Consider the following 144,179-nt stretch of genomic DNA (forward strand, 5'->3'; position numbering starts at 1 on the left):
GTGAAATTCACAAGGTACCGCAAGATGAAGCATTCTGCAATATACAAGACTAATCACCTGTAATCAACATTTTCTGAATAAAATGTAAAAACTAATGCACATTTATCCTAGTAGGTACTGTACATTATCCTAGACGCTCACATTGAGATTTTAAGAATGTTTTTTCGTAAGATCGGCTACAGACTAATATATATAAATCCATTAGGATAAAGGAATTTATAGTTTTAGCACGTGAATAACAATTGATGTTAAAGATTACAATGTGATTTTATTAAACTATTTGACCGTAGAGAAAGCCTGTGTCTTACAATGTATGATTTTTTTTTCAATTCACTATATTTTAACATTAAGATCTCTTCTTTAATTTTTTTTTTGTAAATAATTTCTGACCTGAGATTAAACACCATTAATGTTACATTTTGGCGATTTTAAGCGCTTTAGACCACAGACTTCCATATTCATGTTTATATGAACTGAAGCGAGCAGCTACTGCTTCTGTCGTAATAATTAAAGTTTTTTTCATTCGCAGAAAGATCCTGAATACTCCTGTTGTTTATTAACCCTTATGTGCAACATTATTTTATGTAATGTGTTTTTTTTTGTTTGTTTTTTTGGTGGGCACGTATATTTTAATTGTAAAGGAACAAGTAAAGGTTTAATTCATGCGGAAAAAAGAAGAAAAGAAAGAACGTTTTGGCTGTGGAGCCTTCTTCGGGTGTTTATAGTATTTTATCGTATTCAACGCGTAAAACTGATCCTTTGATGGAACTGGACTTGACGTACATCCAGAGAAGACAAACGACACTCAAAAATTAGGTGTTTTTGAGGGCGTTTGAGTGTTTAGGTACTGTAGAAGGTGACTGAACCTGCCTGTCCTCCTGTCCATGCGAGGTCAAGACCCCCTGCAGAGTGAGGTGTTAACCAAGGGGTCAAAGGTTAACGGTGTGGAAGGGATGCGGGAGGAGAAATGCAAAAGTCAGAGGGAGTTGTGTGGTGTGTATTTTACGGGGAGGATTGTGGCTTGTGTTGGGGTAGCCAGGTAGATCGTGAAGGATCCTGCGCAGAGTAGGGAAACCGTGTTCTAAAGCCTTAAACCAGTACCCAGTCCAAAAGTTCAAAACCGTAGGAAAAACACCACCAATAAATACCCAAGCACAAAACAAAGTCGTAAACCAGGCAGCCAGAAAGCCGAGGAGTCCGAACACCAGTTAAAGCGTTAACCAAAATAACAAGCCGAAGAGCGAAATCCAAGCATCAAGGTCAGGGGTGAAGAGCAACCCGAAAGGCAGGAGAAATGAGACAGGAAAAAGCGCCGAGTACTTGGGAGATGATCTTTCAAAACACTCAGGAACGGGAGAATGCGAGTATTGAACGAGACAGGTGAGTGGTCAGGTATTTTGGAAAGGTCTGCGCCTTCTTAAAGGAGAAGGAGAGGCTGGAGAAGCTGGAGAGGTAACAGCCTGTTTGCTGTCATCCCACACAAACCTCAGTTAAGAACTGCCCTGTCCGAATCACGACTTACTCTCATGCACCCTGGTCTGAATAGGATGGCTTCTGAAGATCATCGCAGGCCTTTTGGGGTTTTGTGCCAGGTCTTGATTACCATGGCTGGGCACCCAGACCCCCGCACTTGTGTCAAGAAGTGCTTCTTCTCCGAAGTTTTAAAAGCTTCTTCCCCATAGTTTCCACTAGCGTCCCTCTGGTGTATGTTTCACTGTAGATTATGAAAGAAGTTCATTGGGTTGATTCTGTGTCTTTGGGGATTTTCATTATTTGATCCATTTGTAGTCTTCCCTGTTCAAGACCAAAACAATTAACTTCTTAGGGGTAGAAAATTATTTTAAGCTCAGGAATGTATTTTGTTACTCTTCTCCGGATGGACTCCAGGCCAGCAATATCTACTGTATTTTGTAAACATTCTGACCACAATGTAAACTTTATTCTGAATGAGGTCTTATTGTACAGGCCTGGGTTCACCTCACTTAATACTAGATCTTGGTTTAGATACAACAGAGGCAACACCTGAGCCGATTTAGTGATTTCAAAGTAGAGCCTTTCTAGAACAGCAGACTCTGACGGTGAGTCATTTGACTTGATTATTTAAAAGAGGAAACAGGTCTATTTTCATTTGTCCTGCCTGCTCTCAGATCTCCACAGCTTAGTACTTTCTAGATGTAGAAACTCCTAATTCTGCTAAATACTGTATGATGCAAAAAAAAAACAAACAAACAATGATAGCTTTGGCATTTATTTGGAAGGTCAGGAATTCAAGAGAACTGGGTAGTTGAAAATCTGAGTATTTGTTAATGCAGAGGTTAAATTAATTTTAAATAGATGTTTCTAAAATAGATCCATCCATTTTATCCTTAAAAGGTCACATTTGTATGTAATTAATCTAGTTCTTTTAAACTATGGTGGATTCTGAACCTTGTACATTTCTATGTATAATATATGTGTGTGTTATTTGATGACAAAAATTACTCTTATGAAAACTATATAATTAAAGTAAACCACTCAAGAGGTCCTGCTGGAATAAGAGTTAAAATATTTAAAATAAAGGATCGTGTCTGCCACATTTCAATTTTTTATATGGCTTTGAAAAAGGCAATATAGTAACTGAAGAATAAATCAATAATATATCAGGTGTCCTTCCGGATGTAGGTGCTGTTATGCTGATAACTTATTCAAGCACCACAGTAAGAACATTCTTTAGCAGAGCTGTGCAGTTCTGGTCTAGGTGAGACAGGGGCATCATATTTAAATATGTATATATATATTTAAAACTCTTGTTTTCCAATTCAATTTTTAAAACTCAATTTTACAATATATTTAATTCTTCAAAAATCAAAATAGTGCCTTAATGTAAGTCTGGATGATTATTGTATTTCACCACCAGATATTTAAAAAAATGGCATTTCCTGAGCCACCTGGAGAGAGAACTAAAAGTAAAAAAGTAGGTCAAGATCTCTCTCAGGTTAAAAGGCCTGTACATTCCCTGCTGTATGGAACAGAATGGAAACTTAAAAGCCTTTTCAGGGTAGCAACTGTAGGTAGTACTCTAATGTTGTTGCTTGAGACGTTTAATGTTATGCTTGAAAGTTATATCACACATCAATGTTAATCATGACTTGTCTGTTATTATCCCTTAGGTTGGCTGTAGAAGTTTGGAGATACTTCTTGAGATTTAACAACACTTTACTCCTCTGAGGCTTAGCTGCTTCCTGTAAAAGACCATGGTTAGCTGCATTGAAGCTGCAGGCAGTCTTTCTCCCAGAGTAGGCAACTGAAACTTAGCCAACTGCCGTGTGTTAATCCTTTTTTTATGAGTTGCCAGCACCCACAGGCTCAATTTCAAAACTTCTGAACACATTAAAAGTTTTGAATATTTTACTTATTGTTTAAAAAAAGTTTTTCAACAAAACAGAGACCAGTATTTTGCTTATTTTTCCAAAGTTTATGTTCCTGGGATATTATAGTAGTATAAATTGCCTATAGCATTCAAAACCCCTGGAACAAATTCTGCCTAGAGTTACTTGGTAACTCCCAATAGTATGAAAGAAACATTCTCATCTATGCAGTTTTTCTTTCTTGCTTCAACATATCAATAATTTCCAGGAAAGCAGTGTATTTGGAAAAAAAAACTACTTCAACAAAGTTGTAAATGCAGCAGGTAGAATAGGAATTTTAATGTCTGAATCCCCAGAAATGTCCACCTCTGCATCAGTCTGAGCAAACTTTTCCTTTTTCTTTGAGCTTCTTGTGTGCTCCTAGTGTGCTTTGCTAATTACATTACACCTGAGTCTTGAAAAAGCCTAAAGATGTGAAAACCTGCCTCAATAACTACCCTTAAGAAAAGTGAAAATTTAAATGGGTCTCTTTGCAACCAAATCAATTCCAAAATGCAACAGAGCAAAGCCTATTGAAATAATTAGGAAATTAATGGCCCATGCCCAGCAGACCTAACATTGAGCAATCTCTTGCTCAGGGATTTTCTGACTGAAGGAAACTCGAGTCGGTCTCTGATGGTTACGAGAACCTACAAAAACCAGATGTGTTCCAGGATTGCCTGCTTAGCAATGCAGGAAAAATCTGCATGACATGCACACAGCTGCCTGCTCTACACAATTAAGAAACCAATGCCTTGCTTCACGGCCGAAGGGTTTCTGCACTGATGTGCTCTGAAACGAGCACTCCAGTAACTCTTTCTAATGTGAATTTTAGGGATATCTACTTTGCTTCTACTTAATTCCAAGCCATCCGGCCCATGCCCGTCACTTGACGGGCATCGCACCAGCCCCCATCTTTCATCTTGCGGGCAGTGAGCCCATGTGACAGCTGCTTGTAGCCTTTTCAGGCTGAGACCGGCTGGGTTACGTACTGTAGGTGGCCTGACCGCTGGGTGCTCGCCAGCGAACACCACCCCCAGGACCGGCTGCAGGTGTCTCTGATCTGGCCAGGGGTTCTCTCAGCTCTTAATGGAACCATCATGGCAGTGTAGTTTGGATTATTATTATTGTCTGCCTGGTCCTTCACCTGGCCAAGGGTACACCTAGCAGGAGAGCAGGGATCCCGACACAGCTCTACAGTTCTCTGGGACACTCAAGCCCCTCAAGCATGACAAGGTCCTCCTCCTCACCTATCGATCGCAGGTACAGGGGGCAGAAATAACGTTTCTCCGTGACAGAAGGAGGAGCTCGGCACTCGGGGAGGGCCTTGGAGTAGAGTCACAGCTGCTCTGGACCAAGAGGACCCAGTGGAGACGAGGATGCCCCCCCAGGAGCCTCCCACTGGAGAGGCACCAGGCACAGCCCACTGGGAGGAGACCCAGGACACGCTGGAGCACCTGGGAGTCCCCCAGGAAAAGCTGGCGACTGTGGCTGGGGAAAGGGAAGTCATCACCACGATTCTCGCCAGGAGTAAGCTGTTAGAAAATGGATGGATGGATAGTGGGCTCAGTTTTCTTGCCTTGAAACTACATTTGCTTTGTTTGCCTGGTGCCCCATGTGCACAACATGTGCACAAAATCTGAACCTAGTACGGCTCATGATGGCGTCTTTAAATTGGCTTAGGGAGGCCAGATTGTACAAGCCCAGAGTGGAAATTCCCCAGGGCATCAGGGTTAACTCCCCTTCACTTACAAACAGCACTGTAGAAACTTTGATGATGAAGAAGTCAGGACTTCAATTTAATGTCTCATCTACATTAATACTAGCGCACCCCTAGAGCACAGAGACACCAGTCACCATACGGGGGCACTGATTTCAAACTTCGGGTTTAAATTTGTATGAAAAGAATGCCGAAAACCTTTCAGGTTTCAGGATTTCCTGACTTTCAGGACTAGAATGGACAACATTTGATAGAAGTTATCACGAATAAAACGGGTTACAGGCTAGTGGTTATACGTGTCTCGCCAACGACCTCAGAGCTACTTTTTTTTATAACATAACCTCTGTGACAACATTTCAGGGATAGAAGCACTGGAATATATATATTTAAAAAAAATGCGTTTATGAAATCTACCAGAGGAGAGAAAATATGCAGCAACAACAACCTCACCCGTAGCCAGCAGAGGGCGTCGTTACTTCGAGATGCATTCTGGCGTCCGTGGTTCCCTGGCAACGGACCGAGCCATCAATCAGTGTCGCAAGTAGATCGCTGAGCCTAAGAAGAGAGTGCACGCTGGCGGATGAAAATCCCCAGGCAGCGAGGAGCAGACGCGACTGCACATGAAGCCATGCTGCTGCGGCTGCAAATCTCAGCGAAATTACTATTGCCACTCGCCCAGCTGCACCGAGAGAACCAGTGCAAGTTTGAAGCAACAATACAGAGCATGCTAAAGGACTTCGCTTGAGCGTAGATATAGCTCGGTTACAGCATTCAGAAGTTTTCAGGGCACAAATCGAGTTACAGGTTGCAGTTTTCCCCAAAAGGAAACTGCTGACTCCGGGAGAACAGCTCAAAACGGGTTGACAAGTTCATTAATGATGCTGAAATTCCATAACTCGGATTTATGGATTGCCTGGGTGACTCTACTTTGTATCAAAGGTAAGTTCTCTAATGTTGAATACTGTCCGATTTCTTCCGATTATTCCCCGAACATCGACAACACCGTGCAGGTATTTGTAAACGGGTTGAGCCTATCGGACACTGGCGTTTTCTTAACTTATCTTTGAAAAGATTCCATATTGTACGTTTTATAGAACTTTTTTTGTGTGTGTGTTTGCATAATTGATTCATGTTCATAACTACGTTGTGATTTGTTTTGTTTTTTTTTTTAACTCCAAAAGCAGATTGTCGCCTATTTGTCGAGTTAAAAGACGAACCGTTATCTTGCTTGTGGATTAAACAGGCACGCTTTTTCTTTGGCAGGGAAAGGACAGAGTAAAGGCTACATCTGTTCTTGGGTTACGATTTAGCAAGCAATATTTCAGGAGCGTTTTAGTTAGCTGCATGTGTAATACCAAGAGGGCTCCGGAGAAGTCAGTTTTGAAAGTTGCTTAGATAATTTCTGGTTTGCAGTTAGTTGTGACGTTGAAGTAGTTAGCACCGTTATTAGCACAAGTTATTGTGCGGGATAATGTTTAATATTTTCAGATGAAAATGTGGGCTAAGCCTTCAGTCTGTCACGGTCCCACTGTTGCTGTTGTATCTTCTACCCGTGACCTTTTACATTGACGATACAGTTAACACAAAATTTTCTCTTTTAGTTCCTTTAAGATAACTTCTGCTACTGTAGGTGCGCACTTTCTAGAAGCGACCTGACGTACTGTACTTCGCCCAGTCAGAGATGGGGAATATATTGCATTACAGATCCGATACAGTAGGCCTATTCACGGTTTTAGTATTTGCAAATGCATGGACAGTACAGTGGGTCTCCCGGCTCGAAACAAGCTGAGGTCCAGACGGCAGAGTTCTCTCCGCTCCTCTAATCCCGATTAAGAGGAGCGCCCGCCTGCCCATGAGGGGCTTCATTAACAGCAGCACGTCAAGCGGAGCAGGAGTTCACCTCTCCGGTGCGTCGTGTTTCTCTAACAAAGGATCGTTACGGTTTGGAGTGTCATTATTATTATTATTTTTTTCATGAATGTTAAAAATTAAAACGCACAGGTGTGACGAGCTTTTTGCTGCCTCGTCAAATATTCTGAACTGAAACCAAAATGTTGCCTCAGCATATATAAATGCACCAGAACAAAATAGTAAACAACAAAAACCAAACAAACAATGGTATAATGACATAAAGGACTGTTTATTTAGTTTTTTATCAGGTGCAAGACGATGCACTTTTCGGATGCTGCCATCACCCAAAACCACAAATAAACATCAGGAAAAATATACACAGTCCCTGTGTATAATGCGAAACTTCGGATGTCGCGTTTCAGTGAGCTCAGTGACTTTTAACAAGAATTGTCGGTTGCTCTTGCCGCTTCGAGGAAAATCTTAACTACAGGAACAATGACAAAACACCAGGGCTGTGAACTGAAACATTTTCTACATCTAAGGACGACAGGTCTGCATTGTATTTAATCCTAAAACTCTCTCGCCAGCGTGGGACACTCCTGAATAAATTGTAGTTGCATGGTCTCCCTATAAAACCTCTATTTTCACACTTACCAAAGCGGTTTTTGACGAGCCTCCAGACACGTAAACGCGAGAAAAAAAGCCGTGGACAGGCTCAGTGGGGAAAAAAAACTGACGGAGGAAAGTCTCAGTTTTGCTGTCGATTCCTTCAATGCATATACATTAAACAGTTATTATCAGTGACTCCCAAAATCTGAGTTTTTATTTCAATAACATTATGTCTCCTATAACGCTCATCATAAGATGGGACTCCTGCACAGAGGTGATGCCTTGTGTTTGTAACTGTAGATAGATTCCATATTCTACAGCTAAATGTTTGGAACTGTTATAGCAATTAAACTCTTGAGAGTATAACATAAATCCTTAGTATTAAGTGCAACAAGACAGACAGTAATAAGAATCAAAATAACTCCTTTTCCTTTTGTCTTTGGGCTATTTCTGGACTTTTACATTATGAATAGCAGCTGACCAATTAAAGGTTGAACAGAATTTGTCTGGAGAAATCTTTCCTTTTTCAGAGACTCAGAGTGCAGTAGCTTCAGCTGGCACCAAGAGCAGTATCCTTTCTTGTTAAACATATAGTGTGTCCTGGTAACTGGTAGAGTTAAATCTCTGAGAAAACAAAGCCTGTTTTTTACAGAGAGAGCTAGAACAACAAGGGGGTTTAATCAACTTCATGGGATTTAAATATTGAGATTTAAATATTTTTAAAATAAGTGATACTGTATACAGAAAGTCACCATTGCAAGGCTGTGAGAGAAGCAGTTACATGCTAGGTTATTTTCCCCCCATACACACTATGAACTATGTAATTTAGCTAATGAATTAATAAAAGAAATTAGTCATCAAACCAGAGGGCCACACAGAGAAAGCTGCTGTGTACACAGCCTTTTAGGAGACTAAGTTTGACAATTTTAGATTAGAGCTAATTTCCTGTGGTCTCTATTTTTATTCTCATAGAATATAGAATTATTATTATTAGGATCAGTAGGCATGGCCTGATGGCCATCATGATAATTGTCATAAAGAAGAGTCTCTTTAAGGGCAGACATTTGTGATGAAAGTGATGCTATCCCATGATGTGAGGCATTAGTGTCTGGAAGATAACTGTTTAATGACAAGAATGGAGTTACCTCCAGGTCAGCACCTAAGAAGATGGAGTTCACATCCATGTTGTGGTGTAATGCTTCATACTAGTATTTGTCATGAACCAGTATAATAGTTCTTAATGGTGTATATCATTATTATCCAAATTTATTTCCTGTCATCTGTGCTGTGAACTATTCTGGGGAAGAGGCAGGTGAAAGAGGAGCTGAGCACTTTTCATACTGTGCCAGGTTTGCCAGTTCTCTGTAAATCACACAGCTAATTATAAATGATGTTCAGAGAAAGCGTGTGAAGCAGTTAATTTACTCTGTTCATGAGAAAACACCAGCGCTGTCCTTGGGTTACTGTGCTGCATGGATACTGAGTGTAATTCCCACAAGCTGCCTTTCACTTGCTCTTGAAGTTTTTAGGTGAAGCGTGTATCCCATTCTGGAGAGCAAAGTTTAGTGACTAAGAAATTAAATTGCCAGAAACCTAGAGATGGCTCATTCATCTTTGACCATGGAATAGAGTCACGATGGTAAATAAGCCAGTTTCCTAAACTGTCTTAAGTTGCTTTTAAAGAGATGTAAGCAGTGGCAAGTATAATTGAAGCTTTAAAACTCAAGTTCAGGGGCAATAAATCCCAACATTACATTGCAAGAATGAGTGTAAGATTCACTACACAACCTGCAGTGAAACGCTGAACTAGTCCTGTACTCTGCTTGGTTCTCGGATGATCAGATACCAGCGCTTGAGGGTTTGGGAGCAGGGTTTTCGCAGAGATCAATTCAGCAAATTAATTTGATCTGAAATGGTGGCACAGAACTTTTCAGCTAGTCATTAAATATACCTTGTGGAAAATGTGCGTGATTAAGACTAAAGTAGAGAGGAACGTGGTGTGTTTTGTGTTGTGTTGCGCGGTTTCAGTATACCTGTGCCCTTGATTTACTGTACATGTGCAATTTGTTCCTTGAAAACTGTTAGTAACAAAAACAATGTTCCTGTTACTTCACATGCGGAACCTTTACATTTGTTGCCGAGGTATGGAAAATAACTCAGTATTATTTCAGAGCACAGAATCATCAAAGTAGGAGCACCTTTGCTTGTATATGTCAGTTAATGACTGTATTTATCCTCATACAGTACTTAAGATAATTAGGCAAGATCACTAAAATGTGTAAAATGTCTAAAAATGCAAACTGAGGAACTGGGAGGTGAGTCTTCTGTTTGGCTATTTTCCTTCACTGTCTTGAAAATCTCTTCAAAACTGCAAAAAACAGCTATGAAAATGCCAGCGTACGTAAAGTAAAAATCTGTAAACCAGGTGTGTGGTAATTGAGGGATGTGTGTATTTTAAAATGAATCTTTTAAAAACCACTTCTCGGTCCCATTAAAGATACAATCATGCTTTAGAAACTACCAAGGAACCAGAGATGGCTAATCAATTGACTGTGTTTTTCAATACGGATTGTTTTTATTGTTATGTTGAGAAAAAGATCACATTGTTTTTTAGCAGCTGGAGTAAAATTGTACATTTTGCACTGTTCTTACAGTTCAGTAATCAGTTTGAATGTAAGTAGGTAAGTGAAAGAGTTAGGTTCAATAAATCACCTAATATTAGGTATTTTATACACCTCAATTAATATGGGTAGAACTGCACACAGTGCATTACTGTATAGTAAAATTCTAATAGAGCTCCATTAAGTTCAGGAAATTAAGTAGAGCCTCACCAAATATGATATTTATTGAAGCATAATGTGACTGTCACAACCCCAACAAAGGTATTTTAAATATTTTGAGGTGCATCTGTTGAAAAAACCCCATAAACTAATTTAAAAAAAAGCTGAAAGCATTATTGGTGATTTTGAACTGTTTTACTGTAAAATAGTGTGCAGTTTCTGAGAAATATCATATATAATGTTAGAAAGAAGACATTGTAACAGTGGTACAGAAGAGTGGATGTAAGCAGTGGTTTTAGAATGCAAGGTCCTTCTGGAATTGAAGTTCTTAAGGTGAGTAAGGTCAAAGGTGAGGTCTAGACTGACTGTATGTGATCTATTTGTCACCTTGGTTGAGGTCCTCTTCTGCTGCTCTACAGCCACATGTGCAGCAGCTGTGTCTCTGGACCAGACGCGTCTCAGCTGGGCACTTCACCTTCAGAAATGTGCGAACTGTAAGACAAGCAAACTTGGGTGAAATCCCTCATGAGCTTTCATTAAGTGTGAGGCATTAGCCTTTGTGGTTATACCTTCATGTAGATAAATGCATTACACAAAATATATACAATATTATACAATATATACAGTTATATATTATACAATATATACAAACCATAAACTAATCTGTGATAGTCCAGGAGGTGTAGCTATCAAGCAGTATCCTAACCCTGTTTATTTGACGAAACTAAACACTCACATTTAGAATTATTAAAATGTATACAGCACTGGAAAATAACATATATTTTCTGAGATCTTTGTTTCATTTTCGCTAAAAAAGGAGCAGCTGGAATGTGTTTAGGACAGATGGAAGTTTACGCATCGGTTATCTTAAACTAAAAATAGCATTTCAAAAATTAAAAGACCTTTGGGATTGCTCATAAAATGAAAAGCCTGAATGACAGAAAATATGGGAGAGATGCCTGTTGTGAAAGAGTATTAAGAAACCATTAGCAGAAGGAGGTGTGCAGTTCCTTTGTGAGGGACTGGTCTCAGCTGTACATAGTGTCTGTAGTCTTTAATTTCTTTAATTGATTCCCCAGATGTTATTGTCATTTACTGATGAGATTAGTTTAACCCACTTTGAATTCAAGGGGTTCTAGTTTCACCCTGGCAGATGACCTTGAGGGTACAGTTGCTGAAGCAAAAAAACCTCTCTGTGTTTGTGATCAAGGCTGGATGAATCTTGTCAGTGAGGATGTACAGCAATTGAGTGGGGAGTTTTGGCTCCTATCCGTAGATACAGTAGGTGTGAGGAATTGCAGTTTCCTGTTGTCTATTCCCGTGGGGACTCAGGGAAAGAACCGGTTTTGTTCCTTTGGGCTCTTGAAACAGGTCTGCATGTCTGTATGTTGGGAAGGGTGAGAAAATAGGTCAGGAATTATTAAGTAATGGTGTAGAGACTTTAGACTAAGTTTAACAAGCACTTTATTACATGACATTATAATACCAAGCAAAACAAATTTAATTTCTAACTTTGGAAACTACTGAAATTGCCAACAATGTAGATTAACCTTAACTTTACTTCGTGTCTCAGATAAAATTGATCTTTTTCGTGTTCAGATAAATGAGTAAAGATACTGACAGTGTAATTAAAGGCATAGTTAAATTATGTTTGTAATGCTGCTATTAGGTATGTACTGTATATATATATAAAGTATTCAAAGAATAAGTTAGAATTGGAATTAGGACTGGAATTGAAAGCTAAGAAGTGAAAGATGTTTCTCAACACAAAATGTATAGATTTTTTGTGCAAAAGTACTTAAGAAATACAATTTCTTTGTGCATGTATTGAAAGCCTCCTTACCTGACTGACATACATTTAATCAAAAACTAGTGGAGTCTATAAGTTGAGATCATAAGGATCAATGGATATTTTATTTCCATAGATACAAAGGTAGTAAGTGCATTTGAGATGTAATGCATATTCATTTTGATATTCCTGTAATATTCTCTTCAGAGCATTGAAGCCCTCTGTAGTAGCAATTTTTCATTCTATTATTTTCATACTCATTTACTGTATGTCTGTGGATCTCCATTACAATCTCCACTAGCAAAGCTGCAGCCCTCTATCTTGATCCCTGTCATACTGAATGGGATTTTGTGTAACTGGATTTTTAACGGGAGTGTACACTGCTTATGGACTTTATCTTGTTTGTAATTTTGTAAAGCTCTCAGAGATGCTTCGGCATGAAAGACATCATGGGAATGTCATCAAAATGTATTATGTTGTACATTATTCTGACATTGAAAAGTTTTCACCATCAGAATATTCTTAATGGAGAACGATATGATGAAATGCTGTAACTGGGCTACACAATAATGGTGGACAAGTGATGGTTAATATAGTTTTAATACACAATAATGAAATGATTGTTCTAAGGCACTGCAGAGCATTGTGTGCTTGGTACACTACTCCTGTGACTTTCTGTAGATATTCCCAGGTTTATACAGTAGAAACATTAGAATAAAGCACAGAAGTAGAATGGAAAAAGAAAACACTGAAATGCCTTGCAGCTTGACCAGAAAATGCTTGCAGTCTAAAAATATGCCAGCCTAATCACACATTCCCTAAGAATTTGATGTTTAAAATTGCACGTACATTGCCACAGTGATCCTTTTAAGTGCACAGCATGGGAGCTCCCCTTCGGTAATGGTGCCTTCCATAGTCGTCTACTGTAGGTGGCTACCTCATGTAATGGCTTACAACAAACCACAAATAATTCTGCAATGAAAGCCTTTTCCAAATCACTGACACTGTACGGTAGGTTCTCGACATTCATGAGGGTGTGGCGCAGAGAACCGTTGCAATAAGCCATAATTTGCATATAGTCGTGTCCACCCCCATAATGTTTCATGCTGTACTGCAGTATATAGTATATATCATTAAAAAAATATAAGTAACCCTCCCTTATATGAAAATACTAATGCATTGGCATTAAGTTAATTTTAATTACATTGCTAAAGTAAAAGACAAGTAATGAGACGGGCAGTAAAACCGTCTGCCTGTCCAAGTGTTTCCAGTTTGTCATCCCCCACACTCCTGACACAGAACCTGGAGTGGTCGTTACGAAGCAAACACGAGACCACGTTGCGAGGCGGGTGCTGGGGTACGAGGGCGTGCTCGGGGGCAGGGAGAGGCTCACTCAGGAGTGAGATTTTTCTCACGGTCCTAACCTGTTGCATCATTAATTTGAAAGTTGCGGTTAACAACCTTCAGCTTGGTTAATCCCACTCTTCTCTTCTTCCATAGACCCTGTCTACCAGGCTGAATTGAGAATTTGTGAATGTTAAATTTGCAGATGTCAAGTATTTTCTGTATTCCATCACCCATCTGCTGTCATACCTTTACCTGTACCAAAAGAAATTAATGTTTAGAAAATTAACAGCAAATATTGCTTGATGTCCTTTGATATAGGTATTTATTTTCCTGGGCCATGCTGTCAAGATGTTCATTGATGTTGTTGTTGTGCTTTTGCTACACATGAGGTGCTCAGGTCAGAATTAAGGCTCTTCATTTGCAAGAGGTTTATATGTTATCGCAAGATTATGAAATGCTATGAAAAGCCATATTCATAAACCATGATCTGCTGAACATACAAAACACATGAACTAATTCATTGAAATGACTTGAGAGGGATGAGGGTAATGACATGCTCAGGGTAATGACAAAGCCATCTTAACCAAAAGGTGTGACATAGGTCAGGTAAGCAATCATAGAAAGCAGGTGTTCTGACTTGAGATCTGTCTTGGAAAAGGCTAGCGTACAGCACAAGTGTTTTATCCTTTTATTGATGCACTCCTTGCCAGGAGAGAAAGATGCCATTATCAAAGGAGAGGGTGGAAAGGAAAGTCTAGAGCACAAGAGCGGTAATACTCAAAAATTACAGGGCGAGACAAACCTTGCTAGGTTTGTCAGAGGAAGAAATCCCACCAGATACAGATTGAGCACTAATACAGTACTGACCCTGTCTTCTAAATCTTTCATTTCAAGCTTCACTGCTTGTTTTTAGCCTGTACAAACCAAACAGATCTGACGTTTCAAGAGATTTTTAAAGGCAACTTAATTTTGCTAATGGCCTTAAGGGTACATTTTTTGCAGAAACACATATTTGTGCTTTTCTTTTATCACGCTGCTTGTCTTTTTATGTTTGTCAAAAATCCTTCCAAACACTGTGTATTCTACATTTCTCATTGAATTATCAACAGCTGAAGGACTTCGGAAAAGTATTGAATTGGTCCAGTTAAGCCAATGATCAGACAATAATAATAATAATAATAATAATAATAATTCAGGTTGGTACCTGCGTCAGCATGCGTAGGCAGCAAAGGAACAAGTAATAGGTTTATTCCATGCTGAAAAGAGAAGAAAGAAAATAATAATAATAATAAAGAGAGCTTTTCTGGACACTCCAATCAATGCACTTTACAGGTAATGGGACCTCCCCTCCACCACCACCAATGTGCATTGTGCAGTGTGCAGTCCCACCTGGATGATGCGCCAGAACGCTCCCCACACACCAGCTCTCAGTGGGGAGGAGAACAGAGTGATGAAACAAGTTCAGAGATGCAGATTATTAGGAGGCCATAAATGGTTAAGCCAGGGGAAATTCGGCCAGGACACTGGGGTAATCATATTTGCCTGGTGAAGAGAAAGCAGACCACAGTATCACAGTCTGCTCCTCGATAATGTAAGCACTAAACAATTTATTCATGGAAAGGGAGAGAGACACATTTACTATGCTTTTAGACAAGCAGTTTCCCAGTGGTAAACCCATAACAAGGACCAAGGAAAAAATCACAATTTTGTTCTGCTGGATAAGTTCTAACATTAAAATAGGATACATTGAGAGACAATGTGCTTTTTACCTTTAAAAGCACATTTGACACTGGTGTTCTTTAACTCTGCAAAGCTTCTTTTTTAAGTTTTTAAAATTCCTAAGTTTGTATGAGGGCCAGGATGCTGAATTTAAAAGTGTTTTCCAGGTGTCTCAAAGCACAAGCCTGTCAAATCCACAAGTCGCACCGTTTCATTCCGGAGGCACAGAACTAAAGGAAATTAAACCTGGTACACAGAACAACAATGCTTGGGAATTGCTCCAAAGCGTACCGACTGTATATTTTATAGTTTTTGTTTCCGCTTACCCACATGATGCCAGAACTTGCAATAAGCATGATTTTCATTTTTAGTTTCTGTGTAAGAAACAAGACCTTAGTATTGAGAGATTTTTTGCTTTCTGTGTAGCTTAATGTTTATTGACATTTTAGGTGGATTGATTGATTTGATCAGCAAAGGAGCTTGATAATGATATTCTGTAAAGATGAACTTATTGATATAAAGACTTTTAATGACTTTTTAAATATCAAGCAGCATTTCCATTCCCTGTTTCCGAACGTGTGAATCTGTATGGTGTTGCTCTGTTTTTATATTCAGTATTTACCTTGAAGATTAGCATGCAGCTCACACAACCTGCGTAGCGTGCCGCTCAATAAATTGCACTGTAATTTTTAGAATTTAGAAGTAAGAATGTAATCGTTTTGCTTATCCCACAGATTGTTTGCAATTACCTTTAAGTGTACCTCCAAGATATCCCCTTTACAGAAGAATCTGTTCTGCTTGCAATGAGCAACAGAACAAGACTTTGTAACTGTGTGACTCTTATTGTAAAAAAAAAACAGGAAAAGTGTGTTAGACTGCAGAAATTTATACAGTTTCTTGGATTCATTAAAAAGAAAAATATATATCGGTATTATGTGCATTTTAAAGAAGGAAATCAATAATTTTTGCATTAATTTTGGACATTTTGCTTATGCAGCAGTGTGTTTTGCGCAAGGCTGGGCTCCCTACTGATTCCAGTTCCCTACAAGGAGTGAACATCATTTAAATCCTGCCCAGACTCGTGTGGTTTCATCGAATACTCCATAAATATGAATTACCCATGCAGTGGTTTGTTCTCTATTCATCAATGCCTGGTTATATATATTCAGCTTCAAAATTATCTTTGCCCAAGCCATATTCAGAGACAGACGGGGATTGGTTTCTTCAGTGCTGAGCATTATTTAATGAAGGATGTAGAATACAAAAAATAAACTGTTTAATAAAACATGAGTTAAAAGTTTAATGAAAAGGAACCAGTGAATTCATCATGTTCCCTGGTGTCACACAGAGGAACTTGCTCATTTGTTACTCATGGAAACATCTGTAGCAACCTACTCTTCTGCCTTCAGCCCCCTTCAAGCACAGTTCCTCTTGTGAACTGATTTGTCATGTGTTCCGAACACACAAATAAAGGGGGAAAACGATCTTGATGTTTCCATTGGTGTTTTAATATGGAGCATTTAATCACTTTTATCAACACAATTGTATTAGTGTTGTAGCTGTTGACACTGGGGAACAGGGCTGCTCCGACACCCTGTCAGTGCTTTGTAGAGCCTGAACAAGAAGTTTGCTTCAGCTGTATTTGCACAGTTGTTGTTCCTTACTTCCTTAATTGTTATTACTTCTGTACCAGTAGCAGAAGGTTTGTGATGATTTAATAATATTGCTGTTGTTTTTCTCTCTTATGCACATTCACACCTGCAGGTTACAAAATCCTCCCCTGAAACAATACCAGACCCAGACCAGAGTGTTTTGTAATTACAGTAAAGCAAAAGGTGCATTTTGCACCTGGAACCTGTACCTTCTCCACTGCAACCGTCCTGCATTAAAAAAGTAAAGTTTGAACTGAAATTCATAGTATTTAATTAGCTTCTGTTCCATATATTTACCAATACCTTAAGCTATTGAGTATCTGCTGTATTTCTAAGATTAAAAAAAGAAGGGCTAAAGAAATATTTGTATATTAGAATATTACAGAAGGGCATGTCCTTTGAACCATGGACTGATTCTGGCTCAGGACAGTAATTCTCAGGCCTCCGTCTGCGTTCCTCAGCACAGGTGGGCCCTGTAGACCAGATTATGTTATTAGCTTGACATCTTTTCACAGGGGAGTGGCACAGTCAGCAGTGACGGCCAGAGCTGATTTGCCCATTGGATGAGCCGGTGGAACCTGCTGCTGGGGTACCAAGAGCCTGTCATGTGCGCACCACAGACAGGAGTCAGAAATAGACCTGAGACATTCTCCGGTGGCCTCTTGCCCCCCAAGAGGAAGGACAGCATTACAACACCCCAACATCCAGAGATACGCGAGACAGATGCATTAGTGACTGAATGCCCCAAGTGTCTGATTAATGGGTGTCATACATAATCTTGGACGTAAATGACATCACCACACTCTGAAGCCTTTATCATAGGAGAAGCAGCTTCACCATGCCGATTTCATAGTGGAAGGAAATTGTCTCGTTACTGCTGTGCTTTGAAAAACATGGTGCAAATACAAATTGACATATGACATGAGAATCCCTTCTGTACAGTGACAGTTTGCAGAAATTCATAGCTGGTGCTTTCCATTGAGCTGCTTCTGTTGTTATAGATCGTATAAAGGAGACTGCATATACAGTAATTGTCTTAAAATATGCACCACATACAAAATGTTTTCTGTTTTTGTTTCTTTAAAATATTTCCAATCAGACCATTCTAAAGCAATTAATGTGCCATTTGTTTATTAAGGTAACTTCCAGGAGGTTTGAGTGTTTATCTCCCTGATTGCTTGCCATATCTGTCTATTTTTTGACCGGTAATGTCATGTCAGGATTTATATGATCAAACTAACTGCAAAGAAAACTTTATTTAATATACATAGTCTCACTCACATTTACCTATTCATCACAATGATCCTAATGTTGTGTTAAAGGTGTTTGTCCTGTTACAAATAAAATGTGCTACAGTAGATTCTTGAGAATAGAATATATTATGAAAAACTCCCAGTTTAATTCTTCAAAATGCAATAAAAGTTCTGGATAAAATCTGCTGTTTATGCCCAATATTAGAAGTGATCCAGAACCAGTCATTTATAACACATCAGAGAGGCTTTTACATAGATTCTGTATATTGGAGGAGCTTTAAGCATGGAGAGTTAATGGAACAGCAGAGTAGCACGTTTCAAACAGCAGATTGGAATTAGACAATGTGTAAAATATTAAAGTGCTCCTCTGTTTATTTGCCCCAAATCGTTTGGTAAGATAGGCTTTTCAGGAGATTACAACTCTCAGTTCTCCATGCAGTGATTTATAGATTATAGATAGTGTGGGTTTTTGTAGTGCAGAGTAAGGTAGTTGGTATAAGGGTGATGAAGGTTCATTACATTTTCCTGGAAAGCACAGTCTTTTGAAACATTTCCTTGCTTGCACTGACTTCAATACATACACTATCAACGCCCTGGTCTGTAGGTACCTACTCCTAATATTGCTGACAACAGGCCTTTAAAATCTTGTTTAATAAAAAAAGTGAAAACGCTCAACTCTCCGGTCTTTTAGTGCTGCTGCAGCAAAACAATCTAAACCTTGGCTGCAATGCTAAAATCTATAAAGTTAATAGATTCACAGTATAGACTACGTGTTCTAACATTTGTTAAAATGTCTCAACATTTATAAAACAGAGGCCGCAGTTACAGAAAAAAAAACCTTCACATTCTACTTCAGACCTTTAGGTGGGAGATGTACTGATGTCTTGAAAAGAAGGTATAATATCTTTATGTCTTTGGGGATGGAATAAAATCGTAATTGTTCTTAAGATCAAGGCGCACTTGGCTTGAAATGTTAATTAAAGGGTTCCTGGATAAAAAGGTGCAAAAATCTAGAAGCAGACTATTAGGACAGCTCCCTCCACAACACTGTATGTTGAATCAAGCTAGAAAGAGATGGGCAGAACCCAGCAGATATTCATGGGTACAGATAAGGCAGTAGTGTGTGATTAGAACACACATAATAGATATTTGAGTGTCATTGAAATTAGAGCAAGAACATATTTCTTTAAGCTTCACTGATACCCCCATTATTGTTTTTATAATGCCAGAAGATATATGTTCTTTTCCTTTGTTAAACGCAAGCCTAAAAATGAGATGAAAGCCTTTATCTTGGCTTCAAATATTAATAATAAGACTGAGCCTTTCAAAATGAACATAATTATAATTAATCTGTATTTAATTTGGAATGAAACATTAATTATGTTAATGCAAATGAGTCTATAAGATATTTGCATATCTTAAGAAATAATAGGCTGCTGAAATGGAGATTTTTATATTTAAGCATTAATGCAGAAATCAGTTTTACAGTAAATTGCACAAATCATAGCTTTCACTTGATTTTGACCTTCTATTGCATGTTTTACATAGCAAATGCCACCTGCAAAATTTTATCTGAAAAACAAAATGCAGTGTCTTGAGTACATTTTGTGTTTATGCAGACTGCACTCTGTAAAGCTCATTTGCCTCTTTCCATTTTAACCTGATCAAGGCAGTATAATGGTGCTTGTGGTGTGCTGGTTATGGTCAATCTGAAAGTCATTTGCAGACATTCTTCCTAAAAGATCCCAGTTTCCCTTGACATTCCCATGATGTTGGAAAAGGGAATGAGAAATCGTCTGGCCTTAATTTGACTTTCCAGTCCAGTCCAGGTTGATCAGGCAGGACTCACTGTACAGGTGATTGGCACTCACTGCCCATCCTGGTCATCTCTTCTCACGTTTTGACACTCGCAATTGCAAAACCACCAAAAACAAAAACAAAAAGACATATGAACTAGTTTCATTTCGAAACCGGATCTTGGTATGTTCTGAATTTCTTAGAAATCACACCTGCAAAATCACCGCACAAAACGCTACGGCGGGTCGAGGGAAATCGCCTGCTGTTGTTCGAAAGCTGATTTGTTCTGAATGACTTCCCTTTCATGCTCAGTTTTGGCTGAACATTAAGATCAGGTTACAAATGCGAGAAGGCCATTAGGCCCATCTAGCTTGTTTTGGTTGCTGGTGCTAGTGATTGATCTGAGGATGCCATCCAGCTGCACCTTCATAGACGGCAGGGAGTCATGGCTGAGTAGCCTGTTCTGTTTTTCCACAGCCCCTGTTTAAAGAAGCCCCTCCTGGTTTTAAGTGCATTTACACAGACTGTCGCTTCTACCTGTGTTCATCTTTTTTTTGTTTCACCATCACTGCTACTCGAGTTCACTGGGATGTCCTGATAATATTGAGTATTTGTATGAGCTCCCCTCATATTCACTGTCCAGTACTAAAATGATTCAATTCCTTTAACCTGACAGATCAGGACATTCCTTCATGCCTTGGAATATTGTCCTGTAACTCTTTTTGGCACCGATTCAAGTGTACAAGAAAGGGCCTTTACTGCCTCAAAGCTGTGAAAATGGGACATTATTGTACAAGCTCAGCCATCTCATTTGAAGGAATTCGTAATGGCTTTAGATTTTGCCTACAAAATTTACCTAGATTATCGAAAAAAAAAAAACCTTCCTTGTTCCTTGTATTGTCCTATTTCCCCATTATCAAATTGACCACTCATCTCTAATCTTGTAAGATGTGGCAGCGACGCTATTAATCCCCTGGTACACTGTGAACGTCCTCTAGGCTATGGACATACGTTTCCAAGACGTGAGCAGTCATTAATTTCTCCCTCTTCTGGGAGCCTGAAATCTTTTTTCCTTATGTAAGAGGTCATGAACACTACAGTTCTTTGTTATAAACTGCTGATCAATAAGTTAGGCTGCCATACAAAAACAACTAAAGCACATAAGGAATCAGATGTAAGATTTTTAGTTTGTGGGTAGTGTTTTTCTCCAGCCTAGCATTTTTCCCTTATTAAAAAAAAAACTTTGTCTCTTTTTGTGGAAAAAAAGAAGGTTCTTCAACAAAAATGTGCTGAGACATCATTACATTGCCCGGCTTTTATTTTTCAGCCCATCATGGTAGCGCTGGTATCCTTGGCAATCTGGCTCCTCATTGGGTGAGCTGGTACCAGACACAGGGGGCATTGATTGTTCTTGCTCATTTCCATTTGAATACAGGACTCTCCAAGTTTCCTGCTGCTATTGCTTGAAAACAAGCAACTCTCTGTTCAGCTAGTAAAGGCTCGGTGAAGCCTTATGTGGCCCTCTGTGTGCTGCCAAGCTTTTTTTTTTTTTGTTTGGGGACCTCAGAATAGACATTTAAAGAAAAGGAACATGTTTAGCAAAGTTTAAAAAAAAATCTCTACTCCTCTTTCAGTGTAATACCATTGCTTCTTTCCCTTTCTATTTAGAAATGAATTAGAAATAACAGGTTGAAAATACAGTGATGGGAAAAAAGCATCAGAAAAGACCCTCAAGTAGTACAGCTATACAGAAGAGGATAAATCCTTAAGTCACATCTGTGTTTCCTAAATTTTGTCACTCTTAGAAAAATTTCAAATACCGTAGCCAAGTCTTTATTAGTTCACACTGTTTTTGCTTTCAAAGGGAATCTTTTAGCAGTTCGCAGTTCTCAGACTGAAGCTGCAGGACTGTGCTTTTGCCATGGCAAGCTTTGGCCATACAGTCTTTTCAGGTGTGTGCTCAAACAACGTTTTGGCAAGCAGGCAGAGCACACAGTCTCCAGTATTCTTCAGGCACAAATGAAACCGCAGGTCTGTGAGTATGGATAATGCCATCCCTCCCGAAATAAAGAGGGTTGGCCATTCAACATGACAGCAGTTCTGGTTCTGGTGAGTCTTGGGCCAAAGCTATTTGCAGCTTTACTTCTCATTTACAAAAAACTCCATAGAAACATGCTTCCTTGATGCGTTTGCTGAAGCTGTAACATGATATATTTTTAGGAGAGTATTACATGGTAGTTGCCACTTGAGGAGGCAATGTGTTTTATTACTGAAAGAGGTGTCTGATGTGCATTTCCAGGAGTCGCTATGCAATAGCCATTGTGATGATCTTTTCCAAAAAAGTAACAAACGCATCTGGCTCTGGTATGAGAATTTGGAGGTCCTGATTTTGCTCTGGATTTCTGGCAATTAGCCTGTCTGTTACGTGCACTGCGCAGAATTCACAGTCTGGGAGAATATAGGAAATTTTGAAAGTGATCAAAACATACACCTGTACCACAAGAAAAATGATTCTGTTCTAGTTGTGTGCCACATTGTTTCCCATCATCATCCTTGTAGACCTTCAATGTTGGTGGAGCCAAGGACTGGGTTTTAGGAATCAGAGGAAATGCTCTAAAAGGCGTGCGCCAAAGTTTAACAACGGTTAAGCCTAATATATCAAACAGGGCTTTTCTGACAAAACTGAAGGAAATGACACTCCATTGAAATTCAAACAAGATAAACACAGAACAAATGCAACACATCTTTGGTCTTTGACAGGATGACACCAATGAGGAATCCGACTGAATTTATTTCTTCTTGTAAAGCTGTGAGGAAGTAAAAAGGAACCACTCAAGATTTCTGAAGGGAAAAACAAAAGAAAATCTTAGTGTCAACAAATTCAGCATTTTCCTATAAATACATGAAGCCGCTTCTCAAGTCTTGTGTTCACCATGGAAACGGTGTATATTTTGTGCTTAATATAGATGTGTCAGAGTGTCTGTGAAATTTTAAATAGAATAAATAATAAAGTACTGAAAAATGTCAGCGTGGCATTTTATTAGCAAACTGTCGTATCTGGGAAGATATAAAAAACATTATCATTAAATATGTATGCGTGGCTCATTTACGTACTTATTAAATATTTATGAGCTGTATTAGAAAGGTCTGAATCCTTAATGACTCAGTGTTGTAATCCAGGTTAAGGCTCTAGAGAAAAAGAAAAAAATAATTTGCTTTACAAAGGTAGTAAAAGCTATTATGAATTTTATTTTTTCTTAAGAAGCCAGATTACCTAACCTAGAGATCTAATAAATCATTTGTAAATGAGAGACATAAAATGCATAAAAAGTCACAATCCTGATGCCTGTTTATAGAATTAGACTCTCCTAGATACTCCTATGCATACATGTAAATCTTTAAATGAGTACAAAAGTTGTATTATGCTACTGGCATTTATCATATGGTTCAAACAAGTAGCTTTTTGAAGTAGTTGAAGGAGTCATTGTGAAGGAATGCAAATATTCATATTTTTGCCTTTGAAAAAAATCATTCATCAAAATTAGAATTAGGTTGCAATCGAGGATTTAAAAAGATCATCATAGAATGGGGAAAGAAACCCGAATAAGCAAAATAAAGCAAGTGACCATTAAGTGCTTACAGATGCTTGAGCAGTTGTGTCAGCTGAAAAAAAAAAGAACTGTGTGTAGAGTCGAAGAAGTTCATTGAAGTGTAAACTTGCTAAGCAGGCTTGAACTGGAGCAGGATAAACACACCTCAATTAGCGTGCTGTTTTAGCAAGAAAAGCAGTGAGATGTTATTGAAAAAAGCAAGATACATTATTAATGTCAGTGGTAACTGGGAGTAAGCCTTATGAAGTGTTGCTCCTCATTGGAACTGTGCTAATAGATAACGTGACCAGGCTCTGGGATGAACTGAAGGAATCTGCTGGTATTCTTCAGTAAGGCCACCGTGATCTCAAAATTATCACCATGTTCCACTCCTTCTGTGCGTTTAAGTTGGTGTTCCAAATGTTGTGCTCTTGAAATAGAACTAACGTTTTTCAAAGACCTTAAGAAATATCCTTACATTTTTATTCTTAAAAAACATCTGCAGGGTTTTAGCATTTTTCTTATGAAATTGGCTCATGGTAGGAACCGTTAAGGAACAGGGAATACCCTCTACAATCTGGCTTTATGAAACATGAATAGCGCTTTTGTGAATAACATTCTATTTGAAGTTATGATCTCGAAGAGGGGAGAGTATTAGTCAATAGAAACCTGTGTGCTAACTGCATTTTATTGTCTTTGAACAGTGTCATACAAGTAATGTGACCTGTTAAATACAGCGGATGATTAATAGTGGTGCTAAATCTAACATAGTTAGATGGAGAGTACTGAAACTGTAGTCAGCCGTAATGGGTGAAAATTTGGCTAACTGTTGTGGAGGCTGTACAAATGTTGTGTTGTTTTCAAATTGTAAGCATTATAGGCCTATATAAATGTAAGTAACCTTGCAAATGTTTGAAACTGAAAGTTTTCCTGGATTGGCTTGGCTGGCAGCTGGTCCAGGACTGGGCATTGCATATTAAAGCATTCAGCTTCGTACCTCTCTGTGTATGGACTTCCATGTGTGTGCTGTAGCCTGAACCAGGTTGATTCACTTGTGTTCCTGGTAGTTTCATATTTTGGGCCACTTTAATCCCAAAGATGATCCTGACAGCGGTGGACTATACAGTATGTGCCAGCATAGGAGACAGGCCAACAGTGGCTCCTCTAACTACTGCTGGTTAGCCGGTGACCTTGTTAATGACAAGCCCTGGGTTACTGAAAGATGGGGTGGCCGGTTGTTGTTCAGATCCTGATTTGTGTGTGTTGACGCATTGGAGAATGCGTTAAGCGATACTTTGTATGCTGGTCATTTCACAGACCCGATTCTGAGCAGATATGGAAGACAAGGACTGGATTCACAGGGTATTCTTGCTGTCCTGTGGCTGAACTCCAAAAACCGTGGTTTTGGATTATGTTTGTGTGTAACAATGTGCTACTGTACCATTTAAGGCAGACAAGGTCTAAAGACTCACAGGATCACAGGGTTGCCTTGAGCTCTTAATGCATTTTATACTGTACTTAGATTGTTTCTGAAGGATGCTATAATCAACAGATGTTGTGACTGAGTCCCAGACAGAGTAAACAGAACAAGTATCCTTGTTCTTTTGTAATCAGAGCTTGAGGATCTTTCTTAACTAGTTGCTCACTAAAGAAGATGCTGGTTATTTTTGTTAACACACATCCCTGTCAATGGAGGACTGGTGCAGATGAAATGGTGTGGACAGTTCTTCCCAGTGTTCAGATGCCATTAACCACTTCTGTGGTTGACCTCAGGCACCAGGTTAAAGGTCACTAAGCTGGATAATATAGAAACACCAGAGTCAGAAATATCTTTAAACCAAAAGAAAACATTTACTAATGTTGTGCTTTAGTAAATAAACATACAGTATATAAACATAAAATATACAAATGAAATACATCTAATCTGATTCAATGTTTAAGTTTCTTTCTTTTTTTCTAGAATCAGTAAAAGATCATTGTAGATTCCTGGACAAAAAAAAACAACTATGACAATTCATTTTTTACATTCTTACAGTTCTAATATATTCATCTCTTCTTTTGTATGAACATAACTAATGAACAATTCTGAGTGTTAGGTTGCATCCCTCACTATAACGACTCTTGTAATCAGTCATGTAATATTGATTCAGGTGGGTAGCTGCGTCAGCATGCGTAGGCTGCAAAGGAACAAGTAACAGGTTTATTCCATACTGGAAAAAAGAAGAAAGAGAACACACCTGAAGAAGGCTCCACGGCCGAAACGTTGTGTTCTCTTTCTTCTTTTTTTTAGCATGGAATAAACCTATTACTTGTTCCTTTGCATGTAATATTGATTGTTACTCAACTGACTCTTAGTAATTAAAATGCAGCTAAGCAAACAGTGGGACTGTTACGTGTTGGGGTGCCTGGCAAATCTTTGCGACTTCACCTTTAGCAACAAGCTACAAATAACGCTTGTCAAACACATGGTAGCAACAAAAGATCCCAAAGTCAGCAGGCTATCATATTTGAGACATTTCAGTGGTTCATACTTTTAGTTAAGCGAGGTTATGGAATTTTTTCTGCTGTGCAGTTTCCATGGTAACTTTCATCCCTTTTAAAGTACATGCTGTTATTGGTTATTGTTTTCTTTGTAAAGAGTTTTGAATACCTACCAAATTAGCCCAAGAGCTTAAAGGAAAGTGTTGCTTTATTTCAGATATTTCAGTGAAGGTGGTTTGTGGTGATTCAAGGCTCCACTAAAAGGTTGGCTTCATGTTCATATTTTTAATTTTTAATAGTTTTAATGTACAGCAGGTCTTCCTTAAACTGGGAAGATACTGCATCTCAACATGTGTTGTTGTAAGGAACATGGAGAAGAAACCTAAAAATTTAAACCCCGATTGCATTGACTACAAAGCGATAATAGTTCAAATGTTCAAATAGTTCACGTGCAACATAGTGTATATAGAAACATTTACAATTTCTTGTTCAATCTGTGTCCTGAGCATCTTGTAAACTCTTATTAATATTCCTAAAGATGTGTAAAATGGTTCAATTTAATTCTAGAAGGTTTTGAAGCTTTGAACCTTGTAGGAATATTTGAAAGTTTCACTGATAAGATGGTATCAGAAGGAATGCAAAAATAATGATTGCTATATGTGGGAGACTCTTATTATTAGACTTTGCTCGGTTGATGAATGCACTCCAGGGCAGAACTGCATGATGTATATATATATATCTTTGATGCTGTCGATCTTTAGATCAAGAATGCATTATGGAGCAAAGTTAATTTTAAAAGCTACCCCAATTGAATTTCTCAGCTTGTTAAATTGGTTAACGGCTAGGAAAATTTAAGCGAAAGTAATTAATAGAGTGTACCAAATTTTTAATTTCCACATAGATGAGGGTTGCTCCACAACTAGTCCAGGATGTTGCTTCCTGGCAACAGCGATTTCAAATGTTTAGGGCCTGAGGGCAGAATAAAGGTCGGAAACAAGGTGGTCCGTGATGAATGGATTTGGGCGAACTGGGCTTAGAAATGAAATGGACCAGCAGTATAAACTTGTGTCTGTTCATTTTAAATCCTGAGTTTGCTAAGAAAAAAATTCTTAGGTCATGACTGGATACATGACTGGATATGGGACTCTGTTTCTCCTGACGGCTGATTTAAAAGATTATAAAAATCAGTTGTAAACAGATCATTCTATTTATTTTATATACAGTTACAACACTGACATTGTTGAAAGACTGGAAGCAAACTTAGAACACAGTTGTGTCGTTACATAATTTTTGTATCACTTCCCTAAAATTGATTTGATGCCTGAAGGTTTCAGTTGATGTGGGCAATCATTGCAAATCATCACTACGACAGTTTCGCTCATTGTATTGGCATTTTGTGGAGATGGATCAGTACTACAATCTGGTTGCTTGCCTTTGGTCTTCTCATGCCCAATTGAGGCTTGCCATATGAATCTTGAGGTTATTATAGACTGGTATAATCTATGCATTGTAATTACAAAACATACTGTACTGATACTTTTTTAATTAGGGGTGTTGGTACAGCAGAAAGCATCAATAAATGAATTCTGACACTGTAAGAAAGTTACGAGCTAAACTTTAAACTTTAAAGGAAAGTGTACTAGTGCTATTTTTTATCTTTTAATAGTCCTATCAAAATGTTGATTTTATAGAATCTCCAGAAAGATACCAACTACATTTAGACTACATCCAAGACAGAAAATAAATAACAATTTTTATTTCAGAATGCAAACTATTACAAGGCACTACAGAAAACATTAAACGTCTCTTTAAAAATAATTATGTATCTTTTATCTACCATACTTTTATATTCTTTATTTGTTCTATTTTTTTTAAACTATGATGAAAAATTGGTCTTTACTCCATTGCACTTGAACATTTTGACTTCAAAGCAGTATCATTAGCCTTGTCTGTAGTAAGGTTTGAAATGAGAAAAAGGTTCTGTGGGACCTTTAAGAAACAGCTGGACAAAGTCCTTGGATCAGAATACCAAATGAGGAAGATAGGATCAATGGTCACCACATACTGTATGTTATCTTTCCTGTGTTTTTACATTTGTTTTAACATATTTGCTGACATTTCTCAGACTGCTCAGAGTTAATGGCACAGAACAGTTTTGGACACTGTCAATAACTTTACAGTGCTGCTCCCTCTCTTATACCCATTTTTAGAAGTTCGTTATGCTTCTTCCTTCTTGCTGCAGTCATCTAGTAGGGACTAGCGATTGCTGCTGAAGCCTTCCTCTTCAACACCCAGCTCTGAAGTGAGCTGCTGTCACTCAGAGCCAGATGTGAGCCACTTAAATAAAACAAAAATGTGTATGGCAGTAGGCTCCTTGTTGAAACAATTGGCTCATAAAATATCATTACAATTCTGTACCAGTCAATTACATAGAGATCGGGGATGATGAACATGTGGTATTAAATATGAGCCCCATGATAATTAATTGTGCCCAGAGAGTATCTGTCAGATCCATTTCTTATTCCTGTTTTTTACTACTGGTTGGTATAGCTCTTTTGTGAGATATTATGCTTACTGAAATTGTGCAACATATAATATATAAAGCCTGTAACGTATTTAGGCCATTTAAAAAAAAAAACAGGTCTTGGAAATAGAATGATCAAGTTACAGTATCTACATCAACTGATACAAGCTTGCTGATTGCCCTGCATAGGGGTAAGCAAATAAATAATAAATAATTAATAATAATAAATAATAATAATAAACCATGAGAATTCACAGTGGCATCAGAGGGACTTCTCATGGTTCACTGCTGCTTCATTAGTAGTGAGTCAGGTAATGCTACTGTAATAAAAGGCTGTCATCGCCTGTAGGATCTTCATGATGTTGCCTGCTTTTTCTTTGTGCAATAAATAGGTTTAAATATCAGCATAACAGGGTGAGATAAAGAAAAACAATTATGGATAGATGGTATGGCAAATATGTTCATTTTGACTTTAATTCCACTTTTGTTTTTTTAGAAATGGGCATTTCTGGCAGATGGAGTTTTGTTGCAAATTGATGTCTCTGGCTTCCCTCAAAGGATAGCAGGGTATTTCAGTCCAGTATAATCCCCACCATCTGCTATCTCCTACAGTACATTTTAGTTCACTTCCTTCGCAGCAGAAACATGGACCCTCAAGTCAATAATGTTGAAAATGCTACAAAATTAGACAGCACCTTGACAACTCTAATCTTGAGTTTGAGTTGGATAAAGGGCAGCAGGACATGTGCTCAGGGCCAGAGCCTACTTGACAATTCCTGGTTGTATTAAAATGTTGTTCTCACTTTACATATCTGGGAAATGAAGAGCAGAGAGTAACTGCACTCCATCTGGTCTTAGCTGTGTCTTATGCATCTTTTACTTTTACAGTGTCTGAATTCATTTCCAATTGGTGAAAAACCAGCAACTGGGGTTTCTGAGCGCTACTTAGCACAGTTATAGCCTGTTAGGATATTTCAGTTTAATCTCCATAACAGATTGTACCGACATCTTCATTGACGGTTACAGAGCACAGGGCTTATTGTAGCATTTACGAATAAAAAAATCATAAGAAAAGATTAAATGCAAAATTCAATCCTTAATACTTCCTGTAATTTAAGATGTGATTAAGCTTATAAGGGTCAGCTGAACATAGGAAGTTTTGTGAATGCAACAAAAATAACAGCTGAATCATAACAGGTCAGTTGGATATTGATTTACCATACTGCTGAAAGAACCCAGTGTTAACATAAAAACTGTATTAGTAGTATTTAGAATTGAATTGGGTGACATTTGCATGAGTTCTTAAGTTATGAAAATCTTTTCTTTTCCATTTGAAAACACAAATGGATTAGAGACTTGGGCCATATTCCTTACTATCGAGCAGAGGATAAGAGAGGATAAAGTGTAACAGTGCACAGTCCCTAGGCCAAACAGAAGCATGTTGTACATTTAGAATTTCTCCCATTACATAAACTGGAAGGGCTATTTCACTGTGATTATTTTACCTGCTAATGTGATTCAGAGCACTTTTTATATTTACTGTATAGTGAGGAACTGGACACACATTTATTATACAGCAGAGCACTTGCTGGAGCAATCTGACTGCCACACCTTGCTTAAGGATGTACTGTAACAGCAGCATCCCACCTGGGATTTGATCCCTATCCCTTAACCCTCAGTTCCTTTTGAAAACTCAAAAACCTGGAGGGAACACAAACTGTTCATTTCAACTGTCACCTTCAGCCTGTCGCTCCATGCAGAAATGGAGGATTGAGCACTGGAAAAGTAGACAATGAAATGAAGGGTCCCAAAATGTTGTATACACACACTTCACCCATCCACTAAAATGCAGAACCAAAGTGGGTGACAGGCATTCTGCACCAGCATCCCCACTATGGAACAGATCAGGAGGAGGGATGAAAAATTGCTTCACCACTGGAACTAAGAGGGGGGACTTCAGGGAGACCAGATAGTATACTGTAGGCCTTGAGAGGGGTTTAGCCAGGACACTGTGGTTAATACACATACTCTTTAAAAAAAAGCCCTGGGATCATTAATGACCAAACAGTCACAGACTGTTTCATTGTAAACTTTTCATTGTTACTCTGCATTGGTCTTAGTGGTCTCAGATATTCATTAACATTCAGCCATTCTGGGGGGAATGTTAGGACTTGCTCTGTGTTTTTCACTTTAAATTGTAATTGAAGTTGAAAGAGTTGATGTTTGGTTAAAACTTCTGGCCGGCTTCAGATGCTGTTTTGTTTGGCCTGGTGCTCCATATAGTCACTTTGCTGCCAGGCTTAGTGTGTATGTGTGAGTGGCGTCTGCTGATCTTTGTTTTACAGTACTACAGAAGTGTTACGTGGGTCAGTCCTCAGAACACCTACAGTAGAATATACGTGTGGATCTTGAAAGTGTGTTGTGCCCTAACGCCTGAGTCCTAATTGATTTCATTTGATAAAGAATGAAAGGAATGTTAGCTTTTACTTTAATGCTCCAGCAATAATCGGATATACTGTAGGACATGTGATCACATCTAGCACAAATCATATATTACTTTATCAAACATGCATATTTCATGTTGCTAAGAAATGCTTTTGTTTTGTTTTGGAGCAGGAGAAACCAGGACACTACTGAAACTTTAGTGCAGCCCATGACTTCTTTTCTGCTTGCAGTATTTGAAAATAGTTGTCACTGTTCTGGGGAATGCAAGCAATGTGAAGGTGGAGAATACCACCATTAACTGAAAACATTTTCAGAAAACTCTGGGGCATTAGGTTATGTCATCAAAGCATTTTGCTTACAGATTTCTTTCAAAACATAAACATAAGCTGTCCACTGTGAAATATCTGCCAATTCATTTTAAAAGGTCAGCATTGCAAACCACCTGATTTGTCAATGTGTAACATTTATATATTATTAGTATCTTTTTGAATTTGTTTGTTGAATTGATTTTTTCTTGACTTTTTCTTAGCATATGAGAATTATAAAAGAAGATATCAAGTTACATCCCTCCTCTTTGTAATTTAGAATACTAATATAAACACTTGAGTATCCTCTGGAATTTACTGAGTTAATAGCCTGCAAGATATTTTTTCATTACTGTTAAAAAAACAGAATTTTAAAACAGCGGGGTAGGCTTTTATTAAACTTTGAAAAAAGTGCAAATTACACATTTTTCAGATTGTGAAAAATCTGACTCATTGCATCACACATTTCCCTCCTCCTTTTTTAAATTAAACCTTGCCAGATCATTTATACAGATTGTTTTAACTCTTATTGTACAGCCTTTATAAACTGGGAGCAATCTGACTGACACTTGACCAGCTCAGTGGAGACACACCTCAGATTTGATTCATGCTTTAACTCAATCTTTTCTTTTTTATAGATAATCTATGTGTAGCAAACAGATACACAAACAGATGGATCAACTTTCAACCCAAAACCCATAATCATTAACAAGAACTGCAGCACATGTTCTCCAAAGAGCTCCACCTGCTACCATTTCTAGTGTGGTGTCACTGCAGGGTTCAGAGTGATTAGTTTAGACCTTGCCACGTCAGAGTAATAGGATCTGTAAACAAACAGATTCTACTCACCCAACTAATTTGGGCTGAAACGCCACTTGGGTAGCAGCTGTTTCAAAATTTCCACCTCTGAAGGACCCGTGTGCAAGCTGTTGAAGGTGCTCAGCTCCTGCTGTCTGATCTTGCAGTGGGTGGGGCTGTGAGCCTTAAGAGCTGAGTTCATCTGTGTCATGACACCTCAGTGAAGAGCCCCAGGGCTGGTGCATACCTACGATTCCCCTCAGGGCTAATAAAAAACTGCAGCAGACATAAGAACAGACATGCTTCTGATGCAGAAGGCATGACCTAATCACTTTAATGTGAACGGCGTTATAAACCATAAGGCATGGAACATGCATATTATCCATGGGCTCCCCTGTGCTTTGATTACAGTCATTCTCCGTTTCTGGTTATTCATGACTTTGTAAGCACTTGTTTTTGCTTTATTACGTTTTGGAAGATATTGTACTGGTTTGGTTGCCCAGAATGTCTTTAAAATGTGCTGTGTATTCCAGTGGGTGGCAGGAAGAAAAATGAAGCAGGTTGATTTATTCACAACGTATTTGGCACTGTGAAGTAGGTGAATACATAAAAAACAGTTTAGAGGCGAAGCCCTTTTTTTGCTTCATGAAATACTGTAGCAGTTTTCTGAGGCTTGCCGTGTATCAGTGGCAACTGTGGCTCTTAAAAAAGATGAAAAAAATGTAAAGGCTGTGGACAGATGAACATGGTAATGATTGAGTCAGATCTTCCTTTCAAATAGATTCTGTGCACAGAGGTCTAGTGGCTTCAACATCAAGTGTTTCATCCTTTTTTTTCAACGGCTAAGGGATAAAAGCATCAAATAGCAGTAGCTGAGATTTGCAAGTAGAACATGATAAAGGAAAGGCCATGTATAATTTAAACAAAGGGTAAAATAAGAACTCTTTTTCCCCATGAGAATCAATTTTACACTCAATATCAGGAGTCATTTTACGTCTACTAGGAAGGCTGGAGTTTTCTGATTTTTGCAATTGGAAAGAAGTTTTGTCCTAGTCACCAGTTAATTGTATAGTAATTAACAGGTGGCTCAAACCCTTGTACAAAATGTATGAATTGCACATTCATCTAAGATATAGTGTGACAAAAGCCATACATTTAATGCATACCGTTGCATATTTTTGTTATAACTGGAAAAAAAACAATAGTGTTGTAAAGATCACTTTAATATTATTAGAAGCAGACTTTAGTGCAAAGGCAGATTCTTCTTACCCCTCAAGATCTTTCAATCTATACTGCTTGTAGGATATGCATTAGCACTTGACATGACTCCATTAAGAAACAATCTTTAAAAATATATTGTGTCCTGAAAAAAAGATGATAAACAAACACAAATTAGTCTTAGGATATCAGGCTATTTTGCAACGCTTCACATCTTTACTCGGCAAAAATGTATTTTAAAATGTAAATGAAGGAATTTACCATATTTTATGTCAAACCAGGTTAAAAGCCAGGAAATGTAGTGATTCAAACTATTTTTTAAAATTTTTAAATAATAATTATTAAATCACTCTTAAAAATATGCTGTCTACAGATATGTTTTTAATGTATGTATCTGTGAGCTGTTTCATAATTGTGAGATCTCAAATTTGTTTTAAGGGTGTCAGATTTTGAGCAATTAACTAGTCTGACAATAATAAAGGGAAATGGCACAATTCCTATTTTATTATTGTTTGTTAATTGATTAGGAGAAAATTGAGATAACTGAATTAATAATTTGAAACAATTTTGGATTTTCATTTGTTTGTTTTGTAATGGTTTACTGATCTTTTTCTCAGTGAAAGCGGTGCTTTATATTCAACTCGCAGTCTTTTTTGAGACTGGTATGAAACTAGGATTTTTGGAAAGCAGTATTCGTTTCTCGTTGAGGAGGGTCAGGTTTTATGATTCATTTTTAATCCAGTGACTGAGGACCTGGAAGCAGTGGCAATATACTGTAGACTAATTAAGTGAACAGTTGTTTCAAGTCAAGCCATTAAGAGTCCACAGTGGAATGGAAACCACAGGACACAACAGCCCTCAAGGACCAGGAGTGAACATTTTAGGCAAACATGAAGTAATGGTGTTCCACTGCTTGTGGTGCTTTGATGTGGCACATATAATCAGTCATTCACAGTAAATGAAGATAAGGGGAACAGTAGGAAAAGCCACTTATAAATGGAAAATACTGTATAAATTTAATCTTCTGGACTGGTGGCTAGTTTAGTCTTCAGCTTGTTGAAACCCTCTATAAGGTGAAGCAGTTATTGATAATGGATGAGCTTCGTTTGTCCATATTACCAGTCTTGCACTGTAAATTAGGCCTCATGAAGTGATTATTTTGATTCAGATATTTGTTTTCTCTTGATGAACTTTAGAGTAATAACTTAAGTCTCATCCTTGATGATCTTGGGGATGTTAATGTCTCATATTACTTGGGAGTTTCAGGCATTTTTCTCACTCAATTTTTCTGTCAGTTTTGTCTCCTGTGTTTCATATTGGCCTTTTTTAAAAACCACTCAAACTAATTCAAACTGTCATTAATCTGCGCTAGACCTGGGGCAGTAGTTAAGGCTTTGCATATTGATTTCATGTTATTGCTGTTGTTTGGTGTTCAGTAAAATATGCATAGCTTTGTTGCAGAGTAACTTGTTTATGAGATAATAGATTAAAACTTTCAGCATGCATACTCTGATACTTTACTATTCTTAATCCATTCTGAAAATCATGCCTGCTTAAAATTGTTGTAACATAAAAGACTGTAGTATAGGTACTAGGCTTTGTATAAAAAATATGTGTGAGACTCACTTCTGGACACAGTGAAGAGAGTACCTCTTTTTGGTGTGTTTTATATGTACAGTCCTGCACAGTGTGCAGTGTTGTGAGATCACTTTGCCAAAACATAACACATATATTGAATTATTTAAGAAAGCTTTACAAAAAAGAAATAAAAAAGTAATGTACTTTGTCTGAAAGTATACATGTATTGAATAAATACACTTGGCATGTGTCTTTGATATTTATATTACTGTGCTTAAAATATTTAATATTTAATAACTGAACCATTGGAGGCTTCCACTTCACATATACCCACCAAGGGCAATTCTCGTGCTTTTGACTCTTGCCTGAATTGCCTGTTATTTCATTTCACTTTATTTGTCAGAAAGGAATTTATTTTGGCCACCTCAAAAACGTATTGTACAAACAACTGACAACAGTGTTTACTGCCTGCTGCCCTTGAATCATTCTCCTCCCGTAAGTGAGATTTCACAGTGCAGTGCTCAGAGAAAACTGGCTTGGCAGAATGCAAACCGTGCACCAAGTACAAGCTGTTACATGTTATTACTTTTTTATGTTAATTCTATACAGAATTGCATTTAAACTGTGCTTTTTGATCTAATCTATTTGGTATAATTTCAGTATTTTGCTGCATTGCTATCACCTTTTAACCTGATCATGTCTTATCCTAATTAAGTAACTTTGTGCCAGTCAGTGCTGAGATAGGAGACCTCCTCTCTGGTCCAGTATTTTCAAAGCAGTGCCCCAGTATGATGACTAGGGACACTGTTGTAGGAAGTACTGTCCTTCGCATGAGATGTTCAGCTGAAGACTCGACTACTTGGTCAGTAAAGATCGCACGACACTATTCAGGAGAGTAGATGTGTTAACCCTGGTGTCCTGCCTAAATTCCACCAGGCCTTCTGGAGGTTCCTCAGTTGGTAAAGCAGGTCTTCAGCTGTCCATCCTACCTGCTGCGTAGTTGAGCCTCTGGACATCACCAAGGTGGAGGCTGCAGTTCAGCGATGGATCAAGTGGGTGCACTTCTAGATGTAAAGAATTTACACTTACTGTATTATAATTACTTATATAAAACAGAGAAGGAATTTTCTGATTAATGTCATTACTTGTATTAATGATTCATCATGATGGTTGTTCTGCTGGAGGGCAGACAAAAATAGGAAGACCATGAACATGTTTCTCTGCCTTCTGTATGATCGTGGGTGGTGGTGTTCAGAATCCTGTGTCTTATTTGTCAGTGTTTCCTCATGCTCAGCTACCCAACGTTTTGAAGTTTGTATTATCCAAGATTTCTACTTTAGTGAAAGGCCGGGAAACAACTGTAATTTGTGGATTAGGGCTAGATTATCCTGAAATTTCATAGCATATTGATAATCCTTCTGGGAGTCTACCAACATGATGACACATGGAAGCAATGTATCCTGAATGAGCTTTGCTCGGGATGAAAAAGTGCCCCAACACAGATGGTGCTGTAATTGCTTACAGGTATCAGAGCAGTTTCCTCATATTTCTCCCTGTTGTTGTTTAAACTTGGTTGACCTTTCTGTGTTGAGTTCAAGTGGAAGCTTCCATTTTATATCCTCTGTGAGTCCAATTGTAAAACCCCAAAACAGGAAAGGTGCAAAGTGGGTCTTGTGATTCTTTCAACAAGCACTGGAAAGTGGAAATACTTATCTAGGTACCATTTTAAGACTATACATGTAGACTAGACTATAAGACTATGCATAAGTACTTTTTAATACATAAGAACCATTTTGAAAATGTTTTGTATGTGCACCACTGTGTATATTGGTTTATTTGTATTTTGTTTGATAAAATCAATTATTATCGATTAAATCAACAAAACATTTTAATTAAAAAAACGGAATTTCTCCAAGTTCACTTTGTCCGTATCTCAGAACTTCCTTTATACATGTACGATGTTCTTAAACCGAATGAGAAACAGAAAACTGGGTGTATTCAAAAACAGGTAATGAGAGTGAGTGTGAATTTTATTTAATTTTGAAAGCAGAATGATGCAAACCTGAAAGTGTTGTAGCTGTAGCAGTGTATCACCCATCCTCTCCTGTGTGCTTGCAGAGAATGGAGGGAGGAGAAGATCACATTTTGGTCTTCTCAAGACTCAAGACTTTTGATTAATTCCGAAATAATACCTTAAGCCACTTAACTGCCTAATAACAACAGGTTTTTTAAAATCTAATTGATTCTCATTGTAAACATATAGTAAAAAGCATCTTTATAACCCACCTTCAATAAAAAGTAAAATATGCAATGTGTAGCCAAGCACTAGTGTTATAATCATCAGTAGTAAGGACTATTCTCATGAACATATAAAAGAGTTTGTTGTATGGGCCAGGAAGATTTGCTTTAAGCAAGATTAAATGGAGATAAAAGGAATTTTGGGAATTGCTTTCCATTTATTTGCTAATCTTGAGACTAATGGTACAAAGTGCTTTTAATATATTCTGTAATCTGCTGTTGTTATATTTTTACATTTTTACTTCATACATCTATGCAATATTTACAGTTTGAAAAAAGGCATTTTCAAACTGCTGAGTGCTCTTTCTTCAGTATCCATTTTAAGGATGACTAAATTTGAATTAAAGTACATATACAGTAGCTACAAATCTCATATTTAAAAGTATTTTCTATATTAAATATAAGTTAGTTTTTCTAATAAAAGGAGATATAACATCTAACATCTGAGGATATGGGTTTATTTGTTGTAAATACACAAACACATATATGTTTGTATGTGTACCTGTTTATGTTACAATGTAATTAGAATGCTTCATGCATTGTGGATTCAGAAGAGGAGAAAACTGAAATTCATTGAGTACTTTTATTTTTTAGTCTTTTTAACTCAAAGGTACTTCACTGGTGTGTCTCTCTTTTTTTTAGATCCTCGGTGGAGCATGGTTAAAGTATCAATGAGGTTTTAAACAGTATCCCCAGGGATGTAATTGATGCCATATCCTCATATACATTTTCATGTATCCCAGGTAGTATTCTTCCTATAGCTATAAAACCTGAGATGAATAAAAAATCTTGACATTTAGGATGATTTTTTCTCTTTCTTTCCTCTCATTTTTGCCAGGAGCTAGGCAAAAAATATTCTAGGATTTGTAATGTGTCGGAATATTCGACAGGCTGAGAAGCAAATTAAAAGCCTGCAGCTTTTTCACTCCAGATAGATGGAAACTTCTTTTGAATAGAAAAAAGGGGTCCACTCTGAGCAGTGCATCACAGAGCTCCTCTAAGGAAAATAATGGATTCTGGCAAGCATCAGATGTCAAACTTTTGTTTTGGATTGAGGGATTATTTTGTAATCAGCAGTTATTGCTGATTTTGTGCATATTTTTACTGGCATCTGCTGTCCTTCTGCATGTGTGCTGTGGAGCCATTGTACACATGACAAGAGCCACAGCATAGGCTATAAGAAAGAGACATACCCTTCAGAGCTGGAAGACAGGGATACTCTGGCACTGATGCCAACGTTAACAATTCAGAGAGGCTGCTGATTTCACATTGCTCTTTACCACCCACCCGTTTCGTAAACAAATCTTGCCTCCTTCTCCCATTTTTCAGCCATTGTGTCCACGCAAAGTATAGCAGATTTTGTCATTGTCTGCTTTTTGAGGGTAGGGTGCTGCTCATGAATTATAGAAGATGTGCCCCAAAGGAAAGTGTACATACATCAAATGAACAAAACAGAAAACTTGAGGAGTACACAACTCCCCACTGAATTAAAAACAAATTGAATAGGTGGACCACCTTCGTCCTCCTTTCATTGCTTCTCAAATATGTAGGCAAACTATACCTGGCAGTACTGTCTGTTGCTGCCTGGGGAATCCCAGATTCCAGCCCTGATGCAAAAAAGGTTGATATTACAGGGCTCAGCCTGCACCCAGCATGAGCCACCTTACTTGGTGACACACTCATGAGCCAGGCTTTTCAAACTCTGCTGCTAGTTCTCAGATGAAAATAGAAGACAAATCAGGCTCTTCTGAATCTATGGAAAGGTAAATTCTGGTTGGAGTTTCTACATTTTTTTGACTGGACTGTGTTTGGATGTCCTGCATCTCCATACGCTGAGTGTTCACAGAAGTGGAAAACTAGATTTTATTGTCATAATTTTGGAAACATACTAACCCAGTGAACATGACAGAAGTATGCTAAAATAAGTAAAAATATTCCTCTCCCAATAAGCATCAGATTTTTACAGCTGGGAACAGTAAGGGGCACAGAGGAGCCCTTCTTATTGTTGGGACAAAAGACAGCAGGATGCAGTGCATCTTCATTGATTTGCAAAAGGACACAAAGCATTATTTAATACAAGAACAGACAAAATTGTTTCTTTAGCTCAATTACAATCTCTTTAGCCAAATGAAAATTATAGCTAGCTAGTAACAGAAGGTGTAAATCTGCTCCCTGTGACTGGCTCTAGCTGTACACTGGTATTATATTCCTGCATGGTACAAAAAACAGAATCTTTCCTCTGTCATTCATCCCAACAGCATCACACACTTGTTCTACAGATGACTCAGAAATAAGAAGAGCCTGCTTTGTAATGTGAATATGAATTTATATCATCATCACAGCCCCGATGACTATCAGGGGTCATTTGTCTTGGTTACACAAATTAAATTAGCTATTTTTTTTGTTTAAGCAGGAAAAATAAATTATGTTCCATTTTTGTATATCAATCTATAGGTTAATAATATTTGATTATGTTTGGCACATCTGTATTTTTGTCTGTTAATTGTGAGCGATATTTTTATTACTAGGAGCAGATGGTGAGAGAAAATGAAGCATTATGTCTGCATGAGGGAACTAAAAACCATCTTCAGCCATTTGGGAGTTAAGTTAGCATTGCAGTTTGCAGTGAATTTCATTTATTATGCTCCTAACTATCCACATTTATGTTGGAAAGATTGAGTGGTGCAAAGCACAGAGTGACTTAATAAAGCTTGATCTATCCAGCAGTGTTCCAGGAGTTTGTCAGCTTAACACTCTGTAATTGTGTCTTTTGCTGGGAGCTTTTAACAGTTTCATCTATATGGGCTGAAGTGCTTCCTTTGTGGCACTAAGGGCTTCACATTGAGTCATACACCTTGTAAAGTTTATTAACACTGAAGCTTAATCTTGTGCCCTAGTACACAAAGCTTACATGTCCCCCTAAAATAACCCTCAGATTGAATAAGAGAAAGGTAGACCGGAAGAAGGGCTTTTCGGTCTCTAAATAGACCTATATATTTGTACCTAAGGTTACTATGGCCTGAAGTATTGCTCATGATTACCCCATCTTCTAGCTCTGATAGGATCGTGTGAGGAATGTAGAAGTTACGATTGAGTAAGAGCTGAAGATGAACTCAAATGTACAGTTCATAAAATTGACATGCAAGGCTTTCATCACTATTGTCACCATTATCACTATGCTCATGTAGATCAAAACCTTGATGTTCACAGTACTGTAAATTGTTTAAAGGCCCTTCAACACTTTAGTCACATCTTTATTCAGTTTGAGTATAGGTTTTAAGAACATAAGAATAAAGGTTACAAACGACAGGACACCCATTCAGCGAATCCAGCTCATTTAGTTGATATTAGCTAATTGATCCAAGAATCTCATCCAGCTGTTACTGGAAGAAAGCCAGGGTATCAACTTCAACACATGGCTTGATAGCTTGTTCTATGGTCTGTACTCAGTTTCAAATGGGCTTCCACACACTTCCCACTAGAAATAATTAATTTCTTGAAGTATTGTTTACTAACTATTTTGTCCTCTGTAGCATTACGTTTCTGAAGTGGTTTGTAGTTGAGATTTGTGAGCACAGAAAACCAACTGTTCACAATGTAGAGTAGCCTGTGGAAAAAAATCTCTGAACAAAAATTACCATTGTTTTTGTTGTTTGCAGATGTGTAATGTTAAAATGTAAAATTTTAAATTGTATGCCTCTAGGCCTGAATCAATAATGTTTGAGTCTTTTTTGTAATTGCACTATTGGCTTTACTAGTTATTTAAATTGCATTTGGTTAATTAAAAACCAGAGCACCACGTACAAATCAAATTATCATTAAAAATGTAATGTTCCACTTAACTTTAGTTCACAAGATTCTACAGAAAGATCAACCTTCCTGTTCTTGGCTAATTAGATTTCTGTACAGTATGAACTCACCGAGGAGTGGGCTACAAGTAACCAAGAACATTTGAGATGAGCCAAATGACCTCCTCAGTTTTTTTAATCTTCCTTATTTTATTGTGGGGAAAAAATGACTTTATTAATTGAAATAAAAATAAAACTTTAAATCTATTAAATAAGCCAAACATATATAATTAATCTCTCTGTCAGGAATTACATTTTGCTATCATCTTAAAATCTTACTGTTGTTCCTTAGTAATTCCATACATCATATTTAGACACATCCTTCTGCTAAAACAGGTAAACCAGTTCTTATTCCTTCATATACAGTACATGCTTAAAGAAGTAAAAGGAATATTGCAGGCTTCAATGTGCTGTGTGTATGAACAGACGTTTATGCAGCCTCGATGTAAGTGTTAATTATCAGGAAGTGCTAATATTTGCAAGATTTGATATTCACGGCAACTTCCTTGAGCCTGTGTTCCCTGTGGAACTTAAGAATTTAGTGAGTTCAAACATTCTCTTTTGCCATCTCTCTGATTTGTTTTTTAATTTTGTTTTAATGTCCTCTATAATTTGTTCTGAGGTATAATGGCTGTTTTAAATCCTCTAGATTAGGAAGTATCCAAGTTGCAATATTTTGTCATCATGCAGAGCCATTATAGAGCCACTGGGATCTGGAGAAGAAGGTCACCGGCTTAAGCTACAGTCTGGGCACTCTCTACTGTCACATGATCGGTTACATGATTTCCCATGCCCTCCAGCTGTGCCAGCTGTGACAGTGTTTGACATGGCAGTAAAGTCTGCTTTTATACTTACCGTCACCCAGAAAATGACACAAACATTCTTTGGAGAACAACCCATATTTTGTACCCAGCCATCCCTATAGGTCCATATCCTCCAAAATGTCTACACTGTCCCTTAACAGTCAGCTGTTTATACTGTACTGTATTTACAAAATAAGGAAGGGCTCAAGATGTTTAGTCTGACTCGAGCCTAAATGTTTAATATTGTATGTCTTGGTAAAAGCATTCAAAGGCACAGTAAAGCAAAGGGAGGTTGCAGTGACATCATTTTTCAGCATGCAAGGGTAGTATGTAAGGTGACAGAAAAATGGAAGAGCATAGTAAATGCAAAGTGTAAGCATGGTACAAGGAGGTATGCGGGTGTACTGGGGTAAAAATGTTGTTTGGGGAATTTCTAGAGTGCATTAAACTAAAACAAAAAACTGTAAAGCTCTGTCATCTTGAGATTTCCCAAAGGGAGTGAACATTTTTATTGAATGTGAAACATGTTGTTTTTATTTTAAAGTTGTCTGCTCAGTTGACGTAGCTTTTTAGACGAAGAAAAAATTCATTTAGTAGCAAAGACAGTACCTAGAACTTTGTCTCTATACTTGTTTTACCCTGTATTTAGATTCGTCAGATTCCACTCCATTTTTTTGTTATATCTACTTAAATCCCCTTTATATTCCTGCATGAAAGCTGACAAGTTGGATGCAAAAGGATTCCTTTTATTGGAAGGAACGTTTGAGTTGCTTGCATTTGTGACTAATTACACTCGGCTTCCTTTATTTTCATCCAAAGTGCTATCCATAAACCTAACGTGCTTTTCTAAGTTACTGTGAGACCAAAATCTTGTACAGAAGTCCTCAGGCTTAAGGAATGTAGGGAATTAGGAACTTTAGCAAGAAAAGGCCACCTTACCTCAAAAAAGTGTGGTCTCTGCCATGTATAAGGAAAGCTTTTTATGTTCTTTCTTAACTGTGTGTGATTAATTATTTATTTACCCAAGAAAATATTCATGGAGACCAACGTCTTTTGAATAACACGGTGCAGGAACGTACAGTGTTTGTGCTCCCTGCCCCCAGGACATTTATTTTAGCTGCTCTCCATCACTTTCCATGCAGATGAATTTTACCGAAAGCTCAAAAAGCAACTACACATTATTCTGTAAGGGTTTTAACTGTTTTTGACGTTTTTGGTTTATGTTATTTAATTTTTCCAAAAATTGTGCTGTTTTTTGGTTGTCGTTCTTTGGTTGTATTGAACAAAACAGGGGAATAGAGAGGTGGAGGGCACTGTAAACTTTGTAATACTGACACGCACACACATACTGTACACACGGAAATACATGCATAAAAATGCCAAAGATGTCCTGTCTGAAAATGTTCACAACAGTGTTTGATGAGCTGCCATTGAGATCTGATGTAAACAAGCTGACGCAACTGTTGAAGATTAACTGTTGACCCTAGCCATACGTTGGTGAATCCCAGCAGATTATGCTCTAACATTTCTTATGTATTGTATATGATTGTAATGACTTCTACAGACATATGGATGTGCATTATGCTGCATAACCTCGTCAAGATTGTCTTCTGACAGTCATTTGTCTTGATTTTCAAGCGGTATTACATTGCCATTTGATACTCAAAAAACAAAACAAGCAAAAACAAGCTGTAAGCCTCTTAAACAATACAGACAATAGAACAAATCTTTACAATAATTACAGAACCGAGTAATGTTGTTTAAGACCATACTGTATGTTGGCCTTGTCATCTGGACTGTTCTGCTTTCAAGCTGTCTTGTTAGAATGGTGGCAGGAGGCTCAGAGAAGGATCGAAAGGTGAGGATGTGAGAGAAGGAGAGGAAGAAAAAGTAATTTATTTAGATATACTATATATAGTTTATAATGTGGATTCACGTCCACATTTTGTACTGTATGCATTATTGAGCGTTTAGCATTTCATCTCCACAGAAATGGATCAAGCAGCTAGGATAAATGTCCTGAGGGAAGGGAGCAGAATAGCTCAGAGGAAAGGTAGATAAACTCAGAGGGAAGAAACTGTGTCATGTGAACCCATAAGAAGACACCTGCAGCACTAAATGACTAATTTGGCCTGTTTGGCAACGGGGGGAAACAGCACAGGGAAGAAGCTGTGTATTATTGCTACAATATTTTCTTCAGCTCCCCAGGGTACGGTCAATAATATTGTGGGTTTTTATCATCATCATAAAACACCCAATGAATAACATGACAGAGGAGCATGTGACAGCTTCTTGGTCTTCAGGGAGGCAAAATCAAAAATGAAAACAGAACACTACACCTTGTTTATATATAATATATATATAGTATTAAGACATACAAACCTCATGGAAATAATGGAACTGAAGAAGTTCCATCCCTTTTTAGGTAGAGGAATTAAAGTAAATGGCTGTTTCTGTATACTAAGTAAGGCAGCTATTTTTAATCTCAACAGCTGTGGTGTTGGGAAGATTGAGAAATTGTGTCAATAGTTATTTACAGGAGAGGATAAGAAAAGGGAGAAAATGCCAGACCAAGTGGATAATGTCAGCTCATGTGCCTGTATACGTGTGCACGACTTTCTGGGGAGTCTCTTTAGGTCTTGAGATTGAGTTTCTGTTCTGGTGAGTGAAGGGGCTATTCTGAGGCCCGGGATATTGTTACATCTTGGTGTTGTTAAAATGCCAAGGATATTACCATCAAGACCAAGAGGGGAGCAAGTGTGAAATGACACTGGCCTGGGTGGAAATGCGGTCTAATTCCTGTCTTTTCCATAATACAGACTTCTCTATGTTTTTTAGCAAGTATGTACAGTATATGTGTTAAATAGTGAAGGAAATAAATCTGCACTCATCTAGTCTCATATTTTCACAAATCAGTTTTGATCTGGCAAGTTTGAGGCAGTTCACAAAACAGAACCAGAACTTGTGTCTTCTGTAATCATGAAGGAACCCGAACCTTTGTGACTGTGTACGGTCGCTAAATAATTAAAAAAAAAAGAACGACAAGAGATTATAAGTCTGGGAAGAACTCGGTGCTGGAAAGGTGGGCTCTCACTCTAAGAGGCTGTCTCAGAGTTTCACCTACGGTAGCTGTTCGAAACGGATGACATTGTGTGCTGGTGTGCAGCTGGTCCCTTCTCGGCACCACTGCCGGGTCTCTCGGACCGGCACTGTGTGGGCAGCGAGAGAGTTCTGCCAACAGAGCCTCGGCCCTTTCAGGCTGCTGTGTAACTGGGGCATTTTCACAGCTCAGGCTGATGTATTCTGGAGCTGGTTTATAGCCCAGGATTTTTTTTCCCTCTTCAGTTTGTTGAAATATTTACAATTGCATCTCTCTCGAGACCGCATTTAAATATATAAAGAAATACTGATACGACTGTGATGGGGCTGGAAAAAAGAAAAATGGAGTTACAACATTTCTGCACTTTTTCCCTTTGAGCTGACATTTTGTTTTTTGTGCGTCGCATTTTATCTGATGCCCCTCACAGCTGTTAATGTATGTATGGGGTGGGGGTTGACCCATTCCACATTGCATTGGATAAAGTAAAAAATAGCACCTAATGTATAACGACAGCTACACGATAATGCACTACAGGTAAATTACAATTTACTCTGTAAACCACAGTGTTAAGAAGGAATCCTTTCACCAACAAACTTTCTCTGTTTTTGAGCACTGTAAATTATTGACCGTGCATAGCGGGGTATAATTTTCTTTAAAATTCTTCAAAACTTAAGTCTATGAAACTCTTTGCAACCACAGTGTATTCAGGATCGTACGCACTGCAGTAGGTCTCGTGTTATACATTGCATACCAGGCCCAATTAACAAAATGCTTAACGGGGCTCCTTATGTGTGATTTTTCACAGTATAAGCGTGAAATCCTGAGGATGGGATGAAAATTAAAGCAAATCTATATTCAGCTGCAGAATCCTGGGACTTTGTTAGCTTTGCTTTTGGTGTCAAAGTTTCTTTAATGCCTTTGATGAAATTAAAAACCCAATTACCAACCTGAATACTTTTGAAATAGTGTCATAAGAGTGCTGCTGCAGCCATGATAGAATACATTTAATACTTCTTAACTACATGCAGAGCAGCCAAAAAGAAGTGCTAATGTTCAGTCAGCAACAAAAACAAGCTGGTGAAAATTTGCAAGTTTTGTGCAAGTTATGTGCTATAGATTTACCTCTGCAATTTCAGTGGTTTTCTTAAGATAAACAATTTCAAATGGCACCATGAAAGTATTTTTGCTCTAGTTTCTAGCATATTTTCTTCATCCAGTGTAATTTAATTTAAAATATAGTGTCTCGTGAGAAAGAGTTCAACAGTTTGGTCTTGAAAAAGAGTGGTAAGATGTATCCATGAGATTGTTCTCTGAATGCCTTTGCTGGCAGCTCCTGCCTCTTCCCCATCAAAATGATCAGAAAAGTATTCATTAGTCTCTTCGCTTCTCTTTAATCCTGTTGAGAGAGATGACACTTAGAGGAACCTGTTTCAAGAACTGAAGATTTGGATTGGGGCAGCTGGTTGATGAGGCTGTGAGGCTCAGAATTGGAAGAGAAGGAGAACTGAATGAGCTGCCAGCTCCTGCATAAATTTTAGATTTCAAAAAGCCACATACCCAAGATACCCTCTGTGAAATCCCATTTGTATTTCTTGCTGTGCGACGGCTATCATTTATAGTGACTGTGAGCCAGGTTTTTTCTAGTATTCCTGACTTGGTTAGAGGCCATCACATCTTGCAACAAAGGTAAAAATATGGCATTGCTTATCAAGATCTTTGCTAACACAAATTAAGGTAAAATCAAAACACCAAGACAGTACACTTCATTACATTAACCCAGTAATGCTTAAATCAAAACAAAGCATTTTTCTTAAGAAAGAGCTTCTGCATTATAGATTTACATCTGTGGATGTAAAAGAAGATGTAACTGCAGGTGTAATTGCTCACCCTTTGTATTTTATCTTATTGTAACTTTGTTTATGGGTTGTGGTTGCATCATGTATCCAAAGGATTGTGCCCATTAAAGGGTCCTGATTTCAAGAACTATTGTTGTGCAAAGTGCTTGTGATAAATAAATGTAATGTGATTACAGATCTAGCATAGTATTGATTATTTCCCCCACTATTGTAAATACTTTACTTTACCTTTACTTTAATTAATTTGTGAATACAGTGTTATACATTACAAGTTCTTAGCAAGTAAAGCAAGTTTGAAACAAAACAAAACCTACCTCACCTTCAGTCAGTAGGTCCCTCACTGGGTTAGTTTCCAAAGAACACAGGGATTACAGTTTTACAATGCTAATACAATAAAGACCACATCAGCAGCAGACTTGTGATGCAGTCTGTTACAAAATGTCATCTCCAGGTATTGAACTCTGTATCATATTTCCAGCTGTCCCATTTAATAGAACTATCTAGTAAGTACAGTAAGTGTAATATTAATTATTTGAGACATACAGTAGGTCTTAGTATATCAGCTACCTTGGCATACAGTAGTCTCTTTGTTATTTTTTTACATTTTTCAAATATTTCAGTGCTTCTGTGTACAAAGAAGCATGGGACCTTTTAAACTCATAAATACTTCTGAAAGTTATTCTATAAAGGTCTTCTCTTAAGACATGCTGTAAAACTCTGTCATCCACCTTTTGCAATTTTCGAATTACGAAAACATTTTTTTTTTTGGTCATGGTTTATCTACATGGCGAAATGGTGTCTTTTAAGAGAATAACAGTCTTTGTCACATTTATAAATATGTTCAGTTTTGTTCCTAACCTCAGGGTTTAGTGCAGCCAAACACACCATGTGACAGTCATAACCCACACTGATGATAACAGCACTATTAGTTGCAGAGAGCAGTGGAACAGTCATGTGGAAGATATTTGAGCACTTTCTTTGTGACCAGTTAGTATAAGAAATCTTGTCCTTCTGTTTTACTTGCATAGGTTAATAACATCATTTTCTGAAGATTTGCTCTGATACCTCTCTTTTAATTCAAAGAGAAAGTACAATTAGCTTTCTGAGTGCAGTGTGGAACCATGCTGCAACTAGCTCTATACTATTCTAGTCTATTCTTTATTAACGTCTCGCATGTTTGACAAAATGGAGCTATTAGCTTGCATTTCATATACACATATAGCTGCATGTCTGCAGGGATAGAGATGCATGGCAGATGTATAAATGACTTGTCTAAAGCAATCTAGGCTGAGAATGCCTGTTTTATCCTTCAGTAACTTCAGAAGATTGAATTTCACTAAAGCATTTAGGGAACTCTGTCTGTCCTATCACTCTTAATAACATTTTTGCTTTAGTTTAAGTGCAGCAGATGTTTTTTTTATACTTTTAACAAAAAAACATTGAAACAAGCTTGCAGTCTTTTAGAGTACAGATTTTGTCATTGAAACAAGATAGCAATCTGTATTGTGCCTGAAATCCTGTCAAAAAGACCTTGGGGAGTGTGAATTAAAACAGAATGCTGTATCAAAGCCATCTGAGTGTAGACCACATTGCATATGACAGAGATACACATTACAGAGATTTAATTTTCCTTCCCAGAATTCATATCAGCAAGACAGGCTTTTCCTAGATCCTCTGCACCTGATCAGAACGTTACAAACCATCGTTTGCTCAACTGCAGCTTGCCCACCTGAAACTGGTGTTCTGACATTGTTGGAAAAATACCATTTAAAATAACTTTTGAACTGTACTTGTAAGATGAGATTGAGTTTTGACTGTATCCCAAATCAACGTTTTTTATCTTTTTCATGTGAAAAAAAATTGAACACTTGTTATAATTGATGTTCTTAATCTATACTTGAAAGCCAGGGGGTAGCCAGTTTAAATTACTTAATAAAGATGAGTAAAACTTTATCTTTTCTTGGCCATCTATGCCAAATTATAAATTCTGTTTCAATTCAAACAGAATGGCCTCTGGAGAATTGAGAAGATAATCTGTTCCATAAATTTATTTTTCTTAATGGACTGGTAAAAAATAGCCCCTTTTTTTAAAAAAATGGAAAAAAAACTCAGACTTTAGCATATTAAGTTAACCTTACATGCAGTGAAAAAACTGCAAAAACTGCATCTATGAAGAACAGGTTTGTATTAAGAAGTTAACAAATAAGATATTTTATATATATATGTATACTGTATGTATTATGTATACAGTATTTGTGATTATTTGTATTGTATCACATCCTTTTAAGTATAGGTCTTTGCTCCTGATCATACTTTTGCCTTTGACATAAAAAATAATCTCTGTAGTGTCAGTGAAAAAAAGGAAGGAAGAAACGGGATAATGTTATAAACTATTCTTAGTTACATGCACTGTAAAACAGGAGTAAGCAATGTTATTGTGGCATAGTGCCATGATCTTTGTACATCAGGTATGCAGAGGGTAGGTTTTGCACACAGTAAATTATATTATTTAAGTTAAAAATGACTACATACTGAGGTTGTTTTACAGTAAATACACAAAATATATCAAAACTAATTACCGGTGATGAGAAATTAAACTTTGTATACTGCATGTAGAAATAAGCACAGATGCAGCGACTAGACTGTAGATGCTCATGTTCATAGCATGCATGATCTAGCATACCTAGCATGTAGGTGCTGTGTATCAAACGTCATAAATATGAACGCTCAAAATTTAAACAGTAGAAAAATAAATAAATGCAGTAGTTGACTAGATAAGTGCTCACTGAATCTTTTGAATATATAACTTGTGGTTTTTTTACTCTTCATAATTAAGTAGATAGATGCCTCTTAATGTCAGAGATAGGTTCTCCTGTCCTAACCATAACATTTCCTGAAGTTCATTATGACATACAGGACAAATAACAAATTCACAGACTTTTAGCAGACACAAGACATGCAGAGAAAAATATCTGAAACTTTCATGTTTCTATATTTTGGGTCTGTTAAGGTTTAAGTGCAGCTTTGTTTCCATATTGATATGTTAGTTAACATATATGTGACAGGAAAAAAATTATCCGTGTACCAAGCAAAATATGGTCACACTAGGGTTGCTTACCTTGTTATAAAATACTGTTTAGAATAATATTTGGAAAGCACTTTCTTTCAAAGAATGGACAGTCTAATATTTAGAAGAGTCAAACTCGTAACGGTGTTTATAAGACATACTTTGTTTGACTCAGAAAGTAAGGAAACAAGAAACAATAACACACAAAAGACAGTTGATGGATATAAGAAATAAAAATGGAATTCACAGTTTGTACTCTGCTCTTTCAGCTCACCAGTTACAAAGACAGCTTTTAATGCTGTGTTAATGACAGATACAAAGAACGTTTTGTTTGCAAGGTTTCCTTTAGTTAATGTTCTGATAGATTCATTGAAATTCTGATGCTTTTCTTTCGCCACCCGTTTTGCTTTCTGTGTGAACCTCATCACCTCATAAGAATTTAATCATCACCAGGCCTTCTCTCCACGTGGATTTCTTAGAAGACAAAGGCACTCGAAAAACCCAAACGCACTGTATTGGCTCTTCCTGTGCTGAGGTTGAAGTAATGTCCCTTAAGCCCCAGACTGAGTGTGTGTGCGTGTGGGCGTACAGTTAGTGTCTTATCTTGTGAGCAGATTCTGTTGCATGAAGGTGTCCCCACCATGTTTAAAGTGTGCCTTAACACTCAACCAGTCATATTGCTGTGTATGTTTCGAGACGCCAAGCATTTGTTTGTTGGGGGGGACAGCAGTAAATCTATCGAAGGTGGTGGCTTAGCAATAAAATAAAAGCCGTTTTGATTGTGACTGTAAATAATTCAGGTGCGGTAACGTAGATGAACAAGTGATGAAGATGGGTCCTGCAATCTAGTTTCTGAATTTGCTTATGATTTGTAACCTAAGCACATTTTAGAAAGCTGTTCATTTTATGATTTTCTTTGCATCACTGGCCATGTTTTTGTACTCAATTTCCTCAGTTGCTCTTTTTGCATAGAGCTCCAATTTAAAAGATACTGTGCAATGTGACTGGAAAGGCAATCTAAAGGGCCCTTGGTGGACTGAATGGAAAACCATTTTAATTTTCTATTATCCTCTTTCTTTCTAAATTACACTGTTTGTAATAACTTATAAAGTGTCATAATTGATAAATGGTCAGGAAAATATATTTTTATTATATATGATTACAGTATATATTTCTACTCTACAAAACCTAAAAACCCAAAACTTTTAAGTATATTTAACACATAAAAATAACTAGAACCTCATATTGTGTATTTGAAACAAATTACTTTGCATTTTGACAGATTTGAGAACTACAGTTTCATGAATAAGAGAACAGCAATATGCTTTTAATATATTCAGAATATAAAATACTATTTATAGCCATAAATTGTGCTGTTTTTTTACTGCCTGCTGTTTAATAATATCAGTGGCACATTTGTCATAACCATTTCAATTGATTCGTGTTCTCTGTGCATTATTTTTATTAGACTATAATGAAGCTTAGGGAATAATGAAAGGGCTGTAAAATTCACTATATTCACCTGCTTTTTGAACATCTTGCATTTTTCCCATAATTGTAAAAATCTTACGTTGAGAACAAAGAAGACGTGTCAGTGAACAGGTTATTTTGCATCTGTTGTAGTTATACTGGAACCATGGAGTAGTGCCAACATTTGTGAAAACATCACTTACATTAAACATTCAGCTGCATACATTATCTTTAATGAAGGTCACTTCATTAAGGTGATCTTTAGATAATAGTTACTCTTTTTTATGTAATCATAATTTTAAGATTAATAAAAGATGCAAGCTGATTTGTGGGAAATAACGCAGTTCTTGTGTATTTTGAAAAGGCATGTTCAGCTGTGAGGTAGCCACGCACATCTAGACAATAGATTTGTGTTGTGTGCAGAATGCCAAGCTGATCTGTGTCAATGTACTGTACTATGTATTTTTATACCAGTCATCTGGTACTTTTTTCTTGCATACTGATGGAGCATATCTGTCTTGCAATCTATAGTTGCAGTGTCTAAAGTGGAGCAGGACTTTCAGGATTTTTTACAAGGCAAGTTCAAGTCTGTTCAGCTCAGACCTAAGAGGCTGGTTTCAAGATTTTCTAAAATACAGGCGTAGACATTCATAATTAAACTTTATCAGTTTTAATTTGGACATGATTAGTTTTCTAACAAAGCTAAAACATATCTGTGGAAATTATGGTATTCACATTTATATCCTGGAATGGTTTTTCAGTGAAATGGCATTGACATTCAAAGATAAGAGCCTGAGATCCTACTTTCACCCAAAGAGGAGATCGAAGTTAACAGTGATGGAGTCAGATAAGCAGTCTGTTTAAAAAATACTGCCTATTGATGCAACCTCACAGCCAATCTAAGAGAGGCCCTTTATGATGGATGTATTTTCTTCAAATGTGACAGCTGTGCTAATGCACCCTGTTGGTATCCCTGTATAATTTATACAGCCTGTACATTTCTAAAACCACACTATAAGATTACGTAACAGAGGCAGAGCCTTAATAGTTGGTAAAACCAGATTATGGTGGATTATCTGCATGGCCCCACCCTGTCCTCCCCCATATCCAGAACACACCACAGCAAGCAATGCCATAAACACTCAAGCCAGATGGGGCAGACTTAATCTGCTTAGAGTAACATTAATCAGTGGTTAAGATGTCATCAATGGTGAATCTCTGGATAAGATGTTGCACACACTGTACAGACCCCTCGCAAGTGGTGGGAGCTATCATATCTGGGGGTGAGCAGAAGAGAGGGACACATGCATGGACACAAATCCAACATGCTTACCGACTTTTTTCTGTATCAGTTGGGGGTGTTGTGTGCCTTTTGGTACCATTGCATGTACTACTTAATGTGTCCTGAAAACCACTACCTTTGTTGGACTTTGAGACTGGACTTTAAGACCAAATGAGCATACTACAGATTGCACCATGACAAATAATGGTGAAATTACTCTTCAGTTGAATTTAGGATAGAGCTGGATGATTAAGAACTAGTTGAGGAATGGATTATAACACTGCGTACGTACTCAAGTGCTTTGAACATGCATTGTCACCCAAGCCATTCTTTCTGACCTACTTTTATCTATCAGTCATTAAGGCTGTAAAGTTTGTAATTTGGGTTGAGAAAGTGTAAATCTTCTTTCAAAATCCCTGATAAATATTTACAATAATCTTTAGCTCTTGCCTTTGCTCTGCACGTAAGACTTTGTTTCCTGTGGTTTTCGGTGAATTAATCTTTCTGATCCATGATTCTGTCACCTATGAATTATTATAGGTGTACATTAAGCCATATTTTATAAAGCATGAGCATTCCTGTGATGTTGAAAGCTCATTACCCATCATACATTTATAATGTATATATGGAACACAAAACTGCATATTTTGTGGGGTTTGTGTTAAAAGAGCAATGACGTATTTGAAAACACTGAAAATCCTGGAATTAGCAACTTTTATGTTGGTTTCAGTGTTACAGTGTTTCTGTCCACAAGAGTGAGGGATGGAAAAACATGGATTTATGTAACAACCAGTTATCTTCCTAATAAAGGCATGAAAAGCTGTGATCCAGCCTTTGTGCATCACAGGGTTACATATTGCTAACACTGGTTTAACGAAGAATTAGAGGAAACTGAACAGCAGGTATGGAACCGAAAACAGGAGATTAAACTTTGAAAACCTGTAAACTGATAGTGCCACAGCCAGGCGGTGCTTTACAGAATCATTTGTCACATATTTATTCAATGGTATGATACTCATTGAAAACAGTTTGTATAGTTTAGCTGCTGCTGTGTATAAATGTACAGCATCATTCTTTTCTATTAATCTACAGTGAAGCTGTAGAAGAGCAGTTTTCTGCATTCAGTTTTCCTTTTTGTGAATTTCTGTGAAAACCCCAGGTGTAATTTTTAGCATGCACTGTTCATCTTACATTTCATTTGTATACAGTATATAAATATGTGGCTTATGATACATAAGCAAAAGATGTATCTGCAACCACATGAATGAAGTCATGAGGTCCAGAAAATGTACCTTTGCAGAACTGTATTGTCTTACAATGTGGGCCTGTTGTTTCGGTCTGGGACTTGTAACTGGAAGTGTGTTGGTTCAAACCCCAGGTGAGATTCTGCTGCTCATATGTCACAATATTTACACAATACACCTAAAATAGGTCAATAAAAGCATGGTTTTAATCAGAAAGCTTAAGTAAATTGCCATGACAGCTGTTTGTAGGTTATAAAACAAGTTTTAAAAGCTGAAAAGAGTTAATTGTTTATCTAATAGTGATTAGAGCCCTGGACCGGAAGTTGAGTGGAGTTGCTAGAGGGTTGTGGGTTCAAATTGCAGGAGAGACAGTGCTGTTGCACCCTTGAGCAAGGAACTTGACCCGAATTGCCCCTGTAAAATATGCAGCTGTAGAAGTGGGTGTGAATTTGCACATCACTTTGGATAAGAGAGGAAGCCAAATAAAATAGTGATTAATAATTTTGTGCACTCTAGTTAGATGAATGTTTGACGTTCTTAAGGTACTGTAAATTAAGCATTCGTTGGAAATTATGAACAGTCTCTTCCTTTAAAGAAGTACAACCATGTGCAGTCTGCGAGATGATGATTCTTTGTTCCTCTGTGAAAATATGAAACGAGACCTGAAATGAGAGCTTATGCATAAATGTGTGGATGGTTATTAAAGAAATAAACTTAATAAGCAGATCAGAGGGGCGAGAGTGGCGCACAGTGAGAGTGGCTGGGGGATGGCTGGTGGAGGCAGCCTACTAAGAAAGCATGCATTCAGCAGGGTGTCTATGGCATTTTAAGTCACTATTGCTTCCTACACATCTGATTCCCCTGGGGGTGTTGCTTTAGTCACTGTATAGCCTGATTGTTAGAGGCTGACTGCTGCATGATAGGCATTAGCTGAAGAACAAAAAAATATATATATGTATTTACTTCGATTGTTGCCTCTCCCATTTTTATGGCCACAGTGTCTGTAATATGTATATTGACAGCCAGGCCGACTGTCCACAGTGCAGGGATGAAGAGCTGTTCTGGTTCACGTGTATGTCAAGATCAGAAGGGCTAAAAGCTTCCAAATTGCACTGGCTTTTAAATAAAAAAGCTCATTATAAGGTCCTATTTTTAGATCTGCTAGGAAATCAGTATTTGAGTCAATCAGCTGTGCTCTTCAACTCCTTGTGGGTCCACGGCAAAGAATTTGACCCTGTGACCTCCTTCCTGCTTCGCATGTGTGATGTTTGTCTTGTCGTTTTTATGTGCCCATTAACTGAACATTTGATATTTGTGTTTGATTTGATGTTGTATTTCCATTAACAAACGATGGTAATGATAGTATGACCATATAAGCCAGATGGTGATAATATGGATAATTTGTGCTTACCATAACATAGAGCAATTTTAATGTATTTGTATACATTACTTTTATATGCAAAGCTCATGTGACAATATATAGTTTTCCATCCATCCATTATCTAAATATTTTATCTAATACAGGGTCACAGAGGAGCCAGATCCTATCCTGGCAAGCAAGAGGCACAAGGCAGCATCCACCCTGGATGAGACACCAGTCCATTGCAGGGCACACATGAACACAAACAATATTAGACAGTTATCTTCACTGCAAAAACAAAATACAGCCACTTACCCATTAATAAAAAAGAAGACTTTTCCTCAATAATTTTAACAGTAAAATAAGTTCAGAAACTGATTTTTGTGAAGGAATGAATGCATTCTTTTTCCTTTTCTTTTCTTGGATTAATTGCACTTATTGCACTAGAACATTTGTATTCAGATCAGTTTCTCATGTCAAAGAGGTGCAAGATGATCCGTGTAGCTATGAGTCTTGCTCATATGTTATTAACTTCAGGGTATTTTTTACCTTCTGCTTAAGTGGTCCAGCTGAGTGCAAGATACTCATCAAAATCTTTTTCTTTGTTTTCTTCATGCTGTACCACAGTCCTCCTCTGTGTTTAAAGATTCTTATACTGTCTAGTCAGTGAATGGAAATGATCATTGTCATAAGTACGTTCTGTCTGTTAGTTTGTTTCCAATAATACCTGTTTGAGATCATGACAGATTCAGAAGCTGTGCTGAATCGTGTGCTGACTGTCGGGCCTGGCTCATGTCCGCACTGGCATGACATACAGTAGTATAGTCTCTGCCTGTGGATCAAAGCGCTTGCTTCCATCAAGCAGAGGCTGGTTAGACATTGGGTCCTCTAATCCTCAGTGGCAGTTCTCATGCCAAATTCATTTCCGCCTGCTAAATAGGTGCTTAACAGCCTGCATTATAAAATGTGTTTGTGGGATTAACCACTGATACAATTTCAATATGAAAGACTTTTCAAGTGACTGCTGTAACCAGAAGAGAACACACATGTGCTGTACGTGCATGTTTGCATATGCTTTTATCCATTTTGAAAACAAAACGCCTGGTGACGTGCTGTTGTGTAGCATCTTCTGCTTTTGAAAAAATACACAGGGCTGCATGTAGTAAAACAAAAATGTAAGCAAGCCAGTTGCCTTGTAAAGACATACTTTCTAAATAAGCACCGTATTTTAACAAATTTCCCGTGTGATCTCAGACGTGCGAGACTCAAACTCTAAATTCCCACCCTTTCATTTTTACAACCCTTTGCACACACAGTATTGAAGGATACAAGCAACAAAATGAGGAGAGTGTGTATTGCCTGCCATCTGGCTTGCCAGGGGCTGCTGAGCAGATGTACCGTGTTTGAAGGACACAATCTTGTCTATGTCAGGTAGCTCTGATGCGAAGGTCATCTCAAGAGAAGCAGGCTAGTTTAATCATACCCACTTAACTGACTGTTGATTCAAACTAGTGGTGCTTGGAGCCTCTCACTTGGTTAGCAAGCATCCATCCATCTATTTTCTAACCATTTCATGCAATTCAGCATCTCAGGGGAGCCAGAGCCAATCCTGGCAAGCAATGGGCGCAAGACAAAATACACCCTGGATGAGACAGCAGTCCACTGCAGGGCACACATACAGCACACTCAGATCAGGGCCAGTTTTCTCAGAAGACAATGAACCTACCAGTATGTACTGTAGGTCTTAGGAATGTGAACAACAGCTGTTAAAATAAGGAGTGAATATCTGTGCTAGCCAGTTTATCTGAGTCATGTCTCTATTGTCAACTCCCTTTATTTCAAAGAATTGTGCATCAGGATGACCTCCCAGGTTACATCTCACTTTTGCTGTCTATGAAGTAAAAGCCTTTAAAATGGGCCCTTCAACATCTACTGGAATGTTTCCTTACCAAAATCACCACGTCAGAATTTCTGTGACTTCTTTAAGAAGAGGCCCAGAAGTGTGAAATAAAAAAGATATTTTCAAAGCATTGAGCACTGATTAAATGGCCCTGTCACTCAGTGTCTGTAGTAATTTAAGAAACTGTTCTTTGATTACCAAGCTTCTTTCTCTGGTGTTTGGCCCTGGCTTGTAGAAGCCTCCAAACTGCATGGTGACATACTATTGTACAATGCTATAAATGCATAATATAGGCTGTACCTTTCCTGGTTCCACCCTTTGCTGAAATTCTGTCTAATCTCTATAGACAGCTTTAGATTACTGTATATATCATTTCAACTCTAGTCTACAATAGATAGAAAGAGAAAATAGGGTGAACTAAATTGGATATGCAGATATTATGAACATGCAAGATTCAGGAGACATTACGGCATTTAAAGTGTGCAATGATTCCAGAGGGAAATTCCCTGTTTACACTCTATTATTTCAGTGAATTGCACAGAACATTATACAGTATGAAGATCACTTGCACAACGTCACAGAAGTGAGGACTTAGAGCGCAGTGCGAGAATTGGGACACGGCCAAAATAAAAAATAAAGGGTCTCAAAGTTTCAGAGCTGAATCCAATCAAACATTTGTGGTTTGAATTCAAGAACGCCATTCACTAATAGAAACCGAAGGGTCTGATGATTTAGACTAATTCTGCTTTGGAGAAATGATCAGACGATTCCCTTATAAACTGTCAGAACCTTATAGTACACGACATCTTGTCAGTGTTACAGTGATACGTCTTCTGGCAGAGGAGGATTTACATAATACTAACTATAGATGTGTTAATAAATATGACACTACTGCTTTCTGGGCCTAAATTAAATATTTGATATGTTGCTGTACATCATTTTTACATTTTGTTTTAAGTTAGACACGTAATTCAGGCCCTCAATCTTTCTCTTATGCAGTTTGATGCTTTTTGTTCCTATTTTATAAGGCATATGAATAGATCTGGAGAGTATGAACATAAAGGTAGACAACGAGTACTAAACTACACTCTTACAATTAAGCCACCAAGGTCTTTTCAAGTGCATGATTTACAGTAAATCCCAGCAGTATTTAAGGTACTGTACATAGTCTGGATTGCTTCTTATCAGTCATTAAAAGGCTGCCCTTGAAGAACCTGAGTTGTATGTTTCCTTGACTAAGAGGCAGACAAATAAATGCCTCTGATTCAGGACTGGCACAGAAACGTCTTTCCCCCCTTTTCTCCATTCATTTGCCAGCCTTTGTTACATCATTGATTTGCAGAGTTTTAACATTTGGCTTGAAGACAGAAACATGTTGTTTTTCTTTTTGTTTTTGCCTAACTTATCTGATGTGGAAGAGCTACAGGTGAAGGAATGTACTGTACATACTGTAGCCCCCGACAAACAAAGAACAACTTAACAATTTAGCCAACGGCTGTATCTTTCAGTGCAGTGACACCCCATGGAGGAGTAAATCGGTGGTGGTCTGCTGGATGGAAGTAGGAGTTTTCATAGAGATTTTATGTGACGACAATCAGTGAGGCTTGCAGATGTACTGGAAATAATAGGAGGCTTGAGATTTCAAAAACATATTGGAAGTGAAGGCAGATCCAGGGGTTAAGCAGTACTACACTTACAGTATAAGCCTCATGCTAAGTGTGTCACCATCTTCTATGCTGTAACATGTCCTTTGAGTAACTCACCTCTCTTCTCTAGTAATGCCATTGGGGTAATTCTACTTTTTATGTCTCTGAAGTATTTTAAATATTTTTTCAAAGTATTTCAATTCAATGACTCATAAAGTGAAAAAAAAAACACCAAATAAACGGGCACACTCTATTGAGAATGAGTGGGATAGACATGCCTGAAAACGTTCCTGTTGAACACAGGCGTTGGTGGGAAGACCTACTCTTTAATAGTAAATGAGTGCATTGTGGATCCCGAGTGTCACAATATAGTGTACAATATGGAAGCCCACTTCTTTTGGATCAGTTAGGAGAATGTATGAGGTGAGGTTTAGTGAAAGGATCGGGACTAAAGTGCTGATCGTTTGAGCAAGGGTGTGATTAAAATAGTTATAATGGTCATTCCACATAAAATAAGGGCCTTAAGATAACAAATACAATTTCTTGTATTAGGAATTTGTCTTTTCACATACCCCAGCTTCCTCTCCATGAGACACACAGACAGGGAGAGAAGCTGGGGGTCAGAGTGCAGGGTCGGCCATTTATACAGGGTTAAGGGTCTTGCTCAGGGGCCCAACGGAGTAGGATTCCTCTGCCGGCCGCGGGACAAGAACCGGCACCCTTCCAGCCACAGGCGCAGATCCTGAGCCACAGAGGCACTGCACCGCCGCTTAGTGGTTGTGGCCGTAAGTCCTGAAAGACAGTTTCAGTGGAGGGTTAGGTGTGTAGATGTCAACAGCTGAGTGCTGACACCAAGGAAACTTCACAGACCATTCAGGACCTTGCACTGCCAAGCCAGAGCTGTATGCCATCTGGCCACAGCTTGAGCCCTCTTTCAAGGCATGGGTTAATCCTCCTGTGGATGGTGTGTCCTACTTTAAATTTCTGTTCACATCAACATTATTTAATGATGGTACTGTAGATCTTCCTACAGCATGTCCACTTTTATACCTCGGAGGCTCCTTCAGGAATCTTCAGTTTGCTTTATATTCCATCTTGAAAATTCTAAACCTTTTCTAAATGGGAACAATGATACAAACATGATAATGAATTAGAAAAGAAAATCTTTAAGTGTGTAAGTGTGTACAGTATATATATACCACTTCTGCCCAGTGTAATATATATGTTTTATAGCACAGTCTGTACTGCAGGTGGGGGAAAATGATAGTCACTCAGACAAGATTATTGTTTCTTGTTCATTTTGTTAATATCAGACATCATGGGAATGCATCTCCAACCAATGCTGGGGTCAGATATAATTCATCATATAGAAAGTAGCAGGGCAAAAGACAAGGTCAAAGCTGGAGGTTATGATAGACAGGTTTTGAGAGTGCATTATCCAGGTGGACGTGTGCATCTCTGTTTTGTAAGTTTTGTAGAATCTGATCTTGGAGAACCGCTTGCATTAAGAGCTGTAAAAGTCCAAGTCTTGGTGAACTTCCGAGTTTTGCTAAGATCAGACATCAGCTGGAAATGGCTGAAAGATTTTTTTGTTGGGAAATAACTAGCCTTTGTAGCTCTTCCTGATTACACACATGGGACATGTTGCTGACAGTGGAGACCACGCTGGATTAGTAAGATAGTCATATGAAACGTTCTGGCAGCAACCTCACATTGAGTGACCTGCTGGCTTCCTCAGCCAATGAGACTTATACCAGACAGGAGACAGCTTTTTGTTTACTTAGTGAAGGAGGTCAGGAAGGATAACAGTCTTGTTTATCTGTAAAATATTAAATAGTCCTTTATATTCTGTCCCTGTGGCCTCGGGATGAATCCACACACATAAGTTTCATCATGTTTCCTTATTTTCTTTCACTGGCTTGTGCATAAAACAACAGCATGGCATTGAAAAGGAAGCAGTCTTCCCAATTCCACTTGTCATCAGATTTGATTTGCTGTCTGATGCATAAAACAATAAGGCCATATCTTCAGGGGGGATATTACTAGAATGAAAAAGAATCGTTTTGTGTTTTGAATTAAAAAAAAACAACTGCATTTCAAATAAGTCCACTTTTTTGAATTTCTATTTTGGCAGATTTCCATTGAAGTGGAAAGACCGTGATATCACTGTACACTGAACTGCATGATAAATTGGTTTTATATATTTTTATGCAAACATACATTCCAAGACTCATCTGGATACATTCTGATGGTACATTGCAGTTTGGGCTGTTCTAAACTCGAGCTCATTCAATATCCACATTTTAAATACCGTTTCTGTTACTCATGATTTACATATAGTAATTTTGTGATTTTGCTCATTGTCAGTGCATCCAAAAATAATAACTTTCTATCTGATTTTTCATGGTTTGCCAGAGTGCAGCTGCCCTTTCATGACCACCTGAGTTTCACAAAGGAAAGAAATGTCAGAGCCCTCATGGGAAATGGTTCACAGTCATTAATGCAGATGAAAAGCATTCACTGTTAAGACCTATCATCATTTTAAATCATCCAGGCACCAAAACAAAATTTCTACTGCATTAACAAAACTTCATGTGCCCATGCTAATGTTCAGGCAATGCAAATGTCTTGTATATAGAAATGTTGTTCTCTAAAATAGAATAAACCTCCTCAAATTGGGATAGAAAAAAACCTTAAAACATGTGCAGTGATTTTCAGAAATGCCATTGTGTATGTAAGAAGAATGCATTGTTCACTTCGAAGGTAGCATTCTTAGAAAAATTGGTCTTCAGCAAGGCAGGAGCATATTTTCGAGTGATGAATTAATGTTATTCATTTCTAAACCTTCAGGGCATTCAGAATATGCTACAAATATTTCTAATACACTTTAAGTTTATTAGCAGAGAGCAACTGAGAGCATACAATGTATATAATCATGGCCACTCGTTGTGCCAGCCAGATGGATTGATACTGTATTAGTAATAATCTCCTTTTAGTGGACTGTATTTTCAGCTGATTAGTGCACATGGTTAACTACTCCAGGGATGCAGATTAAAATCAAAGCTGAGGTGAGTGAAAGCCATTTCCATCTTGGGTCACACAGTTCACAGATAATGTTTAAAATAACAAGCTGTGGGGCAGCCAAGCCTGGTGATCACAAGTAGAGAGTGTGGATGCAAATGAAATGCAAGGAAAGAAAGCCCACCAGGAGCACACAGGTAGCAGACATACGGAGACAGAGATAATATGGATAGGTAATGAAGTACGCTGTTTTCAAAGCAAGCCGAGGTTTGTGTCCCAAGCATTAATAAACATGAATCTTGACTCTCGGTCCTTGGATGAAAAGGAAGCTTCCATTTTAACTAAGCCGCCTGCAGGACTTTTCATCATTGCCCAGGGTGACATTTTCAATTAGCGCTTCCTTGAAATGCTAAACTCCCCCTTAAAAAAAAATGGCTATCAAGCCCATCCAAAGCTGCAGCAACACACGTACTTCAAGGCATCCTTTTGGGTTGCTGCAAGGCATGAACAGCAAATGGATGTTGGCCTATTAAATAGTAATGAGCAACACTGAAAAGAAACAAAAGAAGTGAACTGATTAGAGTGTTCAAAAGAGAGCAATGAAGTCCTACAGCCCAACATACTGTAATATGCTTTAGCTTGATACTGTATGTCTCTGAGCACAGGACATTTTCCTGATGTGAGACCCCAGTAAAGCCAGATGTTTTGTGCAGATTTTCTCCTTCCCAGGCTTTTCTGACATTTATTTAACTAACCAATATTCACACTAAGGTCAGAAAGACTATTGAATCTTGATGGAAGTAAGCAGTGTTATTGCAGTGTATGTTGTACAGTGAAAATGTACTGAAATTGTGGTACTGAGCAGTATATCCAGTACTACACCACTGAGAGAAACATGATAGAAGCACAACAACTTAAGGAAATCTCTTAGGGTTTATTCCAATTTTCCTCAGACGGGTTTTTCCTGGATGTCTGATATTTAATTGAAATATGTGTATTTGTCTGTATTAAAAGAGGATCTTGTCTGAGATGTACTGTACAAGCACAGCAGAAAATTTCTGTTTTGCTGAAACATTTGATGAGTGTTGTTGTACAGATTAAGTCTTGCAGTTGATGGCCAGAAGATATTGCGCCACTCTGTAGTAGTACCATGTGGTTTGTGTCAAGTGTGTGTCCTCTGATACTTATGATTTGTCAAATCTTTTTTGAAGTTGAAAAAACACAGGCTCCGAGACACTCTTGATTGAATCCTGCATTTTTACATGGGGTTCCAGCTGTTATATGGAACAGCTCTCTGTAGTGGGGGTTCAGGGAGTTTGTCCATCAGGCTCAGGTCAAAGTGATCAAATTCTGCAGTCTTTTCCAAGTACCATTTGAGTGAATCACAACAGCTTGATTAAGCATGTTTGGACTAGCAGCAAATCCAGGTTCCATAAACTGTGTACCCAACATTGCTCAACTGTTTCCTCAGTCTGTTATGTTTACAGACATGTCTATTCTTTCTGGCCATGCTGTAGATTTTGGATATGACGATGAGTTCTGTAATTGTAGATAAAAATAAAAATGTCAATTTAATTTCTTTGATTGGTTTTAGATTTAAAGTAATTACTTTTATATTGTAATATTCATTTCAAACCCAAAAGTAATTTCAGTTTATTCATCCTCCATTATCCAAGTTAAACATATATTAACTTTCTATAATACACTAAGTATTTGTGTATTATAAAGTATCATAAAGTAATACACAAAGTATTTGGCTTCAAAATGGAAAGTATCTACAGTGTGACACATTAAACGTTTTATGCACATGTAATTAGATTGTCAGGGCTATATTTTGCTTTTAGTGGAGTCAAATTACTGCACTCTGGTATTTCATTTTCTCCTGAATTTGAAAACCATTTCTGCAACATGCTTTTAAAACATAATTTCCTGTCCCAGCTTGTAGTTTCCAAGAGAGTTAATAGGAACATTTCTCATACATTATATTTTCAAGAATCCTGACACCCATCGTCTTAACTGCAAGTGCAGTGTTTAATTAAACTTGATTCTTTTCCGAGTCTGAATCCCTACTGAGCTTTGTGAGTATTGCATTTTAGAAAATAATGCATTATCTTTGGTGACGTGATTGTTTTAGGAATTTAAAATGGTGTTTTTGGCCAGACACCAAGCACAGTTTTGCACTGTATTCAGCTTGGTTGATCCTTCCACTTTGTAGAAAAGGGCATGAATCCACACTGTGTGTTTCTGTGTGCATTGAACATTTTTAATGGTTTCGTGGAAATGCATTAGACTTACCTTTTATTCATGCTATTTTTAATAGTGAAAACACTTACATTTCATAAGCTTAGTAAATGTCCTATGAAGTGTATTGTAGGTACATTATTCCAATATTGAGGTTTTTATATTACCATATTATTAGAAAAAGAAAATAACATAACACATTTTTCTATCAACATGATGTTCCATGTGGAGCGATATTGGAATCTTTTGCATTGACAGGGTCTGAGTTCACAAAGGAACAGGCTGAACAGCAATTAAAATAATTAGAAAAGGTTTTCTCCGGTGGTTTTCCAGTATTTAGTTTCTATATAGTTGGACAATAACCTGTAAACAAGTAAAAAACAAACAAACATTTAGTTATGGCACTAGATGACTCCTTAGGGGCCCTATCTGAGCTGTATTTTGACAAACATTCAAAATCAAAGCACTAAATAATTCAATCTTTTAACATAGCTTCAGTCCTCAGACTTTCACTTCTTCTTCACTCTCTCACTCCCTCATAGCTCCTTTGCTCAGGTGTGGCTTCTCTGTTGACACTACTGGGAAGCCTGGGAAATGTATTTCATTGGACCTGTCTCATTCCTCCATGAGTTTCTGAAACAAAGGTTTCTTGAGTTAATGTCCTTTTACAGGCCTGCTTAGGGGACGACTACATTTCCCCCCTGTTGATGGTGCGGATATCGAAAGTGATGGGGCAGGAAACCCTGCAGCTTGTTTTTCTTGTAGATCTTTTAGAACTCCCTAGAAGTTTGGCTTCATCCAGGCAAGCATGGTGAAGTGACTTCCCAGCACGTATTTCTCCCTCTTTGTGGCCAAGCACTTTTTTTTCCCCAAAAATGTCATGCTTCCATTCCCTGGGCAATAATCTGTGGTTTACACAGAGAACTGGGTGTTCCTCACCGTCAGCAACTTGGGATGGAACCATAAACCAATATAAACTGACTTCTTTAGGGAAGTCCAGAGACACCACAGTCCTACTCCAGAACAGAGATCTTCATTCCTTACAGAAATGTTCTTTTATTGACTGCCGTTCACCAGTTCCAGATGGCATCCAGTTTCTTCTTGTGAAAGAACAATTATCTTGTTACCCCAGATAATTCCACTTATGCTAATGACTGCATTCACCACCAAACTGTTATCAAATCAGATCACTTTATTGGCCATATACAATTTCTTGCATTAGGAATTTGTCTTTTAGCATACCCCAACTTGCTCTCCATGAGACAAACAGACAGGGAGAGAAGCTTGGGGTCAGCGCAGGGTCAGCCACCCCTGGAGCAGTTGGGGTTAAGGGCCTTGCTCAGGGGCCCAACAGAGTAGGATTCCTCTACTGGCTGCAGGATTCGAACCGGCAACCTGCCAGCCACAGGCGCAGATCCTGAGCCACAGAGCCACCACTCCGCCCATGATGCTGAGGATTGATATACATTTTTCTTGATATCAAGTTTTTTGCAATGGCAGCATCTGATTATATAAAGTGGCTGGTGGACATATTTCTCTTGGTGTTGTTGGTGTTCCAACAATCTCCAAGTAGGCACAACCCATAAATTTAACCTCATAAACTTAATAAGCACTACTTAAAACAGTTTTGCCCTGGCTGCCCCAGAGGTGCACACACTTAAGCCTAGACCTAAATGTACTGTAGTTCCTGTCATTCTATATTTAAATATCGGAGGGGGAGTTAAATCTGCATTTGTTGGCAACATGATGTACAAGACAAGGTTAATTTCTCGCTGAAAAGTAGAAAGAAGAAACACTTTTTGATGTCACTCCCCTTTCTGTCTGTATATTTTTTCAGGGATTTCAGACCCAACTCCTGAAAGACATCAGAAACAAAGATTATGCTTCAACTTGGATCACACCTGCCTTCTCACCAGGAGAAACTATTTTGTTTTTAGAAGCTCTCCCCTGATCTCCCTGTGTTAAGACATTCTTACTCATCTTCTCTGTGCCTCTCCTCCATTCCTTTGTCATTTGTTCTTCCATGCTTTACATCCCTGCTATCTTCCATTGTCTCACACACCTGAAAAAGGTTCTACAGCCCAAACGTTGTATTTCTTCTTTCGACTCTTAAGCATGGAATTAACCGTTACTTGTTCCTGTGTCGTTAATCTGTTATGCCCCTGTGTTTTATCATCCATTTCTTTGCTTTCGTTTTGCTTCTTCTGATAGAGATGTTTTTGGGAATAAGGCTTTAATGAACTAATGTGTAGGAAGTGAATTTCAGCACAAAAGATAGGGAACACAAAGCAATCTGCGAGGGATAAAGTGGCAGCTGGTTACTGACCTACTCCTACCTCTGCAGTTTGTTAATGTTATCATCATGGAATGTGGTGTCCAAGGACTTGATGCATGCATAATCGGTATAATTTAATTATAGGCATTGTGCTGCATTATCTAATGAATTAGCAAGTTTTCGTAAGAAGTTAATATGGTGCTGATAGCATCAAGGCCAAACACGTGTTCATTCTCTGTAAGCACAAAGATACTGTATCAAGAAAGGCTGAATGTCATTGTCTCATTTGTAACCTTTCTTTCTCACTATCCTTTGACCTTGAACATTGAAGTAATGTACTGTTGAAATTTACAGTAATTATCTAAACATTCAGTTATGTAACAGCGACTAGAATTGCAGTGCATCGCGACTTTACATGAAATTGTTGCAAGTCAAGCGGAGGACATACGGTATTTGTCACCTTGTCAGTTTGTTTATCATCCAGGTTTATGAGAGTATCTTTATAACAGAGATCTTAAAATCTATAGTTTTATTTTATTTGCTTTTTGGTTGTATTTTCTAACCTTTAATATGACTAATAACAGCAGCTTATCATAATTTCACCTAACAGACTTTGTATTTATTACTGAGACACTGTCTTGGTTTTATATTAAAAACACTTATTTTTGATGCTCTGATGCAGGGGCAGAAAACAATATTCTCCTTCCATATATTGTTTTACCTCCCTGTGGATCTTCTGTTTAGAAAAGGTCATCTTCTAGGCTGTCTTACGGTACATTGTGCTGTGTTTGAAAAAAAAAACGTATTTTTATGACTTTGGTTGCCTTGGTTTCTAAGGTACTGTACCAGCATTATGGCAACATTTTTGTGACCGGAACCTTTCAATAGTACCCTTCTTTCTTTATATAATGCATACTTGTCCATCTCCATCCTCAGAAGCTGTCACCACCTCAAAAGAGAAAGACACTTGTTATTTTCCTGAATTGGAGTTGGAATAGAAATAGGAAAAATAGGAATCTTAATCAGTCCCCTTACGTAGGATTCTATCACAGCTACAATCAGTTTAACTGTGCATTTAAACACATCCGTTCCTGATGAAACTGCTTTAGGTTTAGGTAGTTCTTCACCTTCTGCTGTGAAAGTAACAGACCATTATTAGAATTCAGTACTACTTCAGATTAATAATTGTCCTGAATCAATTTATCTTGCTGCCCAGCGTACATAAAGGATATTCCTTTATATGAGTGCATTTACTCCTTTGAATTCACATGCTCACTGTCCCCATTTATCTCCAAACCTATATTTTACATCTCTATATCTATATTCAACATGAATATATCTTTTAAAATAGATGCTGTTTGTAGCATTTGATTTTTCAGTGACACTTTTGAATGAAATCTTTTGAAGTGAAGTATTTTAAAACAATATAGTTTTTCTTTCATTTGCTTACATCCCATCTTGCAGTACAGGAGAGACCATGTAAAGAGCTAAATTTAAGGTTTACCTTCAAATCTTCCTTGTATAGTCAAGAACAAACATCATTCACTGGAGTTATTGCTGTATTATTGGCACAGAGCTGTAACCTTTTTCAAAGTTTTCCACTCAATACTGTTGTACATAATCTATCACATTTGTCACATACTCTAATTTTAGTCATATACGGTAATCTTATTTAAGTATATTAATTGGTCTCAGTGAATGGTACAAGTTTAGACTTTCAGCTCAATACAGAAGTAGAAGTTTTTTTATCTGTAGTTGTGAGAGGACAACAGGATCTGGAGTGTTAGTTGAACGGTTAATCCACCAGAGGGCGCTGGTGAGACACACCAGATATACATAGGAATGCATAATAACACATAGGTACGAGGGTACTAAAGAACTCGGATCATGGCTTTGAAGCCAAACTCACCAGGCAATAGGGTTAAGGGAGAAATCAGTCCAGGGCAACTCAGGGGTGTCAGACCTTTGCTGTCAGGGTTGTCAGCAAGAGACAGAGGTCATGGGGAGTCTCCTGCAGTCTGCTCACCAGGAGCTAGACCAAACCAGCTCTCCCAGTGAGACGCTGGGTAGATGAGACTGTCCTCAGTCATGGGGACAATGACACAAGTTTCCACCTAAATCCTGGGTTACACAACAATCCTGGAGGGGATTGAGCTACGCTATAGGCAGCCTACTCCAGGGAGAGAGTAGGGTCTGTCTGAGAGACAAATGACTAGCGATGAGGCATCTCTAAGCGTCCGATCTGGTTGGGAGAGACACAGGGAGCTTCAGGGGGAAGTTCTGTCTCATGGGGAGACAGGACTGTAGTGGAAAACGGTTAAAGTCCCAGGTTAGGAGAAAGCAGGCTAGGAGTAGGGGACTTCGAGACACAGAAGGTTCAGGTTACCGAGAGCAAGGGAAGCTGTCATCGGAGTAGATCGGCCTTGGTTGTGTCCGTTCGCCAGTAGACAGAAGACGGTTGTGGAGTGAGACCGGCCAAACGGAATCCAACCATATGGGCTGCTTGCCACCTCTACTCGAAACACAGGCAGCTTCTCGGTTAAAAGGTTACAGCCTGGATTAATGTGGCTAATTTCGCCACACTCGGCTACCACAGTAGTGAAATCCTCCTCACGTTGTAAACAGAACTATTTCAGTGATGTCTGTTAAAATTGTGATGTACATTTGGCCGAGACACAAGACTGGCACGTACGGCACCAGACCATTTGAAATTTTTTTGGGACATGAAAGCCATATGTAATCATATACAGTGAATTATCCCCCAAACTCTTCTGGCAGGCTGTTCTAAGAAAGAACACATCACAGGATACCAAAGAATTGCAGTTGATTTGAAATGCCATAGAAACTGTAGATAAGCCCATAAGCATAATACTGTTTTATACACCAGTGTTTAGGAAGAAAAAAAAGACAGTGAGCTCAACTGAGCTCAACATTTAAAAAGAATTTGAACAGTGGCACGTATACAAAATCTGCCAAATGTATGTGGTCCCAAGTGAATGTCAGAATGTTAACCGTTTGAATTATGAAATTCAAACTTGCTGGATCATTTTTTGTAAATGAATTCGCATTCATCCCCCCCCCCCCCCCACCCAGGCTTAAGTTCCAGAAATGATATTCTGTATTCCCTCTGCATACCCCTTTCTGCTCAGTTTAAAACCAGCATACTGCTAGTTTTAAGTATCTGCAGAAATTAAACTGAAGTTCCCATGTTAAAGCCTACTATGGCGAAGCATGATAAAAACACAAAGCATGAAAGCCTGTTTAAAGCGTCGTTGAAAGAGAACTAAGCCATTGCAAGGGCATGGTATGTGCATGGTGCATGGTAGAAGATGGAAAATCAACAGGAAGGTCCTGCGTGAACATACAATAGTGAACATTCAGAAAGGCTGACCTAAAATACCCTCTCTCTTCCATCCCCATGCCCCAGCTCTTTCCACAACCTTTATTGTTCATTACGAATGATCTGCAATGGTGCTGTATTCACCACTTTTCCTCATGTGCTTGTCCTGTTTGCTGCAGGTTGTGTGAAGTCATTAGAGGTGACAGTGAGTCAGAGGAGCGTGCAGGTGGCCAGGGGACAGACGGCCATCTTGCCCTGCACCTTCACCACCAGCGCAGCACTCAACAGCCTCAACATCATTTGGATGGTCACGCCACTGTCAAACGCCAATCATCCAGAGCAGGTACTGTCCGCACCGACTGTACCTGTGTCAGTCTGTGACACAGAGGTTTCTGGCTTAGTTGAGAAACACATTTGCAGATAATAACAAAATAGGAGGATCAGCAAATGCAGCAAAAGCAGCAAACCAAAGTAAAAAAGATTTAGATAAAAGTCAAGGCTGGGCAAATGCTTGGCAGATCATGTTTAACGTAAACACATCCGGCATACTATGTGGAGGTAGCAAAAAAAAACTAGGAAAGCAAAATGGGAAATGCCAAACTTGAAGAGTCTGCTTATGAAAATCACTCAGGTGGTTACGTTGACACATCATTTCTGGACAATGTGTGGAAAGAAAAAAAAGACAAAAGGATATAGAGTTAAAAATCTAAAATGTAAATTCAGGAATGTTATGTTAAAATTGTAAAATACTCCTTTGAGGAAATGGTACAGTACGTAAGTTGAGATCCATGGATCACTTACTTACTACCAAATGGGCTAGGTGCTTCTTTTTCCTCTGATTTGTAGAAAAAGACATATATGAATAAGTAAATGCTGCTCTGGAATCGGCATGGCACTACACAGATGTTGTAATCAGTGACGAGCTCATCCCATTTCTCTAATGATGGCTATTGGAATGCATTTGTATGTGGGTTTCATAACTTTGCTTGAAATCAGATAGAGTTGGCACACACCTCTTTATTTATGGATCATTTTGAACAAATAACATACTCTGAATTTAGAAAACTCTAGCTCAAGACTGCCTGTAGTTCGATTTAAAATGTAATCTTCTTTGAATTGATTTCAAGCGGGTAAGAAAATGACAGAAAGGAAACAGGCCAGAAGCATGGCATCTTCAGCCCAGCCCTTCAGTTGAGTGTAGTAAAAAAGCTTGGAAAATTTACTGTCATATCTGATTCCCCATCTAAAGTAGTAATTTATATTTCCGTATCTATATAACCATTATTCTAATCAACTAATATGCATGAATTTGTAATTCTGTCTGACTATTAAAAACATTGATTTGGAAGAGCAATCCACATTGAAACAATTGCACTTGACAGATCAATGAATAAAGAAGCAGGAACGGAATGGTTAAATAAGGCCCATCATCACCTGGCAGTCAGAATCAGCACACACATTCTCTGTGCTGTTATCTTTGTCGGCCCAGCTTGAAGTAACCCTCCCACTCACCTGCCTCATACGCTGTTAACCTGATCCACGTAATGAAACAATCTTCCGCACTAATTAATCTGCATCCGTTAGAGGCTCTTCCACAGCTGTTGTGAAAAAAGGAGAGACCTGCAGATCTCAGAGCAAAGCCGAGTCATTGGCTGCTGTCAGCAGATGAGTGCTTCTGTAAACATTCACTTGACAGACAGTACAGTAGAGTCTGTTTTTGGCTGTGGGTAGGAAACTTTATGTCCGGATGGCTCTTGTACAATGAGCTTTTCCGTCCCCTTTGTCTGCTTTGCTGTCTCCATGGAGTACAGGTGCACAACATGCGGTCTCTGTGGCTATCCTTGGGTTTGAGATAGGAAAGAGACACACCACGTGATCACATATATGCTTGTTATATTGCTGGAAATGAAGCTGGTTTCTCTTCTCTCAAGCTCAGGCTGGTTTTGGGTGCACTGTTGAGTAGTATAAACACACATCAGTATTTTTCTGAAAATTCTGACTGTAAACAATGTGTGTTTATAGTGTTTTACTGAGTTATCATTTGAACATTAGAAAAGTATTATTTTTACCCTCATCTTTATTATTGTTCAAATATCCATCTGAAACAAGCCTGATAGAGACAAACAGCACCTTGTGACTAAAATATTAGTCAACAGTGTAAACTTAGCAAGTTTGTTTGATGGACCAAATACATTTTATTTCAGGCTCACGGGTTTTGGTTCTGTTTGTGATGCGTATCTGTTTGAACTTTCTCTAACTGACCTTGCTGAAGTCGCCAAGCATATACAGTATCTTGGTTTTGTTTAAGCATATGGTTTTCGTTATTTCAAGATTACGGATTTGGCTGCAAATATTAACACAACAGATTGTTTAGTTTTCAAATTTGTTTTGAGTGCGATCCTAGCAGAGCAGGAAGCAAAACTCTGAGATAATGGGCTGCCATCATCGCACGGCATCTGACTCTGGCTCTTCTCTTTTTGCTTTGGAGAAAAGTTAATCCCATGTCTCTCACTGTAGGGGCTGGTGTTATACATTGGCAGTCATGTTAAAGACTAACTCTGGAGTTACCTAACATTAACTAACTCTGGAGTTTTCAATAACAGAGACATAAAGGAAACAACAATATGCTCTATTAGTGCAGAGGTCTCCAGCCCTGGTCCTGGAAAGATAGGTAACTACAGTAGGGGACCTTTAAATGGTGTTTTTTCTAAAAGCCGGAAACAATTTAACGTTTAATTTAATTAAACAGGTGGTAAGTAATTTTGAAATTATTTGGAACAAAAATCAGAATATCCTTTAAGTAGGTAGCTGTGTCAGCATGTGAGGGCTGCAAAGGAACAAGTAAAGGTTTAGTCCATACTGAAAAGAGAAGAAAAGAAACATAACGTTTCGGCTGTGGAGTTTTCTTCGAGTGACATAGCCGAAAGACTGCACAAAGGCTCCACAGCTGAAATGTTTTGTTTCTTTTCTTCTCTTTTCAGCATGGAATAAACATTTACTTGTTCCTTTGCGTTATATCCTTCAGCCCTCAAGGACCAATGCTGCTTCTATTGAAACATTACTTGCTTAATTGAATTAAATTGGTTAAACAAGTGTTCCTAATCTCTAGAGGACAGGTGATTTAAGGAGAACTATAAGATTAACTGGATTGAGACTCTCCATGACATTCCTTAGAGACTCCTGTACTACAGGGTCTCTTCGCATCCACATGAAGACATGAGACTGGCATGTGAGAGACTGTGCAATAAGAGAATTGGTATGGTGATAGTAGGTACTTGTCTCCATTTCTTCCACAAAAATGCTATCAGCCTCTAATCAACATTTTGCAGTGCTTTTCCCTTTTAACTTTGTGAAGGTTATCTCACGTTTGTTTCTCATTCAAAATGGGCACTATTCCCTTCATATTTTCAGCTTGAAAGTGTTTTAACTTCCATAAAACACATTATTCCTTCAGAGTTTCAGACAGTAATTATGTCTCTGGTCTATCAAAATAATGAAACTAATTCAAAGCACAGTTTTGTACAGTGCGAGGCATGTGAATATCCACACTTCCAATCACATTTATCACATTAATCAGATGAATGCTGAAATTGCATTGTTTGCAATTAATAATTCTTTACTTTTACAACACAGAGAGCCATATAAAAAAATATAAGATATTTATATATATAATATAAGATATCTCAAAGCTGTCCTGTGATCGTTGGCCATTTTTGCACACAGGAAATATACATGCACAATAAATAAACTCACTCACAGTACATAGTGTAAGCTGTGGATTTTTCAATCAAAAGAACAGAGAGGGCAAACAGTGAGCAACTGACAGACAGTGCCTGGTAAGTAACTGAGTGAGACTGATAGTATCTACATAAAGCATTATAACCACACCATGCCTTTTTCAATTAATGCCATAAGAAAAATAATAGAATGGTAGAGAGACTGCTGGATACTCCATCATCCTTAGTAAGACTCATAGTGCCTTTTTTAAACTCCCCTGCTGAGACAATAACGGCACAATATGCTTCATGTCATGGTTAGCAATTCAGTCATTACTTCACAAAGGATATGAAAACATATTAACAATTATAATAACATCATTATAGTACAAATACTGTACATTTAAGATGCTTTTTCCACCAAAATTTAATAATAATAATAATAATAATAATAATACACTTTATTTTATATAGCACCTTTAAAAGTGGCTTTACAGGATGACAACAACAATAAAAACAATACACAAGATAAAACACAATTACAACACACAGAGGAGACCGTGGATGGTGGTACTGAGAAAAGCAAAGGGGTGAAGAATGGAACCAGTTAAGTAAAGGCTTTTCTGAAGAAGAGGGTTTTGAGTCTGGATTTGAAGGAGTTTAGAGAAGGTGACTCTCTGATATCCTTGGTGAGAGAGTTTCAAGGGCAACCCCTTGGGGGCAAAATAATAATACAGAGGTGTTGCCTATGCTTATTAAAATATTTTGCTTCATGTTAGTTCTGATCTCCTGCAAAGAATGTGAAGTACAGTAATAAGAATTTGCTTACCATTTGCTGATAGGGATATGTTGATTCTCCAATCCTAATTTCTCACTTTTGCTGTTATATACCTAATGCTGTTACTAAGTATAACTAATCGATAGTTATCCACATCTGTTTTATAGTCATTTGTAGCCTGGTATTTCCATATTTCAAGAATTGCCTCCATATCCTATCCCTTTCTTGTGTGGTAATGTTCCCTCCCCCTCTAGTGGTGGGTGAAACACATTGCACTGAGAAATGACTTCAAAACTGAATCAAGCGTCTCTCTCCTTTAACAGAAGATTAAAAATTGATTTTTAAAATGTATCAAATATAAAAAAAAATAATTCTCCCACAGCTGGGTCTACCCTGAGTAAATTGAGGACCTCATCCTTTGTTTTATGAAGGAGACTCTTATCTTTGATGTGCACAGGATGTGCTTCTGAAAGTCTTTTCTTTGAGAACAGAATCTTTTTCTTTCTTTAGTCTTTAAAAAAAACAAATGCATTCGTAACATCCTCAAGGGAAGCAATTCAATCAACTATATGTTTGTCTGCTCTTTTGTAGTGCAATCAGTAAAATTTGGAGAAAGGTTATCTTTAGAAAGATCAATGGAGAATGTCAAGTGGTCAGATACCTGGACTCCACCATCTGTATCTATGATTAATTTATCATATTTTAGTGCTTTTATGTTTTTTTAGTGTTTGACACATTATTAACAATATTAGTACAATATTAACACCACTAGTAAGTTGTATTATTTTAGTCTTCAGGATATTTTTTGCATATATTATCACATTCTGAGTCATCTAGAACCCTATACATACAGTAAATATGAAAATTTGTTGCCTGCCAAAGTCTGACTGTGGCAAACCAAACAGAATCTGATTGCGTGTGTCTGCTCTGCCACCCAGAGTTTACCTCCCTCAGTAATCATTTGTAGCCATCAAGTGCAATCATTTTTTAGGGCAGAAAAGTCCACATCGACCTGCTGTTGCTCAATGAGTTTCCCGACTTTTTGTTTCCCCTATTACTCACTAAATACAGGGCCAGCAGTGGCAGGATACACCCTGGACGAGTGACGCCAGTCCGTCGCAGGTCTTCAGAGTTCAGCTGGTGTATTTTTGAATCACTCGAGAGTAGGCCAAGGAATGTGAAAAGGGGAAAAAAGCAGTTGGGGAAGGGGAAATTAGAAAATATACAGCAATGGTTTGTTTCGGTCTTTACTATTTATTGGATATGAGGCTCGAGAAAGATGTACATCTGTTGAAAAGTCAATATTGTATTGTAAGAGGATTTTTATTTGTGTTTTATTGTGCGGCCTGGATTGATGGTTTTTTTTTCTGTTCTAGGGCTGCGATCGTTTTAGTTTCATTTGCGTTGCATTTTTGTAGCATTTGTAATATTTCTCATTCTGGAGTCATGTCAGGTGTCCCAGACGAAAGGACCCAGGCTAATGTTTTTCCCGTCTTCGCAGGTGATCCTCTACCAGGGTGGGCAGGTGTTCAGCTTAGCCGCCCAGTTCAATGGGCGAGTGGGCTTCGTCTTCACCATGCCCAGCACAAGTGCCTCCATCTTCATCAACAACACCCAGCTGTCTGACACGGGAACGTACCAGTGCCTGGTCAACAACCTGCCTGACAGAGGAGGCCGGAACATCGGCGTCATCGGACTCACAGTGCTAGGTGACTTCTGAGCATGTGGACTTAGACTGCATGTCTTGAAGATGTGTGTCCAGTGATGTAATTGTTATTTTTCTTTCTCTGCGAGTTAGCGAAGGTTTTGCTTTATCTCACATTTTAACGGACAGTCCCTGGCCAGGTAGCCATCGTTCTGTCTGGGTGCTCCTGAACCCCAGCGTTTCTAAGTTTCTGAAGGTAAAGCCTTTTGGATCTGTCCACATGAACCTCAAGAAAATGATGCCCTACAGTGTGTTCGACCATTAAGATGAGGTCAGAATTCCTTTCAAAATGCAACCCCCTGGCCCAAGAGAATTCAGATGGGAAAAGAAAATATGAAATTTACTGAAAGCAGCATAGAACTAGACACTTCTAAAGTTTTTACATTGTCATTGTGAACAAACTCATTGCGTTCCAGTTGTGGTTTAAGAATTAAAACGCAACAAGTGGAGGTGAACCCGGAGATTCTCGGGACAGTGGTGCTGTGCTGAACACATGAGCAAAAGGTGCTCTCAATCTATTTAAGCCCACTGTGATTGACGTAACAAATTTGCTGGAGCTACTCTACAGATTCTGTGCAACCCTTCCTTGCCAATGTGTCACGAGATACACTTGGTGTATTCTGTCTACATTTTTATCAAATTCAGTTTCCGTGGCTTTCCTTTGGATTGTTTCTGCCAAAACCAATTAAAGTCTTGCTTGCATTCCGGCGCATTTTAATGGGCTCTGAAAATATCCCGACAAGGTGTGATGTCACAGTGTCTTCCTGTCCCACCCACAGTGCCCCCCTCCATCCCCACATGCCGAATCCAGGGCAGCCCGGACCTCGGCAGCGACATCATGCTGGTGTGCGGTTCTGAGGAGGGCATCCCCACTCCGACCTATTCCTGGGAAAAACTCGAGTCTGTCCCAAAGCTACCTTCCACGGCCATGCAAGGTATACAATTCCAGTCTGCGGGAGTGCCGTTTTGCCCTACATTTGCTGGTAAATGAAGTGTAGCTGGAGTGGTATGAGTAACTGTGGACGTGCCCTCCCCGCCAGTAGAGTTGTTAGGATGCCTCCAGTAGTGTAGATGTGTTTCTGTCAGCATCTTAGCTGTCTTAGCTTTTCTCCTTTTCATGTTTGCACTTTGCAGTTTGCCATTTATTCTGCTACCTTTAATACTAGGATGGCTTTCTACTGCAGTTACAGAACAGTGATGCTCATGATTTTACTAGATTTCTCGGGAGTACAAATAAAAGCAAAACCCCCTTTGATATTTTGAGAAGCTGAATGGTGAAGGGTGTTTTCAGTTGTATGTGGAATTGTATCTTTTTTGGCTTTGACTACCTGCTTTAACAGGATTGCTGTGATGTTCATGACAGCGTATTTTTCTCTGCTGTTTTTATTGCATAACATCTTGTTGAAATCCTTTCTAAGTTTTCTTGCTTTATCCAAGTTAGCCAGATACATTAATGGCATCAATATTAATTTTAGTCATGTATGCCTGCAGGCACAAAGTTCCGCTAGTAGCCTTGTCTTAAAGGTAGCAGCATAATGATCTTGTTAAAGGGGAACTGCAGTCCCAATTTCTCAGTTATTAAATCTCGGTAACACAAATTTATAAATTCATTGACATTATAGAACATTTTACAAATTTCGAATTAAGCACAAACTCCAGAACTTTGTAAAAGTATTTTAAGTCTCCATGTTGTCACAAACTCACATTCGAGTTTCCACGAACTGCAACGTGATGCAGTTCTTCCTGCTCGCTAGTCACTGCGATGACTAATGCAATGTGATGTGCGAGCAAATAAGTAGAAAATGTGCAGCAGACATTTCACTGCAGATATGTTCCAATGTGATCTTCATGCGGTGTTAACAAGTAGTATATTTTGGCAAACATGTCTCAAAATCGAGAGAAATATTTATATTGGATTAAAAGTGATGTATTCACAAGCCTGCTTCTTTACAATGAAATAAGGCTGTTTCATGTCATCAGAAGTTTTGTTGCCTCGTTCTGAATCACAGAACATGGCCCTATGCGACCTGGAAATTTTCGGACAAATTGGAGGTTTTACAAGTTACTGGGCACATTTTACGTTTATTGTGTTTTGAAATGCCCTCATTAATGCTGATTCTTTAATGTAAAAATATTGTACAGTTCCCCTTTAATTCGACATTTTATTTAGAATGAGCTAGTTTTCACACCCGTCTTATCGTTAATGTGAAGTTAATGTGGAGTTGCATTGAGGCCATTTATCTAATTATATAAGTAATTAAAACAAAAACCTTATGAATCCTAGGATATAACCACTTGATTTGTTTCTGACATCTGTACTCAGTTGTTTTAGCAAAACATCAGATTGACAGTAAATGAAACACATTTTCTTTCCTCCTACACTATGACATGTACAAGGTATAAAACATTTTCCATTTTTGCCATGTCAGAAATATTTTAGGAAGTGTTTATCGACCAGTTATTTTTTACAAAAACTGTCGTTCAAAAAATAATGATTGATAAAGAACCTAAGTCATTTTTTTTATACGAACTGGTAGGTGTTATACTTCTGCACTCCAGTTTTAACTTGTTAACTTGCTCAGCAACAGAGTATTAAATAAGTTACTCAGAAATACTGGACCATTTTGTTTGTTTGTTTGTTTGTTTGTTTGTTTGTTTGTTTGTTTGTTGCGTGTGTCCTATTTGTGTTGAACAGCTTGAGTACAAAGACTCTGACTCTAATCGGCTTGCTTTGTTCCCAGATCAGATGCAAGGTACAGTAATGTTACGGAACATCAGCACAGCCAATTCGGGAATATACCAGTGTACCGCATCTAACTCCATCGGGAAGAGCACCTGTCTCCTTAACCTGCAGGTCATAGCACGTAAGTGTGTAAATCTGTGTGTAAACTTTCACTCATTAGGCTCTTCACATATCTTTCTCAGAATTCATAGTGCAATCTTATCACCATTGATTGTCAGTTCATTGTTGTTGATTTTTGTGTCAGATTAGTCAAGAAAACACATTTTGGACCAGATGTACTGAGAAATCTGCAGTATAAATCTACAGCAGCTTGTGGTGGTATTGTCACAGCTGACAAAGTCAATATTGTGTCACTTGTACGAAGAGTAATTTGTAGAGAATTAAAAAGAGAAAAAAAGAAACACAATGTTTAGGCTGTGGAGCCTTCTTCATGTGTATTTCTTTTCTTCTCTTTTCAGCAGAAAAGAGAAGTAAAGACTTGTTCTTTTGTTCCTTTGCTCTTGTTCTTGTACTTGTTCCTTTGAAGCCTACGCATGCTGATGCAGCTCCCTACTTGAAATACCAAGAGTAAATAGTTTAATGAGCAGAACCGCAACATACTAATTTAATTGTGGAATGTCTTATACTGGCCAGCTGAAAGAACTGAACCCAAAATATAAAAATAGCATTGCAATTCCCCTTTAATTAGAAATTATATTTAGAATGGGCTAGATTTCACGCCTGTCTTATCATTAATGTGAAGTTGCAGTGAGGTTATTTGTCTAACTACATAACTTTTGTCACACCATGACGTCATAGAGATAAATCTTAAGTCCACGAAACCTGAAGCAGTCAATTATCCGAGAGACACAAGTTCATTATGGTTGCAAACTGAAATACTGTAACCATTATCAATCAGAGGGACTATGTGAATACTTTCCATCAATTCTCAACACACAGACAGGAAAGCACAGCACCCACATCTTTTACCACACAGTAACTGTTGTTTATGTTTTGGCCCAAGCAAGGTTGTTGTTTTTTTTCACTTGCTGTCAGTCAGTCCTTCCTGTCAACCCACGGCACACAGAAAATTAGTTTTTTGTCATTTTGTTTGATTTTAATGCCAGATGGCTTAATTTCCATCTTCTCTTCCACCGACGCATGAAAATTACATTGTAAGCAAACTGTTAATGTGATTTTAGCTGTGCATTTTAAAAATCTCGGGATCTCACTCTCATCACTAGTTATGGTGAGGTGCACTCCGTATTCTGACAATTTCCTAAACTACTTGGATGAACATGGTGCTTGTCAGAAATAAGACCCATCTGAATACTGTCATATTGTGAGCAACATGCATGAAATCTAACCAATGCCCGGCTATATTAACAGACAGACTCCTGAACAAAGCCAGGGGGTAACGAAATGTAGCTCCTTCTGTTCCAGTAACGACACAGACCAGTAGCTTGAGGGGACTATTCACATGACTTGCATCAGAATTATAATCAAGGGATAGATTGGGACCAGGAGCGGAAACTGCTGACCTCTCGTTGGAAACCAATGGTTTATTAAGTGTGCTGGAGGGGTTATGTCCAAACTTGGCCCACAATGATAGACTGCCACAGCCTGGAAACATTTCATTTTTTATTTTAGACATCATCATGCACAACTGGGATTTACTGAATTCATAATGGAAGAAATGCTTTTTTTTCCAAAGGTTGTGTTAGTACAAAGGAATAATCTATGTATTCTCTAAATCTACCAGGCCTGACTTTCTGCTTTTTTATATTCTCCCATCTTGATGCTTTTACGACACAAACGTTGTACTGAAAAACTGGTCTACAAAAATCTAGGGAATGAAATAACAGCCAGAACACAACAGCAGTCCCTGTGCTGTACCAGGTTCTGAGTAGAAAGACTTCAAGTAACCTGATGAGAAAGAAATACTGCATAGATTTTGCTTGAAGAAGGAAAAGCCTATAATATTAAAGACTTCATTACAACGTACCTTTCTGTTTGACTAAGGGATAGGTGTAAAGCATACAGTAGGTTACAGTATAAGGTGCCTAACATGGTTTGCCATTCTCTCTCCCTGCCTCCCAGCCCAGCCTCAGAGTGTGGGACTGATCGCTGGCACCATTGCCACAGGCGTCCTGGCTGTCATTATCTGTGTGCTGCTAGTTGTGGTTGCACTGTTCTACTGGAAAAACAAGAACAAATACGAAGAAGATGAAATCCCTAATGAGATCAGGTGGGGGCATTGATAGACCGTTCTTAACAATGAGTCAGTTAGTTACGATTACTTATTCAATGATCTTAGACTTGTGGCATTTTATTTATATATATATATTTTAAACACTGTATTTATGTGATAAACATCGTGTCCATGAACTAGTTTTCAAACACTGCTTTCAGTGACATTCTTGTTTGTAAAATAGTCTTGTTTCACAACTTAATTTAATCAGAAAACAAATCAAAGATCTGGTTACAGAAGAGAAAAGGGGAGGATGTTGTAGCAACCAATAAATTCAAAAGAATCTATTAAACTTTTCATATGCATTAGATCAACATCAATCACTAATAATCAACATCAATCACTCATAACCCATCTTCTTCTAACTAAAATGTTTGAAAATTACAGGTAGAGATAATATTAAAAGCATGAAGATAAATAATTTAACATAATAATATTAGTCCAAATACTGGAAGTCTCTCATTAGTTTACTCTATATATTCTCAAACTGAGTTATTTTGCTTTTTTCTTCTGCCAAACCAATGGAACATTCTACTGCTGGATTTTAAGTTGCTCATCTTGACTTCTTGACCAATTAACCAATTATTTGCTTCTTTAGTACAAGAGAGGCAAACATAACGTCATCGTACAGGATATCTCAAATTTGAGTCGATGGGTGTCATGGGAAATGATCATTGTTATAGTACCTATTGTGGGGGAAGCCAGCTCTAACTCAGTCCACACTCTCTATTGTCTTCTTGAACTCCAAAAAAGAGACTGTGAAATAATCTGCTTACTTTCTGCATTTCAGATGATAGTGTGGCAGATTAGTCTTTGAGGTGGTTTAATAGAGGACCTGCCACTAGAGTCCTTTGAAGCCTCTGTTATACTGTATGTAAATAGATACAGTAGGTGAGAATGAATGAGATCTTGGTTGTGGCGAAGAGCACATTCTCACATGGGCTGTAATAAGTTTTGTTTGGGGACATAAAAGGCTTTCACGTGGCTTTCTTGGACGTGTTGCAGCAGTCTGGGTAAAGTAAGACTCCTGGAAGTCTGTAGTGTGTAACCTGAAAGTCTCTGCAATAAATACTCTTGCACTGTCCAGTTTGATTTTTCTCAGTTTTGTAATGTGTTCAGGCTCCTTGAACCACCTGGTTTCAAAGTGGAGCCTGCCACAAAGCCGTTTTTGTCATGTGTTTTTTAAGTTTGTTGGTGCAGATGAGTCATGAGTCACTGAGTCATTCTTGCACGTTTTGATATAGAAGTACAAAGCGGACCATGGCCTAATGTTCCAGTTGGTAGACACTAAAAAAGAGTAGGGGCTTTGCTATTGAGAGAAGCTGAGGGACTGAACCGCAACATGTGTTCCATCACTGGACTTAGATGAATGATGAAACCAAAATTAAAACAAAGGCAACAATAATTCTTAATTTGGTTGATTCTTATATCCAAAGCAACTTACATTTGTACGCATTTATAAAGCCATGTATTTTACTCAAGTGATTCAGGTAAAGTAACTGGTTCAAGGGTACAACAGCAGTGGCATAACTATTTGAACCCATAAGCTCTAGCAAAAAGTCCAGAACTCCAACCACGGCTCTCTCTCATTAAGCTCTGAGTTTTGTTTTTATATATTTTGTTTACAACCTCCAAACAGATGTCACAACCTGTATCATTAAAAACTTGTTTTTATGTCTCTGTTGTAATTGTGTTGTGTAAATATTGTGGGTGTGGCATACGCTGTGGATATGGCATGTTTTGTTGATAGGCTGGATAAAATGTTAAGTCCATAAGCTTGAATTTATCATATTTTATTGTATTTGCTCCATTTATTGCTTTAATCGGGTAAGTCAATTGAAAACAGTTACTGGCATGGCCAAGAGGCAGTAGAGGGAACAAGCTCTAGAAGAAAAGCTGGCTAGCAGCAGGTTAGAAAACAAGGCTTATACATTTGTACATATGAACAGTGAAGAACCTTTAATGAGGAGGAGAAATAACACAATCAGAAGGTACTTTCCACATTGAGGAGGCCGGGGGTTTATGTGAACTCTTGAGGCCAAAACTGTAGGTTCTGTTCCTAAAATAGGATGAAAGACAACAGAGTTGTATCTGTTCTTAGCTTCTACTGTAGAGCGTTCCAGCTGTAAGCCAAGGCAGGCCGAAACTGGCCGCGTGTTTGAATGGTGCCTCTTCTTTCCTAAGCTCAGCTGCATTCAGCTTCACATGATCCAGTGTTTTGCTGAAGTCTTCTTTGTCTTCTGTTCAAAATTAGTTACACCAGGAGCCACATAAGCCCAGACCCCAGTACTTGGTCTCCATGACAAGAAATTGAAATTTTATACTGATCGTCATTGTGAAAGTCAATTCATCCCTTCCATTAAACAAATCATTCCAAGATGGATAAAAATTAACATTGAACAAATCATTCCGATATGGATAAAAATATAATGAACATTTGATGCCTTTGGCTGTGGACAGAACAGACAGGGTAATATTATGGTCTAGTTTCATGCTTTCTTGGCCTTTGCCTTTTTTTTAAATCTTATTCACAGACAGTACGTCATCTGGTTTCTTACCCCCAGGAAAAAAGTAAACTTTCTTGCCATCTTGTGAAAAACATGAGAACAGATGAATATTTATAAAAAGCAAGCTGAAAAAATTCCCAGCTATGATGTGCATAATTTGAAAGGGAAATTAACTGCCCATAGCTACAAAAATGTATTTTTTCAATTGACTAAACATTAAGAAAAGATAAAAGATAATCCAAAAAATATAGATCCATTTATAAATACTGTATTATCAGTTTCTAAAGGGAAGCACACACTTACAATAAAGTGTTCCTCAGTTCCTGACTCACCTGTGCATTGCTCACTCAGAGGCAGCTAAACCTGAGGTTAAATTGAACTTTTTTCTGTTCTTCCCATAGTGGGAATAAATCACTTCGTTGAAAAAATAACGAAGTACAATAATCGATTGCATTTTTTTGTCTTCCATTAGAGATGTAAACAGCTCATTTCTGTATTGTTCATCAAAGTGGTAAGATATAGTTCTGTTGTATTGTAATTTGACCTCCTGATTGACAATGTTCATGCTACAGAGCACCATTATTATATACTTCTTCATTCATTCAAGGCTGGCAAAACCCAAAAAGGATTTTTGTTGGACTGATTCTGCAGGGCTGGCTGGGCTGTCCTTTAACTTTGTTCCTCGTGGTTTGTTCCCACTCTGCCAGGGAAGACGACTTGCCCCCAAAGCGGTCCTCTTCGGTGAAAGCCTTCCATGCCGACGCCTCGTCTTCGGAAAACGACACTCTGACCTCCACCAACACCTACAACAGCCGATACTGGCACAACCCCAAGCCCGCCTACGACTCCGGCTCGTACACGCGGTACAACGGGGACACGCGGCAGACGTTCGCCGCGGCGCACCCGGCCGGGGCGGGGGCGGGGCTGGGGGCGCCCCCCCCGAGTCGGCCCGCCTACGCCAACGGCAGCCACACCCTCCCCCCTCCCAAGACCCTGGTGGTCACCACGAACTCCGCCCCCTCCCCGCCGGCCGTCGTCCGCAGCAACGGCTCCATCGGCCGGAAGCCGCCGCCTCCCCACGGGCAGCACACGCACTCCTACGCCGTGAGCCAGGCGACACTGGAGCGCATGGGCGCCGTGCCAGTCATGGTTCCAGCCCAGAGCAGGGCGGGCTCCTTAGTATAGTCTTAACCAATTTGCAGGACGGATTTTACAATAGAGTTCGTGTGATGCCAACCTTCCAAATACTTCCGTTTCAAAGCTGCGACTGGATGTTTCTTCTTTTGTCCGTTTTCTATTGTTTTGTTTTTGTTTTTTTTAATTTTCATTGCTTTTTATAAAACAAAGGAAGTTCGCAATGCTTTGTATGCCGTTGAGAAGAGAAGATAGCAACAGTGCTGGGGCTCTGTGTCAAGGGCAGCCATGCAAAGGCCATGATAAATAGGAAATGATTACTAAATGTTACTAAAATGTAATTACATGTGTAATAACTAATACTACTGTGTAATTACAAAGTAATTCCAAACCTACAAATGTGTGGACATACACATTTTAAATGCATTTACAAAAATCTTCAAAATAGTACTGAAAGTGAATATGTTGACTAACAAAGGTACATTCTATTCTTTATTGTAAAAAAAAAAATGCATTGCATGGGTTTTGATGGAAGAAAATCAGTTTCCACTCAGTCACAGTGTCTATGGTTCAGAACAAATTCCTTCTAATAAAGGGTATTTAATAAGGAGTGGAAACACCGTGATATTGAGTTCTCAGATGTGCTTTCAGAGTTCATGTCACCACTGGATAAACAGGTGCTTATGTCTGCACTTTTGTAAATAGCTGAAATTTAAAGAACAACCTGGAATGCAAATGTGGCACTATGCATATAGTAAAGTATGTCTTATTTTAATAATGAACGTCACTTTTTTATTTAAAGAAATATCTTTGGTCATTCAGTATAATTAAATATTTTGCATAACTAAAAGTCCTAGCAAAGCCTAAAATGTTGAAAAGGGTGATTACCAAATGGATATAGCGCATATATTTTAAACAGCTTAATTAAATTAAATACACTGGAGAGAAAAAATGCTTCACATTTAAGAATGCACAGGAAAAAATAATTGGGTGTTGATTTATAACAACTCCCTTCCCTTTGGTGTCTGTGCTATTGAAAACTGTCTCATTTAAAAGAAACAGCCTCCATTTTTGTGTACAGAACAACATTAAGGTGTTTCAGTTCGGATCATTTAGATCTCACAGCTCAGCTCATAAGTTCATTTTTCTATTTTGATTCTGCTTTTATGAATGTTCCTCCATTTTGCTTCATCTTACAATGATTTTTTCACCTGCGAGATCCCTGGAGTACTAGTGCTGCTTTTGGAAACATGGGGAACTGTATTTGTAAAAAAAACATTTAAATGATTGTAAAGGGTAGTTCTCTGTTTTACAGAATTAACACTACCATTAACATTTTGTACTGTAAATATCTGGTAAAGATATATATATATAGATAGATTAGTGGGGAAGGACATGTTATTGGACCAGTGGCGATATCTCATGTCTTAATTTACATGTTTTTTGTCAGAATTATCGCAGAATGGATCTTTTTGCTTGGCCTTGTAAATGTCTGAATAGAGGACTTTAGTATACCCCAAAGTAACCATAGCACAATACAGATGATGATGGCATTTTCATCACATTTCACCCCTCAGTATTTACATTACTGTAGCCACAGTAAACAAGTGTGCTGTTTGGGGTGGAAGGAAGCAGAGGAAAATCTTATTAAAATTTCAGACTGGTAGAAAAGCACGCTTCAATATCTTTTAAGTCTTGTAAACTGGTATTCGGGTCTTTAAGATATATAAATAGTTCTGCTTAATGGACAGTCAAGGAAACTCAAAATTTCCATGAATGTGAGCCTCACTGCTGGTTGGTAAATCAACAGCTTCTTCAAGGTTTAAATCTACTGATTCATCAAAGGTCCTTTCTGTTTCAGGGGGTTTTCTCTTTCCAATTTAGCTATACAGCATATGCTTTTTTCTAACTGTATTTTGTTTATACATCAAAATAAAGCAGAACCGATAACAAACGTCATCCATTCACATCATCCACAATCCAGTGTGGCAGTGATCTGTACAGAGCTTGAGACAGACCGTGAGAAAACAGGTGATTCTACCTTTGCGGTAGCTTACTGACACAGCAAGCTGTGGTGTCTATGACCCAGTGTTCCACAAAGGAGTCGTCTATTCTAGGCTGGTCTGTCACCCAAGCAGTACCTAACAGTAACCACTAGATGGCACCAAAATCCTAAATGAATATAATTTATGCACAGATTTCTGAAAATGTACACTCTGTTACAGTTCTTGTTTGTTTCTGGCTCCACATGCATTACTGGTGGTAACCTTACCACAGTTTGAGAAACCATGTGTTGGATAATTTACTAATAAGTAGGGGCAGCACGTACTGTATGTTCAATAAAGTTATGTAGATGCATGTCAGTGTGTCAAAATTAGTAAATACAGTGGAACACTAAAATGCAGGAGAAACAAATAAAAAATGTGTTTTTACGCCAAATCAAGACCTCCGGTTTTAGCACATTTTAAAAACCAGGCCCTGATTTTTAACCAGCCTCTCCTAACTGAGGGCTGCTGAGTCTGAGCTCTTTTGCATTGGCTGTGGTAGTTTTAGGTGAGCCACTGCAGCCACTGCAAGATTACAGTCCTCATTCAGGCTGCTTTATTCTGCAGTGGGACCTGTGTCCTTAGGAAAGTTTGTGTCCTGCAAAATACATGCTTGGACCTTGACAGTTGGCACCATACACTGTAGGATATACTGTAAACATGTTACAATAAGGGCAGTAATGAGGAAATGAGTCTGTATGGATATTGGGAATTCTAATATACAGTAGTTTGAGGCATCATGCATTCCTCCACAGTATAACCCTGGCCTTAATTAGGATGGCCTCAAGCCTCCTGCTTCACCTGAGACATGGATGTCATGTTTCAGTCAAGAGTAACTTCCTATTCAGCACTTTAAGAGGCAGCATCACTGTTTTAGATATAAGCCTACCAAACTCTGAAAATACATTTTACCACCTAGGTGATAAACGTATTCCTCATTTGACTGTATTTTCTTGTTTTTATAGCCAGTGTTTGTATTTGTCGATACATTGGAATTGAGAGGCACACCAAAAACAATAATCCAAACTTGGAAACAGAAAAATAATGAATGTTTTTCATAAGAAAAATAAAAATATTTAGGCAGAGTCACATTATGACTGCACATAAAGCCTAAAATAATTCCCCCAAAACATACCATGGACCCAGTTTGGATATTTGGCCAAATGTTTTTTCTACCCTTTTACATTTTGCATGCTGTAAAATATAAATAATTCAGATTAAACAAAAGAAATGTAACTTTTGGCAAAATATATCTTCCCACTTAAATAACAGTCACTGTTTTTCTTTTCATATGTGAAGTAGTAAATGCAGAACAAAAAACAGTTATTTTGTATTGGAAAAACTATAACACGATTTTTACTATATAGCTGTCTAGGAGCTATAAGAAAATTTCAGAATGCATCTGGAGTTTTTATCCATACCATTTTATATGATTAAGCTGAACCTGACTAACACTTTATTTGGTAATTTATGTTATTTATGTTACCTGAACAGATCTTATTTCCTAAAGGAAATGGAAATTTCTGATTTTATTCGTAACTGTTCTGGTAATGCAGCAATCTCTGTTATATTTTCAGCTACAGTATATTGAATTGCGAACTGTTTGTGCTATTAAAATATGTTGTTTAGGTTTCGCTGAGCTTCTTTCAGATACAAATGTTGCCTATAATGTAAGCCTATGAAGAAATAACCCATCTTTAGGAAACAGACTTTGGAATGATAATTGTTTCAGTTGCATTCATTTTTTTATTATTAGACTGAAGTTTTGTTCCAAAAATCCTACAAACGACATACACTTTGTTACGTTTAAGACTGAAATGTTAAAGGAAAATTAAATCAGGCTGCATACAGTATTTGAATGGTTTTGCTGACACAATCTGTTTCTGAAAGAACTTTCTAAACTTCATGCAAAAAGGTTTTTGCAAACATTATTCATTAAAATAAATATATGCTTCAGAATCACATTAGGACTGGCTTTAAAGGAACGATTGTTTTATTTCATAATGCATTTATTTTCTTGCCAATGTTGTCAATTTTGTAAATATGTATAATATATCTTGTACTTACGGTTGAATTTATGTAAAATACAGAAATTAACATTTCAAGTTGTAATGAATAAAAATTGTTAATAAATCTTATTTTGGTGCTGGTCGTCTATGTTTTTTTATTTTCTTGAAAGTATTAAACCATTCACCCTAATTGAAATGAATTGTGTAAGTTCTCTGTGCTCGTAGTGTACAATGGATATTATATTCTTTAGCATACTCTCAAATAAGCAGTAGCATACAAAATGAATTTCTATATATAATCTTCATTATGAGCAGGCTTTGTAATGAATTCACAACACATTCTAAAATTATATTATCATTTTTTAAGTGAGTGTCTCCTTAGCATTTGAAGAGCATGACAACATTTTTTTTTCTCATCAAAACTGCAAAAAGTATTACTCTGGTTTGCCCCTAGATGGCAGACAACTCCTAAGTATCAACATCAAACGTCAAGAAAATACTATTGATGGTATTCAATTCATATCAATTCTATTGATGGTATTCAATTCATATCAGTTCATCTTACTAAGAAGGAAACATTTTGTCATTTTGACTCACATCCTTTAAAAAAAACAGCTCAAAACAAGTAATTGTTAATACCTGAAGACTATCAAATTCCTCTTCCTAGGTTTCTGTAGTTTCCCATGTAGTGATGTACAAGAAATCTTGTGGCTGATCCCTAAAAGAAAAGTATCTACAGTTCGCTGTAAGCTACATCATGTATTTGTATTAACAAATAAACCCACAGACCATGAAATAGCTTTACTCACTAACAGACTCAGAAGCCACTGCCTTTCTAATTTTTTTTTTACCACTTTAGTTAAAAGCTGAGGCTGCAACACAGGCATTTTTAATGACAGCACAATTTGTTCTCTTTCATGTATCTTTTGTGGCTTTGGTCCATGTTTCCCTGAAAAAAACATTGCATGATGGATATCCTATTATAAAGCTGCATGAAAAGGGTGACACCTGGCATGAAATTCTTGTGAGAGTGGCTTAGTCAGTCTCGGGCTCAGTGTACGAAGACAAGAAAATGAGGAATGAGTGTTTATGACCTTCTGCTCATCAGAGATAACACAAATCAAAGGCCTATCATATGCAAATTTCTCAGCAGATATAGAAACTAACTTTGTTGGTTTGCAAAGAATGTGTGTGTACGATTTGCACCCCTTTTCAACTTTTGTCACACCTTGATTCGAAATTACAGCTAGAATCATCCATAGAGCACTGAAGTATGGAGAAAAATGCTTTACTGGTGATAGATGATCTTATACCCAGGAATGACAATCCGAAGTACATTTTAAGTACCTGTCACTGCTGATAACTGCTGAAACCTTTTAACTATATTAAATTGTCAGACTTGAACATGATTTATTTTAGCACATAGATATATCAGATTTTACATGAAAACCCATAAAAGTCTTCTTGCAGCCACAGTGAGGCCTGCAGGCAGGTCACTCTGCTCACAGACCAGTGCCACTGTGTGCTGTCCCTCTTTGCAGCATTCACTGGAGGAATGGGAATGCTTCCTGACGAAGGTTGCAAAATGACTCAAATGACTTTTAAAAACTTAATTACTATTTAAAATAGCTTACCGAACTGCTGTTTGCTTACATGTGAAAGAGGAGATTTTAAAAACGCTGCTTTGCATTTTTTTAAAAAATATTTTATCTTAAATTAAATAGAAGTTTGTTTCTTAGAGGAGTTTGTGCCTTTGACTCATCTTGAGAGGCTCAGGTCAAAAATCCCAAGTGATTCAAGTGAAATTTCAGCTCATGTTTAATGGCCTTAAACCCCTTGTTCAGAAAACCATGGATTACTGGAACACTTCTTCAGTATCTCCTTATATATATTGCATGCAATAATTCACAGGCATTAAGAAAATTCTTATTTAACAATAGGAATAATTCAGAATCATCGAATTCTTTTGAATCTTCTGTTGATAGGAACAGCATGAGGCCCTCAACACTGAAAGCTCAAAGCCTGACTGCAGGCATGCTTCAAGGATGAGCTGGTGTTTTGGCAGCCCGCTAGCCTCACAGCCTTTGAGTGCAGTTTTGAATCAGAGTGATTCAGATGAAGAAATAGCTCTATGATTAATAATTCTAAAAGGAAGGCAGCAGATGCCGCGAGGAAGCAAAAAAATAAATAAGGTTCTGAAAATGAAAATAGGGTTCAGTAGCAGTTTGTCAATGAATTCATGCACACTGGTTGCTGCCTTTAGTTCTTAAATAGATAACCACATTTTTTAGCAAATTACCAGCGAACACAGTTCTAACCCTCTTTTAAAATATATTAATCTGTGTGAAAGGTATAGTAGCTTGGATACAGTAAATGGTATCAGTATCCGACAGAAAAGTGTGAACACAGAAACTGACTTTCTTTTTCTGTCCATCAGGTGGCGCCAGTTTAACACCTGCGTAAAGAACAACGATCCGTTTTGCGCTGTTTGATGAGTTTATTTTAATATTTGCATTCTGTGTTTGAGAGTTGGAATTTCATTTTCTATCTTGTATCTGTTTTCATACATCTATATTTCATGTTTATTTTTTAGGCAATATTTAAAGTTCACTGTTGCGGCTTGGAAACAACTCAGGTTACCGTTTGTAGTTGTAAAAATATTTTGAGACTTTTTAACTTCAAACAACAGACAACGAAAATTATAATGCGTTCTGTTGGAATATGTATCGTTGATCTACCTTACATTTAACTCACATATGTTCAAACGGCAGCATCCCTCTTTGTTTCAAGTTAATAGGATTAAAAAATCAGAAACGGAATAATAATAAAAGGGTTATGTCGTCTGGTTTTCAGCATCAATCTATTTAAAAGTCTGCGGCTGTGTCTTGATCATCTTGAATTTGCTTCATAAACTATAGTCAGAAAACCTGGTGTAAATAAATATGAATTTATCCCTTTGTTTGTCAGCATCTAAAACCAATATCAATTGGAAAAACACCAGTTTGCGTAAAAACAGAGCTGCTCTCTTGCTCACTCAAATCGAGTCACCCGAGTGCTACAATCACTGCGCCGCTGGAAGCTGTAGCTGTAAAATATTGAGTGGAATTAAGATCTTACTGTTTTAGCTTTACATTTCCTCGCTCTGCCGAATATGAGGGATCTTTCGCTACTTTTACTGCGCTTTCTCTTGTGCCACAGAAGAGGCAGGAAGCTGTCCTAGTCCGGCACACACTGGACACACTGAGGCCGTACAGCACCGATCTTTACGATTTGGCTGAGAAAGAAATCTGGGTGTTAGTGTTTTGTAGGGACAGAATCACACCCAACTGACTCTCTGAGTAATGACAATGAGGGGGGTTCGCTACCCCAGCAGCCATATGCCTCAATGCTGCTTCTCCATTCTTCATCACAATGCACAGAAATCGTCACATTACTTATCTCCTAATACACTCCTTGCACTGTCCCCCTTCCCTCTCCTCATCTGCTCTCTAATTAAAGAGCCCAGGAGAAATGCTCTGTATAGGGAGGATTAAGTAGCCGCAGGTGTTCAAGTGTTAAATTTCATTGACTGGAGCAATCCATTTATCTCGGCTATCATTAATACAATTGTGTACAGCAGGTGCTTCATCTGCTGTAACAGAGTGGGTTTGCACTGCAGTAAATCAGACAATATTTTAATATGCAGCAGGAACCAAGCAGGTAAAGCGATACAGAGGGTGAGTGTAAGATCTGGCCTACAAGAAGAGAAGGAGACATAGTGTACTTTGTACACCACTAAAGTGTAGTACAGTATATATCCAACTGAACAGAAAAAAGGGGAAATAAACTAATGCAGGGAAACAAAAAAGGCAAAACAATACATTGATATTCAGTGGAGGAGACTCCTACATCTCTGTATCATGTTCTTAGTCTGTCATGGTGAAATAACACTAGACAAGGATGTGTTCTCCTCCTGGGGTATTTGTCTTCTTCCTCCTCCTGTTTCCAGTTTGTTCTGAATGTCTAAAGACACACAGTGTTTGAGACGTTGTGTCTGTCTAACAAAGTCTCAACAGAGCACCATAAAAAAATAATGTGTGGCATAAATAAAAGATGAATGCTTGCCTCAAAATTATTGATTACAGAGTAACAACTGTTATGGGAAACAGGCATTCAATTTTTAGAGAATCATCCCACAACAAATTTCATCCAGTGATTCTGTTGGCTTGTGCTCAGAAGAAATGTAATTTTTTCCTGACGTGTTTGGACTTAAAGGATGGGTTTTTTAGATGTCAAGTTTAAGGGATGCTATTTCTACCTAATTTATCTGTGCTACACACCAGAATAAGTACTTTAATCCTTAAAACATACAATTGCTTCCTAAATTATAATTTTTCCCATTTCAAAATCATTCCATATCTCAGTCCTCTAATGAAAAAAATACCTTTGTTTAAAAATGTGCAATAGAATGACAAGAGTCAGCCTTTCAGTCATTCATTCAGGATAAAATGAATTTTACATACACATTGTTACTGAAAAAAAAGAAGTTAGATTTCCATTACAAATACAAAAACTCAGCTGATTACTAGCAGCAGAGCTAAGGTTTGCACGGTACGGCACAAATGATAGCCCTTAGCTAAGCAGTCAATTACGGTTTCTCATGTCTACAGTCCCTTCCATCTGGGCTTTCATTATAAATGACTTCAGGGGACAAGTTAGCCTGACTGACAATACTTGTAGAAAATAAATTACTTCTAAATTAAGCCTGAGTTTTCATCTGCTGGCGCCCTTAAGTAAGTTTTTTTTTCTCTTTTCACATGATAAAGTTTTCACTTTCAAACTACACATTTTTGTTTTCATCCTGTTTAAAAGACAAATGAGCCAATCATTTAAAGGCTATGATTTAATCATATGTAATTAAAAAGTCTGGGATATCTTATTTATTTCTGATTGCTTTTTCTTGTCCAGTTTTCAAAAATAGGGGGGTGATCACAAAAGAGGTTCCCTCAGCCATGAAACTATTTGAGAGAAAATCTCTGAAGGGAAAGAATGGTGTTGAACTGAGTGAAATAAACTCTGTCTCTTCCCTCTTGCCCAAAGTGTCTAAATTATAGTCTAGGCCTACCATCTACATTTATGAAGTACATCCTTAGGATTTTGTACCTAATAAATTAGGAAGTTTTTTCAGTTTCCTGTGGTTTTGCCTAGTTGGCTGTGCTGCCTCCTTCATGCTTTATTCTCCATCCTTTATCACAATTTCCTGAGCTTGATGTCAACCTATTTCTTACAGAATAACTCAGCCTGACTTTTCCATCATCAATTTCCATCTACTTATAGGATTCCTATAGGATTATTCAGGCTTTTATGGACCGTTGATTGATATTATTTTATTGCAGAACTGCGTTTGATTTTCCTATAACTAGATGACAAAAAGATTAAATAAGCTTAAAAAGTGTTACTATCTGCATCCTTTGAGTGTTTCTTTCATAAAGACTATAACTAAATGAAAAATGTGATTTTTATCATATAAATACGTATCCAAACCAAAAGCATTATTTCACACAGAGGTGTAGAATGTTTACAAAATCACATGAATGAGTTTTGGTTGTCTCTCTGTTATAAATATATAGTATGCACAGTATATTTTGAGTATATGTTCGGTGCACCCTATATATACTAGCACATTTTGTGGAAAGCAATTTCTGCAGTGCCTAACTACACCATAATAATACAGGTGCAAAAAAGGTAATATTTTAGTTCTCCTGTACTCATTTTCATCCCATGTTTTTTGTCTCTTCTGTGCTACAAGCTATAATCAACCCAGCTAAATGAATGTGCTGATATCTAGGGGATTGGGGACAAGAAACATGGATCTTCCATTCAAACCCAGTGCAAAATAAATCACACAGTGACTACTGTCTTTGTGCACACTAGTCACTAAGACAGAATATGCACCAAGCTGGAATCCCCAACTGAGAGCAACCCTGAAATTAGAATGGAGAGAAACCTTGAGGAAAGTCCCCCAAAATTCTCTCACTGGAACCATGGCAGTGAGAAGCCGAGAAGCAGTGAAGCAGAACAGTCATTAATCATTACCTTTCCACACTGTTTACAATATTGAACCAAGGACTTTAAAGAAAACCTCAGGCAGTGTTCTTCAATTCAGAAAGAAAACACACACACACACACTACTGTACATAGCAGTATCTTTCAGCAAAAGAAAAACCTTGCGGAGTTCAAGAAACTAAATATCAAATCATAAGTTAACCATTAGCTATTTGTTTGTGAAATGTTTATATTTCTCCCTCAAGGAGGCTTACCTTCAAGAGAAAAATGAGGCAGGGTACTGCATTTATTTATTCTTCTAAGAGTAAAGACTTCGCTCACCTATCTCGGACACATGCCTTTCAGGATTCCTGATTGCTCGCCTCCTGAGCACAAGTATGAAACCTGGAAGGCAAGGTGTATTTGGTGGTAGTGGTGGTGAATGGTTGTTCCTCTTACTGCTATGTTCCTAAGTGAGTTGAGCCCTGAAGAAATGGTGCTTAGATATGAGGTCTTTACTACAGGCAAGACTGTAGCTACTGTATATATTTTGTGCTTTCATAAACAAGCAGAAGAGGTAATTTATAGTACTGACAGCATCTTATTGTGCACCCCAGAGAGGAAAAGACAGAGCCTTTTTGAAATGTGTGACCTCCTCTCATTTCACTCCTCACTACAAACCTTGTTTTTTTAATCCTACATACGTACTGGTAGTCTGCACTCACAGAGTAAATACTGTATATACCTGTATATATACAATCTAAACAAATAGACACAGACATTAGATGCCTTCCCCTGTGGATTCTCAGTTACTCAAAGAAGGGGTCTGCAAAATGACGCGCAACGCGAGTGAATGTGGCGTGTGGGCTGTCTGAAAACATAATTGTGATTTGAAGAACTTGTCAGAAGTCATGTTAAAATCGATGCCATTCTCATTAAGATGCACACTTGCAGAAATTCAGAGGGAACCCAACCCTTCGCTTTGGCTGTGACACTGCTGTTGTAGAGGGAGGGGGCAGATAAAGAAGGATTAACATGTAACTGGCATGCACATTTAAAGAAGGAATAAATTGGGTCTGACAACATTACAGTGTTCAGTAAGACGCCTACATAATGGGTCCCCCAAAGCAGTTTTTTTCCCTTTTCATTTTCTCTTTTCCCCAGCTGTTCGACTCTGGCTGCTGCTTTATTAGAGAGGCACCAACAGGAACATCTTGACTAGCACGGACACAGCATGATGGAAAGACTCCAACCTCCGCACCCCAGTCTCCAGACACGCTCTTCCCCATCCTACAGTTGAGAGAAGGCCAGCGTGGCGCAGACTTAACAAGTACTTGATCCTGCAAAGAGAGGGTGTCTTCCTGGTCTGCACATTGAGGTATACTAAACATAGCTCATCAACAAATTGGCTGCAAATAGGAGATAGACTGTCACTAGGTCAACTTTGCAGCCTAACTTTCAGTTAAGAAGCAGATGCTGAGTTGTGCTTGCACTCGGACGAGCGAGGCACCTGTATATTCTCTGTTGTTTAATACATTAGATCTTTAGCACATCAATCTAAATCAGGGGCTTACTGGACAATATACTAGGGTATTTTTATGCAGGAAACAGACATAAAATCTCACCCAGAGACTTTTACTATTTAGTAGCTGTTTCAAATAGCAAGCTGGGAAACCTGTCATGTTTATGTTTATGTTTGCTAGTGTTTAAGTATCAGAATCTTTTTTCGGTTGAGTAAATGTGTGTCTGAGGTATATCATCTGTTTATTTTTATAGCTTCTAATCATGTCCTTGTACCTGAGAAATGCATCAGCACTGAGAACCTTCAGACAAGTGTCATCTCCAATTACAATCGTGGGAGACAGTTTGCTAATTAGTATTCACATGTGGATACAATCCATAGCGTTTAATGGGCTGGGTACCTCAGGGACATTAATTGCTTGTGACACCAATATAGCACTTCCATGCCTGACAAACACACCCCCTCTCCCCAGACCCCCCACACATGTCCTTCTGCTCTCATCAGACAAATCACTAGAGTCAGGGTGGCATCAATTTTCAAAAAAAATCAACAACTTAAAGCAAATCTATTAAGATTAGTCATCATTATTAACAGCTATCTGTCTTCACATGCACATCTCTACACACAGGCAGAGGGTGATTATAAAGTCAGAGAGACACTTTGAAGGACTTTTGATGCCATGCCAGTAAAATGCATTTTAAAATGCCATCTCCATGGTTTAATCTCTCTCTGCCCGAGATGCTTACAATGCAAAGTCACATTGAGCAGTTAATGATGTAGTAAGTGGCATTGGCCATTTTACATCACTATTTCTGACCTATGGGATCAGTGCTGTAATGTCTCTATGTTGGGTCACTGTTGAATGGTTTTTATTGCTTTAGACAGAAACACAACATTCACAAGGAAATGTGCCAGGTTATGCTGAACCTACAGTACCTGTACAAAGTAATGAAACAATTCATGTGAGCACACGTAGAAGTACAGTTTACAGTCTACAGCATTTGAGTAGAGATACCAGCTGGTTCAGCCTGAAACAGTGTTCTTTGAAGTGCAGGCAGATCCAGATAATATGCTAGTTCAAGTATGAGTCATGACATTAGCTGGCTGTATCTGGGCTTCTCCAATCAACAGCATGCTATGGGCAAAGTGCAGATGGGATGAAGTGGGTTTGAATTCAATAGAAATTCTTTAGCTTGCAACTTATGTAAGTTGATAATCTGTAAAAGATCCATCTCTCAGTAATCAGTTTTACCTACACTATGTTTAGGACACTGTATGGTGTGGTAGTGGTGTACTGTATATAAGAAATGGGTGTTTCTGACAAGGTACATTTCATTCATAAAAACATAAGGAAGGAAACAAATGAGAGAAGGCCATTCAATCTATCTAGAGTGTTCGGTTATTCAGCTCTATCAAGCTAATTAGAGAACCTCAACCAGCCATTTCCTGGACAGAGGCCAGGGCATTAGTTTTAGCAACATGACTGGCTAGATTATTTCTGGCCCCCCATAAACCTTTGTATAAAAATCACCTCTTCATTTGGGTTCAACATGTTGTCCAGTGGGTTGCCAGTGCCTTTTAGGATATTGATCACTTGAATTAGGTCCCCTCATAGTCTTCTCTGCTCAGGACTAAAATGATTTAATATTACCTCCCTTGATTGAAATTGCAAGCTTTCTGAAATTTCTTTGAAGTACTGTATCTTGACTTTTGGAACAGTGTTTCTTATTCCTTTTATTGTGGTGCCATCTGCAAACTTCACTATTTTACTAACTACTGTATGAGTCCAAATCATTGCTAAATTGGAAAACAGTAGTTCTAATACAAATCCCTGTGGTTCTCCACGAGCTGTATTCATTGAGCATTTGTACTGCCTGTACTGTTTTCTATCCATTAAACAGTTCTCAAGCCCTGAAAGCCTGCTTCCTGCAAATGTGAAATTCCCGAGCATTCTTCCTAAATCTGCATTACTTTTGAAGAGTTGTGACAAGTTGAAGACCTAAGGCTTAATGCACAAATAGAGAGCATGTTATATATCATCAACCACCAGATATAAACTCTAGTGTTAAGAGAAACTGTAAAAAACCTGTTGTGTTCCAGAGTATCTTTAAGACCCATAACATGCATGGGCTCCACTGTACAGGAAATGACCACACTAGCACCATTTCATAATTTAAATGAAAAGCAATAGTTTAAAAAGTTTTATTTTATAGTATGATTATACTGAAAATTTAAATGTCTCAACTAATAAACAGCAGAACCAAAAGGTCAACCATAAGTCTTTAATTGAGCTGTTAAAATATAATTTTGCATAAGTGGTAGGAGACAGAATTAAATCAATTTTCTAATGACAACTTCTTAATTGAATGATTGTGTTAAGGGAAGAACAGTGTAACTATCTTAACTGAAGAGCTTTTTTCTGGTAAAATAGTGGTATAAACAAACCTTTCTTGCTGTATATTAGCATCAGAAAAGAGAAATTCAAGACTAACAAAGCTGCAGAAGAAGAAACATAGAAGTGACATTTAGCCAGCTGATACTATCTACCTCCGTCATGACACTTCTGACACGTCTCATTATGTCCTGCAGGACACCACAGTATGCCATTTCACATCCAATGAGGACACAATAAGACCAACACTCAATCACTAACAAGTTACAACAGAAAGTACACCCTCTGAGTAACAAACCTTAAAAACAAATGCCTGAGAATGCAAGGTAAATGAAAACAGAGCAGACTCAAATGAAACTTTGACAATTGGTGATTTGTGACACAATATAACAGCACTAGGACTGCTAGGCTTAATCTCTTCCTTTTATTACTATTTCAATTAAATAAAAAAAACTGATGCTTCTTTCACGTTAGGGGATAATATTCTTTGCTCATTAGTCAAGTAATCGTGGCACTGGCTGAATGAGCAATTTAGGTTTGCCAACTGGGTGTTCTACACTCAAGATTGTGAGGTGCATGACAGAAGGCTTTAATAATACAAAAATAATCAAATAACACAGTTCATAGGTACTGTACCTCTTAGGAGCTTCTTCAGCAAAAACCCTTTACTGCTCAATTACAGCTCCTTCATGGACAGTTCCAGCCACTTACTTATTGAAGGCAGGTCCTGTAAGGCTGTTCTTCCTTAAAGGAGCATCTCTTATGTTCTCTGATTAAAGAAAAACATGACCAAAATAGGGGAATTACCAATATGTAATCATAATTTACTCCACTCTCTTCTCAGTTATTGAGGGCATAAATAGTTTCTGTCATTAGGAGGGATATAACATTGTACAGTACAGTGTGTCTTTTAATCATGACCTCTTACTAAACTTTGTCCTCAAGGTCATAAACAATGTTGTTTCGGCTGACGTGAACAGAACTCAACAGGTAAAAGTACACTGCTTTGATTTGGGGAAAGATAAATATCAAATACTGTATTTCCCCATGTGTATCTTGTACACAGACACACACAAATGTAAAGAAAATAAAGTTCTTGGACCAAAAACAAAAAACAGTTCTTTGACCTCAAACTATCACAAACAGACAGGCTACTGTCTAACAGTGATACAGACAGTCACAGATGTCCAGACAGCCAGACATGCCCAGCTGCACAGCAGTTAAATGGAAATGGAGGTATTTCAAGCCTTGCTTGGTATAAATTGTCCACCCTCAGTTAGGCTGAATAACAGCCCATTTCTTTCGTAGACTTTTACACAGTGTTATTAGCTATCAGGGTGGGCTAGAGAAGGAAGTTTATATTACTGCAGAGCTCTCTTCTCCTCTATATAGTATGCACTCAAGCTTTTCAACAGAACATAAAAGGACCATTTCCCATGATATTTAGAGCAGGGGTATCAAACTTAATGCCTGGAGGGCCTAGTTTTCTTCTGTTATTTTTCTACCTATGCTCTAGTAAGAATTTATTATTTATTATTAGAGATACAGTAAAATACATTGGAGCTTAGTTAATTACCAAAATAATCTCCATGGTCTTTTATAGGTAACTGTACTTTTAATTACTTGAATATGTTGAGTACTCAATTTGTACTTTGTACAAATGCATAGCCTTACAAATGCATAATGGTTACCACAAGTATTGGGAAAAGTGAAAACTTATTTTTGCTTTACTAAATTTTAATTACTCCAATTAATACACTTTCTATTTGTAAAAATGACATTAATATGAATGTTTTGTACAATATACAGTAATACACAATATGTAATTCCATGCATACATTTGAACAAAAACATAGATACATTGTGTTAAAGATAATTTTGTAAGTGCTGTCAGAGATCTGATATCTGACTGTTTAACCACATTTGTGATTCCTGATCTTTCACACAGATGTATCTTCAATGATTATTGTATTCAAGTGCAATTTCATAGTCAGTATATTCAACTTGGTGCTCATAGGATCCATTCACCAGACTCTCTAATTCTGTATTGTCAGTCATGCCTTACACTATAATTATCTTATTTTGTACTTGCACTAAAGGGCCGAACTGGAATTCAGCCTTACAGTGAATATTAGATAGTATGTTCCATCTTATACTATACATTTACTGTAGTATATGATTTTGCTATTTGCATGTAATACTTTGCACTTGTCTACATTAAATACCAGGCGTTTGTCTTGGATTCTGAATTTCCTTTGTCCACAATGTTTATAAATCCTAAAATAGTGATATTATCTGTGAAGTCAACTAGTTTAAAAACTAGTCAGACATAGGAAGAGCAAAGGACCCGATACAGATACCTGTGGTACTCCACTAATCACTTCGAATTAGAGCTTTCACCCTTAATCCATCCACTAAACAGCTCTCAATCGGAACGCATGAAATACATTAATCATGTACAGAAGCCACAGATTACGGCAATTGAATAATATATGTAGATATGTAATCTTCTAAGACATTTTGCATTGTTCTACTCTTTTCACTGAACATGTTTCCTTCATTATGCAGAAAACCAATTCCTGTAGACATTTTAGCCATTTTATCCTAAACTACGGGTTAATCCTCATATATCTGTATTCTGTAGTCCAAAACACTTCAATGGATGTCCATTGTTATATTGGACAGATAAATATTATGGATAGCCATTAAAGCACTTGGGTGCTCATATATACTGCAGTTTACCTTGAATTGCTGAGATCAAGTGTTCAAAGGCCCTGACCAATGTCATTTAAGGATGTCTAAATTAACAGTATATTGCTATAAATGTTTACTTAATATTCTTTTTACTGTATTATAGAGTAATAACAGTGAAAGTTGTTATAATAGTAGAAAACACTAGTGCAGGTTTTGACTAAATCGTTAATGTTCATAACTCTTACTGTACTGCATATATTGCAACTCCTGTAAAAGTAGAGAAACTCCAAAGGGACCACGCATTATTCATTATGTTACATTGCTTATTGAATCCTTAAACCAGCCAAAACTCACAATAGCAGTTTCGGTATTAAAAATTCTATTTTGTACTGTGTGTCTACACACAGTATCTGGAGATTCAGTATCAGACTGAATCCTTTTTTACATCACAAATAACCACAGGCATAAAACTCAACTAATTTCAGTGTTGCAAAAGTCTTGCATACCTGTGAAAGCCCATACCAGTCTAATTTTTATATATACATTCCCATTCCCAAATTTAGACACCATTCGAACTGGTTATAAAGTGAAGAACAGAGCATTATTATTTACTTGTGTGAGAATTACTGAATGTTTTTGACGGACTTTAGGGGCTGCCAAAATGATAGCTTGAAAGGGAAGTAGAATTTATTTCTACCACACTACAGACCCTCAGGCTATCTCTGTGTCTCTGTGTCCCAGGGAGAAGGCATGCTTCACATCTATAGAGCTGCTGAGAGAGAGTGCCTCCATCTGATTTCTCTGAGCTCATAAAAACCTATTAAGGATGAATGATGACCTAATTAAAAGCCATTAGTTAAAGGACAGGGTGGGAGGCGAGATCAGCATTATCTCTTCATTTGAAAAGATGTGGGATAGACAGTGGTGGAGAGTCACCTTTGTCAGGACCGTGACCCGCTGCTGTGCACAGAGAGCAGACACTGACAGGGATGGTGCCACAGGCAGCTAATGAGTGAATCTTTGCAGCAGAAATCATTAGAATGCCATCAGATCTATTACCAGAAGATGATGCCCCATGCCCTCAGAAATAACTACCACCCTCCTCCCTCCAACTTGCCATTATGTGTCACATATGAAATATCTGTGTCCTGTAGTAATGTCTACTGCCATTTCACATTTGTATTAAAAAAACTGTTGACTATACTTAGCTGTTCCAGTTTATCCTGTTAGAAATCCCTTAGGATAGCATCTGGTAAAGGAGTTTTACTGTGTGCTTCACTGCAGTATTCAGTACTGTTGCTCAAGGTGTGGTACACCTAAGCCATACGGCCACATAGAACATGAGAGAAACAAATAATATGGCAGGAAATAGAAAAGTCTGTGTTAAGTGTGAAGTCTAGTAAGTGAAATAATGTGCGTCGAGCTCTAAAAGTGCTTACAGTACTGGTTATTCTAATCTATGCTAGCGCAGCTCTTTTTGCAAAACTGGCTCCTCAGTTAGATGGGAGATGTGGTATTTCTGGAACAGGGATATTATAGATCAGTAGTTTGTAAACCCTTGTCCTGTGGAGCCACACACCATCAGGTTTATGTCCCAGATGAGTTGTTCTCTTACTAAAATCCTTAATTGAGCTACGGTAACAAGTCACGTGATTGGAATAAACGTGAACTGAACGGAACCTTTGCAAGTTCTCTTTTTCTACTCAAAACTGGAGTCAAGTGACTTTACAGTAAGTGAGTTAAGTCACTTATGGAAACACGATAATTAAAATAGAAACGTGACGTGGTTAGGAACTGAAAATGAGGGTTCAAATCAATTCTACTATTTGGTCAATCAGGTAATTTCCACATTGAGCCACATCACCTAATTGAGACAGAGCCTGTTCAGCTTTTCTGTGGTGCTTTGGTGATAGGGTATGCGGCCCACCACACGGATTATCCCGGGAAATACTGGTTCCCATTCATACAGATGGGAGGACTGGATCTATTTGTACCTCGCTAATGGAACAGCAGCAGGACTGCCATCCACCAGTCATGAGAGCAGAGACTTACCCACTATGATATGCTGCAGTAGGTCCATTAAGGGTTAGTTTATCTACAGTAAGTATTCCATTCAACTGGAATGAGAGTCAGCTGGTGTTGAGCAATGTTGCCCCCCCAAATCTATTGTTCCATGGCCACTGTGAAAGACCGACAACAGGACTTTTAGAGACAAACACTAGAAAACCATGATGTTGTTGTGAGTTAAGGGTGTGCCAAGCACTGTACATGGTTATTCAGATGAAATTAGTTTTCCTTCGCTTTCATTTTTTTAAATGCCTGACAGAGTGATCATAGGATGCTGACTGTATGCTTACTTACTTGAAAACCACCAATTTTCACCAATGATCTCAATGACACTGGATTAACTGTCTTTTTATAATGTTTTAAGAAATAATTTAAAAAATACAGCACTGAGCGGCTCTACTTGTGTTGTTTTATAAGAGTCAGAGAAAGAGTCAGGTTTATTGCTGTAACATATATTGTAGGAATGAAGTTTGACACTCAAGGTGAAAAGCTTCAGCAGCATCTAATCATACTTACTGTAGCCACACATGGTAGCCATTCCACTCCCATGTTCTGTAATATAAAGTGATATTGCTAGGCTCTTCTTATAGGCAATTGGAAGTGATCTTAAAAGCCAAGTTGAAGTGAATCAATTTTTAATTTATCTTTAACACATCTATCATTATTTTACTGTGAAAGAAAACAAGAAGTGTTGTTTCTGTCTGGCAGCACACCCTTTCATCCAAATCTAATTTTGTGGCACTTTTTCCCAATTTTACAAATGACAATTCAAGTCAAGTAGTGTTTTATAAGGCCGTGGATATCAGGACGAAAGGATCTGTGAGGACTGCCTGGCTGACCTCTTGAACAAAGAGACTATCTTGTCGCGACAGTGAAATATTTAATTTAGAGCCTTGTAAATGCAGAAGTAGATTGCGGTAAGATAAAATAAAAGGATTCGAAATGTGATCCTGAATTTCAGTGATTGTGTCGCTGGAATGAAACTGTTACAGGAGCAGGGCTACAGACAGAATGATGCTGAAAACTCAAAATTGTTTTAGAAGAGCTAGATTGACTTAAATGACTTTCAAAGTATTTTTTTTTACAATTACACTGGTGAATCCCTGCTTAGGTAAAGTAAATGACCACGTTGGAGCTGATCATTCTCTTTATATTTTGGACAGGTAAAGTAAATGACCATGTTGGAGCTGATCATTCTCTTTATATTTTGGACAGGATATGTGACTGGCGTAAACCTGTAGATGACTAAATTGGAATTTTGTTTTACTAAGATTTTTAGGAAGATGATTCAACAACAGGATGTGATTAGTTTCATGCAGTACACTTAAGATTTCTGACCCACCACATTGAAGTTCTTTGCCTAATAATCCCAACGTAATTAAGATGATTGTAGAGAAATGTTGAAGGTTTATGTTGCTGGTTGTTGTCTTTGTGCATATAAGCAGAATAAGAACAATAAAATCTTGAGTTGTACCTGCAAAGGACCAACCAGATGATGGAGCTGTTGTATACAAAATTGAACTAAAGAAAGTTACTTTCTCATAATGTCAGTTACAAAATACTGCTGATGTTCACTTGTGAATTTAAGCTGGAAGCAGTGGATTGTCAACAGAAAAAAAACAAAAGTTGAAATGTGAGATAAAAAAATGAACTAAATAGGTAACATATTATAACAGCCTTGGGCCCTGAAAATGGAAAGGACTAGACTGTCTGTAAACTGTTGAGTGTTCTTTTGCTTGTGCTAATCAGTAATGTAAATAGTTGTTCGTTGTATTATGGTCTGTGTGTGCTGGGAGGCAAAGGGTCAGTGTAGCAGCTATGTGCTTCAGCGCAGTTTTGAGAAAAGACCCTGGGGGCTGGGACTGTTTATGTAGAGACTGTGGAGTCAAGATGGCACGGCGAAACGTCTTGGAAGAGATTGCCTGGGATGCTGTTTTGGCAGCCTGTCTGGCTTACTCTTACAAGCACAAAAGGGTTCAGTGCCACAAATTTTCTACCTGAGAAAATACACCACACTCAGAAACAGAATAAAGACATGACATTTTGTATACACTTGTTGTTCTTTTATGAAACACATTCACTCAGTTTCATAAAAAACGGTTACTTCAACACATACACAATCTAAACCTAAAATATAGATATGCACACCCCACATCATATTTATTACCAGTAAAGGAGTGAAATGCAGATTTGTTTCAGTTATTAGTTGTCCTTTTTTTCTGCTATGAATCATTCCCATAGGAACCTGGTCTGAATGAAATGATTGTGTATATGGAGCTTGTACGTGCCTGCAGCCCCTTTAGCACAAAGGGCTGAAGAAACAAATCCTGATTCTGCAGAGGATCTAGCTTTGTGAGGAATCTGTGTCATGGCCATGACTAACTTGGTTGGTAGAAGGCCATTGTTTTTATTCTCTCTTCTTCAAAAAGGATCTTTCTTGTCCTGATACAAATTAAAGGTCTTATTCTTTACACTAGAGAAGACTGATTGTGTTTTATCTTTTGGCCATAATGATTGGCTCAGTACATATATAAATGATTGATGTCTGGAAATAATAAGAGACAGTTACGCTGGTGAATGTTCACATCAATGTAAAAAGAACCAGTTGCCATGCAACTTTGATCAAATAAACGTGTTTTCGTGGCCTTGAAATGCAATTGTTCTATACAGTATGTACTGGTACTTTAGAAAGTCTGATTTAAATAGCTTTAAAGCAAAGGTCTTTAATTTAAAAGAAAATGGAGGAAATTGTACCTTTTTTAATTATCATGTAGCAATGTAACTCAGAATTTTTAGTGCTTTTTTACTGTAAGTTCTGACTTGTAGTGAGACACCTGGTATTTTATGCTTCTATATAAGTACATAGAGGGAACATACGTTAAAATACTAGTAACCAAACAACCTCCTAGTCCTTTATAGGAAAGGAAATGGCTAATATTGTCTAATATTTAACTTAACTAAGCAGAAGTCATGTCATCTTTCCTTTTACTTAATGTATTGTTGAGATAGAAACACTGACTTCATAATGAAGTGGAATATGATATTAGTGAGCATTGGCATGAGCAGAGCCTTATCTTAATCTTTATTAATTATATTAAGGTATATATAATTTTGCTCCACAAACTGTATTTCAGAAGGTGAGGCTCTTGAACATGAAAGTCTTGTGCCTTTGGATAATCCCCATGAGACACATCTACTACCCCTGTGTATGTATCTTCCAGTTGCTCTCCCTCTCTAACAGCTTCATGTAAAACTGGGAATTGTGTCAATGCTACACCAGTAATGCTCAACATTATTGTAATTTTGTGACATATGGGCTTGAATCAACATCCAAGAAATCTCTGATAACGTGCGCCAGCACTGCTACATACCCCACAGGGCAACATGCATCCTTATTTATTCACACAGGCAGGGGGCAAGCCATTGCATCTACACTATCCATCAGGACAGGAACACTGTCTGGTGGCTGACTGGCAGATTTGTATTTTTTTTCGGATTAACACCATTATTTCAGCCTCGTTCGTGCACCGTCTGCTTGTTCTGGGCAAAAAAAAAAACCCCAATAAGAATTAAAAATAAATCAACCAAATAAAAAGGGGCAAAACTTGTTTTTCAGCTGTTGCATATTATAATGTCCTGTGCTCCTCTAGTTACATGAGAATCTTTCTCTGAAATTTATCTGAAAACATATTTGTGCTTCAATTAAGTTTCATTCTTCAAACATAGTTCATTTGCCAAGGATTCTCAGCACCAAATGCTAAAAGAATTGAACTGACCTATCTCTGGTGACTGCAGCTGTCTTTCATCATGTTGTGTAACCTGTTTAATTTATTTGAATCAATACTACCGTAGTTTTCTTAATAAAAAGGGGTTTAATGTTTTTTAACTTGGGAAAACAGTGCAAACAATAACCCGGTGACTCTTCATCTCAAACCATCGAATCTCCCAGTCATTTTGTGAACAGTATTGATGATACATTATTGATTTGTGATGTGTTTTCTTTGCATGTCTGCCATTGTTACCCCTGAACAGCCATTTTCCTTCTTTTATTTTTCTGCCTCTACCAAATGGTTCTGTTTTGCAGTCTAATGGCAATATTGTCTTCATTCTCCCTCTGTCACTTGCAGTCTGTGTGCTGCCTTTTTTGAAACAGGTGTAAGTACAAGTCCCCATTGCAGAGGACAGCATACTATATGAAGCATCAATCAACAGACTTGCAGACATCAGTAAACAAGTAAATATGGAGCGAAATGACATACAAAAATCCAACCGAGCATAAAGCAGGAGAAAACAAGAGGAATATTTCTTCAATATAGACAAGAGTGATCACAAATTCAAAGATTGCATTAGAGACAATGTGTGAAAAGTATTGTATTAATTTTGTAAGTGGGCCCTTACAGACAAGCCATGATGCCTCTGAGTCTGTAATAGCTTATATCGGTCTGAACATTTTCCGTGCTCTTTTGTGTTTCATTCCTGTCGACGACAGAGTTTTATGTTGTCACTGGAACAAAACTATAAATCACCGACCACTTCGTGCCAGCTTTTATTCATATCCAGAAAAAGAGGCCCCATTTAGAACAATGATCTTGGCAGAGATTTATTTTCAGGAGCCCATTATTCACATAACTACAAACCACAGAACCCCATTTACAGTAGGGATTTTTTTTTCAGGACAAAGCAATTGACAGAAAAGCATAAGCGTAAGAAGCTTTTAACAAACGTCGATATGCAGCCACTCTCCAATATATATTTTTTATGTCAGATTACTCTGATTGCAGGTTGTAGATGATTTTTGTGTTTATATTCAGACAACAGCAAGGAACAACTTTGAAATAGCAATCACCATAATTGATCCTCGGCAGACTGAGGGAGATTTGAGAATTAGCTTTACCAGGGCAAAACACTTCAAGCATACAGTATATATCACTGCACCAGACTTCTGTCTCTAAAGTTTTTGTTTTATTCTGTGCACCCAGACATCTGACAGGAGTTTACTTCTGCCAAGTACTTCTGCAAGCAGGTTTGAATTATTGCTTGCATAGTAACATCAACCAATCTGGACACACTGTCCTAAATGTCTACAGTGATTGACCATTTCATATTAGAAAAAAACTCTTAATGATATTCATTATCAACTCTTAAACTGATATTTTGAAATCAAAGTTAGTAACGGGAGAGCTGTCAAAAATAAGTTAGCTGACACATCTCTAAATGATATGTTCCACTGTTGAAAGCGCTCCAATCGTGACAGTACGAAAGCAGACAGTGTTGTGAAGAACCGAAAGAGTGGTAGACAGCATCCTTCCAGGAACAGCGGTGAATGAGAGTCAAATGTGGATTATTAGGTAATGTGCTGCAGACAGCATGCAGAATCGGGATTCCATTAGCCAAACATAATGCTCACCTGTATGTATTACTTATCTACTGGTAGTTAGTTGCACTGTGTATAATCTGAGTCAGGCCTTTACTCATAGGGAGAGGAACAAAATGAGATTTTTTCAGTGGTATCCTGCATCCTATATACTGTAGCAGGGATGCATCTAAATTCACCTGCGTGCAATGATTTCTGAATAAAAGAGTTACGTCTTGTGCTTAGGTCATTTCCTGTTGTACTGAGAACATCTAAGCAACTTAAGAAAGATGGAAACTGTCCCACTGAAATGGCATAAAGTAATCAATTTGGTATATCTTTTTACGCTTAGGTTATCAGAATTTTCAGAACACACCGCTTAATCCAATTTAAACTTGTGGGTAGATGAACGCAAAACCATACTGGCTGTGTCACGATTGTCATCCCTCCTCTTAAGGGCGCTCCAAACCTTTCCTATTTTAGTTCATGGTGTGCCCCTGTCCCTTGTTTTCCTTGTTATTATTTAAAGCCTGGCACTCGTGCATACCCGGCTCTGCATTGGAAGAAGGACGCCCGGAAGCCAGCCTACCAGCGGGTCCAGAAGAGACCCGACGGCATAGGCTTCATCACGGCGTCCTGACCTGCTGAGTCCGGGGCTCGGAGCGCCTGGTCCCGTTATTGTTTTTATCCTCCTGCTTCCCTGTCCCTGTTCCTTTTCTGGATCCCGTTCAGATTTTAATCTTGTCTGTCTTGGTTTGGATCTCCCGGCTCCTGGACCCTGGACTGCACCCCGGTTTCCCCTTTGGACTATCTTAGGACTTGTTCGCCTGCGCCACGCCCCCTGAGCACCAGATCACAGCTGTCACGCCCCCCTGATTATACCATCTGCATAGGGTCCAAAATACGCACCACACGGGAGTCAGGACTGGCTCCCGTGACAAGCTGTTCCAGACGAACTCTACTCCCAAAACTTTTTGTCACTGGTGTGATGTAATACAGAGCTTGGGGTGTATATTCCGACATGACTGTGCCACTGAACCCCCCTGCTGCTCTTTTTTTCCATGTTGATTCCAAAGTTATCAATCCAGCAATCTTTGTACATCTTCAGACAAACACATCTATATTAGGAGGCTGGATAGAGACGGGGATATCTTTAAACTGCACTTGTTCTGATTAAAAGTGGCTAGATGTAATTTTGTTAGTGCCGCAACTGTCATGATGTGGTAGGATACTATCTTTCAGAAGTTTGACAAGTTTTCTCCTATTCCTATTTTTTGTGAGAACTCCCATTTGTTATATGTCTTCTGTATTTGCTGTGATCATATTTTTTTAATTGACAAAATTAATTAAAAATGATAAAAAATCAAGATGCTCACATATCTCAGAATTACTTAGATTCATTTATTAAATGTGCAGAAGTAAGCTACACCTAAGAAGACTACAGGAAGGGTTGTTGGCTCTTTTTTTTTGGTGCAGGTTAGAGCAATATAATTTTTTTGATTACTTGTCATAACCAACAGTCTCCGCATACAGAGAGGATACTGCAAACAGTCTTGGCATGTTGGAGTGGTCACTTATATTTCATTATTCTCTCTGATCCCTTGCATCAATGGCTTCTGAAGTGCTTCACTCAGAACTTCAAAATCAAGGCTCTACACAATCCAATAGATGGAAAGTATTCCTTTTTAAAAGACAGTATCGTATCTTTATCGCAAGATGTGTTTCCAACCAAGTAAATCAAGTTCCTTCTGTAATCAGAAGTGTTCAAAGCTTGGAGGTTGTTTATGATTGAGAAGTGCAATGTTTTCAAGAAGATTCCACGTCTCACCAATGGAATCTACTGTATTTTACATGGAGCTTTAATTTTTAGTTTTATTGTGTATTCATCTTTTAAATACGGTCAATGCCATATAGGATAACAAAATTGCTTTTGCATAGTTTTACATAAGTAAGTCAATAAAACATGCTCAAAAAATAAATTCAAAAGCTCAGGCTTTGCTAGTTCCTAGTTCGCTCCTAGTTCTGTGAACCTCACCCTCTTGTCAAAGAAAAGACAAAACAATACTTACAAATTTATAGACAGAAAGGTACGTATAAAATTGTTTGCATTTTTTGATTAATCACTTGCCTGTCCTGTCTTGGATAATGATTATAATACACAGCTGTCACTAATTACATAAAACAATTTGTCTGCCAACATTCTCCTATGTTGATACCAAAGAGGCAGCTGGTCAATAGTACTCCTGGGAGCAAAGAAATGGCTCTGAATTAATTGTGTTGGACAAGTTCATTTAAGTCATGCTCTATTTCAATTTCACACCAGGAAAAAGGGAAAAAAGAAGATGTGGAAACTCTAAACATTCAGAAAACCTTTGAAAGTGTGTGATTTAAGACGACGTTCATGCATGGAATTTTAATGGCAACTGAAGCTGGTAAAAAAGCTGGTTAAAAAGTTTGTGAAAAAATAAATTATTTTTTGTGGTACTATGACAAAATAGAACTAGAGTCAAACAGGAAGCTCTTTACATGAAAAAAATCACATTTTTTTAATTGCAGAAGTAAGCCTGTTATTTGCTAATCCCTTCTCAAGTACTTTTGCTATTGGTTACTTTGGAAGTAACCTTTCGGCATTTATATTATTCTTCAGAATGAAATATCAAATTGGAAATGAACATCTTCATTCTCGCTACTGGACTTCATTTCTTATTTTATTACCTTATTTTAAAAATGAAAATGCTTTACAATTACAAATGTATGTTTTTGTAGCCTACAGCAAAAAGAGACGGAATTGCATTGCATGTTTATTACAAAAAAGAAAAAAACTCTGACGCACACTTGAAACCTTTAGAATTTAACCGACAGTCAGTAAAGAGTTCACTTTTCCAAGTGTTCACCATAGCAACAAGCTATCTTCATTTTATTCTCATGTTGGGTTTCTCTTTTACCCTGCTATGTAGGAAACAAAACTCCCTTACCAAATTATCTCCCATGGCAACACTGTAGCTCCCTAAATGCAATGTAATTGTCCCACAAGAAAAACAGGAGAATTGTTAATATAACTGTCAATCTGATAATTAGTTCTACCATGTTGTGTGTAAATGTTTGATATTATTATTGATGATGTTCAATAATAATGATTATATTTTGATAATATTGTTGTTTGACTTTCAAAGAAGCTATTGGATAATTTGAATGACCTCTATACATATTTTGTCAGGCACAGAACTGTGCATTTGATTGATAAGGTACCTGGAGTGTCACTGCTATATGAACAGATACAGGGCATTTTGTATTCTCTTTGAAAATCTGGAATTCAGGAATAATTTTTTCAGTGCTCTGTGGAGGTTACGAATAAAAGATTGTCAATGTTTGTCTAATCAAGATGTACAGTTTTAAAGTTAAATGACTGGCATTTATCATTCTTGAAACATAGGCATCTGTGTGTTAAAGAACTGAGATCATAAATGATTTTACTTTTCTTTAAAGATACTGTACATGATATGAAACAAAGAACTCTTACATTTAATGTTTGCACATCTTGATGACAGACATTTTTATGAGCAATATTTATCAGATATTCTGGATCAACAACCCTGATGCAACTTTTTTAGCTTTTTTTGAGAAGCCTTGTTAAGGACGAGGAATGCTCGCATAATGTGCTGTAGATGAACGTCCTAGTTAATGGAAACTGTAATCTTGTTTGCACCAGCAGTTGCCTGAGCAAGTCAGATTTCTGCTCTTGGCTCTGTGTTGGACCCATCTGGTTCCCATCTTCTGCACTCTCTTCTTGCTAGTTGTCTTCTGCATTTATCACAGTCTTCACACGTATAGCAGCACACAAGCCTGATTGCTCTGCAGTTCATCTACTGTCTCCATGATCACTGCTCCCCAGTTCCTTTCTCAGTGTGCCTTATCTTTCTATTAAGATAACCCCATGATGTAACTGCATAGGCGCCTGAACCCCTGTCTTTTACTTCTGCATGTGATGTCTTCTGCTACTGTACATAGCCTCCCTCTTTGAATATTTAATTGCACCTTTTCAGTAGCAGTTCTTAATTAAGGAAATTACTATGGCTGTTCTAGATCCTGAGTCATGGTAATAAGCAAAAACATACAAATATGAATCTGAAAATTAGTGTAAGGGAAGAGTGGTGTGAAAGATCATTAGAATAATAAGAACAGTATGTTAACAAAAAATAAAATGTGTCTCACAGCTCATTTTCATTGTGAATACCAGCTTTCTCATTTGTGATGTCTCATTATACACATGCTTAGTCATTCTGCATCTATTTTTCATAAATAAACGGCTAAATGGTTTATTATAACGTACAGTAGATTGCTCTATGTCCAAACACATTTTCACCTTTCATTACAAGATGTTATTACTGCCCAAGCTACTTTTTCCATGCTTTTTATTTAAAGATAAAACAGAAAAGAAAAACAATGCCATTTCCAACAGAAGCAAATCCATTTAATATTGTGTAGATAATCACAGTATAGGGTGACCTGTCTCTATAATCAACTATAAATAACACCCTAATAATAAAGACTAGATTGAATATGTAGTGTACAAACTTATGTTAAAATATAGAGGTTTTTGTTTTGACAGAATTTCTATAATTATAAATGATATTAAACATTATAAATATTTTATTTACGCCCTATCTCTGGAACTTTTAAGGTGTTAATTTCAAGTATTATCTATTATTTGTACCATAGTGCTCCAAAGTGATCCAACTAGTTGTCTGTATTGGGTAAACGCTGGAAAACAATATCGGCTTAAGCATTATATACGACAAGAACTCATCTCTTTTACATTGATTTTGAGTGTAATGTTTTAACTGCCTCTATTCATTAGCATTCACTTTGTGTGTCCTTTCAAATCAGCTTCTGTTATCAGTATTACATTTGAATAAGATTACCTCTTAGGCACAAATTATCACTAGCATGCTCATGCTTTTAGTCAACTAGAAAATACCCTTCCCATGACAGATCTAACATAGTGAAGCCTGAAGAAGGTCAGGTGATGCAGTGAGTTAGCACAAAGGTCTTTCACATTTGGAGCCCAACCATCTCACCGAGGAACTTGATCTTGAGCATATCTGAAAGGTGCTGTAGCAGTCGAGTTCCAAGAGCATAATGGTTGAAATGACTTTTCAAATCCATCAGGGTGGAAGTGAAGGAGCACTTTGGCTGAGATGCCATGCCAAGCCGCCTGCCCGTACCAGTGCCAGTCTTGTTTGTGATTTATTCAAAATTCTTCTGGCGTGATTTTGGGCAGCAGAAAGGCACAGGTGCAGAATTAGCTGGGTTAACACAGTTAGTGCCGCTTGCTGATTATCATCCTTTCCTCAGACCTTTATTTATTTATTTTCTTGTTGGGTAATTTAGTAAAAGCCCCATCATTTTAATATTGCCACTTAAATGCCATTAAAGAGCCATTAAGTCTGGCAATGCCATATGTTTGTGATGTGTGTCCACAGAGCTCTCTGCGTGGGATCCACTTCTCTCCTCTGCAGTTTACCAGTGGGTGTGAATGGTGGCGGCGTTTCTCTCATCACACTTAACCACTTTTGCAAGGGCCTTCCCTTGTGCACTGCAAAAGTGAAAAGTAAACCATGTTTTTAATTCTGTTTTCTTTTTTCTTCTAAGCAATTACCAGGAAGCTTTAGTTGATTATGTTTGAAAAAACGTTAATATACTGTAAAGTCCATTCAACATACTGCCTTATTAAAAAGAATGAAATCCATGAAGAAAACATCATTTCTAGATGATGTTAAATATACAGCATCCAATAAAGAAGTAGGTGAAGGTTTTAACTTGAAGTTGTAGTACTTGAGAAACTTTGGTACAGTATGGATTTGTTAATTTTTGAGAAATTTACATTTCATTACCAGTTGGATTCAACGTCCACTGGATTTAATTATATGCCTTTTTAAGCACACACTGTTCATTTTTTTTCATGAGAATAGTTATCTGAAGAATCTGTCCCCCTAGAAACTGAAATTAATTTGAGCAATATTACACTAAACAGAGTCACAGTTACTGGTATTCAACTTGCTATATTTTTTCCTATTCTATTTTCTCGTTCTTTTGTTCAGTCTCCCAAAGAAATGTCAATTCATGAATTGCCTTATCAAAAGACTCTACATAACACACATTAATCTCAACTATATAACGTAAAACACATTGATCAGTGGATGAAGCATAATATTGTCACTGTGGCCAAAGCCTGCATCCTGTTAGATCTAAATGCAATCACAGCAATAATTCCAGCAATAATTCCACGTGGCTGTAATTATATGAGGATGAAAAAAAACATGAGCTTGACAGACTTTCATACAGTTCTCTGATGTTGCTCTTTACATTCAGCATAACCTCAACATACAGTAAATGACCCTGCGAGAAGACTGGGATCGTGGTTTAAAAAGTTTATGAAACATTTACCATGTTCTAGTTTTTTTTGGAGGCTTTATGGAGGACCAGCACTTGATTTGATAGAGGTTCTTAATATTGTGGTTAGGAGGTGTATGTGCACATCTATAATGCAAGCCTATTTTTGCCTTATGGTCAAGCAATGTGCATTTATGATCATGAGATTGATGAAATGATCAAATATAACAGGCATTTTAGTTTTGATCACATAAGTGTTCATTACACTAAAAATACGTTGTTCTGTGTTTAACCCAATGATTCCATTGTGTGTTGAGACATTAATTTTAAGGAGTTTTTATACTATTAAAGTATTTGTACTGTATATCCTTTTGAAATAATAAGTAATCAAAGTTTATGACCACACTGAGGTCATTGAGCTCTGTCTAATCATGCTTTGCTGCAACCATGCCAAATTCTCGCCATCCCTTGGCATTTTCTGGCTTCCCTCTTTCTTCATCATGTGAAATGCATGCTCAATTGCATTTACAGTACATATGGAGAGTGACTTAGCCAGTCTAGGATTTTCCACTTTTTCTGCGTCTGCTGCATGTTTTTGGTGAAGTGCCACCCAATACATATGGAAGCAAATTCTTTAACATAAGCAGACAATATGTTTCTGTAAAGATCATGATTCATTCTACAGCTGTCCTCGTAACTTACATCAATAAAAGCAAGTGAGCCAGTTCCAGATGCAGCCATGCATGCCCAGGCCATGACATTCCCTCCACCAGCCTCACAGATGATGTGGTGTTCCTTAAAACACCTACCAGTTATTTGCTTTCTATGCACTTCCTCATCACTTTAACAAAGAGATGTTGTGGTCTCATCTGTCCAAGAAACGTTTGTGCTCAAACTCTCCTAATTCACCTTTGTGCAGTATTCTGTGGAAAATCCAATCTAACATTTCTCATCAGCACTAAGAACAGAGGTTTACATCTTGGAGCCTTTGCAATTTTGCTGTCACAGTCTTCTGAAAAACAGATTTTGATACTTTCACCCCTGTACTCTGGAGGTTCTTGGCGTTTTCTCCAACAGTTATTTGAGGGTTTCCTTGACAGCTCACCTGTACATGTTTTTCTTGGCTGACCCAGTCGTGGCTGATTGGTAATTATACCTGCAGTTTCTTTCCACTTCAGTATATTTCAAATTGTTGGCTTTGGTATGCTCAATTTCTGTACTATTGTTCTATTTTTCTAAGCTTTAAAATTGCCTGTTTATACATAAAACCATTGGGTTTTATTTTGACTTTTTAACTTCAGTCTGAAGACTGAAATCAAAGAAACACAGACTGAATAAGTGTTCACAGCTCTATTGTGCACCTCATTATTTACAGTAACAACAAATACCTTACCACCTGTCAGTCAACTATCCCAAATTGCTCCTTCAGAATTGAAAGGTTCAGCATTATCAGTTTGTTTAATTTACTCAAAAGAGTAGAACTGTGGTAGGAGTTAGGTACTTATCAATCATGTTTTTTTTCATGAGAAAAAAGGTGAAAAGCCCAGTTTAGATTTCATTGCCTCAATACATGTACATGTGAAGGGCTCTGTATATCTGGGTATACATGTCCTAGAAATTTTTAATAGTAAACATATGCCATAAATAATTACTTTTTTCATTTATCAACACTTTCATAAATATCCACTGGCTCCACATCTTGTAGAATCAGAAAACAGGCAACAGCATAATGCTTGAGTTTTATGTGATGTTTTATGTGATGTTTTATGGTGATTTTCACCACCCACCCAAGGAAAGGCAAGGAATATTGTGGTTTGGTAAAATGGACTGTCAGTAAAGTATCTGTAACTTTGTGGATTCCATTTTATCCAGACTTCACCCTTCCAAATATGCAAACACACACTAATGTAACCCAGGTGAATTAATGCACTTTAAGCATTACAGGTGCGTATAATTATAAAAAACATACAGAGGAGCAGGGGCAGAGGAGGAAAAATGCAGGTGTGGGTGGGATGATGACATTGCTGTTTAGTCTCATTGCTGTATCTCCTCCTACATTAGTTTAGCATGTGTGGCCCTGAGAAGATTTGAGTTTCAGCCAGGAGTCGACCAGGCAGGAATGGGCTCAGATTCATGGTGGTTTTAGGATGGTTTAAAGCTAACGTTGCCCTTTTACTGAGCTGAAAATTCTCCTTGCGAACAAAGAGAGGAAAAAAAACTCCACGCAGATAGCACCCCAGAAATTGAGCCCAGACCCCAGTGCTGCAAGGCAGCGATGCTAACAACTGTACCACCATGCTGCCCTATTTGATTAATGCATGGAAATATCTATCTTCCCCTGGAAGTTGTGAAATACATTCTGATATTAATGTTTAAAATTACTGATTGGCAATGATTGCAGGTACTGTAGGTCATCAGATTTTTCAGAGTTTGGGAGCATATGTTGCTGAATATATGGCATTGGAGAAAAAAATATACTTGCTTCAGTAAGAACTATTACTAAGCAATCTGTTTTGTTTTTGTTTTATTGGGTGCCATGGACCAGTAGCAATGCAACCTCTCAGAATAACTACAGGACTGCCAGTATGATTACATTTTCATTAACGAATATTTTCCTTATATCAGAGCAGTCATACTAGCTAATCTTCTGAGTGGTAAAAGCTTTCACTTAACGCTAAACTGTTTTCTGATCTGTTCCCCACTGTGAACAGTCTGCTTCCATTTGTTTTTGTTGGTTTTTTTCCATATGACAATTGAGCTCAAAACGATAGTGTGAAAATCTCCATTTTGCTGGTTTAAAGTAACATCTGGTAGAATTAGGTCTTACACATTCAGGAACAATACGATGTGCAAAATACTGATGAGGTTGAACAGATCACATTGTCTGTGTAAACAAGTATTCTCTGTCAAACTGGATGAAGTGTGAATAAGCAGGACTTTTTTGTGTACTTAAGTGTAGTAAGTTACTGAAGGAATACTGAAGTTATAATGTAACATATCCTATTTATTTGCCTTTTTTGGCACAATATAAGTCTTTGTGAAATGTACAGTATATCTACTCAAAAATATGCATATTAAGAAAATTGATCACCTCTTTAACAAATGCAAATGAGGATACCTAAAAAACAACAATCACCTTTTCTGATTTCAGCTTTTCTTTAATAACTTTGCACCTGCTGCTAAGATTGAAAACAACCTTAGACTTTTCTTTTTTTTTAAGGTTATTTGGGTGTCATCACCCTTAACAATGACAGCACTGTAGCTGAATTTAAGGACAAAATAACAACAGCAGCACATAGACTGCAAGAGCACAATGCATCTGACCAAAACTGTTTTGTTACATTGAAAAAAAATACTTCTACTTTTTTGTGTTGCTCTAAACATTCCCTTTCATTGATCACCTGTAAATGTACAGTATGTATGCCTTTGTACTGTAGGTATAGAGTATATGGAGACAGAATTTGTTTTGTAGTCTGTCTTCAGTACTGAAATTGGAACTACAACCCGACAAAACAAAAAAATATTAAGATAATATTAAGCTTTTGTAATATTAAGAAAAGGTGCAAAACTTCAGTACACTGTGACAAAACAGTTTCAGAGTGTTCTGAAGCTGTTTAGGCACAAAACCAGCAATGTTACCTTCGCTCTAGACACAGTGTGGAATTAAAGTGAATCCCAAACACTAACAGGCCACTCTGTCAAGACTCCTACATGAATTATATATAATTAGTGCAAAACATGACATGGGGGGTGCTATCCGGTGGAGGCTGATGCCAAGCCTTCATTACCAGAAATGGTGCCTTTATTTTCTCAAAGAAGCACATCTTTTACAGATCACGATCCAAACATTTTCCTCAGTCCCAAATTTTCAGTCCTGGTCAGAGTACATAGCATCAATATAGTTCCCAAATGAACAGTATATTCATTTCTTAAATTAGATTTTACGTGTATTAAATGTAAAATATGAATCCACTGATATGAAATATCAGGTGTAATAATTTGATGTTGAAATTTAATGTTCATGCTTGAGAGAAGTACAGTTGGATAGATTCTTTTGTAAATGGCTATGCTGAAGTAAAACGTACAGACTGCCCAGATTAGTATGCCAAAAATGAATCTGCACAGCCCCAACAGATTTTCTGCAGCTAAGGAACTAATCCTTCAATCTCCAAAAATTTCTGAGTAGTTATAAAGGTTATTGTAAATGTAGCACAGGTGCAGAAGTTAAGCTATAACTAAAATGTAATTATATAAGCAAAATGTCCTGATAAATTTGATGGTAATAATTTCTGCTTTCTTAGATAAGAACTTAATAATAGGAGAATTGTAAAAGTAAAATCGTAACTATGAAGGGTTCAGGACAGGATGATAAAGTACTGTTTAAGCATCTAATGGAATGGAAATCAACTAGGTGAATACACACAGTTATCACTGCAAAGTGTCCAGGATCACAGTTGTTTTTAATTACATGCTATTGTTGTCTTTTTTAAAGGTAAAGAGTAAAACATTATGTGCTGAAGTAATAAATTTATTTTCATACTATAACAGAAACATTTTACATGTGGTATCAACTGTAATAAGAGCACTTATAAATCAGTCACAAATACTGATTATTTGTATCTTCAATATTTTTAAAAGAAAACTCAGCAAATAATGAACAAGATAACCTTTTACAATCTACCCCCTACTCATTTTTTATTCATATTACAGAACCAGAACCTAAAAGTCTTCCTTGCTGTCAACTTTATTATTAATTATTATCATTATTAATCCTTTCTTCTTCATTTCTTATGGAAGGCAGTCACATCACATGAAGCAACTAATGTGTGAAAATGAATCTATTTTAAAAGTTGATCTAACTTTCCAATTGCTACAGTCTGTTACTGTTCTTCTGTTACACCAACCACTGAAGCATCAGTTCTCCTCACTATTAATAGTAAGCTGCCTTACAACAAGTATTTTTTCTTATAACCAGTACATTAGCTTTACTAGTTATAAGTAATATACAGTATGGAAATATATTTGCTATGGTTTGTTATTATCTGTAGGTCACATCAACAGAGTTAATAAAATGCAAGTGCTGTGCTAGGAAAAATGAAATACTAATGAAATAGTGAGAATTAAGACAGACAGATAAGAGAGTCTACAGATAGTATGGATTCAAAAGAGTAGTTAGAACATAATTGTGGCATTCCATTGTTTATTTGTGAATAAGAGCAATAATCACATCAAATTGCTAGGTTGAGAATTCAGAACATTAGTGTAACATACTGTAGTTTAAGAGTGACTGAAGAATGTAATTGAGAGCTTAGAGACCACAGGTGCTGTTACATTTTTTAATTTGCTTCAGTCTCTGTTGAACAAAGTTTAGATATATTATGCTGTTAAAAAATTGAAGAATATCACAACTGAATATACCGTACTAAAATTTGTGCTTACAAAAAATATTTAAAGTAATACAGTAATAAAGTAATAATAGTTAAAGTAATATGTTCTGAATGGTTTGCAAGCCCAACAATTGGTGTGAAATCCTCTGTTTTATCCTTTATTTTCAAAGAGGCAAGCCTTTTGTGAATTCTTTGTTTATAGGTATGATTCTATTTGCAGCTTATCCATTTGTCCAAATTGCACTGACTTTGGTTTTCCAAGGCACCCAAGTTTATCCTACAAATACGATTTGGGAGGTAACAGAATAATATACATTTTTCTCTTCTCTTCTAAAACAAGCTTCAGGCATTTACTGTATACAGTATCTGCAATCCATCCCCTGAATAAAGGAGGATTTTTAGCAGTGCTTAAATGAGATCATCTTCTCAATAGAGATCTGACAGTTCTCAATCAGCACTTAGAGTACTTTAATCAGCATTGGATTTAATTTAAAACTGTCCATAAAAATCAAATTAATAGTATTAAGTGTTATCAAGTGACCTTCATTAATCAGTTGCCTTTAATTGTTTGTAAATCCTATTAAAAATATTTCTAATGCATATGCCATAACTCTTTTGTGTTGACTGCAATATAAAGTATGAAACAAACAGAAACTCTAACTCAAGAAACTAAGAAACTTAAACTGGTAATTGTGTTATGTGCATGATGTTATGTATCTAAAAGCGACAAAATATTTATATATAGGTATTAATATTTAACTACTGCTGCATTATAACTTGTTTTATTGTTGTTTCCATGTCATAACAGAATGAAAAATGTAAAACATTAGTTATTTGATATGTTTGCTTCCATTTAGCACTCTGCTTTCGATCACTTATCATTGCTTATCTGTTTGAAAGTGCCCATTTGCTAATTAGTACTTTAATTTCTGTTTTAATTTTCACTTGAATTACAGCACTAATCATTCGGGGCAGACATGCTCTGTTCATGATTCAAAACAGGTGTGTGGGTTAACTTTCTGGCTAATCAAATTAGATAAATGTACACCAGATTTACTGAGGAAAGATAATTGGTATCTGTCAGCTGACTGGAGCAAACACAGGATATGGCTGCATAAACCTAGCTAAGAATTAGCATATAAAGTTACAAATAGAACATTTTTGTTACCTGATGCTGGCCAGTCCCTTTGTGTGAAGATTTAGATCCTGCAGTTGATCCTTGTTCTGTCTCTATGGTTTTTACCACAAATTTAACAGATTTTTAATTTAAAGTACAGATATGAAATCCTTCTGTTGATTAGTTACTAATGTCCAGCCAGGCCAGATGGTCCAAAGAACCTGGCTTAATTCGTAATGCTTCTCATGGAAATACATTCAACATAATATAACCAGAATAAACTGTTGTTTCTAAAACCTGTGAACATTTTAAAATATAGCGGGGGGGGGGGGACATCTTCTCCTAGTGTCTAGGTGTCTATTTCTACTTTACTGTATGTGTGTGATATCCTTTTATAAAGTGACTTGTAATGAAAGAAAAGAGGACAGTTTCAGACATAATCTTTTTTATTACCTTTTTGCCCAAAGTGATAATACACTTACTTACCTTTTCTAATACTTCATGCATGCCTCTGTATAGTAAGAAGCAGCTGGATAAAGTGAGGACCTTAATCCGTTCACTTGATATTGTAACTCAAAACTTGTTTCAGAGTGTTCTAAAGATGTTTAGACATGGACGATAGCAGTGCTGCCTAGCTCTAGGCACAGTGAAGAGCTTCACGGTATTTCTGCAAAGTATTACCACATAGTGTCTTTGTCTACAAATCGCAAACCATACAATTTCCCCACACCCCGTCTCAATATCCCAACATGGAGTCTTGTACTGAGAAACAGCAGGGGTCTGAATATTTTCCACTGCATCATCATCATCCTGAAACAGCACTTTGACAGCATGTTTGCAAATGTGAGTGTTTTGTTATATAAGTAATCAATATTTCATGGCTAAAGACTCAGTCAATGCTTTTCTTTCCATAGTTCAAATTAATGAACATTTTACTGGAATTTCTAACCACAACACAGAACTGTAGCTGAGGACCATTTTTTCATTTTCTATTGACCCCTGTTAATGCAGTACTATGGTGAAAAAAACAAATTATAAGCACCAGCGGAGTTTTCAAAATCTCGAGCACAAAGACAAGACTGATAAATCATTTCTGCCAAAGTTTAGGTTGCCATTACAAAACATTTTTTTTTCAATTGGGAAAATAAAAGAGCAATGCACTTTAATGCATGACTCAGCAGGGAAAACCAACCAGCAGGAGGCAATATGTGTGCCAGTATCAGGAAATCAAAAAAAATTAAAAGGCTAGGATTAAAGAAAATGTCTTTAGTTAAAGAAATGTCTTTAGGTTAAAGAAATGTCTTCAACCGACGCTTAGAGAGACTAATGTAAATAGAAACATTCCCATGTTCTACGGACAGATGCTTCAAATAACAGCCCGAAATTGTCTTGATCTCTGTATGTGATGATTCAATATGACACAAACAGAGCTAGTTGTAGTCTGTCAAGACACCTGAAAGCTCTTTGCAATAATAAGTAGTTGCTAGTCTTGCAGAGATTTTAAGATGGTAAAAAGTGTTGAGAAGGGCTTAGGTTTCCACATGGCAAATGTCTGAAGATGTAGAGCAGGTTAAAGTTTAAACAGGTTCTGTCAGTCTGGCACATGTCAGCATTTCTGTGCCTTCTACTGCACTTTCTTTGGCTTATTCAGAGCTCAACAACAGTGTTTGTGACTCAAGGATGGTGTCATTGTTAACACACAGTACATTTAAATACTGTCAGTACTATACTGAGACTGGAAAATCTTATCATTGGTTTTCCATTTCCTGTATTTAGCTATCTACTAAAAAGAAGAGTATTAAATAGATTTTATTCAGAGATTGCGTACCAGGGTAGCCAGTCTCTTACAGCTAACAGTGTTCAGCAGGTGTGACATTGGCTGTACAGCTAGTGATTTGCAAACAAGCCTAACTGAAAAATCAATATGTCAATGTGGACTGATTTACCATTTGAACAATGGTCCTGCTGGATATAATCTGGCACATGTTGATAGCTATCAGTCACCTGTGGTTGTCAAATTAAGGGTTATCTTTATTGAACTGCAACCAAGCCTTTGAGTTTTAGCAACAGGTAGTGATTATCACTTGCTGGAGCCCTAGGCATCCTATGACCTTATTCTGCCTCACTGCAGGGAGCCTGATTGTATTCCTCATGTTTTTAATAGTTTATAGACCATGAGAGCTGCCACAGATCAAATAAGGGAGTAATGTACTGATTGCTGTAATCGGCTAAGGACAGTATGCTTTACGTGGCGAGTTTCCATCTTAGTCTGAACTGACAAAAAGGAATAAAAGCAATGTTTCCAGAGACAGTGACGCAGAATTTGAACAGTGCTCACAAACAGGATTAAATCACTTTAAAGTTGCAAACTGTTTTTTTTTTCCTGTTTTTATCTCCAAAGACCTCATCCTGTTCTCCCAGGCCGCCCTCGCTTATCCCCCAGACCTGTCAAAACTATCCAGGTGACAACTACCCTCCCCTATAGCAAATGCCTAGAGGAAGGATCAGCAATGCTTTGACAGCAACCACCAACTTCAGAGAGTCCCACCCCAGTCTCTCAGGCCCATGGCCCATGCGATTCAGTGATAAAGTCCAAATACATGACAATAAGAAAGGAAAGAATCCTCTGAAACTAGGGTGGAGAATGCACTGGCCACTGATATCTTTGTAGCAGCAGTAATTTCAGGCTGCCAAAACTGCCTCTGCCTCACTGATACAGCCAGTCATACGTCTTCATTCAACAAAACATCCCCTCTTGTACGGGCTATTTCTTCTTAAAATATAGGATACAGCTGAATAGACCCACCCCCAAAACACAGCCACATCCAAACACTCCCATTTGAAAAAAGGGGGCACAGAGCACACCTGGGTGGTGTCAGTGAGACCCATTGGGAAATGTCTCAGAGTAATCACACAATTTCTGTGAGTACAGATAAAGTGGATCAGCTGATAGTCCAGGTTGTTAGAGGCTAGAATGAATTTATCCCACACAGTAATCCCAGGGTCATCATCTACTGTACCACAGGCACATCCCTATTCCAGATACCACTCATCACCAGCAGGTTATACAGCATGAGGATCTCAATAGTTGGATAGAACAGAACAGCCGTGGTGTTATTGCCTCTTTCACTCAATTTTCTAAACAAGGGCTGAAATAAAAGATCTCAGGAAACCCCATAAGCATGCATTGATGTAAAAGTCACTAAATAGTAATGTGATTGGAGTTCCTGTAATAACCCAAGATTTTTATGCTCGCACATATTTGCTGGTGAAGCACCCAAAGGTGGCAGGGAAGACTAAGACCTGTTAATTTTATATCTGGAAAGCATGCTGGAAACGCTGAAAAGACAATGTGAGTAAGGGAGGGATTGAGCAACAAAAAAACTGAATGTCATCATGAAACACTGAGTTTCATATTCTTAATACCAATTGGGAAAAAGGTGTTAAATTGCTGGATTTCTAGTAAAAACCAAACTAGAATGTACAGTATATTATCTATGCATCCCAGCCAAGATGTCACAAGCTCTCCAATCAGATGACCTTATAGAGTAGTGGCATTCAACTATGTCTTTAAAAGGAGTTAATAATGAAAGTTAAAGATGAAGATACAGCCCCCACTCCCCCCTACAAATCACCTGCTACCACATCACTGTAAATACAAGTCAGACTTTCCTCCTCCTGCGACTGCTGCTTGGCAGTCCTCCACCAGCCTCATTCCACTGATATTCCTGCTTCCCCTAGGCTCCCCTTTACTCCGGGGAGACAGACACCTTTTTCACATGGCCAGGTGTCTCCCATTCGGCCAGGCTGGATAAAACCAAGGACCTTGAAATCACTTTCACTAAATACAGGACTTGCCTGAACTAGTGAAACTTCCCACCCTCCCCCCCCCCCAAAAAAAAAAATGGAAGATCGCATTATACCCCAGAGATGGTTTTGTGTATTTTATGTTTATATGATGCAAGGGAAGTTCCCATTAGCCTTGAACTCTGTCTTAAATTGTGTAGAAATAATGGTAATGAAGCGTGTCAACTTTAATAAGCGCATCTCCCGGCACTGCATGGAAATTTATCTAAATATTTGTTTATGAGGCTTACTGGCATTAAATCTTCTTGGCACTCCATTATGGTTCAGGTTCATTGATGCCAGTGATTTATTTAACTAAAAAGAAGCACTGAAAAGTGGAAAATTACCTTCAAAAAATAATTTTGTATACAGTATATGTGCTAAATTTAGCTGACACATGTGATGCTCCTGTGGTTTTAAAGTAGAATGTAGAGCATTAAACAAACGTTAACTAAAAATATGGCAAAAAATATCCTAGTCAGGTAGACAAACTAATCTGAGAGAGAATCAGATGTAATGATCAAATCTAGTTTCACATATTGAATTATGAAATCTAGTTTTGCATATTACAAATAGAATAAAAAAAACTCATTTAAAAACTGTTAAATGATCAGTGCCTTGCCTAATAGATTTTGGAACAAACACTTCAGTTTCACATTTTCAAATGATAATGCATAATAAATGATTTGAATGACAATAGCAACGTTTTGGAGCACATCATATTAAATTGTTTTTGGAATGCCATTCTACGGAGTTGCACACTTTTTATCAGCTCAAAAAATGACAAAATCAGTGGATTCAACCACAAATTTTGATGGATTTCTATGCCTCTACGAGAATGACTATATTAACAAAAAATAATTTCAGGTTTACAATTTTACAAACACTCAATCCAGTGCGCACAAGTTTTTGTCACTGGGGAAAACATTTGCACAACTCGTAGTTTTTGCACACACAGGCCATTAAGAATTAGAGGGAACATTGCTAGCACCCTGGACAGGGTGTACCCTGCCTTGCAACTGGTGCTGGGCGAGATACAGTAGGTTCGGCTGCCCTGCTACCCTGTATTAAATAAAGCAATTAGAAAATGGTTGGATTGATGAATGATCCTGGAGGACTGAAGAGAACTTATATTTTAGTCCTAAATGAACTTAAATTACTAAATGTAATAAACCACCAGTTTAATTTATCACAATGGAATTATTTCAGATCTTTAGAAATTGGTGATTTGATGGTGATGAATTTGTGCTCTTCAGGACAAGGTTGGAGATACTTGGTGTGGACTATTTATAATTTACCTTCACACTGGTACTAAACATCAAACATAGTTAATGAAACTGTCAATGTAGAAAGGTAAGCCGATGAACAGATGAAAGGGCACAATGTTTTCCTGAATTTATGCCAGCTGATATGTTGTCGTTATTACATCTTACACTTTGACATTTTGTGAAAAACACTTTGTTCTTGTGTAATAGCATCATTGACATCTGATCAACAAAAGTCTTTCTTTTCCTTCATTTTCTCTCATACCCACTTTAACTTCCAATCCCTCAAACACTAAGTTCCTTCAGCAAGGCTTTAAGAACTCAGAGAATAACTTTTAACATTTAAGTGTAATATGAAAGGAGGGTTTAGAAATGAAACTTACTTAAAAAATGAAAAAGAAAATGAGCTGAAAAAATGAATACAAGAATGCAAAAACACAACTTATTGACCTACTGTATAAAAGTTTGTCTCTGTGGTCACAGAATTAATCACAATGTGTAAAAATGCCATACTTACAATCAATCTTTTAGGCCTGGCGTTTGTTTTGTTAGTGTGTCTATTATATGGAGATAACACAGCAGAATGACTTTGGAAGGCATGGCTTATGTGACCTTAGCACACAGATTAAATAATAGCTTATGTGGTCTGTTACCTGGTGTGTAAACAGCCACTCCAAATGCCTTTGGGTTGAGAAAGGATAATGCACAAAGAATCCATAAATTCTGTGCGCTCTATGACTTGACATTGATAACTATAATTCAAGGACTGTTATTAGAGTGAAAGCAAGCCTCCAGCTGATTTGAATTTCTATGGCTTCAGAAGGTTTAATACAGAAGCCACTTCAAGCCCATTCGAAAGACGTACATATTCTGATTGCAAGTAAAGTGAACATGTCTGCATGTTAAACATCACGATGAGAGACTTACATATTTAAACAGCTAAATATTTGCATATCGTTTAAAAATTAAGTGGATTTGAACAGTGTAAGTTTTCCCACTTAAATACAGGTTTCACATAATTACCATTGATAGCCACAGTGGGTTTAAAAAGTTTTCATTTCAATGTGACCTAGATGTGTATGATGCTATGCATTATTTCTAAGCTGTTTGCAGTTTGTTAGAGTGGTCCTTGGAATTCTAGAAAGGTCCTGCATAAATATTTCAATTTCCACAATTTTGTTTTATGCAGGTGCTTGGTAATTATATAAATTGACCAAATAAAGGAGATACCCACATCTTAAAGCCTTGATGCAGTACAAGTCTTATTACCCTTCCAGTCTCCTATTAATTTATATCCCTTTAGCATAATGCATTACTTAATTAAATGATAATTTATGATAGCTGGTGAAAAACATTGAAGAAAAAAGTCATTGAAGCCGAAATCCACCTCTGGCAATTGAACAGAAGTATCTTATATCTGAGGTCTTAGTAGACAAAGGCTTTGCTGTTGTAATTGGCTCCGTCATCCACACTACATCCTACAGTATATGGAACTGCGAGCATGCCAGTGAAGCTTTATTGAGTCCACTCATGTATGCCTTGATTTGCTTAGTTCACCTATGTTACTTAATTTAGTTTTTTTTTTGTGGGAGCAAATGTAATGCGTCATTGTTCTTGCTTCAATTTAGTTTCATGATTGAAGGAAATTGAAATGCTATTAAGCACAAGACTTATAAATCATTTGTAAGACGTGCAAACAGGACAACAACCTTCATAAACAACCCCAAATCAATACAGCATGATAACAGTTAATGAAGAAGCCTTTGCCCACAGCACAGTGATTAAGCCTTCTCAATGGGAGCAAAAATGTTTGTGAAACCTTGCAAAATACACAAAATCCACCATAAAATAAATCTCCCAGAATCCACAAGAAATTTACATTAGAGTTTTATATGGTCTAGTCAATACTTGTATAGTATCATATATGGTAGTTACTTAGTATTTATATGAGATAAAAGTAGAAGGAATGGCTCTGGGACTTACAAAAGTAATTGCTAGTCCCAGGATGGACAGTATATTTTCAGCAAACATTTTAGGCAGGAAACACAACTATTTTTAAACAAGGCATGTTTTTTTAAAAAGAAGAGAATGCACATTTGCCCTTCTTTTAACAAGGACTACTACAGTATGTTCTTACTAGCATTATCTAGAGTATTTTGGCATGTCCCCAAACACAGCAGAGGATGGAGTCGATGAGATTTCAATCAGGTGCTTAAAATCGCGTAGCTGATTTGGCAAGAGACTGCCAAGGTCAAAAGAAAAGAGCTGGGGTGGGGAAGGAGGGTCCATGGACCCAACAGACAGCCAATTCCTTATGGACTTTCAAAGAAACATCTCTGGATCAATAAACTACTGGCAATCAAACAAGATACCAGATAACCCGGCTGAACCTTTCCCTGTTTTGTTTATGACCTTCTTATGCCCATGGAGCCTCTGTACTGAACTTTATTGCTCTTCTTAGCAGCCCTAACTGTACACACATACAGAATGTGCTCGGCACTGTCTTAAAAAAGCAGCTGCTGTAGATCAATTGATGAATTGATGATGACTGGCGAATGAGCACTCTTAAAATGAAGGCCCCTTCTCACTTCTTCAGAGTGAGTTTTTTAAACCATTTTTGTGCTAGCGGTAACAAAATTGCTTACATTAATATTGACTGCCTTGTCGGAAGAAGGGACGTTCCCCACCCACAGCACTTGTGTGGTCTTCAAAGAGGGTATTGGAGTTTTTTCACAGCTACAGTAGCATCTGTCTAGGTATCAGCGCAAAGTGAACAGATATCAGACAGCTGCACCATTTATTAGGCTGGAAATTCCCAGAGGTGACCAACAGCTCATATGATCATGTGGTATACAAAAGGCAGACAGCAAGGATCAGATCAAAGCAATATCACGTGGCCTTATAAAGATTCATGTCATTTGCTGAGTGTAGTAGTGCATCGCACTTAGGGATTTAGTGGGAGAGGTTTGGATATAAAGTGGTATTAAAATCTCTCTTCTATCAAAAACATTAGTTTTTTCATTTTGTGCCTTACAACTTTGTTTAGAACAATACTAGTCGTGGAAGACTTTCAATTTTCTTTACAACAAAATTATTAATGGAAGACTGAAAAAACCCTATGACCTTAATCTGTATTCACTGACCAGTGGATTGTGTTATTGCTTAACCTTCATGAATTGATTGTGCTCAAGCTGGTGTCAAGACTAACTACTACTAGTTTTGACTAAACATTTAGAGTGCTACTTAATACTCCCACTTTTGTGTGCCATCATGCACTGCATATAGCAGGGCTCATCTCTGCTACATTAGTGTTGCATTAATTGATCAACGAAAGAACGATAAAGACAAAAACAATAAACATCAATAAAGATCTGTGCAGGAGTGGCCACAGTGTCAGCTATATTCTCCATTACATCAGTACTGATAGATGAGCTGCCAGTAATATCAAATGTGTAATTGTGTCAGTTTTTATAGCCAGAGGCTTTGTTATTGATTGCTGACCTGTGCAGTTGGAGTTACATTCTAAGCTAATGATACTAGAGTTGATGAGGGTGATGTGGTGTCTTCGGAAGATGGATCCGTAAAGCATGCCAAGATCTCCTTCTGGTTCATTGCTCTTTGCCTCTGAAGGAGAACTGGAGGGTGATGAAAGGGAGTTTGTAACAATTTATACATCCAAAAGGCCTTAAAGACTATAGTCCTTATCTATATTTTAAACAAGATATATAAATAACATTTCCTTCTGGAAATAAAACACAAAAGTAAACAGAAGCGATCCTGGAAACATTTTTTTTTTCCTGTTTGGGTCAGGGTTTATTTTGAACCGACTTTTAATAACAGCCATCTGCCTATTGGCTAGTCTGTGACTTGTTCTCAGTTGAACTAAGCTGTGCACATTTTAATGTTTTAGTTCAGGATGGCGATCGTGATGCAACGGTTTTAAATGGCCCCAGCAGCCTATCTGGTGCAGGATAAGACACACCCGGAGCTCCCCAGTTCGATGAAGAGGTGAAGGAAGCGATTGACTGGAAGAATGTTGAACTCTTCCATTTCACTGTGTCTCACAACAGATAGATGCCGGTCAAGATCGCGTGAAAACACATGCCATTATTTACAGTATGCCATTATCGTGTTTTCATCTCATCACGTTGAAGTTTCACGAAACTTTGTGCAGGGGGGGGGATCCTTTCTGGCGCTATTGAGTCTGATTTTAACTCCACATACCTTCTATGGCCGTGTTCCAGTATGCACACTGGCGTTCCTGCTGAAGTCTGCATGGGCGCAGGGTGTCCCATTTCTAAGTTTGTCTCACAATTCGCCCTTCTGTGAAGTCCGCACCGGAGCGGACTCCGCTGAAAGGGAATTAACCTTGCGGAATGGTGACGTTTCGTGTTGTAGCCTGTCAAAGCGGAGAGAAGTGGCCATGAAGAACACAATATTATAGTATTCATAAAAATGAACTTTTTTTGCAGTTTTAAAACTCATAATATTTCATGTAAACAAAAATGTATGCTACTTTAGATTCATCGGTATGTATTCTTGGTAAGTTTTGACGTAAAGCTTTTATTTCATCACCTCACCAAAGAATATTGGTTTTTAATAGCACACATATTTAATAGTACAAAGCTTTGAGGTATTGGCTAGTTTACCTTATTTAGTATATTTTGAATGAACGCGTTGTATTCCTCGTACTGTCGTTTTTGTACGGGGACAGACGACATTCAATGCATTTAGTAGTACAAAGCTTTGAATAAACAGAGAGCGGTATTGCAAAGTTTTCCTTCGCCCGTTTAGAGTCGAGCCTGCTCAACATGAATGATGAACACGGTGTCTCACTACTTCTGTGCAGGTATAGACGAGATGAAATTCTATATTCATTAAAATGGCGAGCGGAGAATGAACACTGCTTTAAAAAACTATCTTCCGACATGCACTGCACCTCAGCCACCGAAGAAGCATCAACAACAGAAAACACTTTGCCCCTGCGCCGTGTAACCAGTGAGTGACGTCACGCGAGGTGCCCCGTCACCCTTTTTAGAACCTTGCCCTAGAATGCTCGCGCACCTTGAGCTCCACACCTGCGCTACGTCACAGAAGCGCGGACGTGGAGGAGGGGCTTAGGGTGCAGTGTGGGCAGTGGGACACGTGAATGAAGTCAGTTTCTAAGTGATCATATTGATCAAGCAGAATTTTAGGTCAATAATGGGTTAAACATAAAAGTTTTACGCTTTCTCCGTTAGCCTGGGGGATGGTATAAAGATGAAGAGTTAGGTACAATAAATCTGTCAAGCGCTACCCTCATTAAAATTGTAAGGGATACTGCATCTAAAATTCAAAATATGATTTAAATCTATACATTTCTCTCATTATTGAGAGAAAATGGTCTGTCTGACATGATTCCATCAATGTCTGTGACATGTTGCTAGAGGCTATTCACAGAACACATGCCACTACAGAACATTTGATATTTAGCACCATTTAAAATTATCGTTTGGTAAATCTAGTGGTTATAAAGTTTTGGATTCTTTTGGATTATGAATTTACTTTTTTACACATCTTCCCTTGGGATACGTTATTTAAATAGAGCAAAGAGAAGAAAGTCAATTACCGGTAAAAAGGAAAGTAATAATGTAAATAGGAGATCAAATAATTAAGCTTCCTTTTGTCATGGGACAATACCAACGCCTCTATATTTGAAGCCAACTTAAGATGATTTGAGATATATGTTAATGGAATTTCTTTGCAATTAAAACACGTTTGGAAATATCATGCTCATGAACTGTTTTTTGTTGGTATCTCCTGTACTGTTTTTTTCCAAAGCCCTGAGTATTTACCTGTATTGCCTAATGGATGTAGCACACACTAGGGACCACTGGCTTATCAAAGTCTTAAATGAGATGGTGTCAGTTTCTGCTGTTTACTAGGAAAATAAAATCTACCCTTGCTTACCAACCAGCATATAGTATACCTGGTTACCAAAATGCTATTTTATTTTTCATCCTTTAAATTTACCACTTTCAGATTCCTGTGTACACATACCTTGTAACCTGAGACGTACAGTACTGTAGGAGTAGCCAAATATTTCATTCTGTATTCTTTACACAGTAACCAAGCACTGTGGTGTCCTTAAATGAAACTAAAAAGACAAATTAAAAAACTAAAAAGCTCAGAAAAGGCTACTGATTTTTTTATCAGTAGCTTTGGGCAGCTGTCCTGTAGTGCTTGCAATGCCCAGCTCCATGGCGACTCATCAGCAACACAGTTATCACATCCACACAAACTAAATCGGACAGCTGTGTGAAAAGCTCAACCTCTTTGCTTCTTCTAAGATGTTAAGATTGACTGGCAATGTGCGTTTTGACCATGCTGCATTTTCATTAGATCTTTGGAGTCATCAGCATCGGTTTCAAAAGTAGAATGATTGTCTTCGATACTTTCTGCACACCTCTATTTAAAACATTGTAAGTGCTCTCACATGGCTCAAGCGTTAAACGTGTTTGTTCACGGGATACATTGAGCTCTACAGTCCAAACCTTCTGGTTGTAAACTCAGGATGGCAGGTGAGCCCCTGCTTAGACAAATTCAACAGAAAAAAAAGAGTTATATTTTAAATTATATTTCGTGACGTTACTGACGTTCTTCTTCTGACATTACAGCAATAAAGCTCTAGTCCTGTCCAAAACCTGGAAGCACACCTAGTCAAAATACATAATTGATAAGAAGTGTAACTAATACTATATATATATAACTAATAATTTAACTTATTAGAATGTTAACAACATGTGATTCCATAAAATTAAGCTTAATTCACACATTTGAAGGAGAATATCTGTAAACAAATTGTGTGGGTTAGTTTGTGGAGAATCAAACACATTAAGAATTCAGGGTATATGCTGTTTTTAAAACGGTTATGATACCCAAAAGAAAGGTCTTAATAATAAGACTCATATCAAGAGCACATGTTGCATACCACATACAGTACAAGTATAAGACATCACTTGGCTGAACTGTAATTTGTGGAAAAAGTGAACTGAATAAAAATTAAAGGTCATTTTTAATTGTTTGATATTCTTCATTACCAGCCAGTCTATGGAAATAAAATTAGTTACAGCGGCAGAGGATATACTCCTCAGGTTCATACTGAAACAATACATAAACTTAATGTATGGTGATCACGTTTCCCTAAGATGAGAAAAGGACACCCGCACGTCAACTAGGTTTCCAGAGGGCTCCCGAAGGCAGGTTTGGGAATATTCGACCAGAGCTTTCTTGTCTCCTGCAGACAACCCCTGAGGCTTCCTAGGTGCCTACAGGCTTGCAAAGCTGCAGGCAAAGGACAACTCTCTTTCAGCTGGCATTGAGATTTGGTACACAACGGATTTCATGAAAGTAAAGAATGGTTTCATCATTAGAATAGGTGTGTGGGAGTCTGGAACAATGTGTGCAGCCATGTTGTTGAAGCTGATACCCCGATTTTATTCGAGAAATGGCTTAGCGAGATCCTTCTATTAAATAGTTAATACAAGAAAGCTAAGTGAGTTAGATCAGACCTCCTCTCATTTGTAATCTTTCTCGCTGTCTTAAAGATGGGAAAGAACTGTAGCTCAATTTTCAGGAAGTCAGGATATCTAGGATACTATAGTACGGTACTGTCATGGCAACAATGGAAGTATGGTCAACTTACCTCATTAGGTGTAGCATTACTCCTATTTATGTACTAGGAGTCCTTGCACACAGACGAACTAGGAACTTGCTCTGATGTTTATAAAGCATTACACAATGCAAAGAACGTCTGTCTACCAGAGGCTGCTTTCCCTGCATGCAAAGGTAGTAAAGACAAAGTGCACATCCACTTTGACACATAATAGGTGATAACATCTTTCTGTTGCTCTGACTTACTTAATCGTGCAATTTGAAATTGTAACTGGAAATCTGTTAAGTGGTAGTGCAATTTCTATTCCTTTATTGCATTGACATTTATCACTGCAATAATGGACAGCATCAAGGCAGGGGTCCTGCACTCAGCAAGTCCTGTACATTTTTTTAAAGTTACAAAAAGCAGGGGTATCACAATACCAGATACAAACACTGTATTGTACATCATATAAAAACTTAAGGTGCTCTGTAGTAATGAACACTCTTTATGTAAAGTGGCTGAGTTAGAAAATAGCGCTATTTAAATATCTATTAATATTACTTTAAGGATTACAGAATGACAATAGAACACGAAGAGCAATGCAGCCTATGGCTTTCCCACGGTTGGCTGCCAGGAGGACACTACGATGGACAGAGAGATAGGATCTTCCTTGCAGAGAGGAAACAATGCCACTGTGTGGATGCTGGAAACAGGACGTGGTGAGACATGGAAAGGGAAAAACGTAGTGGATAACACTTTAGCTTAGAGGCTGCAAATGACTCTTTATAAATGCATAACAAACAGAATATTGATACTAAATTATCTGTTAACAAAGCATTCATACACAATAACTATCTGAGCTTTGATAATAACCATGCAATGAATCATTAGCTCTTTAATCTTCTGTAGCAGTGACGTACAGTACACTGGCTACACAGAACATTTCAGTGTAGGCAAATTGCCAGGAATTCATTATAATTATTAATTTATTTGGCTGATGCTTTGATCCAAAGCAACTTGCATTTATACACATTTATACAGCTGAGCATCTTAGTGAAGCTATCTGAGTGAAGTATCTTCCTCAAGGGTAAAACTGTAATGTTCCTTCTGAGCTTTGAACTAGCATCTTTCTATTTATCAGAGACCTAACCACTTCAACATACTGCTGCTCATAGGTAACAATATTTTATAAAACTCATGATGCTTGTATAGAAAATAACACTATATAAAATACATCACTCTATTAATATATAACAGGTTCTAAAGTATGGTACTAATATGTGGAACTGGCAATTCCTAATCTGAAGAGTCACAACACCTGTAATCACAGCCAGCAAGAGAATGAGCCAGTGTAGACAGGCTCACTCATTGAGCCTGTTACAGGGGTGTTTGAACATGTACAAGCTCAGCATGCTGCTGTACTGTAAGTCCCTTGGTGCTCAGGATGTTTTGGGGGTTGCTGAATCACTCTGAGTAGAGGCAGGCTTTGTTGGCTAATCCTAACCGTACTCCAGGCAATTCCGAGCTGATAGCTTGTCGCCACCTGGGGAAGCCCTGTCACTCATGGTTAGTGACCTGACCCTTGGCTTGAATTTGCAAGATCTGGATCACAGGCTCCACCTGCACTCAGATTGAGCACCTTCACTAGCTGGGTCACTTGGCAGCATCCCATTATTTGAAAGTGTTACAGATTATTTTATTTATTCCAACTATAGAAGTACAGTATTAAAAAATGTGCTATACAGGGTAAATAAATAAACATGAGTCTTAAACTCTTTTAGGAATTTTTAGTTGTATGGACTATTGTTGTTTGTGTGAGAACTTAGGTCTATTGTCTCAAAGAAAAAAAAATCTTTGATCACTTATGAATTAACAATATTTTCAAACATGAAAAGCTGACCTTCTTTCTAAGGAGTTCATTGTGATAAACCAACACAATGATCAAAGAACAGGCTGAACATTCTCAGTCTCCCTCAGAAGTTGAAAGAAAACAATGTCATCCATTCTACTGATACAATACTGTATGTGAGGATGAAAAAAATATACTTTTCTCACACATTTTCAATCTAAAAGTGTCTGTAAATACATCTTTATTTTTTATTTGCATTCTATTAAGCTCAGATAAATACAACAATAAATAATCTAATTTGTTATAACAGGAGGAGATGTTTTTGAAACATCAAATAATCCACCAAGCCATTTTTAACAGAATTGGCTACATGTGAAATCCTTTAATTTCTGTTTATGTATTGATTTTAATTTTAATTAAATAATTAAACTCCAGTTCTTAAATCAATCTGTGTTAGTCAAACAGAATATAAATTCTGCAATGAAACTAGTAAATTAATTTGGCTTAAATAAGTTAACCAGAGTGTATTCATATTATAGAGCTCTTTTTTAGAAATATGGTAAATTTAGTGAGTGTTGGACTCTGAGAAGGGAAACTTATACTTGAAGACTATGTTTTACAGATATATCATGTCCAAATATATTTCAAATTTTATTTGCACCCAGATCTTCCATCTTACAGATCTATATATTCCATGCTTTTTCATTAAGATAGCTAAGAGGTATCCCTTTGATTTTGATAATATAAATAATAAAGCAAACCACCTTCTTCTTCCCAACTTTATGATTTAAGCACACAGTTTGTTCTTAATTATATTTCACAATCTTACACAATGGAATATAAAACACATGTTTTTTTAGACATTATGTAAGGACATAAGGTTAAGTACTCCAGTGTGTTGTTTTTTATTGTACTTATACAGTACCTCCTAATTTCATTAATGCAGCAATTATGTTAGTAAGCAATGAATTTTCTGAAACTTGTTCAGCCATAAAATCTACTTAAAATTTATATTATTCCTTTGTGCACATGATTGCGCAACTCAAATCTTTAAAGATTGTTATTTTTTCATCTAGTCATTGTATTATTTATGTTTCAAAAGCTGTCCCACGTGATCACTTTTTCATAATATAGTAATGGTAAAAAAAGGGAGACCATTTGGTGCATCTGTCTTGTTTGGTGGCTAGTAGCTATTTGATTTTGGCCTCGTTTCCCTGGTTTTATTCCCTGTTCTGGATCCCATTCTGGATTTTAACCATGTTTTGTCTCCTCTTGGATGGTCCACCCAGTTTTGGACTTTGGACTGCGACCAGGATATCCCCCTTGGACTCGTTTGCCGTTGCCATGCCCTCCGAGCACCGGATCACCATCGTCAAGCCCCCCTGTCTGTCAACCCCTCCTGATCCTCGTCGTCTCCTCCCTGTTGTACTTCTCCATTTACTTCCGGATTATACCGTCTGCACAGGGTCCTAAATTACACTTCGCTACAGCAAGCAACAGTTACCAAAGTGGGAAACACCCAGGATAGGGGCAGACAGACACAGACACACAGGGCCAATTTTTCCAGAAGCCAACCGCCCTATGATGTTTGTGACGATGTTTGTTTGTCTTCTGTCCTATTTGAATTTGTCCTGTATACAGGTATGTTGTATGTACTGCATGTCTCATCTGTGTTCTTTGCTGTACCGAAAGCAGATTCCACCAACTATTGTTGTGTGGCAGAAACGAATAATCTAATCTAATCTACCAGTATGTTCTCAGACTGTGAAAGGAAAGCACCTACAGTAGAAGAATCCCATGTGAAGACAGAAAGAACAAATGTCATGCAGGTAGCAGCCCAGGAATCAAACCCAGGGCCCCAGGACTGCAAGGCAGCAATGCCAACCACTGTGCCAGCATACCACCCTACTGAAATATTTAATTTCACAGGTTTCCCAGTCAAAAATAAAGGAAAAAAGACTTTAAACAGTACTGAAAGAAAATCATATGTACTGTAGGATAATCAATTAGAGAAAATCTGAGAGGAAAAGGGTGTAACATTTAACATCCATTTTTATGTTTTATTTGTGTGTTGAGTTAGCAAAGCAGGTAATTTGTACTGCAGTTTCTGTAACCATAGTGCTGTAAAATTCCCCTCTTTTACTCTTCCTTCTTTATGCCCTCCAATTATTTTTCTATCATGCTTCATGATCCCCTTGAGAGCTTTAAAGAAGATTATAGACTTAGGACAAATGAGTAACTAAGACAAAGTGAGTAAGAGGAAAATTTCATTTTTAATAATGAATGAACTCTATTCATGTTATTAGTTATTTAAAAAGGTGATCCAGTTAGCCAGAAAAGAGCTGTCCTAATTAAGCATGTTGTGTGTGTTGTGGGGGGTGGGGACTGCAGTTTTAGTGTACGATCCTGTTGTCTTGCTAGAGAAATTTAATGGAAAATAATTTTGGAAACACTCAAAGTCGTAAACCTTGTATTAATTGCGCTATATTGTACAATAACTATCTACAGAACATGAAAATCTTATTACTGTGTAATTACTGTATAATAGGTTTAACTTTGGGGACAAAACAGATGCCTAGCTGTCAATTTGTGGTGTTGAGTGTTATTAGATGAAATTATATTAATCTTATTGGAACGTAATGCTCATTAGAATGTGATTATATCCTACACACTTGTTAATTACTGTGTGAACGTGCCTGTAATTATATTAGGTATTCAAATACAAGCGACTTTCACAAAAGAGAAGTCAGAACCTACAAAGCTTTGTTCAAGGAACAGCAAAGGGATTAAATAACTTCAATTGTCTAAAACTTCATGTAATGAATGAATTCACATAATGCAAAGCTGAATTATGCAATAATGATACCAATTTTAAGAATGAACCAAATCACAACTTCTGCCTAACTAGTAATTGCAAAAAACAAGCCAAGTTCCACTAATACAGTACATGCTAAAACCCTTAGAAAAGCAAAAAGATTTAATCTGGGCCTGTGTTGTCAAAGCGGTAGTATTCTAGCATTATTCAAAATACTCAATTAAGTACTCACAAATCTAAAAACAATTACAGTATGCTTATTTCTAGCTACATTTACTGCAATGGTAATATCTACTGTAACTACTATTGCTAGGTGTTTAACACCTGCTTCATATACAGTATACGCCAAGAGGTATTAAATATGCAACATACAGTATGCTATTAGTTCCTTTTTTCTCCATCAAAACATGGCATAAATTATAGAATGAACCCATTCACTCTCTAAATCATAATCTAGATGAGTGCAATATGATTAAAAACGGTAATATAAATGCCTGGAATAACTAGCAAATTCAAAAATGCAGGATGTGATTAATTTTTTAAAGATATGAGAGAAAAAGCTTAATTTAAAAGAAAAAAAATATGGGTATGTTTTATCTTAAAAGAAAAAATTGAGAAATGCAGTTATAGTTAAGATCAAAACGTGCAAGTTATACAATAAGGTTTCGGAATGTCTATTAATGCATTATACCAATGATAGCTCATTATCAGCTCCAGACTTGCAATCAAAGCACAGGCCTTTCATTCTGAATGCTATGACAAAAATGATGAAAAACCCAACTTTTCTCCATCACTCGACTTGATGAATACAATTACCATCAAAAACTTTGTTATTCAGCCAAAACACTTCTTTCAGCCAAATTCAAAAGAGTCTTCTTCAATGCCACATTTGCCAATGGTATTCATGAAAGAATTACCTTCTACACTATTCTCTACATGTCTATGGGCTATGCTCTTGATTGATTAAAACAGACAAAATATATACAGCACAGTGTACTATACAGTATGTTTACCTTTAATAAGGTAGGTTGTATAAAATACAGAAATACAAATAAATACCTAAATTTTTATCTTGATTACAATGTCAATTACTACATATAGGAGACTTAAATACAAAGTGTTTTGGTATGAGTGGTATGGTATTTATCTTTCATTCCAAGTAACCTGATGTCCTGTACTGTAGTGTATGTGTAAGTAGGGATGTTAAGGTAAAAGTATTATTTATTATTGTATATTTAAAATACATGCATAAATGTTGACAATTAGAAATTAAATTAAATCATTAGAAAGTTACTATTACCTAAAAAACACATTTCCCAAAACACGTTCCCTAATTCTGTTATCTTCTAGCAGTAAAACACAGAATCGAATGCATTCTTGCTTCACTACTTATCCGTGAGCACTACTAAACAAGCAGTATTGTAGATTTGTAATCATCTGTCAAAGACGCCCTAGAAATGGATTAGAATTCCATATCTTTTCTCTGCATGAATGTTGCTTTCATCATTTCATTTTTGACACAAAGGACACAATTGCCTGATTACAAAGTTAATCATTTGACTTTTGGTTCTCCTTTCATCATGTTGATAAAGAGCTATTGCCATGACAAGCTCTAATATATTAGCAATGCACCCATTCTAAGTGGAAATATTGACCTCTGTTGTCTCACCAAGGTCTGGTAGGCTTTTTTATTTCATTTAATAAATGACAAATTTTCAGGAAAGAATGTCTGCAAGGAAATGGTGCACCAAAATACCATCTCATTGGAAGATGATGTTTAAGTAAGAAGATGGGGATTGAAATCGAATTGCTATCACAGTTTTTGTGAAACCTCCAAAAAAAGACAAAATAAGAACAAGATTTTCAAAAGGAGTACTTTTCATTGTTGTCAGTTTCAGATCCCCGCCAAAAATGAAGACAGATAAAGTTCTAAATGATTTCTCATTGTCAGTATATATACCACAAACATACAAATATACATTATTGTTGTTCTTTTCAAAAAGGTGGACATCTGTGATTATTATTGTCCTCTGTTCAGTAATTTCAGTGTTTAAAAGACCAACAATACTTTTACATTTAATTACATTTTTATATTTGGGATCATAAGGACATATGGAGCTGGAGCTGCAGTGCAGGCAGAGTGAGTGCTTGAAGCTGGAGTGGAGTAACAGAGTGGGCTTTAGAAGCTCCGGCTGATTCTGCGGAGAAGGGCAGGGGTAGTTTATATAGTGTCACGATTATAGTCCCCTCTCCTTAAGGGTGCTCCAGCCCTTTCACTTTAGATTTAATTCTGTGCACCTGATCCCTATTCCCAGCCCACCTTAAAAGCCAGGCGCTGACGCTCATCCTGGCTCTGCATCTGGTTTCCGCACCATGTGAGTCCGGGACCTGGAAGCGCCTGGTCCCGTTAAGGTTTTAACCTCTGTTCCTGTTCCTGTTCCTAGTCCGCCGGTTCCGACCCGGTTCATGGTTTTTAATTCTTTGTCTTGATGGATCTCCTGGCTTTGGACTTACTCTTGTGTTTATGGATACCCTCTAAGGATTACTCTTTTGGATTGTTTGTCTCGGCCACACCTCCCCCGTGCACCAGCGCACTTTGGACACGCCCCCCTGTTTTCAGCCCCGTATTCCTGCATGACGTTTTCCTAGTGTTTCCTCACTTCTTCAGATTGTGTCGTCCGCATGGGGTCCGGAAAGAACTGATCGTTACATATAGGGCCCGGCACTACAGAACCCCAGATACCCCGGTCATTGACTGGGATTGGGATCGCTCATTCAGCCGCTACTGAATGCCGCTTCAGTAGCAGGAGTGGACTCCTGCTACTGAGCTCCCAGGCGCACAGATCTGGCATCCCAAAGTCTTCACTCAGGTCAGGTCTGGTCAAGCCAAGTCCTTTATTCATGCGCATGAGGAGGATAAGATCATGCAGATCTGAGAGCAGTCTTTCGTACAGATCTGTACAAATCTGTCCCCCCGAGATGGTTAATGCAATAAGTTTTCTACAGCAGACTCACACAGAAAAGCTCACTCTAAGTTTCCATATTAGGAGATGTTTTTCTCTCTACAAACATTTCTTTGTATTTGACCACGTGCTTCTTAAGAGGCTATTTTACCTTGCATATAGACAAAAAAAGAAGTAAGCGAACAAAAGGTGTGAAAATGAGCTAGACACTTTGCAGTTGTAATATTAATGTCAAAAGGTCAAATAATATGCTTGAATTATCCTTTTATAATGTTGCTAAGCAAAACATAGCATATGAACTAATAAAAATAGTCACTATTTTATATACTTAATAAAAAAAGGCAAATGCTAAAAGTCTTGCTCACTACTTAAGGCAGCCACTGAAGCTTCAGCCCACAAAACTGGAAAAATGAGGAGAGTGGAAGTAATACTGCAACCAGGAAAAAACAAATGGGGTGATATGATGAATAAAGATGATGCCTCAGCATTAATTAGAGAAACAGCAACAGATTTGATAATTACTCATCAAGGCGGATCGCCAGAAAGAGAACCAGTTCTTTTCCAAGAGCCCTGGAACACTGTGAGCCCTCATGTGAATGTGACAGTTTCCTAGGGCAACTGCTAGCTGAGAGAAATGCCGCAGGACAGTGGTCATAACAGTGGCCAGTCCGCTCTCATAGTCTTTTATCATGCTCTCTTTAGGTGAGTGCCGTTCAGTTAAATCTCTGATCTGCATTCTTGCTGCTTCTAGATTTGAACATGTGCTCAAATGGCGTATGAGACTCAGCAGTTGACTAACTCCTTCCCCACATATGTCATGAAGAAAACCACAAATCTCTTGCTGAAGTAACATCTTTGGAAACCAACAGCCTTCATGAACCTGAAGAATTTAACAGCTTACATTAAATAGTGTTTTTTAGAGCAGATTCTGGGGAGGGGCACAAATTCCTAATCTTCCCATTTTCCTATGCATAAGTATCTCACCTACTGAGCCCTCCTTTGTGTTTCTTTCTCACTTCCCTCCCTGTCTGCATCCTTGCAGCAGCTCCCTGGCTCATTCCTCCAGAAGAGAGGGAGGTCCTGTCAGCCTCATCCTTATACAGCAGGCTGCTCTTTCCTCAGTCAGTTATAAATAAACTAGCTTCCTTGGTGGGTTTTTCTAAATACACTTACATCTTTCAGACTTTTGATACATTAAATATCTATGTGGCATTAATTAAGATCGAGAAGTACTAATTAAATATCCCTTATAGAATGGTTGGCATGCTGTTTTCTTCACACTTGTAACAAGTAACAATAAAAGTTTTAGAATGTTTCCCCCACCATCATTCATGATTATAAACCAATTCTTCTCTTTGAACCACTGCAGCTCCAGTCCCAGTCTGCACTCCGCTCCGCACTCCAGTCGCTCCTGGCCTCCTCCCTGGAACCCCGGACTCTTTTCTGATGACCTCCGTCCCTCTTTGGGAGGCAGCCATTAGCGCAGGCCTGCATGGTCTCGGAGGAGACTCCCCATTATGGTGTGTGCCCTGAGTCTCCAGCTCCTGGGCCTTCTGACTTGACCACCGAGTGGGTGTTTCCTGCCTCACTGCTACTTGGTGAGACCCCTTGTCTCAGCTGAGGCCTCTGGGGAGAAGCACAGCACAGCCTTGGTGGGATTCATTTGTTCAGTGAGACAGCCTTCAAGCTTGCCAACCTGCAACCCTGGCTACCCTCCAAGACCCGTGAGGCTCCCGTTTTGGCAGGGAGCTCGTCAGTCGGTTCATCCCAAAGTCGAGGCTCCCTGATTCTGACGTGCTGAGTTGACCACTTTGTAGAGGGTTGGCTCTGTGCCAGGCCAGCCTTTCCCACTTTTTGCCAGGGATGTAATGAACCAGTATCTCCTGGGACCGACTAGCCTCACCAGTCCTTTTTTCTTTGCTGACTGGCCAAGGTTATCCTTGGTCCCCCGGCCAGTTCTTTATTAATTAATTATTTTTTTTCCTATTTTCCATTACTGATCGGACTTGGCTGATCAAACCCCACCAGGCCAGTAGTCCATTAATCTATTAACGCCGTCTTTCACTTTCCCTCTGTCCCGTAGCACTTACACCCCAATCATTCGGGTTTCTTTGGGTGATCTGCGACTCTCTGGTCCCTCGCACTTGGGTTCTGACATCTCACCACCTGCATGACGGTATCCAGCAGCATCGTAACAGACGTCATATGAAAAAATAGTTTGTGAACCCTAGAGGTCATGAGAAATAAAAATACTTGCTTGATGCATTGCACTGTGTGTAATCCTGTCCATAATAAACTCTCATCCTGGAAGCACTGGGTACAAAGCAGGACTACTCCCTGGGTGTAAGGCACCTTTATGGCTGAGAGGAGTTTGTGAAATCTGTGAGATTTAATAT

The 144,179-nt window shown here is 37.8% G+C and overlaps 1 protein-coding gene and 2 long non-coding RNA genes across 3 annotated transcripts; 1 reads left to right on the top strand and 2 right to left on the bottom strand.

Moving 5' to 3' along the window:
- Window positions 1-3,655: 3,655 nt before the first annotated feature.
- On the bottom strand, window positions 3,656-5,641 carry LOC148657884 (uncharacterized). The gene is made up of 2 exons (XR_015939986.1): window positions 5,557-5,641; window positions 3,656-4,921 (listed from the first exon to the last, which is right to left on the bottom strand). It is a non-coding gene; the product is annotated as an uncharacterized LOC148657884 (long non-coding RNA).
- Window positions 5,642-5,689: 48 nt separating this feature from the next.
- Window positions 5,690-88,589, top strand: igsf11 (immunoglobulin superfamily member 11). The gene is made up of 7 exons (XM_088638496.1): window positions 5,690-6,045; window positions 69,773-69,936; window positions 75,589-75,796; window positions 76,572-76,727; window positions 78,534-78,656; window positions 80,615-80,762; window positions 83,980-88,589. Exons 1-7 carry the CDS (start codon window positions 5,982-5,984, stop codon window positions 84,455-84,457), a joined length of 1,341 nt encoding a protein of 446 aa, XP_088494622.1. The 5' UTR covers window positions 5,690-5,981; the 3' UTR covers window positions 84,458-88,589.
- Window positions 88,590-113,849: 25,260 nt separating this feature from the next.
- On the bottom strand, window positions 113,850-131,495 carry LOC148657886 (uncharacterized). Its single transcript, XR_015939987.1, has 4 exons — window positions 131,170-131,495; window positions 130,745-130,919; window positions 130,022-130,155; window positions 113,850-114,108 (listed from the first exon to the last, which is right to left on the bottom strand). It is a non-coding gene; the product is annotated as an uncharacterized LOC148657886 (long non-coding RNA).
- Between the last annotated feature and the right edge of the window lie 12,684 nt (window positions 131,496-144,179).

Source organism: Lepisosteus platostomus, chromosome 7, assembly GCF_059453375.1.
Source record: "Lepisosteus platostomus isolate fLepPlt1 chromosome 7, fLepPlt1.hap1, whole genome shotgun sequence".
Lineage (NCBI taxonomy): Eukaryota > Metazoa > Chordata > Actinopteri > Semionotiformes > Lepisosteidae > Lepisosteus > Lepisosteus platostomus.

What these genes read in the sequence shown, in the direction of transcription:
- igsf11 (XM_088638496.1), top strand. Translation starts at nt 5,982, where the DNA reads ATGATGCTGAAATTCCATAACTCGGATTTATGGATTGCCTGGGTGACT. An exon ending in TAACCTGCAGGTCATAGCAC is followed by an intron (nt 78,657 to 80,614) that starts GTAAGTGTGTAA and finishes CCTGCCTCCCAG; the next exon opens with CCCAGCCTCAGAGTGTGGGA. An exon ending in GAAATCCCTAATGAGATCAG is followed by an intron (nt 80,763 to 83,979) that starts GTGGGGGCATTG and finishes CCACTCTGCCAG; the next exon opens with GGAAGACGACTTGCCCCCAA.